We start from the raw sequence: 121,896 nt of genomic DNA on the forward strand, positions 1-121,896 counted from the left end.
GGTTAGACCTGAAGCGTATAGAGCTTTATAGGTAATAACATACACTTTGAACTGGGCCTGGAAACTTGTTGGAAGCCAGTGGAGCTGCTTTAAAAGGGGTGTAGTGTGCCCTGGTAGTGAAGTGCGTTAAAGCACGGAGCTGGAGACCAAAATGTCCCCGGGAGCGGCGTGAGCGGCCGCTGTTAGCACCAGCTCCTGCCAACCTAGCAGTTAGAAAACATGCCAATGTGAGTAGATCAATAGGTACCGCTCCAGCGGGAAGGTAACGGCGCTCCATGCAGTCATGCCGGCCACATGACCTTGGAGGTGTCTATGGACAACGCCGGCTCTTCGGCTTAGAAACGGAGATGAGTACTAACCCCCAGAGTCGGACATGACTGGACTTAACATCAGGGGAAACCTTTACCTTTACCTATGCTCCTTAAAGCTATCCCCTGTTAGTAATCTAGCAGCCAACCTTTGCAGTAATTGCAGCTTCTGAGCCGTCTTCAAAAAAAGCCCCACGTAGAGTGCATTACAGTAGTCCATTCTTGATGTAACTAAGGTGTGGACCATCATAGCCAAGTCAGGCTTCTCGAGGTACAGTCGCAGCTGGCGCATAAGTTTTAACTGTGTGAAGGCCCTCCCTGCCACGGCCGACACCTGAGCTCCAAGCGTCAGTGATGAATCCAGGAGAACCTCCAGATTGCAAACCTGTGTCTTCAAGGAAAGTGTAACCCCATTGAGCACAGATATGCCAGATCAAATGCGTGGGGTCATTCAAGATCAGTGTTCAAGCTCAGATCGATGCTTATGCACTAGATCAATGTGTATAGTTGTAAAGTTGTGTCCATTTTTCTTGGTGGTTGTTTAGTGTTGTCTTTGGCTCCTCACAATGAAGTATTGCAGCTAGTATTGTATCTTACTTTTTATTTTTCAACTGCTTACTCAACGGTAAAAGTTTTCCCCTGACGTTAAGCCCAGTCGTGACCCACTCTGGGGGTTGGTGCTCATCTCCATTTCTAAGCCGAAGAGCCGGTGTTGTCCGTAGACACCTCCAAGGTCATGTGGCCTTTACCTTCCCGCCGGAGCGGTACCTATTGATTTACTCACATTTGCATGTTTTCGAACTGCTAGGTTGGCAGGAGCTGGGGCTAACAGCGGGTGCTCATTCCGCTCCCGGGATTTGAACCTGGGACCTTTCAGTGTGCAAGTTCAGCAGCTCAGCGCTTTAACACACTGCGCCACCACTTCAGCCAAAATTGTCCTTGGAAGTCAAAAGTGCTGACAGCAATCTTCTAGGCTTGTCGGATCTTCAAACTTTAAATATATGCTGTTGTTGCTGATGCACTCTAACCACAGCAAGTTACTTACAGCTTTGAACTGTGATATGGTGAGACACACTGTAGTTGAGCAAGAGTGCTACTGGTGATTCTGCTTTACCCCTAGTGGATAGCCCAAAATGCCATTTTGGTGGCAGGAGGAGTGAGAAATAGTTGTTACCATCACTATTATGTAGCGGGAAGTTTGAGATCATGAGTACTAAGCAGAGGACTCTGCAACAGTTTCTGCTGCTGCCTGCTCCTGTCCATTGCACACAATCAAATGTAAGCACAGCTGCTTTTAGTAGTGGTACACTAAGATTTCTATAAATGATTTTTTTTTCATGTCAGGAGCGACTTGAGAAACCGCAAGTCACTTCTAGTGTGAAAGAATTGGCCGTTTGCAAGGACATTGCCCAGGGGATGTCCAGATGTTTTGATGTTTTACCGTCCTTGTGGGAGGCTTCTGTCATGTCCCTGTGTTGGAGACTAGCCCGGAGGGGAAGTAAAGGAGAGAATTCCAGGACAGCAATAAAACAAGCCTTTTATTATTATCACAGCTGATGATAAGGCAAAACAGCCGTAGGTACCCACTCCAGTGGGTCCGTACTATGCAAATGGCCGTCGCAACATGTGCGTAGCAAACAAAGGATTTTATATCTCAGCTTATCTAAAATTGCCCAATGGCTGAGGGTCTTCCTCACCTTCCACACCCACTTTGGCATACGTGATACCTGTGACCTCACTTGTTGATTTCAAGTTAACTTTTGGTCTTGGAACATTCTAGAGAAAGGCACTAGCTCACAGGAAGTGAGGGGCATATGCACAGGCAAAGCTACATAGGCAATAGTTTACTATTTTCTGTCAAGTGGTCCATACACCTGCACGGGGAGCTAAAGCTGACCAAGGGAGCTCACCCGCTCTCTCCAGATTCAAACCGCTGATCTATCGGTCAGCAGTCCTGCCGGCACAAGGACTTAACCCATTGTGCCACCGGGGGCTCCATTATATGTTACTACCATAAACAGCTATGGTTCTGCCTGGGCCACAAAAAAATAACATTGCACAGTTTCTTTTCAGTTGGGCAAGGAAGAGGCAAAGCAATACAGCACTATTTTACTTTCCTCATCTTTGTTGTACAGGTGACCACAGACTGGAGTCAGGGAGCCACTAACCAAAGTAAGCTTTCTTTTTGTGCTTAACACAAGAATATTTTAGTGAAGTTCCTGGTTGAGGCTGGAGTTTGCTGGGAGGAGAAATTGTTCCCCTATCTTGGGCAAAAGGGACACATGGAAATTTCACAGGCCTCTAATTACAACCACCATGACATTTCATAATGTTGCAGCAATAAAAAGAATCATCAACCTACCTCATCATCATGAAAAAGTAAACAGCCCCTCATTGGATCATCATGTGGAAATACTGGGGTGACTAATAAAGCCCGAAGAGCATAGGGGCATTTGAAGAACATATTTTATATCTCCACTATTTCCTTCTCAACTTTAGAAGCAAATTTTTATTAAGTGCATGCAAGAGGATGATCTTAAACCTCAAGAAGAGAGTGCACAATAATTGTATGTTCCTGTAATACTCTCCAAAGGCCTATTCAGAGTCCATTCTGGAAGACAACAATATATTACAAAGTTCTACAAAGTTCCTCCTAATGAACGCATGCCAATTTGAGAGCAAGAATTTGGCCTCAGAGGACAAAATAACCACTGCTCTTAGTCTCTGGGTACTTTGCTACTTTATTTCAGAGCGATTCAAAATCTAATTAAATTTCCAAACTCTAATGAAATTACAGTAGAAAAATCATTTAGGACTATATTATATACAATTACTCATGACTGAAAATTACTGCTAGCCTCTTTCACTGGAGGAATGTCCCTGGAGAAATCCTTGTTATTCTGACCACAAATAAATCTAGCACTATTCCCCTTAATTTACTGAATGAAGGTAAAACTGGAATTAATTAAAAATATATATCCTGCTGCTGCTCAGTGACTGGGGAGTTGCAGGGCTAGCTTTTGTAGTCACCAGAATGGCCGAGGAGCAGGGTGGCCTCTTAGTTTTCACACAAAGACTAAGAAAGACATAAGATTTTCAGAAATATTTATTTCTGATAAAGGAATGCTATTAATTTTGGGGAAAAATAAAAACCAAATACTGACATCAAGAAGTGGTCTTAGACCAAGCATCTACAAATAATGACTTATCTGTATTCAAATATGGATATTTTCTACTCTCAGAGCGTGTAATGGAAATCTGTAAGTGGGTTTACCTCCTTGAGTCATTTTTTTCTACATCTTGTTTTGTATTTGTGATACAATTATAGGCTGGATTAGGGTAAAATGAAATTGCTGTAATTTGTGTACTCAACACACCCAGCTTTAGATGGATTCAGACTGATTTAAAAAAACCAGAACGTCTCTGATTTTCTTCCTGTTTTTTGCTATTTCGTTTTGGAGATCCACACATATTTTTTTATCTTTGAAATTTTTCCATCAGCTCTCAGCACTGTCAGATACCAGCTCTACTGGTTAGTTTATCTTAATGCACAATATAATAAAAAAGAACAGGAACAAAATCTAGGACTTTTTGATCAGTCTGGGAGTGCCCATTGTTACAATGGGGATATTAAAAATGATTTCAGCTCCACTAAAACTGCAGGTTCAGGTTCCCGGTGTGCCTAGGCTCCAAAGATTGAATGAAACATGGATGGGTTGAAGGCAAAGAGCAGAGGCTTCATCCACTCATCCAAAGAGTATGCCAGAAGAGTACGTTTTCAAATTGGACATGCCCACAATGCAAATATGCAGAAGAATTTATAGGAGTTTGACAACAGTTTAAAACAATGGACTTTTGCCAATGAGTGCTGATTGACTCAGGCTGGGGCCGGGTAATATCCACGTGCTGGTTGACCGAAGTATGCTGGCTATCACTGGCATCGGTTGCTCCCAGGGTCTGGCGGGAATTTTAATAAACTGTCATTGCTCAGTTTAAAGCTTTGTGGCTGTTTCTTGGTCCACCTCTGGGGGGTACATGGGGAAAAGGAATGTGGGTAGAGTCCAGGTTGATGGGTGTTCCTGCCAGCCAGGATGGGACAATAGATCTTCCCATCATGCTTCCTTCATCTCCCCCATATCTCTGTTCCACGTATGACTCCCAGTTCTCTTGCTTCCTTCCAGAGATTGTGATGGCCAACTGGAGAGCCATGCTTCATCATCAGTAAGGCTGGCCAAGCACTGCTGGAAGAGAGAGAGTACCATTACTGCAACCATGGCCAGTGCCACAGATAGCATCCTCCTGTACTCTGCCACAAACACAAGGGAGTTGATGAAGCATTGGAGATGATCCACATCTACAGGAGTTCAGGGAGGAGACGGCATTCAGGGAGAAGGATGCAGAGTTTAGACAGAGTCAGTGATAGCAATAATGTAGCTATCAGGGCCAACTCAATGACAACATCAAGGCAAAGAGAGGGCTGCTAGTCTGACTGGTGGAGCACCTCAAACACATTTTCAGATGTGGTGGGTGGTGCCACTGTCAATGGACATATCCCTGCAAACCGTGCAGTGTCCCAGGATCAGGGGGCAGCCACAAAGACAAGACAGCTAGGAATGCACTCCAATAGCATTCTTCAACCGCTCACCCCCCAGACCCAGGAGGAGGTGTCCAACTCTCCATGCCCACAGTGGAGCTGAATCTCAGATGCTTGGAGAGGCTACCCAAAACCCCCAAGTATCCCAACTCTCACCATGATATAGTATTAGATGAGAGACCCGTGCACACAGCCAGAGTCACACAGCAGCAATGTTTTATGCTTTCCTCTTCTCCAGAGGACCCTTTCTAGTTGGCAATCCATACCTCATCTACCTGCAATGTCCCTTGAAACCTTAATGCCACACTTCCAACTTTTGCTTTATGTCAACAAAGAAACAAACAACATACTTGGATCTTTTGCAAAAAATATTTTATTAAACAACACTTTTACAGTAAATATGTGGAGGATGTTGTTAGGAGAGGTGATATTTACAAGGGAAGGGAATATTTACATATAGGAAAGTGCATGCTGCACCAGAAGCTCCTCTTGCTCTTCCATGGCTCCCGCCTTCTGATCCAGATGACAGACTAGAAGGCAAGAAGCAAAGAGAGGACAATTAGCAGGAGTTAGGACACACAGGATCTATGGTCTCATGCTGCGTACATTGTGCATACAGCAGGGGCCCAGCAAGCCACTTCTACCTGCCTATGAGACGTAACCTCCCATCTCATTCCACTGTAATAGCCATTTCTCCACCAACAGGCCTCGTGATTAACCAGAAGTGCCTGGTTAGTACCAGCACCTTCATCACCTGCACAATAAATAAATTTAAAAGGGGAAGGGGGGGAGAAACATGTTAATGTGGGATTTGTGTATTGGTAGTGTTTAAATGAAATTTGTGTCTGACATGTATTGCATACAGGTTGCATCATCCAGAGTATGCTATAGTCTGTAAAGAGTTAATGACTGAGAAGCTGTGTTGACCTTGATGTGTGGCTGGAACCTGGGGAGTATCCAGACTCAAATGTGTTTGTACATTACTGATTGCGTCAGTTGAGATCTTGCTCTGTTCTGAGTTTGTGTCTGCCTAGAGAGAAAGCAAAGCCTGTGTTCGTCTGCAGGTCTGTTTGTTTTGTATAGTAAAGCTTTGTATATATTTTTAACATCGTTTCTGATGTCTCTTCGTTCTGCGCTCCATTGACAACATACAACTGCTGCTACGCTGTGAATTACTCTGACAAAACATCCAACAAATCTCATCTGTGATGGCAGGGCTACCCAGCACAAGGGAAGGGCACCAACCCTGTAATGAACAGGTCTATTCAAGGGAGAAATATATCCAGGTATAGTTGGTGGCTCTAGAGGTGGCTGGAGGTTCTAGAGCCTCATCCTCTATCAGGTCCACCCTTCTAGGAGCCTAAGGAGGGGGATCCGGCTGCCTCTTCAGCCTTTTGGGCTGATGTCCGAAAGTACCTCTATGTAGTTGTTTTATTGGCACTGAATTTTTGTCAGGTCTGTAAGCCACCTTGAGACCCTTCGGGTGAGAAAGCTGGGCTAGAAATGATGTAAATAAATAAATAATACTACGCATAGGGAAAACAGACACCATGAATGTCATGTGGCATCTGGCAGCATAGGTGAAGTGGTAAAAAAGGGGTGGGGCACCCTATGGGTTGATTGGGCCACCTTCTCAACATTGATCACATAGATGAGAACATTCGGCATGTCCTCTATTCCACTGTCCAACTCACTGTTAAAGATGTTGAATAACACTGGGTCCAGAACAGAAACCTATGGCACTCTGCTAGTTGCATTTCTCCAGGATGAAGAGGAGCCATTGGTAGCACCTTTTGGGTTTGATTGATCAACCAATTATAAAAACACTTAATAGTAGGCATTGTCTAGCCCACATTTTACTACCTTGTCTGCAAGAATATCATGGGGGACCTTGATGAAATCAAGGCATGCCACATCCACAGCATTCTCTTCATCTACCAAGGTTGTATTAATTATCAACAAAGAAGTAACATTAGTCTGAGATTACTTGTTTTTGACTTCTGTTACATTGCAATGAATGTATATACATAAATGAAATAGTTCAGTAATTACCATAGACAAAAATAACTGCAGTGAGTTCCAATCCATCTAACATATTAAAGATAACCTAATAAGTCTATCAGAGCATCTTGAGTATCAGAGATTGGACTGGATGGCCCATATAGTCTCTTCCATCTCTATGATCTCATGAAATTGCTGTAGTGTTATACTGAATGCAACATAGGGGCACCTTCTCTCCTACTTTTGCCCAAAAAAGCATTCCTTTTATTTAAGAAAATATTATTAATTATATTTCATATATAAAAGTGCTTAATAATAAAATGTAGAAAATACTTCTAAATCAAAGGTAAATACATTAATTGTTTATAACAGCAAATTGCTTAACAAACTGGAGAAACTGAAGAGAACCCAGAATTAATCCCTGTAGGAGTTTTATTTATTTGTCTGAATCAGTTTTCTCTGTGATGAATGATGAGATACTGGTAAGCAAATGCTGTGCTAGAGTAGTTTCATGGATTCCCAAGGTGTCTTTTATCCAGTTCAATAATACTACAGATCATTAGCGGCATAGGCTAAATAATATCCTAAGTGAGTAATGCTATGGTAAGTAATTTTGAATGTGTATAGTGGAGAATTAACCATCCTGTAAGGTGTCTGTTAATTGATTTCCTTTCTATAGTTGCATTTTAATTAAGATCTTTGGCTTGGGAGGATGTGGTCAGAATGTAAAGGCATCCATTCAGCAGTACATGCAACTGTTCCATCAACTCCTTTAGAATCACAGTTTGAAGAAAACAAGTCTTTAAATAAATCAAGATTTATATACAAGCAAACAGATGGAAATATTAGATGGAAAATTACTATTCTAGAATAGGAATGGTCCATAACTTCTTGGTCGGCAATTTTTAGAAGCCGTGCTTGACACAGCTTAAAGCTCAAGAATACAAGTAATAGCACTCCACTTTATTCCCACTCCTGTTTCAAAGATTACAACATCATATTAAAAAAAAAATCAAAGAAAGTCAGAAGCAAAATCTCTGATTTAAATATTTATTTAAAGCATTTATATTCCACCCTTCTTGCTCCGGAGGCTACTCGGGGCAGAGCACAACATATATACGGCAAACATTCAATGCCGGAACATAAAATAAACTACAAATATACATAAACACTAAAATAAACTGGACACAGTATATTATTTGAGAACACAGAAATGCTCGACAACTCCAACAACTATTATGTCAGACTACACAGAGAAGCCATTGAAATTCACAAGCATGTGGACAACTTCAATAGAAAGGAGGAAACCATGAAAATGAACAAAATCTGGCTACCAGTATTAAAAAAACTCAAAAATCAGAACAGTAATAAGAAGCAACACTCTGAAAACAGAGGAGTTCCAGACATGGGAACCAGGGGCAGCTAACGATTGTGAACAAAGGATGCCCCCAGACAGGAGATGAAGCTATTCAATGCTAATTAAGGTGATTAACTACAACATTCACACTTGCCTCCAACTGACAAAGAGTTTGTCTCTCACCCTGGACTTTCCACAGATATATATAAACCTTCCTTGCTTAGTTTCTCCATGCCTCACAACCTCCGAGGACGCCTGCCATAGATGTGGGCAAAACGTCAGGAGAGAATACTTCTACAACATGGGCATACAGCCCGAAAAACATACAACAACCCTAAAATAAATTATCTCCACTTTTAAAATCAATTGTTTAAAACCATATCAGGTCAGCCATACTGAATCAGGTCAGCAGGGTAAAGTTCCCAATTGTTGCCTCATTGCACTGCCCCAAAGGCTTGGTCCCACAGCCAAATCTTTACCATCTTTCTGAAGGACAGGAGGGAGGGGGCTGATCTAATTTCGCCAGGGAGGGAGTTTCATAGCTGGGGGGCAATCACTGAGAATCTCGTCCCCGACAATTGTGCTTGTGAAGGTGGTGGGACTGAGAGCAGGGCACCCCTGGAAGATCTTAATCTCTGTAGTGGTTCATAGACGAAGATGCATTCAGACAGGTAGATTGGACCAGGACTGTTTAGGGCTTTATAGGATGAAGCCATCACCCTGGCTTTATAGGTAAAGGTAAAGGTTTTCCCCTGACATTAAGTCTAGTCATGTTCGACTCTAGGGGGTGGTGCTCATCTCTAATTCTAAGCCGAAGAGCCAGCGTTGTCCATAGACACCTCCAAAGTCATGTGGCTGGCATGACTGCATGGAGCGCCGTGATTTAAATAACACGTATAATATCAAAGAAATGAATTTCTGAAACAGAAACAAAATGCCCATATGATAAATCTTTGAAAATATTCACTCAACATTTTATCAGTTAAAGCTTTCTTGGACTGAAGCCAGGGATGATGTTAGGGAGAATGCAAAAAGATACTACCTGCAACCAAAAAGAAAGAGAAGCATCAATGGATGATGGAAGAAACTTCAAGCAATGAAGGTAAAATGGGGGGGATGACCTAACCATCATGCTGAAATGCAACCAAAAGAACATTTCAAAAATAATGTGAAAAATATATTTGCACAATTAACTCTAATTGCCCCAGAGTAAGAACTCTGGACTGAAACTAGGGACATTGCCAGGAAGCAATGTAAAAGACACTATCCGTAGCTTCAATGGATGATAGGAAATTTAAACCAAGATGCTCTACAACAAGCGGGGTGTACATTACATGACCAAGTAGAGATAAAAAGATGATAGAAACAATACATGGAAGAACTATATAAAAGAGATGAAAGGGTGACAGCCTCACTCAGGGAAAAGCATTAACATTGATTCATAGTTGTTCTCTTTGTCCCTCTCCATAAGTTGCTGGACAGTTTCATTCAAGATTCTGACCTTATTTCCGTCACTGTTCTCTAATTTATTTTCTGCACTAGCTTGGGTACCCAGCGGTGCCTGGGTTATTTGAAAAAGGCATTGTTTGTTTTGGGGTGCTAGGTAATATCATTTAGTTAATTAGTAACACTGTTAGAAAAAAGACAGTCTTTGAGTCGTTTTTTATGAATGCTCCCATTACAAAACACATAATGATATGGGTGAACTATAATTCCCAGAATTGTGGGTCAACCCTCCTTAAACCAGCCCTGCATGCACAGCTGGCCATGTTGGGTCTGTGTGCCAAGTTTGGTCTATTGCGGATGGTTCACCAATCCAGCTATTACTAAAAGAAGTGATAAATAAAAAAAAACACTAAGGCTTTACACTTAACAGTCATTTCTGGACAATATTAAACCCAATATTAAGTGTGTGAGTGTGTGCATGCTGTACACCAGGGGTCCTCAAACTTTTAAAGCAGAGGGCCGGTCCACAATCCTTCAGACTGTGGAGGGGCCGAATTATCATTTGGAAAAAAAAAAAAACAGACAAATTCCTATGCATACTGCACATGTCTTATTTGTAGTGAACAACAACAACAATGAAAGTACAATACAGTATTTAAAAATGAAAACAATTGTAACCAACATAAACCTATCAGGATTTCAATGGAAAATGTGGGCCTGCTACTGACCAATGAGAAAGTCAAGTTAATTAGGATTGTTGTTGTTGTTGTGTGCCTTCAAGTCATTTCAGACTTTGGGCGAGCCTAAGTCTAAAATTAATTATTTATTCATTTACTACATTTATTTATTACATTTATATCCCGCTCTTCTCACCCCGAAGGGGACTCAGAGCAACTGTATGTACATACAATATATTATATTATTAGCATAGCACAATATTAGCATTATATAATTCTATATTGAACTATACCACTATACTGTAATATTATATGTAATATATATCATACAATTAATATTATATGGTATTATTAGTATTATATTGTATAACATATTATTATCAATATTATATGTATATACAATATATTATATTATTTAAAATGATTTAAAAATATTATAAAACTGAGGGTGGGGGCCAGGTAAATGACCTTGGAGGGCCGCATCCGGCCCCCGGGCCTTAGTTTGGGGACCCCTGCTGTACACGGTTTTTGACATTGCAAAATGTGGAACTTCACAGGGAGTCTTCTGTTTACCTGCATGATGTAGGATTGAAACCAACGTTCCAAACTTCCTGTTAGAGTAGAGTGGTATCAAATGAGTCATGCTGTCCTTGTGTCATATAAACTACAACAAAAAAAGGGGGGGGGGAAGGGTAAGATATTCAGGTTCCCCCCTATGGGACACTACAACCAACTTTGCTGTATGATCTCAGAAGGCTTTGACCCAGATTGGCAAAAGCACTGTTAAATATAATGTGCAGTTTGACCCTGGTGATTTTCTCCACTGGAATTATTCCAACTGGATTGTGTTCAGCCTCGGGACATCCTGCAAGATATCATGAGTCAGTGTTTTAAGTATGGGTCTAACAGGTTTTCCAGTCTGTCCTAAATTTAATGTTGGGGAAAAAATATGCTTCAGTTTGCTAACAGAGCGGGCCTTCCACATGATGGGAAGCATGTGTTTTTACTGCCCCAAACATTATGATTACCAATCTTTACTTCAATTACTCCTTCTGTAATATTTTCCAACTCTAAGAATTGAGTAGACAACTTCTGTTTAGAAAAGCGATTGCCTTTTAAAAGAAATGGTGGGTGCTAAACAGTTTGCTTTCTGCTTAGTTCCACATGCAGATTATAGTTGTAGCTATTTAACATTTCAACATTAATGTTCTACTTGACTTAAACTTGACTTATTTCCTTTTTGGTTATCCATCATAACATTTATTCATCTGGGAGAAGTTAATTACCATTATTGCAACTAGGAAACTGGAATATGCTACCATGTGCTCTCAAGTTGATTGTCAAGTTATGGTGATCTCTGTGTATTTCATAGTTTTCTTAGGCCAGGAATATTCAGATTTGGTTTGCCTAATTCCTTCTTCTGAAATATAGCCTAGAACTGGACTTTGTAAACTTTTGCTGCTTGCAATTCCTTCCTGCCCATTTGTATAGGTAGACAAAATAGGCATAAAATCAGAATTTGCAAGACTTGCTAAATAGGCTGATTTCCCTTTTTATGGAGTACAGCTAAAGCATTTTCTGCAGATTCCACTGTAAACACAGCATGTTGTTGCTAACAGATTTCTGTAAATGGGTAGCGATGAGAAACCCTTTTTAATGTTGCCAAAAATGGTGTAACATTGATCTCAAACTGAGCTCCTCCAGATGCTTTGGACTTCAGTTCCCACAATTCTAAGAACTGGCAATGCTGGCTGGGGTTTCTGGGAGATGAAGTCCAAAACACCTGGAAGAGCACAGTTTGAAAAACTCTGGCCTAGACATTGTAGCTTCTTAAACTGTGGGTTGCAACCCCATTTGGGGTCCTCTTCCTGAATTTGGGGATCACAGATATGTATGCAACTTGCCACTTAGTGGCTGTTTTAGACACTTACATGAATATGTTAGCAACTACATGCAGCAAATGCTTCAGCTGCCACCTGAGGCTGTTAAACAAGCATGCCAGCATGACATGAAAAATGTTGAAGATACAGTATTCTCTGCCCTGCAGTATCAAATATTCAGAAAAGATTTTATTCTGTGTGTAAAAATAAAGAATCAAGGCACATCCCTTTCGTTAGTACAAAAATGCTTTCATCTATACATATAAAAGTGGAAATATGTATGCATACTTGTACCACAAAACTACTACATGGCTTGATAGATCTGGACCACATTTGGCACACAAATCAAGCCTGCTAGTACATATTTTGGGTTGGATAATGAAGGGTATGTGTAGCAAATTTGGTCCGGATCCATCAAGCCACATAGGAGCCTTTGTGGTACAAACATACAGACATGGTATCACTTCTACATATACAATATAGATTATAAAGGCAGTTCCCAAGTTACGAACAAGATAGGTTCTGTAGGTTTTGTTGTATCCTAGCCTGCACCTGAACTGTCAGGTGAGCCTGAAGTTGGGCCTGTTCAGCCTGTGATTGTACCTGCACCTGACCTGTCTGATGAATCTGGCTTGGGGCCTAGGATTCCCATGCAGCCAGAGTTGGATGAAGCTGTTGTTCCTGGACAGTCAGAGTTTGTTCCTGAGGATTCTGGGAACAAGCATACAATGGTTTCAAGCAGGCAGCTTGAACCACAATCCTTGGGCCAGTCAAAGTCGAACTATCCCTTGGCAGATGGGCATTTCAGTTGTGATAAGATTAACGAGGCTGACAGAAAGAAAGCTATATGCCAACAGAGACAAGAAAGGGAGGTCTTGAGAAGAAGCAGACGATTACTAATGAGAAAAAGTTTTAGGCAAACTTCCAACAGAAAGAGGCCTTGATTTCAGCTTTAAGAGGAACTGCTTCTGAGAGAGATTTTCAGAGATGGTAACTTTGCTCATTGAGTGTGGTTCCAGTTCATGGACACATGTATAATAGAATCCTGTTTCATGTTCCTGTGGATTTTCATGCCAAGTTCATGTAGCCTTGTATCTTGAGTTTTGTTCCAATCCTTGCTCTTGTTCTTGCAGAAGAACAGGCAATGGTTTTAACCTTGATCGCTGCTTTTTGCATCCTATGGGGTTTGATGCAGAACAATAGGAAACCATTAAATAACTGTTTTTAAACTGTTGTTAGTCAGTTGTCAAAGGTTTTCATGGCCGGAATCACTGAGTTGCTATGAGTTTTCTTGGCTGTATGGCCATGTTCGAGAAGCATTCTCTCCTGATGTTTCACCCATGTCTATGGCAGGCATCCCCAGAGGTTGTGAGGTCTGTTGGGAACTAGGCAAGTGGGTTTATATATCTGTGGAATGTCCAGGGTGGGAGAAAGAACTCTTGTCTGTTGGAGGCAAGTGTGAATGTTGCAACTGATCACCTTGATTAGCATTGAATGGTCTTGCAGCTTCAAAGCTTGGCTACTTTCTGACTGTGGAGGATCCTTTGTTTGGAGATGTTAAGCTGGCCCCGATTGTTTCATGTCTGGAAGTCCCCTGTCTTCTGAGGGTTGTTCTTTATTTACTGTCCTGATTTTAGAGTTTTTAAATAGTGGTAGCCAGCTTTTGTTCATTTTCATGGTTTTCTCCTTTCTGTTGAAATTGTCCACATGCTTGTGGATTTAAATGGCTTCTCTCTGTGTCGTCGACATGGTGGTTGTGAGAGTGGTCCAGCATTTATGTGTTCTCAAATAATATGCTAATATGAATAGGTTTTCTGTAAACTGTGTTGTCCAATTGTTGGCTGGGTTTGCAGATGACCAGAACATCTAGAAATGGTAGTTCCCCTTCATTTTCTTTTTCCATTGTGAATTGGATGTTTGTGTGGATGCTGTCGAGGTGGTCCAGGAACTTGTTGAATTCTTCTTCCCCATGGCTCCAAATGGTGAAAGTGTCATCCATATATCTGAACCATATAGTGGGCTTTTTGTTGTTGTTTCTAGAGCTTGTTTTTTTAAAGTGTTTCGTGTAGAAATTTGCTATGGCCCACTAAGAAAATCCAACAAATGCTATGTTCAGCAAAGGACAAGAGGGATCCTCTCTCCTCTGCAGTTGTCTACCGTACACCATGCTGCTGTGGGCAAGTCTGCATAGGTACCACCAAACGGAGCATTGCCCAAACACAAATCAAGAAACATGAAATGCACTGCAGACTAACTCAACCAGAGAAGTCAGTTATAGCAGAGCACTTGATGAACCAGCCTGGACACAGAATATTATTTGAGAACATAGAAATGCTGGACCACTCTCACAACCACCATGTCAGACTACACAGAGAAGCCACTGAAGTCCACAAGCGGTGGATAATTTCAACAGAAAGGAGGAAACAGTCAAAATGAACAAAATCTGGCTACCAGTATTAAAAAAAACAAACTCTAAAATCAAGACAGTAAATAAAGAATAGCACTCAGAAAACAGAGAATTCCAGACAGCCAGCAATCAAGTGCCAGTTAACACCTCTCAAACAAAGGATGCCCCCAGGCTGCAATAGCCAGGCTTTGCAGCTGCAAGGCTTTTCAATGTTTATTTATTTACAGTATTTATATTCCGCCCTTCTCACCCCGAAGGGGACTCAGGGCGGATTACATTGTACACCTATAAGACAAATATTCAATGCCATATAACATAGAACAGAGACAGATGCAGAGGCAATTTAAACCTTCTCCAGCTTCCAGTGGGTATGCTTGATTCCAGCCACAGGGGGAGCAGCTGCTTCATCATCCACTGCAACCGCAACTTCCTCATTCCAATGGATGATTTTTATGGTGTCATAAATTTGCCTCTCCACATATAAGTGGTACCTAAATTTCCTACCTAAATTTCCTACTGTGCCTCTTGTGGCACAGTGTGTTAAAGCTCTGAGCTGCTGAACTTGCGGACCAAAAGGTGCCAGGTTCAAATCCCGGGAGCGGAATGCGCGTCCGCTGTTAGCCCCAGCTCCTGCCAACCTAGCAGTTCGAAAACATGCAAATGTGAGTAGATCAATAGGTACCGCTCCGGCAGGAAGGCAACGGCGCTCCATGCAGTCATGCCGGCCACATGACCTTGGAGGTGTCTATGGACAATGCCGGCTCTTCGGCTTAGAAATGGAGATGAGCACCAACCCCCCAGAGTTGGTCACGACTGGACTTAACGTCAGGGGAAACCTTTACCTTTACCTTTAAATTTCCTACTTGATAGATGCAACTATCTTTCGGGTTGCTTAGGTCAGCAACAAGCAGGGGCTATATTTTATTTTTAATTGTCGGGTGCTCACCCCCACACGGGCTGGCCTCGAACTCATGACCTCTTGGTTAGAGTCATTTATTGCAGCTGGCTGCTAACCACAGCCCGGCCTCAATGTTAATCAAGCTGACTAATTGCAACATGCACACTTGGCTCAAACAGACAAGAATTCTTTCTCCCACCCTGGACTTTCCACAGATATATAAATCCCACTTGCTTAGTTTCCAACAGACCTCACGACCTCTGAGGATGCCTGCCATAGATGTGGGCGAAACGTCAGGAGAGAATGCTTCTGGAACATGGCCATGGTTAGTGTGATTTATTGCAGCTAGCTGCTAACCACAGCCCGGGCCCAATATTAATCAAGCTGACTAATTGCAACATTCACATTTGCCTCAAACAGACAAGAATTCTTTCTCCCACCCTGGACTTTCCACAGATACATAAACCCCACTTGCCTAGTTTCCAACAGACCACACAGCCTCTGCCATAGATGTGGGCGAAACGTCAGGCGAGAATGCTTCTGGAACATGGCCATGCAGCCCGGAAAACTCACAGCAACCCACTGTTGTCAGTCTCCTTTAAGGTAAGAGACTTTGGGCAGAGCAAGGGATCTCTTGGTTTTTGGATACTGCTGTTTCGCCTGATTAAAAACAAAAGCGTAATACTAACCTTGCGATGAATGTGAGATGAATGTACTGCCAGCCGCTAAGTTTCCATGTGGGAGTCTGTTGTGGGAGGCCGAACTCCAAAGGGGCGACACTCTCCCTTAAAGGGACAGCCACCCGTGCTGCTTTCCCCTCTCAATGTGATGAGGTGGATGGAGTTCCTAAGCCCCCGCTCGCCCTTCCCCGCGCTCTTGTTTTTGGGCCGTGGCGCGTGGGCGGCCAGAGGGGGCGTGGCTTCTTTTGGTGTGAGGGAGCTTGCTAGGGAACGCCATTGGGCGCGAGGAGAAGCTTTGCCTCGCCTGCAGGGCCTCTGCCTCTGGGCCCTCTTTTCGTGAAGTAAAACTTTCCGAAGTGTCTTTGTTCGCGGCTCTGAAAGCAAGAGTGGGGCGCGGGCGGAGACCAAACCAGCCACGAAAAGGGACGGGGAGAGAGGAGTGAGTCGGGGGAAGAAGCCGAGAGAGGCGATGCGCCTCCTGGCCCTGGCGGTGCTGCTGGTCCGAGTGCCCGGTAAGGAAGGAAGACGCTCCCGCTTCGGCATCTGCTTCTTCCCTGCGCTTCACTCTTTGCTCTAGGACAGGGGTCCTCAAACTTTTTAAGTGGAGGGCCGATTCATGGTCCCTCAGATTGTTGAGGGGCCGAATTATCATTTGAAAAAAAAAAATGAACAAATTCCTATGATCACTGCACATGTCTTATTTGTAGTGCAAAAAAAACCCCCAGCAACAATTACTTATTTATTTATGTATTACATTTATACCCCACCCTCTCTCACCCCAAAGGGGACTCAGAGCAGCTTACAAATTGTATGTACATACAATATATTATATTATTAGCATAGCACAGTATTAGCATTATAAATTACTATATTGTACTATACCATTATACCGTAATATTATTAGTAATATTACATTTAATATATAATATATAATTAATATTATTCTATTATACAATATTATTATATTGTATTATTATTATTAGCTGCCCTGAGTCCCCTATTGGGTGAGAAGGGCGTGGTAAAAATACTGTAATAAATAAATAAATAAATAAATAAATATTATATTGTATTACATTAAAATATTTATTATCAATTTTATATGTATACACAATATTTTTATTACAATATATTATATTATTACCATATCATTCATTTAGAATATTTCATTTACAGTATTGGTAAATGAAAAAACAATACAATATTTAAAAATAAAAATAATTTTAACCAACATACTGTAAACTTATCAGGATTTCAGTGGGAAGTGTGGGCCTGCTTCTGGCCAATGAGATCATCAAGTGGGATTGTTGTGCCTTCAAGTCATTTCAGACTTTGGGCGAGCCTAAGTCTAAAACTAGGGCGGGGGCCAGGTAAATGGCCTTAGAGGGCCGCATCCGGCCCCCGGGCCTTAGTTTGGGGACCCCTGCTCTAGGACAATGACGGGCAACCTTTTGCGCTTGGTGTGTCAAAATTCACCAAAAAACCTAGCATGACTTGGGTGGTGTGTCACTTTGAGAAAAAAACCATAATTTCACAATATATATAGTTTAAATAACAAAAAATATATACAGTAGAGTCTCACTTATCCAAGACTCGCTTATCCAACATTCTGGATTATCCAACGCGTTTCTTTAGTCAATGTTTTCAATACATTCTGATATTTTGGTGCTAAATTCATAAATACAGTAATTACAACATAACATTACTGCGTATTGAACTACTTTTTCTGTCAAATTTGTTGTAAAACATGATGTTTTGGTGCGGAATTTGTAAAATCATAACCTAATTTGATGTTTAATAGGCTTCTCCTTAGTCTCTCCTTGTTATCCAACATTTTTGCTTATCCGACATTCTGCCAGCCCATTTATGTTGGATAAGTGAGACTCTACTGTAATTGTAATATATAACTGTATTTAATCAAAAACTATTTACTACCATTATTTCCATGTACAACAATCTATGGTACCTCTTGCAATTTCCACGCTGATTTCTCTCTATTGTAGTTTCAATGTAGTCATGAATAATGAATAATATAATAGTAATAATATAATAGTAATAATATAATAATACAGTAGAGTCTCACTTATCCAAGACTCGCTTATCCAAGGTTCTGGATTATCCAACGCATTTTTGTAGTCAATGTTTTCAATATATCATGATATTTTGGTGCTAAATACAGTAAATACAGTAATTACTACATAGCATTAATGTGCAATGAACTACTTTTTCTGTCAAATTTGTTGTATAACACAGTATTCCAGGTGAGGGCTAACCAACACAGAATAGAGGGGCATCACGACTTCCTTCGATCTAGACACTATACTCCTTTTGATGTAGTCCAAAATCCCATTTGCTTTTTTAGCTGCTGCATCAAATTGTTGGCTCATGTTCAACTTGGTGTCCATGAAGACTCCAAAATCTTTCTCACACTGACTTTTTTTCCGTATCAGGAGTGACGGAGAAACTGCAAGTTGCTTCTGCTGTGAGAGAATAGGCCGTCTGCAAGGACGTTGCCCAAGGGATGCCCAAATGTTTGATATTTTACCATCCTGTGGGTGACTTCTCTCACGTCCCCGCATGGGAAGCTAGAGCTGACAGATGGGAGCTCACTCCACTCCCCAGATTCAAACCATGATCTTTCGGTCAGCAGTCCTGCCAGCACAAGGGTTTAACCCATTGCGCCACCGGGAGCTCCTCTCTTATTGACTGTTGTCGAGCCAGGCATCCCCCATTCTGTATCTTTGCATTTCATTTTTTTCTGCTTATGTGTAGCATCCTACATTTCTCCTTGTTGAAATTCATTTTGATAGTTTTGGCCCAACTCTCTTCTGTTGAAGTCAAATTGAATTCTGATCCTGTGAGGGAGAGGTAGGGAGAGCCAGCTCAGCTGGGGACGGCCCCTTGGGATTTAGCAATGTACTCCACACAATGAGTATGTGTTGACTACACAAGCTCAAAGGATTGGATACAGATGTACATTTCTTCATCTGCATAGCAATTATTACATAGACACATTTTTCATCCAAGCTGCATTTAAATATCTCACTTTTGTTTCAGCTTCATTCACTATCATCATATATAACTGTGACTGTAACATCTTACTTGGCCTTATTGCTACACTGTTTACTGATCTTTTGAATTCATTTTCTTTCTTACTAATTTCCTTCACAATCACCTGCATTTGTCCTTATCCCTTTTATTATTGAATGCTATTTTAAAGAAAACTATCATCCTCTCATAACTGCTTTGCTGGCATTCCAAACAGTTCAAACTTCAACCCCTCTGTCAATGTTATCCTCAGATTGTTCTTTTACAGGCAGTCCCCGAGTTATAAACATCCAGCTTACAAATGACTGATAGTTATGAACTGTGGGTAAACTACAACTCCCAAGCTTGTGGGTCAGTCCCCCCGCCCAAACCCTGTTACTGTTGAAAGCTGGCTATTATGAGCATGTATGCCAGGTTTGGTACAGATCCATTGTTAGTGGGGTTCATATTGCTCTTTGATTGTGAGTGAACTGCAATTCCCAAAATTATGTGTCAACCCTCCCCAAACCTGGGCAGTATTCAAAGTTGGTCATGTAGGCAATGTGTGCCAAGTTTGGTCCAGATCCATCATCAATTGGATTCACAATTCTGTGATTGTGGGTGAACTACAATTCCCAAAAATGTGGGTCATTTCCCCTCCCCCTAAACCCCACCAGTATTTTCTGTTGATCATGGTGGGGTCTGTGTGCCAAGTTTGGTCCAGATCTGTCATTGGTAGGACTCAGTTCTCTCTGGAAGTGGGAGCCATCATGTAAAATACATATAAACATACATACATACATACAAAGTTTGACTTATATTAGCACTAGCTGTGCCCGGCCACACGTTGCTGTGGCGAAGTCTGGTGGTATGGGAAATAAAGTATTGAGGAATTGGTGGTAGTTAAGGTCAAGGGTAAAGGTTTTCCCCAGTCATTAAGTCCAGTCGTGTCTGACTCTGGGGGTTGGTGCTCATCTCCATTTCTAAGCTGAAGAGCCGGCGTTGTCCGTAGACTCTTCCAAGGTCATGTGGGATGACTACATGGAGCGGCGTTACCTTCCCGCCGGAGCAGTACCTATTGATGCACTCACATTTGCATGTTTTCGAACTTCTCGGTTGGCAGAAGCTGGGGCTAACAGTGGGGGCTCTCTCCGCTCCCCCAATTCAAACCTGTGACCTTTCGGTCCAGAAGTTCAGCAGCTCAGCGCTTTAACACGCTGCGCCATCAGGGGATATTATTTCCTAAAGGTTGTGAATATACAATATTTCTGATTGGTTTTTTTTGTTTGTTGGAGGCAAGTATGAATGCTGCAATTAGGAAAAATGATTAGGATGTAATGGCCTTGCAGCTTTAAAGCCTGGCTGTTTCCTCCCTGAGTGAATTTTTTGTTGGGAGGTGTTAGCTGGCCCTGATTGTTTCCTGTCTGGAATTCCCTTGTTTTCAGAGTGGTGTTGTTTGCGATATTTTATGTGCTTCTACTGTCTGTGGCCCTGAGAAAACAGGATTTGCCAGACTTTGATGATGGGAATACTTTGTTGGGAGGTGTTAGCTGGCCCCGATTGTTTCCTGTGTGGAATTCCCCTGTTTATTTACTGTCCTGGTTTTAGAGATTATATTGTTCTGCATTATTCTATCCCAGTAATTATTTCATATTAAAGAAGAATCTCACTTATCCAACATTCGCTTATACAATGTTCTGGATTATCCAACGCAGTCTGCCTTTTCATAATCAATGTTTTTGTAGTCAGTGTTTTAAATTCATTGTGATATTTTAGTGGTAAATTTGTAAATACAGTACAGTAGAGTCTCACTTATCCAACATAAACGGGCCGGCAGAACGTTGGATAAGCGAATATGTTGGATAATGAGGAATTAAGAATAACCTTATTAAACATCAAATTAAGTTATGATTTTACAAATTAAGCACCAAAACATCATGTTAGACAACAAATTTGGCAGAAAAAGCAGTACACAGTAATGCTATATAGTAATTACTGTATTTATGAATTTAGCACCAAAATATCACGATATATTGAAAGCATTGACTACAAAAATGCGTTGGATAATCCAGAACGTTGGATAAGCGAGTGTTGGATAAGTGAGACTCTACTGTAAATACTACATAGCATTACTGTGCATGGAACTACTTTTTCTGTCAAATTTGTTGTATAATATGATGCTTTGGTGCTTAATTTGTATAACGATTACCTAATTTGATGTTTAATTGGCTTTTCCTGAATCCCTTCTTATTATCCAACATATTCACTTATCCTGCCGGCCTGTTTACGTTGGATAAGTGAGACTCTACTGTATATTGATAATCTTAAATTATCTGCTTAGAACTGGATTATATGAGGCCCCTTCTTCACAGCTGTATAAAATGCACACTGAAGTGGATTATATGGCAGTGTGGAGTCAAGATAATCCACTGCAAAGCAGATAATATAAGATTCTAAATGGGTTATATAGCTGTGTTGAAGGGCCTTGAGTCTACACTGCCATATAATCCAGTGCAAATTAGATAATCTGTGGAAGAAGTCTAAGTGAGGCCTAAATCTGCCTGTCCCCTAACTGAAACCTGGCTGTCCCTTGGTTGCTAGGCAACCAAGTGGGCAGAGATTAGTCCTCTAAACTGGCAGCAATTGGATAAAAAAAATTATTGCTCTCCCTCTAATTAGGACTTTATTTTTCTTTTCTTTTTGTTGTATCAACCTTGAGGCGTGGATGATGGGTTGTGTTGTCAAATTTTGAGGTTGGGGGGCCTGTACTTTTGTTGTTTTGTGAATTGCCGTGATGCCATCACTCTTTTATATATATAGATAGGTACCCAGCAATGCCCAGGTTAGGTATTTGGAATTTGTAACACTATTAATTTGAATAGTCATTGCTTTTGGATTTTATGAAGGATCCCATGAAGAAAATACATAAGGATGTGGGTGGACTATAACTCACATTATGCCAGATTAATTCCCCTAAAACTCCACCATTTTGGGTATGTATGCCAAGTTTGGTCCAGATCCGTTATTGGTGGGGTTCACAGTGCTCTCTGGATGTAGGGTGAATTACAACTCCCACCATGCCAGGTCAGTCCCCCCAAAACCCCTTCAGTGTGTTCTGTTGGTCATGGAGGTTCTGTGTGCCAAGTTTGGCCCGGATCCGTTGTTGGCAGGAGTTGAACTTACACAAATTGATATTTTAAATGTGTAATTAAGAGTAATCTAACTTTTATTTAATCACAATTTAGGTAACATTATTTGAATGGATGCACATACTTTAGTATTTTGAATCAGTACTCTTCAGACAGCTGTCCATTGGAATTCCACAAGTAGGACATTCTCATCTGTGTTAACCAGGAACTGATATACAGAGGCACGCTATGCTTGGTATTAAAGAATTACAGAAAATGATGTTTTAATCACAACAACAACAACAACTTTATTTGTATTCCACCATATCTTCCCAAGGGCAGATTCCAGCATATACAGAGACACAAGTAAGCAAGGTACAAGGCAAACATTAAATGCCTCCAAACAATGAAACACAGACACACAGAAAAAGGTAAAGGCTTCCCTTTCATCTCCATCTCTGGGGGTGGTGTTCATCTCTGGCTCTGTAGATAGTGTTCATCTTCATTTCTAACCTGAAGACCTGCGTTGTCCATAGACACCTCCTGGTCATGTGGCTGGCATGACTGCATGGAGCACCGCTGATTACCTTCCCGCCGAGGTGGTACCTATTGATCTACTCACATTTGCATGTTTTTGAACTGCTAGGTTGGCAGGAGCTGGGGCTAACAGTGGGAGCTCACCCCGTCCTGCAGATTCGAACTGCCAACCTCCCGATCAGCAAGTTCAGCAGCTCAGTGGTTTAACCCATTGCACCACCATGGCCCCTAATGTTGATTTTATTTTGAATTTATCTGTAAAACATTTTGATTTTATTTGTAAAACATTTTGATTTTATTTGTAAAACATTTGTATCTGTGTGTATGTGTGTGTGACCGGGGGACATAGATAGAACTTCTGTTGTGATGAAGTTTTTCAATTACCATGCCCCCAAAGCCAAACACGATAATAACAACACCAAACAGTTGCAACAAATCAATACAAAAACTCATAATAAATATACAGAACATAATAATTCAATGAGCTTGCTATTCGCCATCTGTCTTAGGATGGGTGCTGGGAAAACAGGGTCTCCTCAGAATCAAAGTAAAATCTTCATGGAAGAGATCTTTCTCCTTTCAATACTGAAAGTCAACTTGAATTTGTTTCTTTTCTCTTTTGCAGAAGTATGCAAAGCTCTGAATGTGACTGTCTCTCCAGGACCCAAACTACTATATATGACGGGAGACAATGCTACACTATTTTGCCATGTTTCTCAAAAAAGACGACTAGAGAATCTGCTAGCTGTCCGGTGGGTCTTTGTCCTTCCGCCTACAAAGGAGTATTTGATACTCAAAATGACTAAGTATGGAGTTGTCCAGTACTATGGAAATTATACACATCACTTCTATAAACAAAGACTTCATCTTTTTGAAGACAAATATAGAACAGTGTACACATTTTTGATACTGAATCTCCAGCAAGCTGACCAAGGGCACTATACATGCAAAGTTCAGGAAATTGGCAAGCATAGAAACAAGTGGATAGTATGGTCTAATGGCAGTGCATCTACAGAAATCCAAGGTGAGAATATATCAGCTTCTGTTGTAATCTGCCCTCTCTATGCAATACCTGCTTGTGTTCCTGTGTTACCATAATCCAGAAAATTAAATCCAAAATAACTATTACTTTTATAAAAAGTCAATAATATATTTTGTGCTGCAAAATACTTCTCAAATATAGTAAATAGAAATTCAGTGATAAAGGCTCTGTAAATTGGAATACAGACAGGCCCCGAGTTACAAGCACCTGAGACAACAGGAAGTGAGAGAAATCTACCTCTTGGAAGGGAAATCCACTTGTGGAAGAGTTATCACGGGGAAGGGTGTCTCTGCTGAAGCTTTATCACCAATCCTTGTTTTAAATTTTTCAAAAATCCAATTATCACAGGGACAGAAAGTGAGGTGAAATCTTCTGAGCAGGGGCACAGACAGCAAAACAAACACCACCAGGGTGTTAACCCTTCCCTGTGCAATCCATATATATATATATATATATATATATATATATATAGAGAGAGAGAGAGAGAGAGAGAGAGAGAGAGAGAGAGAGAGAGAGAGAGAGAGAGAGAGAGAGAGAGAGAGAGAGAGAGAGAGAGAGGGTGGTGGGGAAGGGGTATATTTATATATTTGGCTGGAGCTATACTTAAAAAGTGTACCTGTTCCAACTTACAAACAAATTGGAGCCGCGGTAGCACAGTGGGTTAAACTGCTATCTTCAGGAAATCTGCTGGCCGGAGGGTTGGCAATTTGAAGCCATGAGTCAGGGTGAGCTCCTGCTGTCAGCCCTAGCTTCTGCCAACCTATCAGTTCGAAAGCATGCAATGCGAGTAGATCAATAGGTACCGCCTTGGTGGGAAGGTAAAAGGCCGCCCCATGCAGACATGCCGGCAACCGATCAGAGATGTCTGTGGACAACAGGCTCCTCGGCATGGAAAAATAAAACAAGAGCATCTCCCCACGGCCAGAGTTGAGCATTGCCTCCTGATGCCAGAGATTTAAAAAGATGTCTATCTCCCCCCAACCACCACCAGGTCATCCCCCCAAATTCTCCCTCAAACTCCATCAATTGGTCATGGTGTGCCTGCATTCCAGGTTTAGTACAGATACATCATTGGTGGGGTTCACAGTTCTTTCATGATGTGGGTGTATTGCATCTCCCAACACCCTGGGCCACTCTCCCCCAAGTCCCATCAGTATTTAAAATTGGTCATGATGGGTATGTGTGCCAGATCTATCATTGGTGAAGTTCACAGTGTTCTTTAATTATGGATGAACTACAACACCCAACATAGTTGGTCAGAGGGTTGTTGTGTGTCTTTCGGGCTGTGTGGCCATGTTCCAGAAGCATTCTCTCCTGACGTTTCGCCCACATCTATGGCAGGCATCCTCAGAGGTTGTGAGGTAAGCCTTTGACAACACATAGTTGGTCAGTCTTCCACCCAACTCCCGCACCAGTATGTAAAGTTGGTCATGATAAGCATGTTTGGTTTGGTCCAGATTAATCATAGTTGGGGTTCATGATGTTCTCTTGATGTGGGTGAACTATAGTTCCCATCTTCCTGGGTCCTTTCCTCCGCTGCAACCCCAGCCCCAAGTACTCAAAGTTGGTCATGGTGGGTATGTGTGCAAAGCTTGGTCCAGTTCCATTGTTGGTAGTATTCACCGTACTCTCTAGATGTGGGTAAACTACAATTTCCATCATTCAGGGTCAATCCCTCCTTTCAAACCTTTCCAATATTTCTGTTAGTTATGGTAGATATGTATACCAAGTTTTATCCAGATCTGTCATTGTTGGGAGTCACAGCGCTCGCTGGAAGTGGGAACCATCATGGAAAATACATACAAACATAGCTAGAAAGATAGAAGCATACATTCAAACATATTTTCACATTTATTATATGTATACTAGCTGATGTATACCCCACTCCAACTCTTCCACAATTTTGTAGCACTTTACCAACTATCTCATGTTTACAAAACTTGCTCAGTGCACTTTTGCCCAGTTCGTTTTTATGATTCTACTGTCGTATTTTAATATGCTTTTTTATTAATGTTTTTGCTATCTATGTTAATGTTTATTCTCATCCACACGTGGTTTTTGTTAATTGCTGTATTTTATGTTTTTATTGTATTTGCCTGGGCTGTTGCCCCATGTAAGCCGCCCCGAGTCCCTTTGGGGAGATGGAGGCAGGGTATAAGAATAAAGATTATTATTATTCTTATGTACCCGGCAATGCATGCGTTAGATAATTTGTAACACTATTTATTAGAAAACTTTATTGTTTGTTCTTGGATTTTATGAATAATCCCATTAGAAAATATGTAAGAATGTGGGTAAACTGTGGCCTCTAGATGTAATGGGCTAACTCCTATCAGCCAGGGTCAATCCCCCCTAAAACCCACCGTATGTCAAGTTGTTCATGGTGGGTATCAGTGCTAAATTTGGTTCTGCTCTGCAGGGGTAGATTCCTCAGTGTCAGGCTGCTGCTCTCTGCTTTCCACTGAGTCAGATACTGAGCGAAGCAGCCCTTCTTCTTCATCCCCACCACTAGCCCTGACATATAGAAACTAGACCAGTTGTTCTCAAGCTATGGGTCCCCAGATGTTTTGGCCTTCAACTCCCAGAAATCCCAAGAGCTGGTAAACTGGCTGGGATTTCTGGGCCAAAACACCTGGGGATCCACAGGTTGATAACTAATGAACTAGACCTTCCAGAATTGGAGATTAATCCAGCCATAATACATTATTATAATTTTACCTTTGCATTATATCTTCTCCAGGTTAAGTGCACCAGTTTCCTTTACTTTTCCACATAGGGATGGCTAAAACAGAATACAGTAGTTTAATTATTTTCCTTGATGAAGTCTAGAACTGCATTGGTTTTTTATTTTATTTTAATTCTTTGCTACCATGTCATACTAATAACTCAAGTTAAGCTGGAGTCTTACCTGGATCCCAAGACACTTTTTATATGTACTGCTATCAACTCAAGTGTCACCCACCTTATGTTTGAGCATCTCATTTTCCTGATCAAACTTGCATTATCCTTGTTAATATTTATTTTGTTTTTTCCCCAGTGTTCCAATAAGTTAAAGTTATCTTGCATTCTAAAAAAAAAATAGGAGGCGCGGAATAAAGGGGAAAAAAGAAATCTAGCAGCATGATTAAAACTAACCGTTGTGCCCGTTCCTGAAAATGAGTGAGTACAATGGGGACATATGGCCTGAGAAACAGGTCCTTGCATCCAATAATGGTGCTTTTGCAATATCAGTCCACTTCCTTAGATGCAATAACACAGTGAAGAGAAACAATCTTACTTAATACAGTCCCCAGTGATTCATATCAGAAACACTGAGAACTAAAAAAAAGAAATTTTCTAAACCTATATAACCAAGCATTAAACCAGCCAGAGGAGTCTGACTTTTCACAAGGCCTATTATTTTGTTCCTTCAAACCTATACACATAATACAGTTCTGTGATGATCTGAATATACTGTATACTTTATTTATATTCCACTCTATCGTCCTGAGGGGACTCAGGGTGGATTACGGAAACACATTCGGCAAGCATTCAATGCTATTATACAATTAACAAGGACAGACAATTCACTGACAGAGGTAAAGACATTTCCCATCTTATTTCTGGCATCTTGGAGGCTGTACTTGACTCCGGCTGCCGGGGTATGTGTGTGTGTGTGCTGTCACTCCATTTTCCATGCCGAGGAGCTTTGTCATTCTTAAACGTCTTCCCAATCAAGGGCGCCTTTATTACCTCCCTGCTAAAAGCAGTACCTATTTATCTACTTACATTTCTGCTTTCGATCTGCTAGGTGGGCAGGGAGCTGGGACTAACAGCGAGTGTTCACCCTTACCCAGGCTCAAACTGCCGACCTTTTGATCGGCAAGATTTTTCTGCAGCTATTGGTTTAGCCCATTGTGCTAAGCCCGGCTTTCTTCCACCATCTATAAATTAAGAACATTTCAAGTCAGTACAAGTGCTCACAAGCATCACTTCAGCCTCCACAATATGATAATGGACCTTGGATCAACACACAAGAAACCTTCTCAGCACTATAAAACTAAGGAATCTACATCAACGCCTCTGGAAGTCCAGAACATGAAATTGAATTTCTATATGCTATCCAGTATCAGAAATAACTCTGACATTAGTACAAAACAGGTTGAAAAAGGAGGAGTCATGAACATCATGAACCAATCAGATTGCCCAAAGAAGACCAAGGGACAAGTTCCCATGCCATATTTTTTTACAAAATCCTGTATAAAGATCCCACAGATGGATATATCAGTGTTAAATAAAGTCTAAATTAATATTTAAAGCTATTTACTCTTGCTGTATCATCTTTCTCTCCTCTCAAATACATTAAAAAGGAAATAATCTGCTTGTTGAATTTAATTAAAGTTGCAATCCCTCAGGCTTCTGCTCGAGCCTTTAAACAAATGTATATCAAGATGTATTCAGGAGAAGTCTGATCTTGTCATTGAAGTGGTAGTGTTTCTTCAATCTTCATTAATCTTTATACTAGATTCCTTATGAGAGTTACTTTCCATGGTATCTTTCCAGCATGAGAGTTGGTGCCAAGGTTGTAGTGAGGCAAGGTATAGACCTGTATCCAGTTCTATACCTTTAATGCCCAGACTTTGCCGATTTAATTTTCTAGGATGCAGAGTCCAGTTTTTTGGACTCAGGTGGTTCTTCATCTATCCCTCTTTATCAAAGGGGCTTTTTCTGCTGGTTTGGAAGCTCCAAAACTAATGGTCACTGTTATCTACGTCCCTTTCTTGGTGTGTGAACGAGACAACCATGCCAGTCCAGTGACTGTGAAGTGATCCCACTGATGACTATGAAGGACACATATTTTCCCACTGCTGTACACAGCCAAATTGGAATGGACACACCCCAGGCATCCCTTTTATCTATTACCCAAAATATATATACCAGGCAAGTCAAGAAAGTCTTAACTCTTAGCACCATTATTGATGGGATATCTGGATGCAAGAACCTGTGTCTCAGACCATATGTCACCAATACTGCAAGCTGTGTGAAGAATAAAACAGACCATTTTGAAAGGAGCTACAGTACTTTTTACTTGGCCCTATTGTACTCACCCATAACTACTTCATTGAATTGTTTTCAACAATTGCCATCAAGTAGCCTTGGGAAGTTTAGCCTTGCTAAATTTTAAGAGGTAGAGAGGTGGAACTTCTACAATTGATAAATCTGGTATTAAGAGTCAGCTTGTACTGTACTTTGGGAAGTTTGAAAAGATAGCACATCATGGACAGAATATTAATTTTCGTCACCATAATTCTAGCCAGACATTGCAGTTTTAGTTTTCCCCATCTCTATGGATGATTAGAAGTAAGGACGAGGACTTGCAATTAAATTATTTATTAAGATTGCCTGATGGTATCACATCCTAGTGATTCAAGGTAAATATGAATCAGTAGTGTAACATGGTAGCCAAAAACCCAGTGCAGTACTTACCTACATCATTTCCCGACAGGGGAAACTAAGATGGTGGAATGAGGACAATTTTTTTTCATTGGAAATAAAAAGTTTGATGACCAGCTCTCAGATCTGTGATTCCATGATTGATCTGTATTACTGTCAAACCTAATTTCACCCTTTCTATATATACACATATGATTCTTCCAACCTAAATAGCATACTGTACATATATCCCCCTGCAGTTTCCATTATATGTATGTGGGTTTGTTTGCTTTTTGAAAGGGGGGGATCTTATAAAAGCAGTTTTGTGATGTATTTAAAGGAAATTGCTCTGGAAACTCCAATCCTATTCAGATGAATTTTGGAATGTTTGTTTAATTCTAGTTTTCTAAAGTTCCAGCTAATCTGTCATTTTATTTATTTACGGTATTTATATTGCCCTTCTCACCCTGAAGGAGACTTGGCAGATCACAGAACATACATATTTGGCAAACATTCAATGTCGTTTTTATACACTTGGCAAGAGAGACAATTGTACATAGATAGAAGTATATATGCTTTTTTCATATTTGGCATCTTGGAGGATTTTGCTCGGTTATGGCCACCGGGGGGGAGGGGGTCGCCATCTCCCTGCTGAAGAGTTTTGTTTGTAAACTTCCTCCTGATCAAATCGACAACATTTTTCTGGCTTTTCCTTATGGGTGCTTTAAATACCTCCCCGCTTTTAAAAAGCTGTACCTACTTATCTACTCACATTTTGCTTTTGAACTGCTAGGTAGGCAGAAGCTGAGCCAAAGGCCAGGAGCTCACCCTAACCCGGGCTTCGAACTGTCAACCTTTCGATTGACAAGATTTACTGCAGCTGGTGGTTTAACCTGCTGTGGTAAAGACCGGCCCAATGCATCTTAGAAGTAAGACAGACCCAAAGTTTATTATGTCGTCCATGGAGATGAGCATTTGAACTCAGTACATTTTTTTTCCTTATGGCTTTTACATTTTTTCCATATTTTGATTTGCTCTAAAATACATTTTGTTTGGATTATGCGTTTTCCTGCTGTTTTAAAAATATAATTTTTTAAAAAAATAGTAAATAATTATATTCTCAGTTGATTTAGAAGTAAATATGCCAGTTATTTTCCAAAAAAATCTATATCCATCACCACTAGTTCAGAGGCATGTCTTTCAATGGAATTTCGTCCACTTTTCCTGCACTTGCAGTGTTGCTCTCTGTTTATCTGTAAAGCTTGAAATTAGATTCAAGCACGAGACAAGGAATAATCTGGTGGATGACTTAGTCTGAGAACTTATTTGATGCAGTTTCAGATAAAAAGAAAGTACGGTAACTGAATAATTTTTGCCACTATGTTTGTGTGTCCTTTACAGTGATTTCAACCCACATTTCAGATGAGTCCACTGCTGGGAAAAATCACAAAGCCTGGAAATTTTTTGAAGGTTCAGTATATGCTTTCCCTTTTCTTTTATTTTAGAATTCTTTTTAGAATTTATTAGAAAGTTCTGTTATGCAGGAATGATTTGAAAAGCAGAGAGCTGTGCCAGGAAGGTGTTTCTAATTATTTGTATTTTATGAAGTGTTTATACATTTATTTGTATCAAAAAGGAAACAGTATTTACCGGATATATAATCAGTATATTGTTATGCATTTTGTGGGTTGGAGGGCAGAGGTTCAAGTTTCTTTGCTGCCCATATAGTTTGTTTCCAACTTGTACCCCAAGGTCTTGTGCTTATGTCATGGGACCGTTCGTCTCTTTTTGCACAATTCCATTCCTGTGAGTATTACACTTGTCAGGAAAAACTGTTTTTGTTGTGTACATTGCTTAAGGGGAAAGCTAAGAAGCTAAAAGCCACTTAGTGGTTTACTGCTTTTATTTTCCTCTCACCTGTCCTTATGTGCTGCTCAGTGACAGCAGCTCATGATGTGGAGCCCCCGATGACGTAGTAGGTTAAACCCTTCTGCCAGCAGGGCTGATGACTTGAAAGTTGGATTGCTGACCTGAAGGTTGCCAGTTCAAATCCAACCCAGGGATAGTGTAGATGAGCTCCCTCTATCAGCTCAAGCTCCATGCGGGGATATGAGAGAAGCTTTCCACAAGGATGGTAAAAACATCAAAACATCCAGGTGTCGCCTGGGCGACATCCTTGCAGATGGCCAATTCTCTCACACCAGAAGCGACTTGCAGTTTCTCAAGTTGCTGCTGACACACAAAAAAAGCTCATGATGGGTTGAGGAAGCCCACTAGATGGAGGCAGATGTCATTTCAAAAAGATCAGATTACAACAGCACCAGTTACTCTTATTATCCACATTTTTTTTTGTTTATATGCCACTAAATGCAGGTGGAATTATTTCCAAACAAACATTTTGTCCCTGTTCCCACTGTAAAGGTAGGCATTGAAACTTCAAAGCCAGGTGAGGATGCAGTTTGCAGGTAGATCCTGGATCAGGATCCAGATCTCTACAATTGTGTAGTTTGAATAGCCCTTATCTTTCCCACCCAATCTTTTCAATTTTCTTCCACAATTATCTTGCAGGCCTTACATGTTTTGTTCATTGTAAAAAGTATTACAGTGATACAATTGTTCCTCCCTTCTCACCCATATTCCCTGTTGGTTTCCCGTTTCCTCAAACCCACTCCTTTCTACATAGTTACTCACTTTGGAAATGTCCTAATTGACCACAGGAAAAAAATGAGGCTGCTCTTTTGTACTTTCCCTTCCCCTTCTCCACACGTACACAAATCCCTCAGCTATGTTGTCATTTACCTGCTCTCACTAAACCTGTGCCTCTGTCAGCAGAATGACAAACCAGCTGGCTTATTTTACCTACAGATATTTAAAATATATACTGTCTCTTTATCCCAGAAAAACACCCAACTCAGAATATAATGTCAAAATACTGTACTCATGAATGGATTTAAATGACTGCTGGACAAAACAAGAAAGCAAAGCTATTTCTTGTCCCGCAGCCCAATTCATGTTTTCAGTAAGTCGGTGCAATAATTGCTGAGGAATTTGTAGGTTCATGTCTAAGGGTTTTTCTCACATGAGAAAATTAGGAGAAATCGGGGGGGCCCTGAGCCATTTATTCCTAATACACAAATAACTAATGCCTATCAAATGTCAACAAGGCTCTTTCAGCAATTGACCAATTTGTCCCTGCCCCAGCTCCCTACTCTTGGTTTTGGTCTCTATCCTCCATTGGTGCTCCAATAATGACCAAGGTGAGTTCTGTCCTCACCAGTCAAGAGTCTTACTAACACTTGTTCCATATCAGTGTATGAGGGATCATAACTGACAAGCAAAATCTCTAGTAAATCCCAAATATTTAGGGGCTTAGAGGCAAATGTCCTTTAGCTTAGCCTATTCCATCGATCTCATTCATGTCATGGGTGAATTCCATGACATTTTCTCTAGCTGCAGCCCTTCCCTGCCCTCCAGTAGAGCAGCAAATGGGTTGTTAAAGGACAAATAACACAGCTGGATGGAAGGTAAACAAACACTTCCTCCCCCAGAGGATACCACAGTGTTCCCATGGGAATGCCCACTATCCATGCTTTTGTTGCTGTGCCTGGCCTTGCTCTAGCCCTGGTTTTGATTGGATATGCTCTTTCCCATCAGTGCTGGTCATGCTGTTGCCTGTCAGTACTCATCATGCCAATGCCTATCAGTACAACCAGTTGAACAAGGTAAAAAAATATTCCTGGGTTCAGATCCAGCAGATCTTTGTGGCCACCATCCCAGCGTCCAACTGGTCCAGTAGACATTCTGCGGCGAACCGATTATTTATAATCCATATCCTGATTTGGTTTAGATGGCTGTGCAGAACTGCCCTTAGTCTGGATTCTCAGCAACAGCTTGTCTGAAATAGGAGACTCTATTAACAGCACTGCTACTATCACCATAGTCTCTTGTTTCACAGGAACATACATGTGGAAATGTAGTTGTCACTTCATCAGGATATGTGGATATATGATGGCAAACTAAATTCCATGGGGATTACTCTATGATTTGAAACTAATACAATAAATGTTTAATGAAAATCTAATACTTGTTAGAAATTTCAGCTCAATATCCAAAAAACAAAGCCCTTGAAATCTGTGAAATAACATAGAGCTGGCCCTTGATATCTGTTAGGTTTGGTTTCAGGACCCCCTGTGGATATCAAAATCTGTGGATGCTCAAATCCCATTATATACAAGGTGTTTGAAAAAGAACTCCCTAGTTTAAGTATAAATTAAATGGTGACTAGGGAGTTCTTTTTCAAACACCCTGTACAATGCTGTAGTAAAATGGTTTAAAACAATTAAAACAAGTGCTGGAGAGAGCCTGAGGATCTCTAAAATGGGAGGAAGCTACAGCAATGTGTGCTGACACATCAGCATGGTGCTTGCCATGTAGCAAAATATAGGTTTGCTTCTTGGATATAAAAAAATTATTTTTGATCTGATCCTCCTTCTCCACATTTCTTCCAGATATATATGTGATTGCTGTTTTCGTGTGTTCCATAGGCATCATTAGTCTTCTGCTATTCACTCTTGTAATCTTCTGCCAGACTTTGCTCAACAGGAAACAGTCCCGTGGTAAGTAATGAAGAAATGCTGAGATAGATGGATACTGCTTTTTTAGGACAAAATCCAAGCCACGAGAAAGCATGAATGGTCGCAATGCCAAGCACATATTGTGTCTCTAAAATGTGGGACAGGCTTTTTTAGTTAATGCAGGAATAGCACTTAGGATGAATGCTAGCTGTTTGACCCTGCAACAAGAAGAAACAAGAAGAACAAGAAGAACAAGAAGAAACGAGATTGAGAAGATCCTTTTGGTGTTGTCGTGATGAATGCTTATCTTCTACATACTGAATAGGTTCTGTAAAAATATCCCACCTTTTAGTCTAATGATATTACAATACTCACATAGGGAATTTTGATCAGGGCTGGCCCTTAAGGCAAAGTGAACCAGGTATCTAAGGAAAAAAACACCCAGGAGTAGCAGATTTGCAATTCTGATATGCACACACTCAGATGTCAGGGGAAAAGATAACCATGTTTTTAATCCTATTAGTGAGTGGTGGTAGCAGCTTCTAACTTCTTTCTTTCTCAGACAATCTGTAGTACTGGAAGCCAGGAACAAAGTGGTCAGGGGTATGGGTGAGGTTATGAAGAGTGAAGCGTATCCTCAAACATCCAGCTGCCTCTATAACTGCCTCAGTACAGTGCTGTTAGTGTAATAGATCGAGTTTGGCATTATTTTTTGGATTTCAATCTCCTTCCTTATATACGTAAATAGAACACAATATTCAAGCTTCGAATATATTTGCATGGTGGTGTGCATTGGATCAGGAAAACATGGGATGGATTTAGCATAAATATCCTGGCATCTGTATGTAACCCTAAGTCTGCGGTGTTCTGTTTTTGAGAAAGGTGTTCTATTTAGGGCAGAATCTTGAGGTACAAAAACCTTTGGTGGTACCCTATTTCATTGCATAATAGCCGCCATCGCATAATAGTTGCTTCCCTTATGGAGGTCCTGATTTTGGTATTTTACTATTCCTCGCATAATAGTCGCACCCTCCAGCTCTGCACTTGCTCCTCAGAGCTACAGGGCTTCCCAACTTTGGCTTTTCTAACTTCCTCCCTACACCTGTTTGATATTTGTTTGAATTCCTCTGGTGGTTTCTCCATTTTTCAAATCTATTCAATTTATGTATTTTTGTCAAAAAAAGGACAATCTGAGATTAAGAAGGTTGTGGGGCTCCGTGCATATGGCCTTCAGCTTTTCAAGGATCATGTTGTTTGTAAATAACTAATGATTAAGATTTGTTGCATGTTGTTGCCTTTCCTCTGTCACCTTGTGGACATCTGGATATGCTTGCAAAGGATAGGCTACACAAGGATGGTAAAACATCAAACATCCGGGTGTCCCCTGGGCAACATCCTTGCAGACGGCCACTTCTCTCACACTAGAAGTGACTTGCAGTTTCTCAAGTCGCTCCTGACATGAAAAAAACCCTGTAAAAATCAAACAGTAATTAACTATATTTGGTTACAGGAGCAGGGTATTTGCATGCTCCATTTCTTGATTTCTTCCTGTTTTCTGTTTTTTCTTTCCCCCCTCTTCACTATTTTTCACAGTGAAGCATTACTTGGTGAAGTATTCCCAGAACAGGTAGGAAAAGGAGTTTCACTTATAAAAGATTGTCACTTTTTAATATTGCATTTTACTCTAGATTAATCAAAAAATACTTTAATTTGTTTTCAGCTGAATAAATTTTGGAGAGCTAGTTAATTAGTGACAAAATAATCAAAACTACTCTTCAGTTTAAAAGATCGTCCTGATTGCAGCACCATGGGGAGAAGTTCCTCCAAGGTTTCAGGTCTTTTTTAGACACTAGAGTCCCAGCCTCACCTCCACCCCAAGTGGTGAAATTGATCATATCATATTCTCTGCCATCATTGTGTCTGTACAGAGCCATCTAACAACATTGTCTTTAGTGGCCAAGGTCCTATTACAAAAAGAATGTGTAAACGATTCAAAGGCCTCCTGTCCTAATTCACCTTTTCCTCCTTAGAAAACTTATCCTTCCTTAATCAGTGGAAGGTGGTTGGCAGGCATAAATGATACCCCCAAACCCTTATTCCTCTCCTGATTGTGAGATTAATCCTTATCTTTGAATACAAACTCAAAGCAACTCCTCTAAAGGGTGATCCCCCCCTTTGGTATTGATTAAAGATTCTCAGCCTCAATAGTTGACATTATATTTCATTGTTATTATATAAATTCAACAGGCTGGAGAGTCAGGCTAGATCTAACAAAATGAATTTCATCATGGTAAAAGGCAAGGTATGCAACAGTCTTCTTGTTCCAACAGTCTCACTTGCCTAAGCTGATTTAAGGCCCTTCCACACAGCCATATAACCCAGAATATCAAGGCAGATAATCCACAATATCTGCTTTGAACTGGGTTATCTGAGTCCATACTTCCATATAATGCAGTTCAATGTAGATTTTATAAGCTGTGTGGAAGGGGCCTTAGTTGGTTTCAATAATGGTGTTGAGTCACCTTGGTTTTTTATACATCAAGAAGGACATCGACAGGCTAGAATATGTCCAGAGAAGGGCAGCCAAAATGGTCAAAGGTTTGGAAATGAAACTCTATAACCATGACTTCCCGACCTTAATGGCTGTTCAACAGTGGAACTTTGTTTCGTAGTGTGGTGGAAGCTCCTTCTTTGGAGGTTTTTAAACAGAGGCTGGATGGCCATCTGTCAGAAGTGCTTTGATTGTGCTTTTCTTCATGTTATGGGTTGGACTGAATAGCCCTTGTGGTCTCTTCCAACTTTGTGATTCTATGTTTCTGGCCTCATCCTCAGAGGCATCATATACGCATTCATCTATGACAGCCCACTTAGTTGAGTCCAAGAACCTCTCATCCTGTTGCACTCTAGCACTGAAAACATCTTTTCACCCAGCACCACACCAGAGTCCAATAGTTCTATCTAAAAATGTTTATTGAAGAAAGCAGGTAAAAAGAGGAAAAGGGCATTTCCAAAAGGGATCATCAGAATAGGGAGTAAAAAGTAGCAGTAATCCAAAAATGCCAAAGTACATAAAATCAAGAGAACCAAAATCCACAGCAGTACTTCAACCATAAATCTATAAACCAGAAAGCAAGAACTTTTCCAAGGTAAATCCTTCAAGGAAACAAAGGCATGAACCAGGTAGCTTGAGAATACTTGAATCATGAACTTGAGAGCACAGATAGGAGAGCCATTCCTATGGCAACATTGTATCCTCTGAAAAGCATGAAGCCAGCACTCCTTAATTTAAGCCTGACCAAGCAGCCATGAGATCATGTCGAATGCATCTGGGCTTCAAGGCCTTTCAGAGCATCTAATTAGTCTTTCACTCCCTCCATTCTCAAGCCTAATCTAGCTTCTTGTGAAAACTCCCCATCAGCCAAAGGCCATTTCCTAAGGGACTTGGGACTTTCATTTTCCCCTGTGGAATCCAAAACATCAGCCTCATCTGGCTGCAATTCTCTCCTGACACTGACAGACTTTTCACCTTGAAACCCATCAAATCCCTCGTCATCTGAAATGTCAGAGAAATCAGAAAAATCCTCAGTCGCTTGCTGAGCTACAATACATTCTCCCAAACATGTTCTAGTTCTTCATCATATGTGTCTGGGGAGAGAACTTTAAATCTATTTTGTTACTCCAGATTCATAGAATGATGCATGGTCTTCCTTCTATGTGTCACATTCCTCTAAACATCGATCTCTTCCACATTTGAAGTGACCTCCTCATAGCCACCCCTTTGTGTTCATCTGATGTGCTTTGTGCATCTAAAACAGTCTGCCGGGCTGTGACAAAATACAACCTCAAGTTTCCTAATGTCCTTAAGTGTAGAGATTTGGACCTCCAGTTGCTGGATCTTCTCTTCCAACCAAGTGACCCATTTGCTCTTGTTGCAGATGTAGCTTGCCACATGTTCCCAACAAAAAGACAAACATTCCACAGGTTCTTTAGCTGCTTCTTCACCCTCTGATACTGGCTCCACCCTTAGAAAGGTCAAATGACCTAACCGAGTCAGTTGACCAAGAGTCAAAGCTCTTACCAAGTAGAGCACACCTGCTTCCTCTTCAGACGCTGGATCTCTGACCACAGGCTAGAGCGCATTGAAAGATGATGACACTCCAAGTCTTACCTCTCTTTTTTGTCTAAGTCCAAAGTTCCACCCATTATATTCTTCCAAATAACCTAGTAAAATGTGGGCTAGACCAGGACTTCTTAAACTTTTCCACTTCTGATCCCTTTATTATTTTCTGTGAATAATATGTCATCTGCTTTAAAAATGCTTTTCATTACCTAATTTTTATACTGGTGACAGGACCCATCCCACAGGGTAAGGGATGGGGAAAAGGGAAGAGCACAGTTTGTCAATTCTGACATCTTCCTTCTTGAAGCAATCACTTCACTATGCCTGATGAGACTGGCATCCCTCTTCTTGAACTAAAATCTTCTTTCAAATGCATGAAATGTTGCCTTGATTGACATTTATTACTCATGTTTGAATGGTAAATTCAACTCAGTGGAGTGAGATACCATGATAAACTCCTGTTTATCACAAAAATGAAATTAATAGTCAGTCATCATCATGTATGTTACAATAGCATACACCTGCTTTATACTATTTCCTCTCTATACTCAGATCAGTGTAGCCGTAGTCAATTGGGACTGAGAGAAATCCTATTTCAAGTTACTGGGTGGGGTGGGGGAATTGATCATTTTACTAGTATTATTACTTTTTAAAAGTAAGGTAAGACTGATATTCCTAGTGTAATGTAGTGTAATTTTCCCGATTTTTAAGATATCTAAAACTTGGTGATGTGGTCTGGATATTTGGGACCATTTTTGTTATACTGTGTTTTATTATTTATTTATATTTCTTTACTGTGTTTATATAGTGTTTTTCCCACACCAGGGGGGACTCAAAGCGGTTTACAACATAATAATGGCAAAATTCAATGCCTAACATACATATAAAACCAAATTATAAAATCTAAACAAGAAACATATAACTATACATTAAAATCAGTAAGACCATTAAACATAAGATAGAAACAACATTTAGATATTAAGACATTGAATTAAAAACACTTAATATAAACATGAAAGTTACATGATCCAAAATTGTAGACCAGGGGCATTCCAATAGTCAATTACACATATTCCATACTTATTTCTTGCACTGCATTACTTTACTGGCCAAAAGCTTGGTCCCACAATCATGTCTTTGTTTTTGTTTTTTCTGAAGGCCAAGAGGGAAGGAGCTTTTCTGAAAAGTAATACTATACTAATGAACAGCATGATACGATATTGCATTGTATGTTGGGATTTCTTCCTCTGCTCTCCCTTCATCAAGGTCTTTCTTGCTTTTCAGCTTAGGAGAGACAGTCACTAGTGTGACAAGCTTGTCCACAGCTCAACCTATAAAAATAAAAAGGAAGAAAAAAGTTGAGCGACCTCCTGCTGTTCCAGATAAAGGTATGTGATAATTTATATGTAATAGCCTGTAACGACTTGTCACCCAGAGCAGCTGTGTAATAGTTACAGAGAAGCAACCTCGGAGGGAATATGTAGGCTCAATTTCATTCTTGTTTTAAGGAGTTGCCTATTTCTTATATTTTCCTTTTCCTGTTTTTGTTTGTAGACCTTCTAGCATTTGTTCCAGAATAGTAATTTACGCAACTTGTTTATTTTCGGTTTACATCCCCCCCCTTCATACTCACAGTTTTCTTATGTACACAAATGCATGCACACCTTGAATCTCATTTTGATTTTTTTCTATGATTAAATAATGTATGCATATATATTTTGTACCTCACCAATGTATAGGAAAAAGGATGTAAACCAAAGATGATCAAATGTTTTAAGATTAGGAATAAATGCCATTAATGCAAACAAGTAATTTGACACATAATTTGTAATTCAAAAAGTTACCCATTTGTGGTTATAATTTAAAATTGGAGGAATTTCATAAGCATTTGTATTCAGTTATAATACAGTCATGGACTTTATAGCCAGTCCTTGATAGGTCAGGATAGAATAGAAGATTCAAATTACAACATTACTCTTGAAACCAGAAATGTATTTTTCTAGAATCAGATTCCTCACACAAATTTAAAATTATGATTTGCTGAACAACCAGAGAAATTTTAAAAAAAACCCAGATAGCAAAAGTGGACTAAACTAAGGACAAATGTATTATTTCTTTACTATTTAATTGTTTCTTGTTGGTATGCAAACCAACAGGCAGACATTTTGATGTGGGAGTGGCTGCAGTGGTTGGTTACCTAGAACTCGAGCATTCAACCTTCCTTGAGTGAAATACTTTATTCCCTGAGAGCAATCCGTGGGAATCATAGTTGCTCACATGTCCATCTAATACAATGGAAGGCTAGTCAGGGGGTGTAAGTCTCTTGGTGAAGCCAAAAAAAGTCAAGAGACCAGCCCCAAAGACAAGAGATTCTTCCTAACCCCAATATTATATGATACACAGGTACAATTCTAAATTTCCATCTCACACAAAATGTGCCAGTAGGTGTATCACTGAATTGTGGTTCTCCCCAACACCCGCCACAATAGGAACCAGCATCCGTTGTGTCTTCTATTCTCCACCAGCACCACAAATAATGACTTTTATGCCATGTTACAATTCACCATGAAACAGCTCCATACCTAACTGGAAATGTGGGCACCATCCTGCCTCAACAATTCAGGTCATTGGTAAGTAATTTCAAAGCAGGTGATGTAAAATCCCAACCCATTTCATGAGACACATCTCTTCAGTATTTACTCACTTACAAGCTTTATCTAGATGATGGTCCAGAAGCTTTATCTAATTTTATGGTCCAGAAGGTAGAAGAGGCAACAAGGGGATCAGCAACTCTTGATCTAATCTTAACAAATGTGGAAGACCTGATCAATACAGTTGAAGTGGTTGGATCCTTAGGGGCAAGTGACCATGTGCTCCTGCAGTTTGCAATACAAAGGAATGCTGAAACTAAGACAAGTCAAACACGTATTCTGGACTTTAAGAGAGCTGACTTCCAAAAAATGAAGGAATTACTGAGAGGCATTCCATGGACGCCGATATTAAAAAACAAGGGAGTTAAGGATGGATGGGAGTTTTTCAAAAGTGAAATACTCAAGGCGCAAATGCAAACAGTGCCAACAAAGAAGAAAAATAAGACAAGTGCAAAGAAGCCAGAATGGATGTCCAAAGAACTTCTAACTGAGCTAAAGCTCAAAAGTGACATGCACAAGAAGTGGAAAAGGGGAGAAATCACCAAAGAAGAATTCAAACGTATAGCCAACACTTGTAGGGAAAAGGTTCGCAAGGCTAAAGCGCAAAATGAGCTCAGGCTTGCCAGGGACATAAAAAACAACAAAAAAGGCTTTTTTGCTTACATTGGTAGAAAAAGGAAGAAAAAGGAGGCGATAGGGCCATTGCAAGGAGAAGATGGGGTGATGGCGACAGGGGACAGGGAAAAGGCAGAACTACTTAATGCCTTCTTTGCCTCGGTCTTCTCAGAAAAAGAAAGCCATCTTCAACCTCAGCAACACGGAATGGACGAAGGATTGGGGGAAATCCAACCCCAAATAGGGAAACAAGTTGTCCAGGAACACTTGGCCTCTCTAAACGAATTCAAGTCCCCAGGGCCAGATCAGCTACACCCAAGAGTACTGAAGGAACTAGCGGAAGTTATTTCAGAACCACTGGCAATTATCTTCGAGAGTTCTTGGAGAACGGGAGAAGTCCCAGCAGATTGGAGGAGGGCGAATGTGGTCCCTATCTTCAAGAAGGGAAAAAAGAACGACCCAAACAATTACCGTCCGGTCAGCCTCACATCAATACCAGGCAAAATTCTGGAAAAGATCATTAAGGAAGTGGTCTGCGAACACTTAGAAACAAATGCGGTCATTGCTAATAGTCAACACGGATTTACCAAAAACAAGTCATGCCAGACTAATCTGATCTCTTTTTTCGATAGAGTTACGAGTTGGGTCGATACAGGGAATGCTGTGGATGTAGCGTACCTGGATTTCAGTAAGGCCTTCGACAAAGTCCCCCACGACCTTCTGGCAAACAAACTAGTAAAATGTGGGCTAGACAAAACTACGGTTAGGTGGATCTGTAATTGGCTAAGCGAACGAACCCAAAGGGTGCTCACCAATGCGTCGTCTTCATCATGGAAAGAAGTGACAAGTGGAGTGCCGCAGGGCTCCGTCCTGGGCCCGGTTCTGTTCAACATCTTTATTAACGACTTAGACGAAGGGTTAGAAGGCACGATCATCAAGTTTGCAGACGACACAAAACTGGGAGAGATAGCTAACACTCCAGAAGACAGGAGCAGAATTCAAAACGATCTTGACAGACTAGAGAGATGGGCCAAAACTAACAAAATGAAGTTCAACAGGGACAAATGCAAGATACTTCACTTCGGCAGAAAAAATGGAAATCAAAGATACAGAATGGGGGACGCCTGGCTTGACAGCAGTGTGTGCGAAAAAGACCTTGGAGTCCTCGTGGACAACAAGTTAAACATGAGCCAACAATGTGATGCGGCTGCTAAAAAAGCCAATGGGATTTTGGCCTGCATCAATAGGGGAATAGCGTCTAGATCCAGGGAAGTTATGCTCCCCCTCTATTCTGCCTTGGTCAGACCACACCTGGAATACTGTGTCCAATTTTGGGCACCACAGTTGAAGGGAGATGTTGACAAGCTGGAAAGCGTCCAGAGGAGGGCGACTAAAATGATTAAGGGTCTGGAGAACAAGCCCTATGAGGAGCGGCTTAAAGAGCTGGGCATGTTTAGCCTGCAGAAGAGAAGGCTGAGAGGAGACATGATAGCCATATACAAATACGTGAAGGGAAGTCATAGGGAGGAGGGAGCAAGCTTGTTTTCTGCTGCCCTGCAGACTAGGACACGGAACAATGGCTTCAAACTACAGGAAAGGAGATTCCACCTGAACATCAGGAAGAACTTCCTCACTGTGAGAGCTGTTCGACAGTGGAACTCTCTCCCCGGGGCCGTGGTGGAGGCTCCTTCCTTGGAGGCTTTTAAGCAGAGGCTGGATGGCCATCTGTCGGGGGTGCTTTGAATGCGATTTCCTGCTTCTTAGCAGGGGGTTGGACTAGATGGCCCATGTGGTCTCTTCCAACTCTACTATTCTATGATTCTATGATTCTATGTACATCTACCTCACCCCACCCCCCAGCAGATGCCGCCTTAATATTAGTAGACACTGGTTTGATGTATGGCCAGTTATCCTGAATCCTACCTAGATCTGTTATAGTCTGAATAATAAGAGCTTTACCAGCCAAAAGACACAGGTTGTTGCCCCCTTGATGGATAACCAAAACATGCAGAAATGGTTTACAGTGCTCCTGAAATAACAGGGGCAAAAGGCCATTCCAGCACAAGCCCCTACTCCTGAGCCAATCAACAGCAGACATATCATCCACCCTAAGGTGATTGCAAAAATGACTCCTATGAGCCGGACACTTACCCCGGAAGATGAAACTATGGCTGCAAATCAGGACTCACTGGTATACAGACATGGACAACAACCTGCAAAAGAAAAAAAACATTAACGAAGAGCCAGACAGACTTGCAAAACATCAAGGAATTCCAGCACCCAATCAATTTAATGCCCTGTGGACTGAGACTGATGGCAGCTGTAGTGGAAGCTGTCCCAATACAAAAGGTGCCAAATTTCATCCCCAAATTACAAAGGGCCCTGGATATCTCCAACCAAAACTGGTACTTTCTCAAGGGAGACAGGTAGGCATGACAAAAGAAATGGTCAGAATTCACTCCTCAAAGACATAAAGCATTCAAGAGCATGTGCGGGGCATAAATCAACATACAAACATTGCTTTCATTTCAATATCGAACCCTCACCCTTTTGATCTGTTTTAGATGATCAAATCCTCACTGAAACAGTACTGCATGCTAAGAGGATATTTCCAAATTCCAGTGTTTTGCCTGACCAAACTCCCTTTGACTGTACCTTGCTGGTGTGCAAGGCTGTAAAAAAAAAGCTAACAAGGAAGCAGCATGAAACGCACTAGCTTTATGAAGCAAAGAGCAAAGAGAAAGCCATAAAAGCGGTAGTCCTTTGAGAATACTGGAGGAAATAAATTGATAAGTGTCTGAAAGCTTACCTGTCTCCCTACTGCCTCATCACACTATAGCATGAATCCAGTTTAAATCCGGTTTCTGCCTTCTGCAGAATTCTGGGGTTTGGTGAGGCCCAGGACCTGCCTGGTTGAGCTGTTTAAAGCTCCTTCCGTAAAGTGAATTTAAAGTGGATCCAAGCTCTAGTGTGATGAGGTCCTGGACTACTCAAGTGCCTTCCAAAGGCTGAAGGTATTGGTACAGTCTTGATATTCTGAAGTCTTGAATCAAAAGGCTAAGTCAGAAACATGCACCCAGATGGAATGTCCAGCCAGCCCCTTCTAATGCAAGAAAACACAAAACTCTAAAACATGTTCAATTCTGATAGACCAAATGTCACCTAACTTTTCACTGTGCCCAAAATGATAAATAGCAGATTGTCCATCTGTATTCCTTGTTAGTATTAGGGCCAATAGCTTTTACTATCTGAATGTTCCATGATTCCATAGTTCTGTGGCCATCGGCTCTGGGTTGAAAGTAGTGTTTGGTGCCAGTTGCGTGAAGTGTTGCATCTGAAAGTGGGAATCTGCTATTCTGCTAGTAGTGAAAAATATATTGTAGTGAAAAATATATTGTGATGTAGGCAATATAAGGTAAGCTCTCTGACTAAAATCATACCCTCTGAGAGTGGGATGTTAGAGTGTTAATGATATGCATGCTTGCACCAAAAATGCACAGCAGAGTTGGAAAATTCTGCTGACCACACTTTTAGTGCCACAAAAATCGGAAAAACTCAAAAAATGTGAAGTTGGAAGTGATTCCTAAAGAGAACCACACCTCTAGCCAGTCTTGGCCACACCAGTATCTGTTGAAATAAACAAGAGAACCAGAGACATTGGAAGCAACTTGCTAGGCACTGTGTAATTTGACCTCCCCATTAAAAAAGACCCCATTAAAGTCACGCAGCAATGACTGACAGGTCAAAAGATCTAATTACACTTCCTTTGTAATTTGAATTCAGTGGTGAGGGAATGCACGCCACTGATAGCATCACAAAGGTAGCGGAGAAAAGCCTGGTTTGAAGCAACTACTTGACATGCAAAATTTAAATGCCCAATTAACTCTTAAAATTCCTTATGTGTAGCTTTGTGAAGTGACAATAATTCGTCAACATCACTGAGCATGTCATCAATCTTGTTTAAAGGAAGTCTGGAGAACTGATTAACTCTCAATTTCAATGCCCAAAAATATTAGTTTTCATGTGTCAAAGGCATACTCAATTGGTCTATGAGACCAATAAATTGCAAAAGAAAATATGTACTGTTATATGCTGGCCAGTAGGTAAAAAATCACCGAGGTAATGAACTGTGCCCAGAGCCGGTCCAACAATGAGGCAAATTAAGCGGTCGCTTCAGGCGCAAAACATACGGGGGCGCAGTCGAGACTGCTTTTTCTGTTGATTTGTTGTAAAACATGTTTTGGTGCTTAATTTGTAAAATCTTAATATAATTTGATGTTTAATAGGCTTTTCCTTAATCCCTCCTTATTATCCAACATTTTCGCTTATCCAATGCTTTTATTTTTCAGTGATTGGTTTGGGGGGGGGGGGGGGGCAAAATTCTGTTCGCCTACACTTGAAAAATACCTAGGCCTGCTCTGACTGTGCCCTTGCTTCTGGTCTTGAATTTGATGGCCCATTCAAGGAAAATGTTGGACTTTTTGAATGTTGAACAGGACACAGATCATATGCAGAGCACAATCCACATAGAACATATTATCAAACTCAAACCTGAAAGCTCAAAATCTGATGGATAAACAGGGAGCAAGTGAAAGGCAAATTTGATATCCTATGTCACCAGTTTGTCCCCAGCCCCATCTCTCTGAACCTTTCTCACTGATGCTGAACATTTCAAGTTTTTCTAAGGCCCCTAGGTAGCTGAGTGACACCTGGCAAGCTTTGCTAAATGCGGGTAATGAATCTGGAATCAGGAACCAAGAATATCACCAGATTGAAGGAAAATGACAGAGGCTTTATTCAATTAGCACAAAATAGACACTTGTACAGCACAGATGTTTGAAGGGTACAAGTGTAAAGGCATAACCATAAGCAGATATTTTTATACACATAAGTTTCAACTCACTGACATCATTCTGTTTTGAAAATTCCCTCTCTCTTCTCTGATTGGCTGGTGCTGAGAAGATGGCTGGTTTCTTCCTAGCCTCTGATTGGTCAGGAGGTAGGTCCAAGCTAGTGTTTGCCTGATTGGAGGAGGTGGCAGTGGCATAGCTGGGGATCTCCTCTCAGCTGGGCGGTGATGCCCCAAGAGTTCCAATGGACTGGTGGAGGTGGTCCAAGGGAGGGAGGAGACTCCAGAGGTTGTGCCAACCCCTGTGTGGGTGGTGTCGTAATGTGGAAAACAAAGAGAAGCCCAAAAGTTGATCTAACAGGAATAAGCAGATACCAGACCATGCCTGAGAGCACAATGGGAGTTGTTGTCCCAGACATCTCCCCATGCCAGAAGACCCGCTGAAATCCAGGAGGTCCTTTGTTCCATAGATTATGTCCCATCCCTGTTTTTCGCACAAGGTGTGGAAGGGGCATCTGGAAGTGCTCAAGAGAGGTTACTGGAGTAAATGGGTTCATGTACATTTGCTTTCATTTTATAGAGTTTAATAATGATAACAATGGATAAAAATATAAGAAATAATTCATGTGGTGCTTGGTATTGATTCAGAGAAAGAGAAGGAGAGAGAGAGTGGGGGTCTCGCCATGGCTGAGCCTGAGTGGGGAAAGGTCATTTGCTGTATTTGTACATATTTTATTCTCTCCGCTCATGAGCACATTCGCAGAAGGAAAAAAGAATAAAAAATAGAAGAAATACAAAGAGATACGTAGAGGGATACATAGTAGCAGGGACTTGGGTAATGGAGGTATTTCAGATACATTGTAGCAGTCCAGCTTGCTTCTTGGCTGAGGAGAGAGGTCAGCTGGGTGATCTCCACTGAAGCTGCAGAGATTCACTCAAGCAGACCGACTTGGGTCGAACAGCTGAGCCGGTGTGTGTGTCCTGGGTCTGGAGGCTTGGTGGCTAGGGAATGTGGGCTGCTGCTGGTCCTGGGGAAGCTCAAGGGAAGTTGTGGGGACGGAAGCCGTTTCCACTTCATCTGGTCTTCCATCCTTGGGAAATTACAATTCCCGTGGATCAGACTATGTCTCAGTGTGTTGTTGAAGGCTTTCATGGCCAGGATCACAGGGTTGTTGTATGTTTTCCGGGCTGTATGGCCATGTTCCAGAAGTATTCTCTCCTGACGTTTCGCCCACATCTATGGCAGGCATCCTCAGAGGTTGTAAGGATGCCTGCCATAGATGTGGACAAAATGTCAGGAGAGAATACTCCAGGAACATGGCCATACAGCCCGGAAAACATACAACAACCCAGATTATGTCTCCTTTTTATTAGGAGTAGCTTTGGGGGTCTTCGATAACATCACCGCTGTATCAGTGTATAATGGACTGGGCAAGGTTTTGCAGGGATGGTATTGTTCGCTGACTCATCTCCGTGATAAGACAAATAATGAATAATGTATTCACCAGACTTTTTAAATACAATCCCCATTGGGAACACCCTCAGAATTGTAAATATGGGTTTCAAAAGGATCTATAATCAATCTTCTTCCACCTCTTCATGATTTTTTCTCTCTCTTCACTGTAATCTCATAGCCTATTACCAATTTAAGATTCCTTGCCAAGAAGAGCTTATACTTACCAGTGCAAGAATCCTAAATCTCTCAGAGAATTCTTTCTTTAAATACTTACTATCTCTAACATCTCACCACGTTAAAACAATGGATGTGGCTCTTAATGAGACATGCCACATTATCACAGGATGTCTCTGCCCAACACCACTGGAGAAATTATACTGTTTAGCCAGTATTGTACCACCTAGCATCCATCAGGAAATAGCAGCCAGCAATGAAAGGACCAAGGAATTGACATCTCTGAAGAATTCATCTAACAACTGCTTTTTATCCCAGATGGCATACATTGCTGGTCATTTCTAAACACAAACTGTGCTTGAATTGTAAAGAGCAGTTGCCTTTTTTTTCCATGCCTTTGGTTGCTTTATGATGCGCTAAAGTTAATAAATGTTACCAAATATCCTAGAAGTCATTCACTTTGATTTCTTCTTATTACAGCACCAAGATCCAACACTTTCTCTAACCCTAAGCTGTTGAAACCACAAAGGAAAATCCTTCTGGTGAGTAGAGCCTTTCCTTACTTTATTTCAGTTTCATTGCAGTTTTAGCAATGTTCTATTCACAGGGACTTTTGTGGGTTTTATGCTAGCGCTGCAATGCATTTTTCTTGCTAAATTATATATTGCAGTCTTATCCTGGTAAGAGTACATATTTTTCATACAGGCATGGTCATATCAGACATGTTTTCCCATTGAACATAAATACTGCTGGGGAGTTATGATCTAAAGTTTTACTATCTGAAGGAACTGCTGTACACTCCACCACTGCCATCTTTTATACTCCCTCTTCCTTTTTGTCTTATTTAAAATTAGCTTGGGTACCCGGCATTACCCAGGTTATTTGTACAAAATGCATACGGTTGTGAATTAACCACAACTGACATCATGCCAGGTTAATTCCGAAAAACTTAAAGTTTGTTATGTTGGGTAAGTTTGCTCTAGATGCATCATGAGTGGGGTTCAGTGTGCTCTCTGGCTGTAGGGAAAACTACAACTCCAACTATGGTGAGTCAGTCCCCTCAAACTGCTCCAGTAGGTTGAGTTAGTTTTGGGGGTTCTGTGTGCCAAAATTCTGTGTGCCAAACAGCTGTGGATCAGGGCGGGAGGCAAACTGTGTTGGATAATCCAGAACGTTAGATAAGCGAATGTTGGATAAGTGAGACTCTACTGTATTTGCCTGGTTTTTAAGTTCTATTGTTTGTGCCATGCCATTCTTAGCCACCTTGAGCCCCTATGGGGAGAAAGGAGGGATAAAAGTAAAGTTAATAAATAATAAATCCCCCTTTTAATTCTGCTAGAACAGATAATGAGGGAGCTGATGCAGTTACCTGCAATAGATGTGGAGTGTTTGTGTTCTTGCCTGAAGATGTGAGTAGCTATACTTGCAGCACCTGCAGGTTGGTGACCTTCTTAGAAGAGAATATCTAGCTCCGTGAGGCCAATATATCCACACCCCAACATATTTGGGGGGAAGAGTTTGCCTTTGACCCAAAGAGCAGAGTGTCTGGCAGGAGAATCAGACAGGACATCTCTCTGAATAGGAGATCACTCTCCAAACAAAGGAGGTAGCAGACACTTGGAGAAGAGTTATGCATAAGAATAGAAGGCCCAATAGTCATTTTGTAAGTTTGGAGCTACAGAATCAATTAGAAACTCTCTCTAGCATCAGTGATGATGCAGATCAGCAAGAAATATAATACTACTTGTCTTCAGGAAATGCTTTTACTAAGAGCCTCACAAAATCTAATCTTACTTAGGCGATCCCTCATTGTCCGAGTATGATGACCTTCCAAGTGTAGTGTCCTGGTGGTGAATACGTAGGTAACTGTAGAGCTCGATTCTTGAGGTGCATATTCTTCCACAGTGAGGACATTGGTTTCCAGGTGGAAGGCAATCCCGGTCAGGATTAGCTTGATGCGCTTTTCTCTTGGCACGTTTCTCCCTTTCGCCCTCCATTCATACCTCTTCAAATTCCATAGCACTACTGGTCACAGCTGACCTCCAGCTAGATCGCTTAAGGGACAGGGCTTTCTAGTTCTCGGTGTCTATGCCACCATTTTTAAGGTTAGCTTTAAGCCCATCTTTAAATCTCTTTCCCTGTCCACCAACATTCTGTTTTCTGTTCTTGAGTTGGGAGTATAGTAACTGCTTTCGGCGATGGTGATCAAGCATTTGGACAATGTGGCCAGTCCAGCGAAGTTGATGGCATAGGAGCATTGCTTCAATGCTGGAGGTCTTTGCTTCTTCCAGCACGCTGACATTTGTCTGCCTGTCTTCCGCTTTAAACTGAGTGATCTGGGGAAGGAAGACATCATTTGGGTAGGCACGAGTTTATCAGAAGAGAATATCTCAACTGTCATAGAACTGGGCAAAAAGACAAGAATTCAACAAAGAGAAGAAGAAGGAGTGGGGGGGGGGGTCTTTGATATCTCTGGACTAATGCATAAAGTATGGGAAATAAACATGATGGACTGTTAATACAAAATAAAATACAATATACCGACAGTCCCCAAATTGTGAACAAGATAGTTTGTTCTTAAGTTGAATTTGTATGTAAGTCAGAACAGGTACATTTTTTAAGTCTAACTTCAGCCACACAGGATATTTCTCCCTACATCATACAACATGGGAGAAAAGATGCTGTTTTAAATAAGATATCTTTAAGCTTGAACTATAACGTTGTTTATTAAAATCGGCCATAGTAACATTTGCATTACACACAAAAAATTAAGACAACAAAGAATAATATTACATAAACATAACAACATTAAAGATAATTCTAAATGAGAAGAATGTAACTGGTGTACTGCTATTAATTTATTAATATTCAGATCTATTAAAAAAATTAAATACTTACTTGCAGTAAGGAGGGAAAATAGAAAAAGAAGAAAAATTACAAAAGAATTTATACTCCCCCCCCCAAAAAGGAGAAATACCACAATTATTCAATACATTCTAACTAAAATTAAACAAGTAAAATAAATGTTAAAAACACCTAGTAAAAAAAGAAAAAGCGAGACCAAAAAGATTAATATACAATTTAACAATATGTAATAATGATGAAATAAAAATTCCAAAAGGAAATGAAACAATAACCACTTTTCTACTACCAGATATGTTACTTTGTAATATTATATAATAATCCAAACAAGAGAAATCAAAAAGAATACTATCAAATGATAAATATTTTTGTAAAAAACACACACATTTTAAAAAATGTAATGCAAGTCAAAATAACAATCAAAGTGGCGGGGGGGGGGGGGGCATTAGCCTAAGAATTAATTTGTTCTGACTTCATCCAGCAGATGTCATTGCTTGCCAATATGTTGAGCTAGCTTGCAGACTTCAGTGCTGCTGCTCAGAAAACAAAACATAATATTTTTCTCCGTCTGATAAGCATATAATATTTTCCTTCTCTTTCTTTCAACTCTCAGTATTTTATGTTTTATTCTTGTTTTTCTCCTGTTCCAAATAAAATTTAACAAGTCCTTTTGCCAGAATTAAAAATGAGTGTCTGAAACTAGTACCGTATTAGAATCATTTGGGAGGAAAACTATTTTATGTAAAATATTCATTTTAATTACCAAGATGCTTTTTGTCAGGGGTAAGATTATTTCCCTTTCTCTCTTTCTCTAAATCTTTTTGATATCCTTCTAACACAGTGGTTCTCAACCTGTGGGCCCCCAGATGTTTTACCCTTCAACTCCCAGAAATCCTAACATCTGGTAAACTGGGTTTTCTGGGAGTTGTAGGCCAAAATACCTGAGGACCCACAGGTTGAGAACCACTGTTCTAACCGGTCATATAATTAGGTTTCTGAATTTATTTTCTATTTTGATACTCGTAAATATAAAGTTGCAAACATATATTTAATCTTGCCATTAAAATTGACCAAAAGTAATCCTCATTTAAGAGAGAAATTGGTTTATCATGATTTTTTAAAATCTTGATTTGCTTTTGAAATTGAAAAAATATTGGGTTGTTGTATGTCTTTCGGGCTGTGTGGCCATGTTCCAGAAGCATTCTCTCCTGACGTTTCGCCCACATCTATGGCAGGCATCCTCAGAGGTTGTGAGGTATGGATAAACTAAGTCAGGAAAGGAAAGAATATATATCTGTGTAGAGTCCAAGGTGTGGCAAGAGTTCTTTGTCACTGGGAGCCAGCATTAATGTTTCAGTTGGCTCCCAGTGACAAAGAACTCTTGCCACACCTTGGACTCTACACAGATATATATTCTTTCCTTTCCTGACTTAGTTTATCCATACCTCACAACCTCTGAGGATGCCTGCCATAGATGTGGGCGAAACGTCAGGAGAGAATGCTTCTGGAACATGGCCACACAGCCCGAAAGACATACAACAACCCTGTGATTCTGGCCATGAAAGCCTTCGACAACACATTGAAAAAATATTGTCCAACTTCCAGCTTTCGGGAATTGCCAACCCCAGCGGCTAATTGGTAGTTATACAACTTGGCTTTATGACCTTGGATTGCTTACTGATTCTTTTACTTGGATTTTGTTCTGATTTTTGGCTCTAAACTCTTTGCTGTAGGATAATCTGAGGTTGGATCTACACTACCATATAATCCAGATTATCAAATCAGATCCACATTATCCGCTTTGAACTGGATGTTATGAGTTTATAATGCCATATGGCAGTGTGAATGGGGCCTGAGTGGATTGTTTCTTAAATTCAGTTTTGCTTAGGGTTAAGAGTAGGACAGATTTTTTTCCAGTTTACAACGCCTTTTCATTTATGGAGGATGTGCCGTAACAGAATCAAGCTATGCAATCTCAAATTGTGCAACTCACCTCAGCGGTGGCTGCTTTCCAGAATCAGGTACAACAACTAGGAGCCAAACCATCACTACCTTCAGCTCTACCAAGATGTAAGTTTCCTGTTGCTCCTTTTGAAAACTTTGATAGTGCTCTGGAAAAAAATCCTGCCTTTGCTTCACAATGTGAACTCTACATGCAGCTTTGCCCTGAGGAGTTTCTGACAGACAGACTGAAGGTGTTTTTTTAAATAGTTTGCTTTTTGACTCTCCTGCTAAAAAGACACTCTTGTGCCTTTTGCAGGCCAGGCTGCTTATAGCCAGCTTATGAGGATACAGAAGGCTGTTACTGCTAAGAGTAAGATTCAGCAGCTGCGCCAAGGCAAAGAGACTGTGGCCACCTATGCCAGTTCCTTTTAGATGAGCTCTCCAGGGTGAAGCACCCTGGAATAATTCCTCAGATGCCATGTGAACTACCAACAAAATAACTAGATGGAATTGCTACCCCTAGCTGATTTTGTGTACAGTCTGCAACACTCATTGACTACACAGACTCCATTCTTTGCAAATTATGAGTGCCACCCCAGGCTCTTCCTTTTTGACTATATTTCAGACACTTCCTGCACACTGCAGACTAGTCCTTGCAGGAACTTCAAGCAATGCAGGCCATCCTCTAAGAACAGCTTGACTAAGTCAAAGAGGCCTACAAATGATTTGCTGATGACATGGAGCATCCAGGACTCCCCTGCTTCACATTGGTGACAATACCAGGCTATCCATCAAATATCTTCCATTGTATCATTCCAGAAGCAAACTTGATACAAAGTTCATTTGTCAATTCGCCACTGTGTCTACATCAACCTGGTCACCTTTTGGCTCCAGCTTCCTTTATCCCTGGGCATTCACTTTGTATTTCATCAGTCCCCCTTGTATTTCATCAGTCTCACCAAGATCTTGGCTGCCCACTGTCATTGTGGCACCTGTAGCTCCTTATGGATTGGGATAGATATGGACCTGAGGCACAATTCTAGGAGGAGGACTCTGAAATCCATGCTGCAGACATTGTGTGGCATTTCCATAAATTCTTCAAAGAAACTATGTCCCTTTCACTCAGGGGAGGAGAACCATGGGGAGGAGAGCGATGTCATCACCCCCATATCAAGTTCATCACTCAAGGATGAAGTAGACCCACCTGAACAGATATCTGATAGGCAGCTGAGTTCACGTTGAGATTTTCTCTAGAGCAACAAAATTCTCAGCAGGAAGATCTGGAAGTAAGACTACCAAACCCATGGAGGAAATGAAGACTGAGGTGGCTAGCATAAATATTCCCTTGCAGATGCAGTAAAAGAGCTTTGCACTCACAGCTATGAGACACCATGCTTTAAATACAATTTGGAATGAGGCATTACTTGTTTTCTGCTGCTCCAGAGAACAAGACACAGAGCTACAGATTCAAACTACTGGAAAAGAGTTTCCATCTAAACATCGGGACCAACTTCCTGACTGTAAGAGCTTACCCTTATCCAATTCTACATTTGGGTTGTGGTGAGTTTTCTGGGCTGTATGGCCATGTTCCAGCAGCATTCCCTCCTGACATTTCGTCCACATCTATGGCAGGCGTCCTCAAAGGCTGTGAGTTCTGTTGGAAACTAGTCATGTCAGCTTTATATATCTGTGGAAGGTCCAGGGTGGGAGACAGAATTCTTGTCTGTTGGAGGCAAGTATGAATGCTGCAATTAATCACCTTGATTAGCATTGAAAAGCCTTGCAGCTTCAAAGCCTGGCTGATTCCTGCCTGGAAGAGTCCTTTGTTGGGAGGTGTTAGCTGACCCTGATTATTTCATGTCTGGAATGGTAGCCAGATTTTGTTCATTTTCATTGTTTCCTCTTTTCTGTTGAAATTGTCCACATGCTTGTGGATTTCAGTGGCTTCTCTGTGTACTCCAGTGGTTCTCAACCTGAGATCCCCAGATGTTTTTGGCCTACAATTCCCAGAAATTCCAGCCAGTTTACCAGCTGTTAGGATTTCTGGGAGTTGAAGGCCAAAAGCATCTGCGGATCCCAGGTTGAGAACCACTGTTATACTCTGAGATAGTGGTTGTTAAGAGTGGCCCAGCATTTCTGTCTTCTCAAATAATATTCTGTGTCCAGGTTGGTTCATCAAGTGCTCTGCTCTGGCTGACTTCTCTGGTTGGATTAGTCTGCAGTGCCTTTCGTGTACCTTGATTAGTATTTGAGTATTGCTGCGTTTGGTGGTCCCTGTGTAGACTTGTCCACAGTTACATGGTATACGGGAGACTCCGGCAGAGGTGAGAGGATCCCTCTTGTCCTTTGCCGAGAGTAGCATTTGTTGGATTTTCTTAGTGGATCTGTAGACAGTTTGCAGGTTGTGTTTCTTCATCAGCTTCCCTGTGCAGTCAGTGGTTCCCTTGATGTACGGTAAAAACACTTTTCCTCTGGGTAGATTTTACTTTTGTTTCTGCTCTTTAAGAACTAGATTATTCCACTGTCTTTTTAATTCAATATTGAGAAGAAACTTCTACATTCTTTTTTCAAGATTTTTTTTGTCTTTTTATTGTTTTCCACTTTAGATTTGATTTCCTCAATGGGAACCTTTATATGATTTATTTGAGTTTTTACTGCTTCAAAATTCAATTTAACTGCCAAAATAGACATTCTTACTTACTTCTGTCACACATTTCTTTTGATATTCCTGAGGAGCCTCAACTATTGCATCTCTTTATCTGGTTCTCGGCAACTTTTTACCTTCCTGACTTTATAGTGATCTTATTTCTGGTCTTAAATAGTAAATAGTTTCTGAGTTATCTACTCCTCCATACCACACCCATTAGGGGACTAGTGTTTTCAAGGTCAGGTTTGTATGCTTTAAAATGTATTAAGTGTATTATTCCTTCCTCTTTATTTTTCTTTGTCAATAGGAGTTCTAGCAACAATCTTTAGAGTTACTTAAAAATACTTAATTTACTTGCATTTCAGTTTGACTCCTTTTTTCATCTCACATCCAGAGTAAAATAAATGAATTCCTTTGCTCACTGATTAAGAGCGTCAAAAGTCTCCTGCCATAAATCAAATCATAATCAGATAAGAAACAATTTTTCCAGGGAGATTTCAGAGATCAGTCCATTTACCACTAAGTTATTTACTTTCCCCTGAAATTTAAACAAAATAGCTGTTTGGAGAACATTTTCATTTTTTTCACAAGAGCTTTTAAATTCTGGAGGTCTTTGTCCCAATATTTCTCTTCTCGCCCTTCAGCAGCAGGCATTATTTTCTTTCATTGTTTGTTTCCCTGGAGCCAATCTGCTCATCCAAATGTCTATTTTGCCTGGCAACAACTGCAGCTGTAAGGTCTCTAATTATGTCTCTAGCCAAGGCGCACAGATTAGAAGGTCTGATTTAATTCCAACACCGCAAGAATCACTAAGGGGACTGTCTCCATAAAAGACTGTGTGATCACTTCAAGCTCCAACTAGGAAGTTCAACCCCATCTATTCTTTTCAGAAATGATATATCCCTCAGTTGTTACAACCCAATCAAAGGAGTCATCCCACCAGGTATCTATTATCCATTTAAAATCTTATTTACCTTCCTGCATTAAGGCTTCAAGTTCATCTTGTTTGTTTCCCAAACTCTGTGGATTGGTGTACAGATATCTAAAGGACTGGTTGTTATATTTTATTATACTGTGGATTTTTCTGTGGTTCCCATTTGGATGGGAATACACTTGTGTTTAGAACAGTGCTTCTCAAGCTGTAGGCCCCTGAGTGTTTTGGCCTACAATTCCCAGAAATTTATTAATTAATTATTTGTGGTATTTGTATATCGCCCTTCTCAACCTTGAAGGGGACTCAGGACAGTTCACAGTGTCATGAACAATTAAATACCCTCAATAAAAAACAGCATAAAACACCCCAGCCAGTTTACCAGCTGTTAGGATTTCTGGGAGTTGAAGGCCAAAACATCTGGGGACACACAGATTGAGAACCACTGGTTTAGAGCTTGTTTCTGGACAGATACTTAAGTTATCAACCTCCCAAGGATTTAGTTTAAAGCCCTCTTGATTGGCTTTACCATGCTTTTGCCAGATATTCTTTTCAACCTTCATAAAGTTGAGCTCATCTGTAGCCAATACTTCTTAGTCTAGAAAGTCAAGCTGTTCGTACTCACATCTCACCTAACTCACTTGGTCACCCATTGTTTGTTTCTCCTCACCCCTTGCTTATTTCTTGTGCACTGCCACTCACACTGCTCCCTGCCATCTTTCCTGCTCCCCCCTTGCCTTGTTTTCACTATTGAGGTACTTTTTCCTTGCTTCTTGCACGCTTGCTCCACTGTCTTTTCAACTCCCTCCTTCATCTCATTTTGCACCTTAGCAGTGTATCCCTCTTATGCTTCTTGTACTCCAGTTTTCCTCACTCAGGGCCCTTCCACACAGCCATATAACCCAGAATATCAAGGCAGATAATCCTCAATATCTGCTTTCAACTGGATTATCTGAGTCCACATTGCCATATAATCCAGTTCAATGTGGATTTTATACAGCTGTGTGGAAGGGGCCTCAGCCTCACTTTCATTACATGTGAAATTTCCTGATGGACTTGTTTCTAGCAAAACAATTTAGCAGAAAAATGCTCTACATTATGCCTCATATTTTGGTTTCAGCAAGGATTTTTTAAAAATATAAACGTAGCATCTGGGCTAATATCGGTCCAAACTATCATGCGGTGACATGCTATAATCCAGGTAAAAGCCACTTATTCTGGTAAGTCTGGAAATAGGTCCACCTGGAAAACTGTTGTCAACACTAACTGGAAGCAGGTCTTAAGGAATTCAGGCAAACCTTTTCTATCCCTTATTGGAGAACACCCAGATCTCTCTGTTGAGGCCCTGTCTACACTGCCACATGACCCAGATTATTTATTTATTTATTTATTACATTTATATACTGCCTTTCTCACCCCTGGGGGGACTCGAAGCGGTTTACAACATATTAATGGCAAAACTTCAATGTCAACATATAGTCCAGGGTGTGGCAAGAGTCCTTTGTCGCTGGGAAGCCAGCATTAATGTTTCAGTTAATCACCCTAATTAGCATTGGAAAAGGTTTTGTCTCTTGGCCTGGGGGCATCTTTTGTTCAGTCATTAGCTGTCCTCTGCCCTCAGAGTGTCGGTTCCCATCTACTGTTTTGATATTAGAGTTTTTTAATACTGGTAGCCAGATTTTGTTCATTTTCATGGTTTCTTCCTTTCTGTTGAAGTTGTCCACATGCTTGTGGATTTCAATGGCTTCTCTGTGTAGTCTGACATGATAGTTGTTGGAGTGGTCCAGCATTTCTGTGTTCTCAAATAATATGCTGTGTCCAGGCTGGTTCATCAAGTGCTCTGCTATGTCTGATTTCTCTGGTTGAATTAGTCTGCAGTACCTTTCATGTTCTTTGACTCTTGTTTGGGTGCTGCGTTTGGTGGTCCCTATGTAGACTTGTCCACAGCTGCATGGTATCCTGTAGACTCCTGCAGAGGATCCCTCTTGTCCTTCGCTGACCGTAGCATTTGTTGGATTTTCTTTGTGGGTCTGTAGATAGTTTGTCAACAATCAACAATTGGGCCACACAGTTTACAGAAAACCTACACACACAGATAGATACCTTCATAAAAACTCCAACCATCACCCAAGTCAAAAAAAGGAGCACAATCAAAGCCCTGACAGACCGTGCACAAAGAATCTGCGAACCTCACCTCCTCCAAGGTGAACTAAACCACCTAAACTGGGCTCTACAGGCCAATGGATACTCCACCACAGACATCAGAAGAGCTGCAAGGCCAAGAACAAGCCACGAGAGTCAAGACAAAGATCCACCCAGAGGAAAGGTGTTCTTACCATACATCAAGGGAACCACTGACCGCATAGGCAAACTAATGAAGAAGCACAACTTACAAACTATCTACAGACCCACAAAGAAAATCCAAGAAAATCCAAGAAATGCTATGGTCAGCGAAGGACAAGAGGGATCCTCTCTCCTCTGCAGGAGTCACTGGCTTCCCAGTGACAAAGGACTCTTGCCATATCCTGGACTCTCCACAGATATATATTCTTTCCTTTCCTTACCTAGTTTATCCATACCTCACAACCTCTGAGGATGCCTGCCATAGAAGTGGGCGAAACGTCAGGAGAGAATACTTCTGGAACATGGCCACACAGCCCGAAAGACATACAACAACCAAACTGGCAGCCAGTGGAGCTGACTTCACAGGGGAGTTGTGTGCTCCCTGTATGCCACCCCAGTAAGAAATCTGGCTGCTATTTGAAGCTTCTAGACAGTCTTTTTATGGGTCTACGCTGCCATATAATTAAGTTCAAAACAGATAATCTGTAATTTATAGTAGTGTAGAAGGGGCCTGAGTAATAATTCCTTAAAATGGCATTTTAAAGCTGTTGGGAATTAAAAGCATTTAAGCATTTAAAAACAAAATTGTATAGCCAACACATTCTTCTATTGTTACCCTTTCTGTTCACTAAAAAGTATGTGCTGGATTTCTGTGTAATGCCATCTCATGTTAATGTCAAATCTGACATTCAACATTGCGCAGTCAGTAGTGCCTACTCTTGCTGCTTCATCTTAAATGCCTGAAAGCAATTAGCAGGAGTGAAAAGTGAAGACTGAATGATAGGGTAATCATGCCACAGCATTAGCTACTACAATACCAAGACCCCTCATCTTCCCCTTCACCTTGGTTGCTGTAAATTTTAACTGTCGTACAAGCTTTGAAAGGCAATGTTGAACTATTGTTTCATTAGCTCAATACTAGTTCTAATTCTGCGATTCTTCCTGAATATGCATGAAATACAGGGTAGCTGCAACTTTCTACACCTCTGGCCAGTTTTTTTTTTTTACAAACCTTGATTCTCAAAAATTATTTTTAAAGGCTTCTTATTTATCATAGCAGTACCATAAAATATACAGGCATTTGTTAGGTTGTTGTTTAATTGAAGCCGTTTGATATCTAAATAGAAATTGCATTCTGCAAAGCATACAGATATTTGCTAAGTCTTGTTTGCCTTATTTTTTCAATTGAAACCTATTTTCAATTAATCAAGCTTGCAAAATACAACCCAAGATGCAAAATAGAGCACAGCTCATCCTCTACTTTCTGCCTGAGAAAAGGAGTTGACAAAACTGTATCTTCTATGTTCAGTTATTACACACAGCAAAGAACTGTATGTGCTTACAATTTTGAACCTCCTGTGTGTTTCCTCATATTTTCAATCAAGTTATTACATACTGGAAATATGCATAAGGGAAATTATTCTACACAGTTTATGGTGCACCATTGCTTGTAACAGTAATTGAAGTACCTTTTCCACTTATGAAAGTACTAATGTTATTTGCTTTTATTGCTTTTCTTGATGTGATTATTTATTTAGGGTGTTTTGGCTTCATTAAATTATGTTTACTATAAGAACATCATAAAAATGTATGAAAGCAAAACAGCCAATGCTACCCTGTGACCTTTATTGGAGAAATCAAGTGTTATTTTTCACATCCAAAGTTAATACAATAAAATAGGAATAAAGAGATAATCCACACAATGAAACAATGCAATTTCCAGATAACATAATAATACACCTGGACAATATGATTTCATAAAACTTAGCTCTAAAATTTGCATGAACTGGGTATTATGGAGCATTTTTAGGATTTGCGGTTGTTCCGAATGCAATTGAAATGAAATATCTAACAAAAAGAAGAGAGGGACCCATTGCTGTATTTGGTGAGAGAACAAGATAGCTGCTGAAGTCAACTATAAAGGTAATTGAATCCAGGCTCCCAAACCTTGACTTCTGCAGCCCAGCTAGACAGCAAAAAGGTGTGATTTACATGATTGAATATTATTCCATACAAAGGAAATTCATCATATAGTATGTTAAGCAGAAGGATTCTCACTTAACCTAATTTTTCTCTTGATATTCCATGTTTCCAGGTCATTCATACAATTGAATAGATTCAATTGTATGAATGCCCCCCTCTTGATTTCCCATTTTGAAGTGGAAGATACAGAGTAATAGCTTAACCCCAAGACTCTGGACCAGTGTTTCTCAACCTGTGCATCTCCATGTGTTTTGGCCTACAACTCCCAGAAATCCCAGCCAGTTTACCAGCTGTTAGGATTTCTGGGAGTTGAAGGCCAAAACATCTGGGGACCCACAGGTTGAGAACCACTGCTTTGGACATTGCAGTACAAATTAGACTTCAGGTTGGATGAGGACTTATTTTCTTTTCTGGCAGGGCATTGGAATAGATGGCCTTTTCAGCCCCTTCCAACCCTAAAATTTTATGATCAAGCATCGTCTTAATTCAGTAGAAATTATTTCTGCTGTTTGAATTAATGGATATCACTTGAACAGCTGAAGTAGAATATTTTATTTTTAATTATCAGTGCACACAATCTTGTTTGATTTTATTTGAAAATTATACACATTTGTATTTAACAAAATAATTTTATGCTGATAGATTCTATAATTTTAAAAACTATAGAATGAAGATACAATTTTAATATTGTAAAGTAAAATCAAACCCCACAAGGCTGAAATGTATACTAGAAATATCTGGTGTAAATATTTGGTTCATCTCGGGTGGAATATTTCTGTATTTTATATTCATAAGGAAACTTACTGCAAAACTTTAATTCTTCTAGGTACTCCCATGATTCCATAGCATTTTGCTTTGACAGTTAAATGTGGTGAAACTATTCATTCTACAGCATAGATGCACCTTAGCAACCCTCATCTAAGATGCTTATTTTTCAGTTCTGGGGCTGTTACTAAATGTTGGGGTTTTGATGAGAAACTCAGGTTTGCGATGAGTTCAAACAATAATTGCATTATTTTGGCATACATTTAAAGGTGATTCTAAATTTTACAGCATATATAAAAATCAGGCAATATGGTGTTTTGCTTTTCCCATCATTCCATATTTTTCGAGGACTGCAACAGGAATCAAATGGATTTTCCATGGCATTCCTGGATGGAAATTTGACTATAGCAAAATACTATATTCCGCATCACATATATCAGTTTAACACCTGCTAGACATTTAGTGGTCAGAGGAGGTCTGAGAGCAGCTATGCATTTGTGATTCTGCACCCAGGGGCATATGAAACTTTAAAAACCTGGGATATTGTGTCTTCTTTGATAATATCTTCACCCTTTTCCATCCACTATAAATATGCATGAAGGAAGGATAAACTGAATGCAAAGGGAGAGCAAACTTTACATTGAACAAAGTGAAGTAGTCAAGCCAATAACTGAGGAAAGTTTAGTGTATGTATATGTAACCTCAAGTCACATGTCGATTTATGATGGTCTCATTAATTTCATATGGTTATCTTAGGCAAGGAACATGCAGATGTGGTTTTTCCCAGTTATTTCCTCTGAAATATAGCCTACAGCACTTGGCATTGTTCGTTGGTGGTCTCCCGAGAACAAAACAGATCTGACTGGCTAGCTTTCAAGATCAGCCAGCATTTTTCAATTAAGATTTTAGAAAGAAGTCAATAATTGTTGATTGGCAAACACTCCGTAATAAAAGCATTCAGTGTCTCCAAACTTCAAAATACAGGATGTTGTCATTTCTATTCCTTTCTTAACCCCTTATAAAAATGCATTCAAGGACTATTTTTCATTAATGTAATGATTTCATGTACGTACTTGGAAATATTGCTGTTTTCACATTCTTAGTTTTGTATAGTTAAATATTGTAGAAGCCTGCTTTTTATTTGTGAATAAGATAAATATCTTAGCAAACAGTCCCGTGCACAATTTCTACCAAATCCAATTGAAGCAATGGCATGCAGCGTTCATGCTTCTAACCTTTGTCATAAAAATGGTTCTTTGCCTTTCAAATTGGTCCAATTTTGCAAAGCAACATAAACAAAGGAGGGCGGTGGTGGTATTTCTACAGCAGAAATAGGTACGCCCTTTGAGAAGGATTCAACGTTAGGAAAGGAAACATTTGAGTCCATTGTATATCCCCCTTTTACAGATGGTTTTTCATTTAACCATGCAGAAAAACATCAACAGTTAATTCAAAGCCCATCCTCTGTGTCTGCTTTCTATAAACGTTCCCAAGCGGTTCTGAGAATGTCTCTCTATTTTGAACAATTTATCATGGCAGATAATACTGCTAGAGTGTGTGAAAATGTAATAAACAGGAACCGTAAACAACCTGTTTGCTTTAAACAAGAGATTCAATAAACAGTTGTAAATCAAGAATACTAGGGGTGTGCAAAAATCATTACTCCTCATAAGTCGTATCAAATTCATTAGATTCATGCATATGAATCGATATTAGAAACATGCAGGAAAGGTGGGGGGGAATGTATGAATTTGAAACACCAAACATTTTCGTTAAGATTCTGTAACATTCGGTCAGTTTAATTTTCAATATAAGCATTAAGCAACTTTGGTAAAGCCAAGAGTATATAAAGTGTTTTAAAAACCTTTTTTTTCTTTGTCCCGATCAACATAAGCAAAGCCACTGGGGGCGGGACTAAAGTTAACGGGCGGGAGACTAATAACAGCCATCTTGAATGTAGTTTGAGAAGGTGAGGCCCCCTTGTGGTGGAGAATGCAAAAGATCCTGCCCTAAACTACATTTCTCAGAATGCAATTCTCAATGAAGGACCCAATGAGAAGTCGTTTAGAGTGAGTCTAATAATAATAAATAAAATTATTGAATTTGCAAAGAGGGCTAAAGTAGGTAAGCAGTAGTATAAATCTATGCTAAGTTGAAGTTATGTAGTTGTATAACATAAAGACAGACAGACATTCAAGGGAATTGTTGTCGCATTTTGGGGGGATAAATTGTTTTTGTCTAAACTTTTTAAAATCCTCAAAAATGTGTAGATGTGTTAATCTTTCTGAAACTTCTGGAGATTGATGCCCTCGTTATTTTGTGCATTGTATATAAAATTCGAGTAGATAGCTTGTGTGGTTTATAAAAACTTTGAAAACTTTCCAAAAATCAGTGGATAAATGAAACATTCTGAAATTTGGTGGGCTAACAGTGTTAAATGTGTTCTGCCACCGTAGCAAGTTTCACTTTAATAGCTTTAAAAATGAGGGAGAAAGGAGCTCCCTAATTTTTCTCAATTATAGTAATTATGTGCAATTACTATAACAAAAGTAATGAAATTTTGTTCCTCTCGTTATAGTAACAAATTTTTCACAAACTATACTTTAGAAACACTTTAGAAACGAAGCACCAGCACCCCCTGTTTTGTAATTATTTTTTATCCATTTTAATGGCTCACACATCCCTAAAGCATAGTCCTTTCTCCACCAATGTGTCATCTCACAGGATGGAGTCAGAGATATGGACGAAAGGGGTCTCCTATGGCTACCGTAATTTTCCACTTATAAGTGGTGGGGTTTGGGACATCTGAATTCAGTATAAGAATTTCCAAATTAAAGTGGCAGTTTCTCTAATTTTTATCACACTTTTTCAACCTTTAAATAATTATATTTTAGAATCTGGTTCTCAAATGCTTATGTATAACTAATGAAGTCTTGACTTTAGGTTGCTGTTTTATTATGTTCTTATTTTGTATGTTATTTTCTTTTTGCCTGCTTATTGTTAACTTTTTTGCTAACAGGAACGCTGTCAAATCAATGAATGAATTCAGTGGAACTGATACACTTTTCTAAATGTGTTTTTTAGCCTAAAATTGCTGAAGAAAATTTAACCTATGCAGAACTGGAACTCATCAAACCTCACCAGGAAGCAAAAGACGTTCCTGCGATGACTGTCTATGCTCAGATTCTCTTTGAGGAAAGCAAGATATAAACATATTATTAAAACATGTTTAAGCTTTGTCATGCAGTTTGTATATAAAGTGCCATACAAACGTGCTTTTGAAAACTTCTTGTCCTGTTCAGATTTTATAGATTCCAAATTGCATTTCAAGGGACACATTTGAGACCAAGAAAAAGCATCTCTTTCATTTTGCATCTGACTATATCACTTGCTTTTGTTTTAATGTTAAGTGTAATGTTTATATTGTGTTATTTATGTTTTTGTCATCAGTTACAAGAGGAGTGAAAGCTAAAGAGCTCCCCGTTGTAATCTTAACCAAAGTGCTAAATCAGAAGCACAATGTTGTATTTTCCTTACATATTTTTCCAGTTTTCAGCAGTTCAGCAATCTGTTATCATTTGGGAGCTGTTATCACTGAGTCATGACAATTCCCCCTGTTTTTGAACACTTGAATGCTGGAATATTAAAAGACTAATCCCCTTCTACACTGCCAGATAAGATCCAGATTTTCAGCTTTCAACTGGATTAAATAGCAGTACAGACTAATATAATTAAGTTCAAAGCAGATAATGTGGATTATCTGCTTTGATAATCTGCTGCTGAATACGCATGCCCAATGTGGAATACATACCACGTTAAAACAGTGGACATGGCTCTTAAGGAGACATGCTGCATTATCACAGGATGTCTACCCCCTACACCACTGGAGAAATTATACTGTTTAGCTGGCATTGCACCACTTGACAACATTTGGGAAGTAGAAGACAACAATGAAAGGACCAAGGCATGGACATCTCCAGCTCATCCCCTATTCGGATTTCAGCCAGCATGCCAATCCCCTAAATCAAGAAATAACTTACTAAGATGTACAGAGACACTCACAGGAACACCTCAGCAAGCGAGAATCCAAAAGTGGCAGGTTAAAACCTGGAACCTCAATCCATGGCTGAGATCATGGACAACTTGGAAGGCACTGAACAGACTGCGCTCTGGCTCTACAAGATGCAGATCTAATCTTAAGAAATGGGGCTACAAAGTGGAGTCCACAACATGCGAGTGTGGAGAAGAGAAACCACAGACCACTTACTACAATGCAGCCTGAGCCCTGTCACATGCACAATGGAGGAGCTTCTCACAGCGAAAATAGAGGCACTCCAAGTAGCCAGCTTCTGGTCAAAGAAAATTTGGTATAATGCTAAGTTTTAAACTTCGTGGTTTTTAAAATACATACATTATAACTGTACCCTCAATTTGCTTCTGACACGATAAATAAATAAATCTGGATTTTATGGCAGTGTAGAAGGGGCCTAAAAATGAACTGGGAGAAAATATGGAATATTCCGTCAGTAGTGTTGCATATTGTAAGATTTATTTCTGATCAAGACACCACTTCTAGGTGCCTGAGTCTTGCATTTTAATTTTTATAAGGAAAGGCCATTCTCTCACTAAGTAATTTTATTCTACAAACCGTTCACTCTGAAATTGATGTGAGTTGTGTACTATTCCGTTTGTGGAGGCATCGATCTTAACCCCGTTTGGACTTTAATTTGAAAGGCTTGAACTTTAATTCTAAAGTGGATAGATTAGCGCACAAGCACGTGACCATAATATGTGCTTGATCTTTATATAGTAAAGAACATAAATGCTAATTTTTAATCTCTATGTATCTTTGTTTAAGGTAATAACTATCCCATCTGAACTAAAGAACAGACATGTTCAATGACCATGTTTGTGATTTCTTAGATGCTACAATGCATCCAAAAGGAAGCATTTAAACATTACATTTGATTTCTAAATCTTATTGCACACTTCATATTTTCTTAAGTGTTCCAAAGGAAACATTTAAGCATTACTTACATGGATGGAGCATTACTTAAAAGTGCAGTCCAGCTGCCAAAATAAAATAAAGGACTCAAATGTTTATAAGTTTGGGTAAATATTAATTCAGCAGTGATTTCATTCACCAGCCTCTTGATAACAAAGGGCACATATTTGAAGCCAACTTTTTGGATGGTTGTTGATTTTTAATAAACTTGGTAGGTAAATATCCAGTTGGTCCAGTTTGCAAGTTCCAGTGCTTATCAATGTACTTGACTATAATTGAAAGTTGATACTATCTGAGGCCAGACAATTTTGTGAGTCGATTTCAACCATGACACAGAATCATACTGGTTGACCTTGAGGCTCAGCAATGCCCAGAGCTTCTTCACATCCAGAGAAGAGGACCTTTTTCCATAACAAATCATATCCATTTCCTTCAGTGAATAGCCATTATATGTGGTGGGTCTCCACCATGTTCCCTATGGAGTATAGGACCACCCCCAAGCCAATAAATAAGGAGGGGTTTGCTCCATGGTGTGGCATCAAAATGCTGCTTCATGTGAAATTTTGGCCAATGTGGAAGGACCGATAACCGTGACCGTGAGACAAGATTTGACCCCGAATTTGCCTTAAAACAGCAGCAGCCCAGGGAGAGCCATTGTACCTTTGGCCATAGGGGAAACGAAGGCCTATTGTAAACTTTAAGAAAAGTGATTGACAAAAAAGCAAATAAACATAGTGCAAAACTATGAGAAAACCTAAGAATAAACATATGTAGTAATCATGTTGGCCCTGCAGCAAAATCCTAGAAAATCTTGCTGGACTGTAGCCTATGGCTACAGTAAAGAACTGGAGATACAAGAAAAGATACTAAAAAGAGAAGGAATTGAGTACCATTAGGGTTTTTTTTAAAGGGCAGTTGAGTCTATTTTTCATTAATGTTATACAAACAGTGTAAATATATATATTTACATACAATAGAGTCTCACTCATCCAAGCTAAATGGGCCAGCAGAACCTTGGATAAGCGAATATCTTGGATAATAAGGAGGGATTAAGGAAAAGCCTATTAAACATCAAATTAGGTTATGATTTTACAAATTAAGCACCAAAACATCATATTATACAACAAGTTTGACAGAAAAAAGTAGTTCAATACGCAGTAATGTTATATTGTAATTACTGTATTTATGAATTTAGCACTGAAATATCATGATATATTGAAAACATTGACTACAAAAATGGCTTGGATAATCCAGAACCTTGGATAAGCGAGTCTTGGATAAGTGAGACTCTACTGTATTTAGAAGATTGGTTGGGATGGGAGAGGTGTAATTCTTGAGTACAGGATGTGGACAAGTTCCTGAGGCAAATAAGGAGGGCAGCCTGTTTTCTTGCTCCTTTTGGATGGTCATCCAGAGGAGAGACTTAGTTCGATTTCAAATACATCACATAATAAGTGTATCTCTCAGGAAGAGGAGCTTGCCATCCTGTTTAAAAGAAACAGTAGTTAGACCAATGCTGAAAAAGTTCTCCCTGGATCCCCTGGACTTTGATAACTGCAGACCAGTGTCTAACCTTTCTTTTTTGGGCAAAGTGATTGAGAAGGCAGTTGCCCTCCAACTCCAGCTAGTCTTGGAAGACACTCTTCGCACATTTCAAACCAGTTTCAGAACAGGATACAGAGTCAAGTCTGCTATGGTCGCCTTAGTGGATGATCTATGTTTTAACACTGACAAGGGGTATGTGTCCCCATCGGTGCTTTAGATCTCTCAGTGGCATTTAATAACATCAATCATGGTACGCCTGGGGGGGGGGGGGGGGAGTAGGAATCAGAGGCACCGTGTTGCAGTGATTCTGATTATATTTCTCAGGCGGGTCCAAATGCTGATGCCTGGAGTCAGCAAAAAAAGGAGCTATGTGGCATTCCACAAGGTGCCGTTCTATCCATAATGCTTTTTAACATTTACATGAAACCTGGTTGAGATCATCCAGAGGCATGGGGCAAGGTGCTATCAGTATGCTGATGACACTAAAATATATTTCTTCATGCCTTTAGATAAGGTTAGCATGTCTCTGAATGAATGCCTGGAGGAGGTGATGGGCTGGATGAAGAAAAACAAATTGAAACTGAATCCAGACAAAACAGACATGCTTGTCATCAAGGGTCCTAAAATAGGAATGGATGTGTGTCAATCAGTCCTGGACGGGGTTACACTCCCCCTGAAAGACTGTATCGGCAGTTTGGGAGTGCTCCTGGATCCGTCTCTTCAAATGTCAGTCCAGGTAGATGTGATGGGCAAGAGTGCTTACTACCAGCTTTGGCTGATATGCCAGCTGTGCTCCTTCCTAGAACTAGAGAACCTAAAGATGGTAGTGCTCATGTTGATAACCTCAAAATTGGACTTCTGCAATGTGCTTTACATTGGGCTACCTCTATAGCAAGTTCAGAAACTCTGACAGCTCTGAAGATCTATTTCTTCCATTATGCCTGCCAAGCCAGTTTTAACTATAATTTTTTAAATTGCATAGTTGTATTGTAATACGTTGTATTTTGATATGTGCTTGTTTTAAGATATGCTTTGATGGATGTATTTTAACTATTTCAATACGTTTTTAATGTATGTATTTTATATGTGCCGTAAGGAGAGGTGTAATTAATAAAAAATGTTGATGATGAATTAATCAGCCAAGTGTGTATTATGGACTGGGAATCTTCTGGAAATGGTATCATATGTATTCATTGGGCCCATTGATATCTGGGAGGAGAAAGCGTTGTGTTGTAGGACTGAACAAAATATAACCATTGTTTAATTAACTCCCAGAAATCCAAGCCAGTTTACCAGCTATTAGGATTTCTGGGAGGTGAAGGCCAAAAACATCTGGGGACCCCAGGTTGAGAACCACTGGTCTAGATGCCTGGAATCTGGGCTGTTTTGTCCCAATCTAACGACCACTGTCTGGGGTAGAGGAAATTTAGACATTAAAGACAAATTTTCTTACAGTTGTTCTGAGTGGAATGCATGTGCTTCCTAGAACATGAGTAAGCCTCCCCTGCATCCTACATATTCAGTGCAGTTAATGTAGTGTGTCAATTAGCCTGTGTTCTGTCTTCTGATTGACACTGAGCAGCATGACTGAGCAACACATTAGACAAATACTAGCCCAAATCCCTGACTACAGGAGACTTTTCTTTATCAAATTATGTGCAAAATGTGCTTCTCTTGCTCCTTCAAGAACACAGCCATTCTTACATACATCCTGTCAGGGCTGAAGTGAGATTGCTCTCTTTTCAAAAGAATCAAAGCCCACAGTTTGCCTCTTGAAAACAGATGAGTATTGGTATTATTTATTAGACTTTGGATTTTCATCCCATTGCAAGCAAAGGACGTGGCGCATTTGGAAGCAGACTTCTGCCAGTGAACCCAAGGGAAGCTCATGAACTGCATGCAGAGCAGCTTAGGCTACACATTTAGGATGCTTTTAGAAAGCCAAAGTACTATCAGACATTTTTTTTGGCCTACAAAGTAAAATGAAATGGGAATTCTACCCTTCTCAAACAGCTGGCATTGTTATTGTTGTGATTATGATTTCATTTTCCTCTTTTAAAAGTCTCAAAGCATTCAGAAAGGCCCCATGTACATTTCTCCACATGTGGAGTCAATGTCGTGTTTATGGGACATAAATAGGTGTCTTTCCATCTACTCAGACCTTGTCTTTCCTTTATGGCAATCCTTTAACTACCCTGTTTCCCCTAAAATAAGACATCCCCAGAAAATAAGACCTAGTAGAGGTTTTGCTGAATTGCTAAATATAAGGCCTCCCCCGAAAGTAAGACCTAGCAAGTTTTTGTTTCGAAGCATGCCCAATGAACAGAACACCAGAGCATGCAGGATTGGTAAATGTACCCTACCATAGAGTATTATACATAGAAATATTGGTAGTAACAAGAAATTCTTGATAGGATTCACAGTTTGTCTGGTTATGCTGGTTTGTGATGACAACTACTGTACAGTATATAATAAATGTTCATTTTTTTTGTTCAACAATAAATGTGAATTCTTCTTCATTGAAAAATAAGACATCCCCTGAAAATAAGACCTAGAGCATCTTTGGGAGCAAAGATTAATATAAGACACTGTCTTATTTTCGGGGAAACACGGTATGTGGCATTAAGTAATGGACTGTTTTGGTTATAAAGATTCATGTACAGTAGAGTCTCACTTACCCAACATAAACGGGCCGGCAGAATGTTGGATAAGCGAATATATTGGATAATAAGGAGGCATTAAGGAAAAGCCTATTAAACATCAAATTAGGTTATGATTTTACAAATTAAGCACCAAAACATCATGTTATACAACAAATTTGACAGAAAAAGTAGTTCAATATGCAGTAATGCTATGTAGAGATTACTGTATTTACAAATTTAGCACCGAAATATCATGATGTATTGAAAACATTGACTACAAAAATGCGTTGGATAATCCAGAACGTTGGATAAGCAGGTGTTGGATAAGTGAGACTCTACTGTATTATGAATTATGCTCAGTAAATATGAATCACAAATAGATTTTTATATGTAGGCAGGGAACTGTCTCAGGCAAGTCTACACACATTGTAAGAGGCATTCTGGAAGAATAGAAAGTGAGAGTCTGGATTCCTGTCTCTTTGAGCAGTGAAGCCTCATTTTAAGGTATAAAACAGGGATTTCTCTCCAAATCCAACTCTCTTCCACAGACAGGGAAATGGTCTCGTTCTTGCATTCAGGAAAGTGATCAGTTCTTAATTGCCTTGTATACCTCTACTAAATGGTAAAAAGGTAAAGGTTTCCCCTGACGTTAAGTCCAGTCGTGACCGACCCTGAGGGTTGGTGCTCATCTCCATTTCTAAGCTGAAGAGCCGGCGTTGTCCATAAACACCTCCAAGGTCATGTGGCCGGCATGACTGCATGGAGTGCTGTTACCTTCCCGCCGAAGCAGTACCTATTGATCTACTCACATGTTTTCGAACTGCTAAGTTGGCAGGAGCTGGGGCTAACAGCGGGCGCTCATTCCACTCCCGGGATTTGAACCTGGGACCTTTTGGTCCACAAGTTCAGCAGCTCAGCACTTTAACACACTGTGCCACCAGGGGCCCCTCTACTAAATGGAGACCCTACCAAACTAGTTCAGATTGGTACAGATACACCCCATTGCTGGGCCGGGCTTTAGCACAGCAGATTAACCTCCAGCTGCAATAAATCTTGCCAATCGAAAGGTTGCCAGTTCGAAGCCCAGGTCGGAGGTGAGCACCTGACCTTCAGCCCAGCTCACTGCCCACCTAGCAGATCAAAGATAGCTATGAGTAGATAAATAGGTACTGCTTAAGCAGAGATGTATTTTAGTGGCACCATAAGGAAATACCAGAAGAATGCTGGTGAAGAAGGAAGTCTGTGAACAGGGATCTTGGACATGGAGGCTGGAGTGACAGCATCCCGCCCTCAGTGCCCAGAATCGGGTACAACCTCCAGGACGCCGAAGATGGGAAATGCCTATGTACCCCTATCTGTACTGTTGTCCTGTCTGTGTATGACAGCATTGAATGTTGCCGTATATGTGTTCTGTAATCCGCCCTGAGTCCCCTTCAGGGTGAGAAGGGTGGAATATAAATAAATTGTAAGTTATTGTGAAGTTTCCAGAGATTTCAGGCAATCCTGTCAGAATATGAAAGAGAGCAAATGTCTAAATTTGATAGGCTTTGTCCCATGTGTGTGACTCCATTGTTTTCATCTCCCCAGATCATATATGGGTCATTACCAATGCTCAGAGAGTGATGGGCAGAAGTCACATTTACACCTGCCATTTGCAGCAGTTCAGCCATGGACCCACCCCAGAAGTAGTTCTCCAGGGTGTGATGGGAGCAATTGGGCTCCATGGCTGAACTACTGAGCACTGTTGCCACTGCCAACAAAATAGGCAAGTGTTAAGAGGTCTGTACCTATTTTTCGGCAACAGCAGCAGATTCTCAGTCGTTCAGCCACGGAGCCCGAAGTGTGAAGTGGTCCTTAGGGTGCATCTACATTGTAGAATGAATGGAGTTTGGCACAACTTTAAATGCCATGGCTTTGGAACCCTTGGAATAGTAGTTTGGTGAAGCACCAGCATTGTTTGAAAGAAGGCTAAATGCTTTGTAAAACAACACCTCCCAAGATTTCATAGCATTGCACCATGGCAATTAAAGTAAAGTTAAGAAGTCCCTGGTAGCACAGTGCGTTAAAGCGTTGAGCTGCTGAAGTTGTGGACCGAAAGGTCACAGGTTCGAATCTGGGGAGGAGAGTGAGCACCCACTGCTAGCTCCAGCTTCTGCCAACCTAACAATTTGAAAACATGAAAATGTGAGTAGATCAATAGGTACCAATCCGGCGGGAAGGTAACGGCGCTCCATGCAGTCATGCCAGCCACACAACCATGGAGGTGTCTACGGATAACGCCGGCTCTTCAGCTTAGAAACGGAGATGAGCACCAACCCCCAGAGTCGGACACGTCAGGGGAAACCTTTACCTAAGCTGCATTTATTCTCCACAGTAATGGCATCTTTAATAAATAAATAAATAAATAAATAAATTTTTATTTATACCCCGCCACCATCTCCCAGAGGGACTCAGGGCAGCTTACAAAGCACCCAAAAGGTGCAACATACAAAATACTAAAACTGCAGAAACAATAACATAAAACAATAATAGCCAATATAAATATCTCATGTCGTAAAACCCCTTGGTTAAAATCAATAAAATAAAAATACAAATAAATAAAATAAAATAAAAATAAAAATGATAGCTAAAGCATGTTCTTATTCTAGAAAGGGTTTTAGTTAGTGAAGGAAGTGTGTGTTTCTTTCAGTGGCAGCACTGAAAAGACAGAATTACCTACAAGAAGACAATGTAATCAAATGCCTAATGAGCAGGTAGGGGGCCAAAGGCCATGCTTATGTATCACTACAAAAAATAACATTAATTAGGATGCTCAACCATTTTGCGAACAACTCATAATTAATTAGATAAGAAACTAGCAGTGTCTAAGATATATAAATGTCTAAATTAAGTTACTTTGAATGTTCCCAGTACTTTGACATTTAAGAGTTCACCGTAATTGAGATATCGAGTTAAAATTGCTCCTGTTATTTAAAAGATCATTATCTTTTTCCGTTAGACAGATAGAGACTATTTTCCACTCTAGTGAGCCGTTCTGTTTGGGTCAATTAGCCAGGCTTGAGTAGATTTCCATAGACCTGACTCCCACTTATCACATTTCTGGCCGTGACACTGAAAGGTTTGCGTACACACACATTCAAGCTACTCAATCTGTATTCAGCTCACAATCAGACACCAAAATCCTTCACATGTCAGAAACTCTGAGGCCAGATTTTACACAGTCCTCACATAGCTCTTGAACAACAGATGCCATAATGTAGCCCACTGAAAAGCTGAAACTAAGATGAGGCAAATCAGGATCCTGTTTATCATTCCTTTTCATATGTTGTTTATACATGCATCTATTCGAGGGAGGCACTGATTTACTGGGTTGGCAGTACGGAAAACGGATAAGTCCTAGGTGTTCGAAAGCTGAGATCGTATACTTTCTTTTAAACACTATGTGCATATAAACACATGTGGTGGTCCTGCAAATTTATTTTAAAATTCTGGGAAATAGTTTTTAAAGAAATACTGGCAATAATAAAAATAGAGATTAGAAATGTACCAGAAATAGCATTGTTGTCAATATACAACGAGATGATACTTACACAAGAAGAAAAACAATTGACCTCCAATTTATTAACGGCGGCAAGATTGATAATTGCAAAGAATTGGAAAGATAAAAAGGGAAATTGTTTTAGAAGAATGGTATAGAGAAATTTGGAATATAGCGATCAATGACGAACTGACTTGTGACATTAAAGTAAAAAAGGGTATTTGACATATAATAATAATAATAATAATAATAATAATAATAATAATAATAATAATAATAATAATAATAATTTATTTCTTATATGCTGCCTCCATCTCCCTGAGGGGACTCAGGGCGGCTCACATGGGGACAAAGCCCTAAAAACAACAATTGACATATACATAAAATAGTACAAGTTACAACATTAAGATACATAGCAAAAGCCAAACAATTTTAAAAACTTAAATAACCACATATCAAAGTAGTTAGGCAAGGGAGTGGCGCTGTTTAGGATTACATGGGAGGGGCAGACTTGTGCAACATGAATAGTCGAACCAGAGTGGGGTAATTTATTGAATATAAATTCATTGAAGGAAAGAGGGAACAAACCTGCAACAGAAATAATTAAATTTTGGGAAAACTAAATAAGATGAGTTGGTCCAGGCAAAGGTAGCATGAAAAGAAGGGGGGGTATGAGAATAACAATAAAATAGAATATACATTATTGGATAGAAAATTGTCATAGAACTATAAGCATAATATGTTTAAAGAGGGGGAAAGTGAAAACTAGATGGATAGCAGGTTATTATGTTCATTGTTATTGTAGTTTAGAGTACACAAAATGCTAATATGCTCAATGATGTTTTGTATTAGTTATATTAAGAGGTTAAATATATGTAAATGGTTTTTTTTTCAAAATACCATGTACTTTCCCATCATAGATTCTTTATTATTGCATCTTTGGAAAAATTGTAAATTGTATATTCTGATAATAATAATAATCATCATCATCATCATCATCATCATCAAAGTATGAATTGTCGATGTTGCAATCCCAGTTGACAGCAGGATTGAAGAGAAACAACTGGAAAAGCTGACACGATATGAGGATTTAAAGATCGAATTACAAAGACTCTGGCACAAGCCAGTCAAGGTGGTCCCAGTGGTGATCGGCACACTGGGTGCAGTGCCTATAGACCTTGGCCTGCACTTAAACACAGTCGGCGCTGACAAAAATTACCATCTGCCAGCTGCAGAAGGCCACTTTACTGGGATCAGCACGCATTATTCGCCGATACATCACACAGTCCTAGACACTTGGGAAGTGTCCAGCGTGTGATCCAGTACAACAGCCAGCAGAGTGTCTGCTGTGAACTCATCTTATTGTGTTTCAAATAATGATGATGATGATGATGATGATGAATGTTATGTGCACTCCGGAAGTGAGAATTATCCATTTCTATTGCAGGAGAACCCATTTACCCTTGGGACAAGAATCACCTAGTATTACCTATTGAGCACAAAGTATAGCTTTCTTTGAAAGCTTAAACAATAAATGGTGAAAAGGAACAGACAAGCCAATGTAATGAAGCAGAAGCTCATTTAGTGTACCTGATTGAATGCACTTGGGCTTTTGGTCTTTGTAACTTTGTACACCAAACACAATATCTCCTTTCCATCCCACCTCAGTGAAGGGTGTAGATGCTAAACCAGTGTATTTTGTCAATAATAGACTGGATGAGAGGAAACTGCTTTGGTAATACCTCATCTGGAATACTGTGTACAGTTCTGGGCACCACAACTCCAAAAGGATATGAATGAGCTAGAACATGTCCAGAGAAGGGCAACGAAAATGATCAAAGGTGTCAAAGGCAAGCCCTATGAGGAGCAGCTTAGGGAGATGGATATGATAACCATGTTTAAATATTTGAAAGGATGTCACATTGAGGAGGGAGCAAGCTTGTTTTCTTTAGCAATAGATTCCAATTGCAGGAAAAGCATTACCACCTAAACATTAGGAAGACCTTCCAGATGGTAAGAACTGCTTGGCAGTGGAATATGCTGCCTTAGAGGATGGTAGAGTCTCCTTCTCTGGAGGCTTTTAAGCAAAGACTGAATGGCTATCTATTGGAAGCTTTGTTTGTGTGTTGCTACATGGCAGGGGGTTGGACAGGATGGCCTTGTGCTCTCTTCCAACTCTTATGATTCTATGAAACAAATTGAAGCTGAATCCACACAAGACAGAGGGATCAACTAGATATTATTGCATCATGGTCTAATCGAGTGTTCAGACATTGCAATCCCATTTTTGAGGATAACATGGACATTGCCCTTTTTCTTATTACGCACCCCCCCCCCCCCCAATAGTGAGCTATTCATACAGATTGCATTATCTGCTTACTGCACCATCTCATAAACTATTCCTTTACTTTTCCCTGCCTAATGCACTCCTCTCTCTCTCTTTTTTTTTTTTTAAATTAACTGAAAAAAATTGCTCAATTTTGAGATTTTGTCAGGGTCCTTTGCATGGGACCTCCAATGCTTTAAACCAGGGGTCCCCAAACTTTTTAAGCAGAGGGCCAGTCCACAATCTTTCAGACTGTTGAGGGGCCAAATTATCATTTGAAAAAAATACAAACAAATTCCTATGCATACTGCACATAACAACGAAACAACGAAAGAACAATACAATATTTAAAAATGAAAACAATTTTAACCAACATAAACCTATTAGGATTTCAATGGAAAGTGTGGGCCTGCTACTGGTCAATGAGATAGTCAAGTTAATTAGGATTGTTGTTGTTGTTGTTGTGTGCCTTCAAGTCATGTCAGACTTTGGCCGAGCCTAAGTCTAAAATTAATTATTTATTTACTGCATTTATTTACTACATTTATATCCCACCCTTCTCACCCCGAAGGGGACTCGGAGCAGCTGTATGTACATACACTATATTATATTATTAGCATAACACAATATTAGCATTATATATTACTATATTGAACTATACCACTATACTATTATATAATATGTAATATATAACATATAATTAATATTATTATATGGTATTACTATTAGTATTATATTGTATAACATAAGATTATTATCAATATTATATGTATATACAATATATTATATTATTAAAACTGATATAAAAATATTATATTATAAAACTGAGGGCAGGGGCCAGGTAAATGACCTTGGAGGGCCGCATCCGGAACCCCGGGCCTTAGTTTGGGGACCCCTGCTTTAAACTATGGATCCATCTGGCTATGTAAGAAGTTACTTATTGTAAAGTGTTATGTTATTCATAAGCATGATTAGTATATTAATAGTTGTACTTCTATGATGACAAATGTAGAAGTTGCTAATGGGAATCTGAATGTGTTCTAGATGCTGCTAGTTAGAAGCAAATGGCCCAGCAGAGGCTGATACAGTTTATCTGATTAACTGAGCACAGATAACATGACAGGATGAGTTGTGAACTTGTTTTCAGATTGGCTAACTGCCCAAGGTTTTCCTCATGTGAAAGGTGGGAATGAGACAATATTTAAATATTTAAATTGCTTGACCAATGAAATAAAAGACTGCAAAAAGTATAGCAGGCATGGCCTTTGAACAAATGAGAAAATAGCTCAATTTACTGGCAGTCCCCAATTTATGGACAAGATACGTAGGTTGTGTAGGTTTGCTCTTAAGTTGAATTTGTTTGTAAGTCGGAATGGATACTTTCAAAAGTAAAGCAAAGTGTTAACACCCCTGTGTTGCTTGTTTTACTGTATGTGCCATTGTTTAGAATATTTCATCTCACTTTTGGTCCCTCTGAGAACTGGATTTTGAAAACTTTGGCTTGTTGTTGAAACCAGGATTGGTGAGAAAGCTTCAGTGGAGACCCCTTTTCCCCATGATAACTCTTCCAGGAGTGAAGTTCCCTTCCTAGGGGTAGATTTCTCTTACTTCCTGTTGTCTCACCCCCATTTGCAATTATGTCCCTTCTACACTGTCATATAATCCAGATTATCAAAGCAACATTCCTTATGATGATAGTGGGATTATCTTTGGGAGGAACACTGAGCATAATTAAGTCTTTTAACTCAAAGGATTTCCACATGCTGTTTCATGTTTGATATCTTTTCTGGAACTTGGTTTAGTTAGGAGCTTTGTCCCAAGGCTTTCTGCCTTACTGTACTTTAAACATATTGCAACTTGATGTTTTCCGGTGTCCCCCCTAAAGCCAATTTTTGGGGCTCAGGTTAGTGCTCTATGACTCCCCTATACCTAAGGAAGATTTTCTGCTGTTTAACAGTGATTGTTTTGCAGCAACCAGCGCATTTTGCTTTCCCTTCTCATAGCGCTGTGAGAACAAGACTTCACTCTTTTATAGCCAGATTGGAAGTCCCTGGCTATGACCTTTACATTATTATTATTATTATTATTATTATTATTATTATCTCCATGTCTATCCCACTCTTCTCACCCCATAGGGGACTCAGAGCGGCATACAACATACATTAGGCAAAAATTCAATGCCTCATTATACAAAGCAAATAAAAAACATAAAATAATAGAAATAAACATATAAATACAATTTAAAACCATTAACATATTAAAACATAAAACAGCATTTAAATATACCCTACTAGCCCGCCCCTCCTTCCTTCCTTCCTTCCTTCCTTCCTTCCTTCCTTCCTTCCTTCCTTCCTTCCTTCCTTCCTTCCTTCCTTCCTTCCTCCCTCCCTCCCTCCCTCCCTCCCTCCCTCCCTCCCTCCCATCATGATCTTAAGATCTTAAAACACTGTGTGACTTTGTTGTTGAGCATTGACCCCCTCTCCCCCCCAGTCAAAATAATAAACTATTAAACTCAGTACCGCAGCAAAGGGTTCCGCGGGTGGCAGGAGTCTGCAGTCTTATTGACTGGATATGCTTTGCAGGACTGAAGGAGCCCAGCAGCAGCTACCAGTGCCCGGGATACTTTTTGTGACAGTCTTTTCCCTTTTTATTCGTATACTAGCTTGGGGACCCAGCGGTGCCCAGGTTATTAGAACAGTGATTCTCAACTTGTGGGTCCCCAGGTGTTTTGGCCGATGACTCCCAGACATCCCAGCCAGTTTACCAGCTGTTAGGATTTCTGGGAGTTGAAGGTAAAAACATCAGAGGATGTAAAACCACTGTACTAAAAGAAGACATTGTTTGTTTTGCGATATTAGTTCATATCACTGAAGTTTGGTCCAGATCCGTTATTGGCTAGGTTCCGTGCTGTCTGGATAAGGGTGAACTACAACTCCCAGATCCGAGGGAAATCACCCCCAAACCAGGTGTGTATGCACAGTTGGCCACAGTTGGGTCTGTGTGCTAAGTTTGGTCGAGATCTGACATCAGCTGGGTTCAGTGCTTTCTGGATGCAGGTGAACTATAACTCCCAAAATCAAGATCCATACCCACTACCCCCTCCAGTATGTTCAGTTGGTCATGGGGATTCTCTGTGCCAAGTTTGGTCCCAATCCATTGTCCGTGAGGGTCACAGTACCAGTGAAGGTACTGCATGTCCCATCATCCATGGCAAGTGTGGTCCAGATGCATTGTTGGTTGGGTGAATAATACTCTCTGGATGTAGGTCAAGTACAAGACTTGTAAATCATGGTGTGAATTCTCCCCTACCCTCTTGTCCAGTTGCTGATCAATTCCTCTGTTCACTGTGTGCCAGGAAATGGTATGAAAGGGTTAAGGTAAAGGTGGTGGGCGGGATCATGCAAATGAAGGAACCCTGAGATGTTCATTCTGGAGGAAAAACAGAACATCTAGGATGAAATGGGCCCGCATGAAAGCCTTCACTTGGCTGGGGGGCAGAATGGTGTTTGTAGAGGACACTGGTTTGGGTTGCATGTTCATGGCGCTCACTATAACCTGCAGTGTCCTGGGAGGGAATGACTTGGTGGCTCCACAGCACTGGAAACTATAGCCTGTTTGTGGGGCCAGAGGCTGTGTGTGTGTGTGTGGGGCCAGAGGCTGTGCCACATACACACATACAGATTTTTCACTTTTATTATGGATATAGAATATAATATAGATATAGATATAGATTACATTCTAACCCTAAACATGCACTACGATGCATTATCCTCTATTTATTTATTTACTATATTTATATCCCGCTCTCTCTCACTCCGAAGGGGACTCAGAGCGGCTTACATTTTGGCAAAATTCATGCCGCATATTCAAACAACTATACAATACAAAACATTACAAACAATAAAACAGATAAAATATTTATAATTTTGTATCCCTCTTTGTATCTTCCTTTGACTCTTATGGCTTTTTTTCATCTCTTCCTCTCTGGCAGCTGGCTCTGGTGACCACATGGCCCGCGACCCACAGATTGGGGCTCTTTTTCCTCTCTTCCCCTTTGTAATTCACTGACTTTTTATCCCAAATGGACCCCAAGCCAACTCCCTCCACCGTGGGTGCCCTGGTTCTCTCGGCTGGGAGCCACCACTATCCATAGATCCTATTGTGTACTATATATATAGGTAAAGGTTTTCCCCTGACGTTAAGTCCAATCATGTCTGACTCTGGGGGTTGGTGCTCATCTCCATTTCTAAGCTGAAGAGCCGGCGTTGTCCGTAGACACCTCCAAGGTCATGTGGCCGGCATGACTGCATGGAGCGCTGTTATCTTCCCACCGGAGCGGTACCTATTGATCTACTCACATTGGCATGTTTTTGAACTGCTAGGTTGGCAAGAGCTGGAGCTAACAGCGGCCACTCCTGCCGCTCCCGGGGATTGAACCTGGGACCTTTCGGTCTCCAGCTCAGTGCTTTAATGCACTTCGCCACCGCGGCTCCTAATATATATATATATATATATATATATATATATATATATATATATAGTCTTTATATGTAACACCATTTGGAGAAAGAGTGTCATTGATCACAACTCTGGTGACCTTTTGTCAGCACCTCACAACCCAGGAAATTCCTTCCAGCAATTTTCCCGAGCATCATCAATTATAATGGACTCAAGTACACATCATTTTTGGGGCCAGTCTATTTCTATTGGCCCCATAAACCCAGCTGTGCAGAGGACAACAGGAGCCTGGGTTCAGAACACCATCCTCTGTGGAGCTACAGTGTTCCCTCACTACTTCGCGGTTCACTTTTTGCGGATTCACTGTTTCGCGGTTTTTCAATAACTCTAAAAGACTATTATAAATCATAAAAAATTACAATTTACAGCCTAAGGAAGGGAGGAAGGAGAAGCCAAAGAGAGAGAAAAAGAGTCCAAGCGGCAATGGGAGGAGAAGGAAGCGATTTATCAACACACAATTAGTTGATAAAGACTCAAAATAGTGTATAACTACTTAAATAATGTATAAATATTAAAATAAATATAGTGTCCCTACTTCGCAGATTTTCAATTATTGTGGGTGGTCCTGGAACCTAACCCCAGCAATAAGTGAGGGAACACTGTATCTGCTTATCAGGACTCAGTATCTGTGCTCCAGGTTTTGCTATCCATGTCCCGGATCTCACTATTCATGGTTGCTTTAAATTGCTTGATTTCAACTTGGGTCCTCCCTGTAAGACAGTGTTTCTCAACCTGTGGGCCCCAGTTGTTTTGTTCTATAACTTCCTGAAATACCAGCCAGTTTACCAGACGTTAGGATTTCTGGGAATTGAAGGTCAAAACATCTGGGGACTCACCGGATGAGAACCATTGCTGTAAGAGACAATCCAGGAGAAAGTCTTCTCAGTAGCTGCTCCCGGATTGTGGAATTCCCTCCAGCAAGTTAAGATCTTTTTATTCAAGTAGGCCTTTGAGTGAAAAGCTATATGACAGAAAGGTTTTGGGAGGGTTTGTTGGGATTAGGTATTGTGGGGTTTTTTTTTAAATCATGATCTTTATTTTTATATTTGTTTTCATATTTCATCTTCTTGTTTTTAATTGTACTGCCATTTAATTCATTCCAAAATTATATATAAATAATGTTTTAACTATTTTTTTGTTTTAAAAATCTGCATCAGAACTTATAAATCACACAAACAAAGCAAATAAATAGTGTGACCTCTAGTGGTCAGTGCTGGAAACCACTTTTGACAGTTGGAATTATTTTGCTAGGTATCGATGATGAAATAATGACATTTACTTTTTGATTGAGATTAAATACGCTTTTTTCTTCTTTTTCTGTTCTGTGTATGAAAATTAAAAATATATATTTTTAGGGCTGGGTGGACCTCATATTAGAAAATGGGGAGCAGCAAATATTATTTATAGTCAGCAACTTGTTAACTGAAGAAGAAAAAAACAGACCCTTTTGCCTCTGCCAAAAGGGTCTGTCCCAATTGAATTTGCAGCCTATGATAGTTACATGTGCTGACGTCTGGCTATATCAATTGTAGGCTAAATTGGATTTTTGTATTATTGCTTTTTAAATTGCATGCCTAGTTCAGCAGAATTGTTCATCAGTGCTTACTATCTAGTACTTAATAAGAAGCCCCAGAATACCTTGCTGCTGACATATAATGCAGCCCTTAATTGCCCAGTAAAAACATATTACATGAAGCCCCGATATTATCAACTTATCAAAATCAGTTTATAATACAACCAATAATTAAATGCCAAGAATGTTATATAAAAATGTAACTCAGTCATTGTTACTTCAGTTCTTAAAAAATCCTGTATTGCATTAATATTAATGTTGCAAAGTAGACTGGAGTGTATGAGATCTTGAAAACACATGAAAAGTAATAATTTGAGGAAACACAATGGCTTCTAAAATTATGTCTGATTATTACTGGGATGTGTTGTGCTGTTATATGCGAAAGGTCTGTATAATTATATATGTATAATCTCCCTAAGGGAACCCCGGTGGCGAAGTGTGTTAAAGTGCTGAGCTGCTGAACTTGCGGACCGAAAGGTCCCAGGTTCAAATCCCGGGAGCGGAATGAGCACCCGCTGTTAGCCCCAGCTCCTGATAACCTAGCAGTTCGAAAACATGCCAATGTGAGTAGATCAATAGGTCCGGCGGGAAGGTAACGGCACTCCATGCAGTCATTCCAGCCACATGACCTGTAGATGTCTATGGATAACGCTGGCTCTTCGGCTTAGAAATGGAGATGAGCACCAGCCCCCAGAGTCGGTCATGACTGGACTTAACGTCAGGGGAAACCTTTACCTTTACCTTTAATCTCCCTAAGCTAGTATCAGGATTCATGACACAGCCCTACTCAAGACTTTAAAGCCATTTAAATCAGGCATTTGAATAAATAGCTGTAGGCCAATGTAGATCTGATAGACATTATCTGGAATGCTATTATTGCTTATGATGTCATAAGTTAGAACTGTGTCTACATAGCTTTTTGTTCTTCACATTTACAGTCATGGTACCATTGCCATGATTTCTGAAGCCCACCTCAAAAGTTAAGTTACAGTGAGCATAGAGGTGGAATTTTCTCTCCCCCCCCCCCCCCAAGTCTACAAAACCATGGAGAATGGAAAAGGACAGTAATTGCCATCTCATGTCCTCACAATGCCCAAATCTGGGAAACATGGTATGGCAATGTAAATAGTTGTGGCCAATTCCCTCTCTAAACTGGCCTAATTGTTTACATGGACTCAAAGTTGCAGAATATTTCAAATTCTGGACAAAAATTCAGTGCATCCTGTTCAGGCTGTGATCAGGTGACCTTACTTTGCATTAGCATGGATCAGCTCTGTACAACCTTTGCCTGCCATGGAGCTGATCCAGGCCCTTTTGTGGTCAGCAGTTAGTGTAGATGTGTCCAAAAGCATAGCCAGTCCAAGATCAAGGAAACACTAGCCAGTCATCAAGAGATAATACTTGTAGGCAACAACGATGACAGGGAGGTGCTGAGAGCTGCTTTCTGAGTCAGTGCCTCCTATATAGCAGTGGTTGGGATCTAGGATAGTCTGCCCTTATTTCTTCAATGATCTTCATGAAGCCCCCGGTGGGGTAATGGATTAAACCCTTGTGCCAGCAGGACTGCTGACTTAAAGGTTGGGTTGCTGACCTGAAAGTTGCCGGTTTGAATCCGGGGAGTGTGCGGATGAGCTCCCTATGTCAGCTTCAACTCCCAATGTGGCAACATGAGAAAAGCATCCCATAAGGATAGTAAAAACATCAAATATCCAGGCGCCCTCTGGGCAATGTTCTTGCAGATAGCCAATTCTCTCACACCAGAAGTGACTTGCAGTTTCTCAAGTCACACCTGACACGGAAAAATTCTAGTAAACCATCTGCTACCTCCTGTGGAGAGTAGGCTGTCCTCCTGCCTCAGCCCCAACTCCTCATACTTGGAGTAAAAAAGGTAAAGGTTTCCCCTGACATTAAGTCCAGTCATGTCTGACTCTGGGGGTTGGTGCTCATCTCCATTTCTAAGCCAAAGAGCTGGCGTTGTCCGTAGACACCTCCAAGGTCATGTGGCCGGCATGACTGCATGGAGCGCCTTTGCCTTCCCGCCGGAGCGGTACCTATTGATCTACTCACATTGGCATGTTTTCGAACTGCTAGGTTGGCAGAAGCTCCCAGGATTTGAACCTGGGACCTTTCAGTCTGCAAGTTTAGCAGCTCAGTGCTTTAACACACTTTGCCACCGGGGCGACATTATCTAGAAAAATACATTCTTGGAAATCAGACTCTTTGTGTCTGAATCTTCTAAGTGCAGAGTGTGAGTTATGGCATTTCCTTCTGCCTAGGGCTTTTCTTTTCCCAGATTTGTTGCCTTGCTATTTGCTCCTTCTCTGGCTTCATTGCTATTCCTTTTTTCTTTGTACTTTAGCCCACTGGAAGTTCCATACCGCAACCCAAAATGGATGAATGCAGTTTTTTTAAATCATTTTTGGTATTTTCTGCTACTGTCACCTCTATTGGTCTGCAGTCAGTCGAATTATCATCCTCTCCATTCAGCAGGGCTACTCTGGGCCACCACAGACTCCCCATTTCCAGTTACAAACATACTTAAATCACTTAGTTTTAAGGACCAAAGTTGTGCGCATTTGGCTGTTACCCGGAGACTCAAAGTGGATGGAATGCATTGAGATAGAGTTCTACAAGTGAGGGGCAGGTACAAAGAAAACCTTGTCACATATTGTAGACATCTTAGGCCCCTTCTACACAGGCCTTAAATTCCGGAAGAAAGTAGGATGAAAGGGATAGGGGGATGGCTATATGACGCATACCAAAAATATGCGCTAGATCGCAGGATGGCATGAAAAACATGTGATAAAAAGGTTTGCTTAAAATCCCCAATTGGGTGAAAAATACACTGCTATAGAGCACTGTATATCTATGCACTAAAAAACCCCATGAGAGTTCCTTGCGAAACACTGGTGTAAACTGATTCAGCGCTTATTCTCATTTTATAATCCTGAAATAGCTGATGAGGGATGTAAACAGATGGAGCCAAATGGAAGCATGAGAGGAAAGCAATTCCCATGAGAACTCTCTCCAACCATTCCTTTCTAAAACGAAACAGAGCTTGGATTTACACAGTGGGCAACAGCATGGCAGGCAAGCGACCCCAAAGGAAATGGGACTCAAGAGGGCAAACCTAAAGGCACCAAAAGGGAGAGGAGAGACAATGACAGGAAGTCTGCTTGTGTTCACTTTGTTATATCCACATCGGAGCAAATGGGGTGCAGCTCATCTCGGAGCATCAATAAAAAAAATAAAAATAAAACCTTTGGCAGATGTTCCATACTTTTTGCAGTTTCCTTCAATCTGCATTATCCAAACCTTTTTGGATTCCGTGGGACCTTTTCCCAGGACTAATGGCTCCATGTAAGGACTCTCCTTAACGTACCATGGTTTTTAATCGTATTTTCTTACTCTGAATTAAGCATCTGACTGGAAGGGCCCTTAATCTTTTCAGCTCAGCAAATCATGTATGCTAGAGGATGCATCTGTGATTAGAAATCTTTGAACTTTACTTGCATTGTAAATAAGGACAGAAAGCCATTTGAATAATAATCTGCTTTAAGTGTTAATGCAAGATAATTCACACAAATTGGATGTTGCATAATGGAATAGGAAAAAGTTTTCAGCATGCATAACAACTTTCATTAAAAGCATAATTGCAAAATGACTTGTGTGTATGCAAATGCATAAAGGTAAAGGTTTTTCCCTTTAGTCTAGTCATGTCCAACTCTGGGGGTTGGTGCTCATCTCAATTTCTAAGTCAAAGAGCTGATGTTGTCCGTAGACACCTCCAAGGTCATGTGGCCGGAATAACCGCATGGAATTACTTTCCCACCAGAGTGGTACCTATTGATCTACTACCTATTGATTTGCATGTTTTTTAACTGCTAGGCTGGCAGAAGCTGGGTCTAACATCAGGAGCTCACTCTGTTTCCCAGATTCGAACCGCTGACCTTTCGGTCAGCAAGTTCAACAGCCTAGCGGTTTAACCAGCTGTGCTACTTGGGGCGCTATATGCAAGTGGATATTATGCACACGAATATAAATATCTACAAAAGAAGGCTGTTGGCAGCCGATGGATTTGTTAAATACATTTTTAAATGCTGGATTTTAAAAATATGCTTGCATCGGAATTAATGTTTCCTACTCTGAGCTTAACTGTATGTGTTTTTTAAAGATACTCAACACAGTAAACCGAAAATGAACTGAACTGAATTGAAGAAATCTTTGCACTAGGAGCCACCTGCTGGCTTTATGCTGTTCTGCCATACCTTATGTTTTAGTCCTTTGTATATGTACTGACACAGAGATATATTTCCTTTCCCAGCTGAAATGTGAGCTGTGCTTTTATAAAGACTTTCATGTGTTTTCTTTCTATTTGAAGAAATTTGAATCTTAAATACAGACATTCTGTACTTCCCTATGAATATCAGTTTTGGTAGAGAAAAAGAGGCTGCTTCCCTTCTGCCAAAGAGATCTGGTGCGTCATCAAACTACAACTCCCAGGATTTCATAGTATTGGGCCATGGCAGTTAACATGGTACCAAACTGCATAAATTCTATCATGTAGATGCACCCTAAGATACATACAGATTTTTTTTCATCCTCTGATGTGACTAATAGTCCACATTTTGGCAGAGAAGCCATTTCTGCATAAAGAGAACTGTGTGAAAATCTCTTCTTTGTTTTGCTAGATAATCTTTATAGATTTCTGCTCTTAATTGGGGACTCTTCCCTTTTCTTCTGTTGGTGCCAATTCCCTGCCTTGCCCAGTGGAAATCTATCTTTGCTTCTCTGTGTTGGAGAGTTTGTGGAATCTTCACTTGCTTTGCTCCCCGGGCTATATTTAACATATTCTTAACTTTGTGGAGGTCCCAGGTTCAAATCCCGGGAGCAGAATGAGTGCCCGATGTTAGCCCCAGCTCCTGCCAACCTAGCAGTTCAAAAACATGCAAATGTGAGTAGATCAATAGGTACCGCTCTGGCGGGAAGGTAACGGTGCTCCATGCAGTCATGCCGGCCACATGACCTTGGAGGTGTCTATGGACAACGCCGGCTCTTCGGCTTAGAAATGGAGATGAGCACCAACCCCCAGAGTCAGACATGACTGGACTTAACGTCAGGGGAAACCTTTATGTCATGAGCAGTATGGAAAACCGAATGTTCCAAAGCTTTCCTAGCACAATGCGCATCTACCTTTATCCTATCTCGTGGATTATATAAATTTGTACGGTAAGACAATATTGACAGAGTACAGTGAATATAGAAATAAATAGTAAGAAGAACAAAAAATACGCATATAAATCCCAACAAGACATTGGTCGCCTAGCTTCAATTTGGGAGCCAGCATAACTATAAAAACAAATCAGAGCCATTTCCCTTAACTTCAGACATCAACTTTTTAAACTCATTGATCTCAGATTCATCTAACTTCGAACTGTCAGGCAAATTAAAAGAAAACATTACTTTTAATATCATAAGAACCATGATTATGTCTCAACAAGAGATAGTCTACAGTAGACCTAAAATGATACCTCATGTTTGAGTGACTTCTTGATTCTAGTTCTAGGGCTTGAGAAGTGAAAATCAATCCCTTCATTAGAGTGCAGGTTAATAGTGTTCCATTGTCAACAGCTAAAGCTGAGACTCCTATTAACGAAAAGCCCAGAACAGGATAGATCAAAGGGAACTGGAGAAATGCAATGCCTCCATTGTCAAAATGGGCAAAATACAGGAAATGTATGAAATGACTGTTGATCTCTAATTGATCTGTTCTAGAATAGATCATTAAACTGTCAGTCTGTAAATTTTAGAAAAACATGTTGAAATTACTAAGAGCCAGCATGGGTTTCTCAGAAATAAGTGATATCAAATCTGACTTCTTTTTTTCTTTTTTCTTTGACAGAGCTAAAGAGTTTTTATTGCTGCCCATATTGAAACAGGATTGTTCAGATCTTTAGCTACATCTCATGCTGCCATCTCCTGGTTAGATTCTTTATTGCAATATATTCCAGTTGCTGAAACTGAACTTGTTCTTGTATCCAGAAAAGGGGGAAAAGTCTCTGAAAGTTTAAATATTTTCCCGTTCTTTTTGTTTTGTTTTTTTACTTGCACATTGCCTGGTTTTCATCCATTTTTTTTCTTGAAATACCGCAGGTTTCTCTCACTTACAAGGATCCTCCTCTCTTTCTTACTGATTGTGATACAGTAGAGTCTCACTTATCCAACATAAACGGGCCGGCAGAACTTTGGATAAGTGAATATGTTGGATAATAAGGAGGGATTGAGGAAAAGCCTATTAAACATCAAATTAGTTTATGATTTTACAAATTAAGCACCAAAGCATCATGTTAAACAACACATTTGACAGAAAAAGTAGTTCAATACGCAGTCATGCTATGCAGTAATTACTGTATTTACAAATTTAGCACTAAAATATCATGATGTTTTGAAATCATTGATTACAAAAATGCGTTGGATAATCCAGAATGTTGGATAAGTGCGACTCTACTGTATTTAAATTCAGGCAACATTTCTGAAATTTATTTTTAGCAATATCCACAAATAATCATCATAATCATTGTCATCATAATTATTCAGGAATTCTGACCAAAGTGCTACAATAGTTTAGCGATATTAAACTAGTTAAACATTAGAATCATTTTGTTTCAGTGATCTCTGTTAAATCTGTGACATGGATACAATAGCTTTTTAAAACTGGTAGTGGCAACTTTAGCTGTTTCTAGAATACATAGACCTGTTACATAAGGGATTTGTTTTGGGACCCTTCTTGCAATACCGTTTTTACATAGTATCTGGAGTCTTTTCCTCCCCAACCAGCACGCTTTTGAAAGCTGAAAATGTTGTAGAATACACAGTCAAATTGTTAGGATTTTCTGTGTTGAAACTACCCCAAAACAGCAGAGTATCCAACAAAATGCAAACATTGCAAAATACTTAACATTAAGTATTCAGCTCACAGCAAGCAAAGCATGAAGTGCCATGTGGCTGTAAAGTATTTAGAGTTTAGGAGGCAAACATGCAGAGTTTTGTCTTTAAAATCACAAAAGGCGTATTTATAAATATAATACCTACATTTCTTCATAGTAAAGAACTGGGTTCTAGCTACTCTAAACTCTATCTCTTCTAGGGTTCAAAAGAGTAGATTACAGCCCCCCCCCCCAAAAATCTCCAAGCAATACATCTCTCCTGACATACAAGCAGAGAGAGATCTCAATACACACAGCACACGAAGATGTAAAAGTAGAAAGTCAAAGACAAAAGGTATGCACCTGCAAAGTATGCATTCTACACAACCAATCAGAATGAGAGCAAAAATAGAGAGAAGAAATTAGATCCATTCCAACTGTAGTATACAGACCTACTGTAATACAAATAGACTGCCCAAATGTGATTCATTTCCATTTCGGAAAATACTGAGGTCCCTTCCACACACCTGAATAAAATCCTACATTTTCTGCTTTGAAATGGAGATTTCCATTTTTCAAAACAATTAAATATTAGGAGGAATTTCCTGACTCCAAGACTGGTTAAAAAGTATGATGAACTACACTGGAAGTTGGCTGATATTTCTTTGCTGGAGATATTAAACAAAACTGCCCAACTTTAGGGATGCTTTGGGTATGAATTTCTTACATTGGCTTAGCCTTATGATCCCGTCCCTTCCTCTGTTCTGTGGTTGTAGGATTTTGTAAGATTGTTTCTGTAGTATGAAATGAAACTACAGTCGAGTCTCACTTATCCAACATAAACGGGCTGGCAGAATGTTGGATAAGCGAATATGTTGGATAATAAGGAGGCATTAAGGAAAAGCCTATTAAACATCAAATTAGGTTATGATTTTACAAATGAAGCACCAAAACATCATGTTAGACAACAAATTTGGCAGAAAAAGTAGTTCAATACGCAGTAATGCTATGTAGTAATTACTGTATTTATGAATTTAGCACCAAAATCTCACGATATATTGAACACATTGACTACAAAAATGCGTTGGATAATCCAGAATGTTGGATAAGTGAGTGTTGGATAAGTGAGACTCTACTGTATTTTCATCAAGAGTTTTACCAAATAGCAGATTATTGAAATATTCAGTTTGTGGCAAATTCTGAACAAGGTGGCCAGTGGCTCCAGCTAGCTGAAACTAACCACTGTTCTTACACATGCTTGAGCTTGTAGCAACAATAAGCATGTGCTACTGGCTGGGTGTACAGTGACTGGTACAGTGGTTAATTTAAAAAATAAAAACAATGCTAAATGTACCAATTTTGCCCACTTTTAACAAAATTATTAGTTTTGTAACAGTACCCGCTGTTAGCTCCAGCTTCTGCCAACCTAGCAGTTCGAAAATATGCCAATGTGAGTAGATCAATAGGTACCGCTCCAGCGGGAAGGTAATGGCGCTCCATGCAGTCATACCGGCCACATGACCTTGGAGGTGTCTACGGACAACGCCGGCTCTTTGGCTTAGAAATGGAGATGAGCACCAACCCCCAGAGTCAGACATGACTGGACTTAACGTCAGGGGAAACCTTTACCTTTACCTTAAATGGGGGATGTATATCACAAAATTGGAAAGTGTAGCATGGATACCAATTCAGCAGAAATATATATGTCTTCAAAAGATCCGATTTTTCACACAAAGACATTGACCTACCAATGGCCCTCGGAGTCAAATTTCAATTGAAACTTAAGCATATAGGAAGACAAGCAGACTATACAAGAACTACTGAATAAAAAGTCTATCAATGAAGCCTCTTCAAAGCTGTGTGTATTTCTGTATTCATAGTACATCCTGCTCAGAGTACATGACAGATACTTTTTCTTCTATTCTTATAGCATTTGTGAGAGTTTATAGTAATCTCCAGAGAAATAATGTGATCTGAAATTAAATGTTACCCATATTAAGTAAAATTAATATCCACAAAGAAAATATCATTAGTGCTTCAAATCTGCTTGGAGATATTACCATCCAGAAAAAATGTAATTTTTGTACTTGTCTAATGTGTTTTAGGGGAAGACACATCTTTAAAACACAAGCCTGTATTATTTATAAAATTCCTTATATTAATAAAGGTATTTGCATGCATTTTATAACAATTAGTGATTTTATCGCTCTTCAATATAATAATAATAATAATAATAATAATAATAATAATAATAATAATAATAATAATTTATTCTTGTATCCCGCACCATCTCCCCAAAGGGACTCGGGGCGGCTCACATGGGGTCTTGCCCAACATCACAATATAAAATCAAAACAAAAACACAAATTTACAACAATAAATCAACAAGTGTAACCATTGCACAGAAAAGCAGAAGGAAAACTCAGAACAGCATTATGTTCATGTTTTTAAAAAGTAGAAACAGAGATTATCTACTATCTCTTTTTAGGACCTTATCATAAAGGCCGCCGGAATCACCACGGATCGTGGCGAATCCGACAGTGCCTGTCGGGGGGCACGGTGAACCCGTCGCCCCATGCCCTACATCATCTGTCTTACTGGCATGCCGAATCCACAGGAGAAAATATTGACTACGCAACTTCCCCACATTGCTTTTGGTGCCAAACAGCTCCGCAAACACTCTCCACCCAACCCAGAGCCGTGCAAGCTCGCAGATCTCCCCCCACTCTAGAGAGCAGCAGATGAGAAGGAGGAATGGAGCCCCACGGCACCACTCAACCAGGAGCCATGTGGCTCGAAACAACGTGCAACCCCCGCCCAGACCAGGGCCTGAATGGGGGGGAGGCAGTGGACACCCCATGAGGGGACTCCACGCAGGCTCGTCTCATGGTCCTGGCCACCCCAAGACCAAGAAAAACCTGCCCTGCCTCTGCCGCCCCCAGGGTGATGGTAACAGAGGGGAGAAACGTCCTAAGAGGGAGGGGGTGCAGGCCAGTGACCCTGCTGCCTCCCCCTCACTTACAGAATGGTGATTGACGACCCACACAGGACTAAAATCCACACAGAAGTAGGTTTAAATGTGTTTCCTTTCCTGTCATTTCAATGTCATGCCTCCACTGAGTCCCAGTCTCCAGGGCAGCAGAAAGAAAGCCTGCTCCCTCTTCCTTAAGGCATATCATTTCACATATTTATACATGGCTCTCATGTCTCCTTTTAACCTTCTCTTCTGCAGGTAAACAGACCAAGCTCTTTAAGATGCTCCTCATGGGGATTATTCATCCTTTTAGTTGCCCTCTTCCTCCTGACACCTTCCAGCTCAGAGTCATTATCATTTCCATTATTATTATTATTTTATTGTATGACACAGCAAACAAGATAGACATGCTGGATTTCATATCACAAAACCACAAGTCGAACACTTCCCCAGCGTCTAGGACTGTGTGATGTATTTTCGGATGATGCGCGCAGATCCCAGTAGGGTGGCCTTTTGCAGTTGACAAATCGGAATTTTGTCAATGCCTATTGTTTCCAAATGCCAGCTGAGATCTTTTGGCATGGTACCCAATGTGTCGATCACCACCGGGACCACCTGTACTGGTTTCTGCCAGAGTCTTTGAAGTTCAATCTTGAGGTCCTGATAGCGGCTGAGTTTTTCCTGTTGTTTTCGTCAATGCGACTGTCACCTGGGATGGCAACATCAATGATCCAAACCTTTTTCCTTTCCACAACTGTGATGTCTGGTGTGTTGTGTTCCAGAACTTTGTCAGTCTGGATTCGGAAGTCCCACAGTATCTTTGCGTGCTCATTCTCCAATACTTTTGCAGGTTTGTGATCCCACCAGTTCTTTACTGCTGGGAGGTGGTACATTATTATTATTATTATTATTATTATTATTATTATTATTATTATTATTAGGTTGCTGTGAAGCATGAAAATGAACAAAACCTGGCTCCCAGCATTAAAAAAACTCAAAAATCAGGACAGTAAATAAATAACAACATTCTAAAATCAGGGAAATTTCAAACAGGGAACAACCAGAGCCAGCTAATACCCTCCACAAAGGATTCTCCCAGGGAGGAAGCAGCCAGGCTTTGAAGCTGCAAGGCCATTAAATGCTAATCAAGGTGAAAATTGCAGCATTCATACTTGCCTCCAACAGGCAAGAGTTCTTTCTTCCACCTTGGATATTATTCCACAGATATATAAACCACACCACAGCAATGCGTGGCTGGGCATGGCTAGTGATTTATGTAGTATTTTAATGGTGTATTTTACATCGTATTTTATAATCTGGTTTTTATGTATTTATTTGTCTGTCCTATATGTGAAAGACTCATGGTCTAAGCATTAAATAAACTATCTATCTACCATAAGTGGATTATAGCACTCTTATTGTAGAGTGTTAACAGGTTCATGATCATTTTCTAGTACCGCATTGCAGGGCTGATTATGACCTTAACTATGTATTGCTGGAGTTATTTGTGGCAGCTCTCTCGGCAAGCCCTCTGCTGTGTCATCAAAGTTAAATACAAAATTATGACCTCACAAATGGTTTGAGGTCTCATGCACAGTGAATCCAATCTACCCTCCTTTCAAAATGGTCAGGATATAATATTTTGCCAACAAGGTAACCAGGAAGTGAGCCTGAAAACCGGTTCTTTTTTTTTTTTTTTGTTATCTGAAAGCTGTATCTATTGGCAGGAGCCGCTGGGGGGATGGCCTTCTTTGCTGCCTTTAAACTGTGCATGTTGAAAACCAGGCATATGCTAATGATCTGGAAGGGCTAGGAATTTTTCTGTTGCTTAGAAACAGGAGTCTCACAAACCGCATCACAAGAGCTGACTAGAATATCACAGGAGCAGAGTAAGTCGCCCTCTCCTAAAACAGATCACCCTTACATTAAATTCCAGCTGATATTTTTAGAATGTATGGGTTGTGGCAAGTGCGGGCAGAGGAGGAGTGTCATTGCAATCCACGGTTTTGTTTGCAAATGATTTCTTGCAAAAAGATTACTGGGAAAAGAAGTTTGCTATAGCAGATACAGCATGGGTGCCAGAACGGCCAGGTCCAGCCCAATGGTGGTAAGTGACTTCAGGTTTCTCCCAAGTGCCAGCTACACACATACACTCAGTAAACTAAGCAGTTCAAGAAAGCGCTTTTTTGATCATTTTCTTTGTAAAATATTTTGTGCAGATAGATATTACAAACTCTGTTTTCAAAAGAAATCATGCAAGTGGAAAACTGCTTAAAGATCGATGTAATTTAACACTACTTTTTAGCAGAAACCATAACCATGCAATTAAGCTGTTAGTTTTACTCAGCAGAGACAAGCGGCATAATGATTTCTTTGGATTATGACTCTGGGGACCAGGGTTTGAATCCCATCCGGTTGTGAAAAACCACTGGGTGCCCTTGGGCAATTCACGCTTTCAGCCTCAGAGAAAGGCAATGCCCTCGTCCCGGCAACAAATCTTTCCAAGAAGATCCCATGATATGTTCACCTTTGGGACCCCATAAGTTGAAAATTTGAAGTCACTCAACAGCATTTATCCAGCAATGGAAAAAGGATGACAGGTTGGTTGATGAAGTTAGATCAAATTATATATGTAGATCAGGTTTTTAAAAACATTGTGATGTGTGATACTCTGGTGAAGCTTAGGGATCTCTTCTCGGCATAGTACATCTGTAGCTTCCTTAACAGAGGATGTCCAATAACAATAATTTTGAAGCAGTGATGAACTTAATATTTTAAGATATCAGCAACAATGGTTGTGTGATGTAAAAATATGTGTGATTTCTGATGATGACAAAATTGCAGGTACAGTAGAGTCTCACTTATCCAACATAAACAGGACAGCAGAATGTTGGATAAGTGAAAATGTTGGATAATAAGGAAAAGCCTATTAAACGTCAAATTATGTTATGATTTTGCAAATTAATCACCAAACTATCATGTTTTACAACGTTTGGCTTTCTTAGCATTAAAAAACATTGCCGTGGTTACCTCTTCTAACTCCATGATTCCATGATTCTATGTTTATTTAATAGGAGCCCCGGTGGTGAAGTGTGTTAAAGCACTGAGCTGCTGAACTTGCGGACCGAAAGGTCCCAGGTTCAAGCCCCGGGAGTGGCGTGAGCGGCTGCTGTTAGCTCCAGCTTTTGCCAACCTAGCAGTTCGAAAACATACCAATGTGAGTAGATCAATAGGTACCGCTCCGGCAGGAAGGTAACGGCACTCCATGCAGTCATGCCGGCCACATGACCTTGGAGGTGTCTACGGACAACGCCGGCTCTTCGGCTTAGAAATGGAGATGAGCACCACACCCCAGATTCAGACATGACTGGACTTAACATCAGGGGAAACCTTTACCTTTACCTATGTTTATTTGGAAACAAGCCACAGAACTCAAAGGATCTTATTTACTTGCAAGTATGTTCAGTATAGTAAAATTTAAAAATGCATGCCATGTCACATTTATTAACAACTTTCTTTCAAAACAAAAATGGGCAAAATAGAACAACAGTACTTTGACAATAAAAAATCCTTCATATTGGCTGATTAAATATAATGGTTAAAGGTAAGAACTAAGATTTGTGGGAGCTAGCTCAGAATGTTAGTAGGGATGAAAGTGGGTGAAGAGAGAGCCCCAATACATAAGGAATACACACAAACTTCACTCATTCATGAACAAATGTACACCATTCACTCCAAACACTCTTTAGGCTCAAACAACATGTCTAGATTCTGTTTTAAGCCTGGTTCACAAGGTGATTTGGCCTCTTGCTGCTTTTGGACTTGTAGGTAGTAGGCATGTCCGATCAATGAAAAAAATGTTTCAATTCTCGTTTCTAAAGTAGGGGGCGCTGGTGCTTCGATATAGAAAGTATTTCCAATTTTTTCACCCAAAATTTTCGGATATTTCCGAAGATTCGTAATGATTCTAAATGTTTCTAAAATGGCGGACGCGCATGCGCAATTGCAAAAAAAAAAAAGGAACCTGGGGGGGGGGAATTTTACAGGGCTCTCTTGCCCTAATTTCTTGAGCTATCCTCATCAAATTTGCAATGCCCTTGCAAGTTGTGCAAAGATACTTTGAAAACTAGAAATTCCCTTGCTATATTTGTAAGCAAGAAGGACACTGGAAATCAATGGTGTCTCTGGCTATGTAATCGCACAAGCCTCAACCCAATGCCTTCAATTAGAAATGGACCAGTGACCACCATGCCAAGCAATGCCCTGGCAAGGAGTGCAAAGATACTTTGAAAACTAGAAATTCCCTTGCTAAGAGAAAGAACCAGCAACAAAACCCTAACCCTTTCTCCAAACACCTCTGTGGGAACAGCCAGACTGGGCCCCTTCACCCTCTCTCTCCCTCAAGAGGCTTGCTTGCTCTCCATTTGCAGACCACCACCCTCTCCATTCAAAGCCCAGCCCAGAATGGCTTGCCCAGGCTACACAATGGGCTTTTATGGCAATCTTCCACATGGACGCAGAGGACCCTAGCCCCACCTTTGCGTCCATCATGGAAGCTTCTGATTGGCCGGGGAGCGGCAGCCATGTTAGGCTGCGCTAAGCTCCCATTCAAGGTAGGTTGCAGAAACAAATTTTTTTTACAAAATATTAAAAAATATATATCAAAAAAAATTGGGGGGAAAAATTAACGAAACATTAAGAGACAATTAGAGAATGGGCCAACAATGGTTCGAATTACATTGCTGGTTGCACTGTGAGACAAAGTCTCGGAATGCGTCTCAAAAAACGAGAACAATCCGAAATAAAGCCGATATACGATTCCAAACGATTTTTTGGATATGTCTAGTAGGTAGCTCACTGTTGGTACACTTGTTACCAGGGTGTGTAGAACACAAAGGTTCACAAGCAACACATTCAACGTTGACACACTCCAATTACTCCCTTGCATCAAATGTCCTGATGGGCCTATGCACATGCATCCACTGATCTTCTCACTGGTCCCATCAGTCTGCTTTTGGCTGTCTTAGCATTAAAAAACAACAATGTCTACTTTCACACTGAGCCAAAGCATTGGTGCTAGCTGGAAATGGGTGAGGATGGCTGCACAGACTTTAAAATTATAAAATTTAAAAATCAGAATGCTATGAGTGCCATCTATCAATCTGAGATATGTCTCACCTGCAGAGCGCAGCAGCTACTTGAGACTTCAACCATCACCTTTAGTCTTGGCAGTCCTAAATCTAAGGATGTGTTTAGATTCGCCTTCATCCATTCCTCTCCTTATATTTTGTTCTTTGGAAACTAGGCATTTTGGTGAATGCAGGATACTGTGAATTATTACAAGGCCAGGACAGGCACAGGATTTCAGCATTTCATTTAAATGAGCTGAAATGTACTATCTTCCATCTGATCACCACATCCATGTACTTGCACATGATTAATGAGTAGTCAAAAGGCCTGAAGGGCTGTAATGAAACCTTCCTAATAGAGAAATGCATTGTAGACAAATCTATATCCTTCTTCAAACAACCATTCATCAACACTGTGATTTGATTCTTCACAATTAAATGCTGAAGTTTTGGATCAGTGGAATTCAGCCAACTGGAACTTGTGTAGTTCTTTGTTCTCTGACAGCTGCAGAAAGTACCATAAATGTATTTGCAAAATGTTCCTCACAGCTTGTCTACCTTAAATTATGATTTTTTTTTTCAAAATCAGAGTCCAGCATTCAGCTGTCTGAGTAGGATATAGATATGGGTGCTCTCCCTCATAGGAATTCTCTGCCTAATGAAGTTGCCAAATTTCTAGCATTAGAGTAACTTAAAACTCCAGTTCATTGTCTAGAAATATAGTTTAGGCCAAGAAAAGAGAACAATGTCACTTTTATTGTCATTTACCGTTACAGTATAGTCTCACTTATCCAACATAAACGGGCCAGCAGAACATTGGATAAGCAAATATGTTGGATAATAAGGAGGGATTAAGGAAAAGCCTATTAAACATCAAATTAGGTTATGATTTAACAAATTAAGCACCAAAACATCATGTTATACAACACATTTGACAGAAAAAGTAGTTCAGTACAAAATAATGCTATGTAGTAATTACTGTATTTATGAATTTAGCACCAAAATATCACGATTTATTGAAAACATCAACTACAAAAATGCGTTGGATAAACCAGAACGCTGGATAAGCGAGTGTTGGATAAGTATTACTCTACTGTATTAGTGTCTCGCTCTCTGCAATGCTAGAAATTTGGGGACTAAAAGGGAATCTCATGGAGAGTGGCACAATTCATATTTAGGGCCAATGCTCTCATTTTCTTACCCTAGCTATACATCTGTGTCTGGGTAAAGTGAATCTGTAGGAGAAGGGTGCAGGAATAATGCATAAATAGCCAGAAATCCGTGTTCTTGCTGAAAATAAGCTGTTCATATTTCACAACTGGAATATTTGAATATTTTATCAAAATAGCAGTTTCAAGAGAACTTACAGGGGATCACAGAAAAGGAGATGGTTCTTAAATTACCTCTCCACAGTTGCTGCCACAGGTTATTTATCCGTTCTCATTTCTCTTGCATATTAAGTAAAAAGATACCCTTCCAATTTGGCTCAGAACACTACATGTGAAAAAGGATCTGGGGATTGTCACTGAACATAAGTTGAATATAAGCCAGCAGTGTGATGCTTATGAAAGGAAGTGGATATTATTTTGGGATCATAGTCAAGGAAGGCAATAGTCTCACCATATTCTGAATTGGTCAGAATTTAACTAGAATAAGTTAAATTTGGGCCCCCTGGTGGCACAGTGTGTTAAAGCGCTGAGCTGCTGAACTTGCGGACCAAAAGGTCCCAGGTTCAAATCCCGCGAGCGGAATGAGCATCCGCTGTTAGCCCCATCTCCTGCCAACCTAGCAGTTTGAAAACATGCAAATGTGAGTAGATCAATAGGTACCGCTCCGGCGGGAAGGTAACGGCGCTCCATGCAGTCATGCCAGCCACATGACCTTGGAGGTGTCTATGGACAACGCCGACTCTTCGGCTTAGAAATTGAGATGAGCACCAACCCCCAGAGTCGGTCACGACTGGACTTAACATCAGGGGAAACCTTTACCTTTACCTTAAGATTGTGAATAAGAGCTGTCAATCAGGCTGTTGCTCTCATAGAATATGCTCTGAGCTCAGTGGGTATGATCATGTAACAAGTTCATGACAAAGTTTTATTACTTCCATAACACAGTTTGCCCACATTTCAGGCTGTCATAACAAATCAGTAGCGTTCCTTCATAACGGAGTTGGATCGGATGGCCTTTCTGGTCTCTTAGAATTTTTTTTCTCTTTTCTTCTTGTTAATCCCTTCCTCTGCTTCCCTTGATCCCCCATTTTTTCACTCTTGACTCTTCCCACAGTATTCTCCCTACCCAATTTCCCTTTTTTTCTCTTTTCTTTTCTTTTTCTCTACTATTTATTTTATCAAAAATGTATGGAAAACCTTCAATAAAGATTTATTTTAAAAAAAATAACACAGTTTGCCCACATTTCAGGTTATCATAACAAATCAGTAGTTTTCCTTCATGACGGAGTTGGATCTGATGGCCTTTTCAGTCTCTTACAATTTACAAACACATATAATCATATAATGTGATGACTTTAAGTTGAATAAGTACTCTAAAACATGTCAAAAATAAAGTATGTTTATGTTTCTAGTGGCAATACAGGCTGTGGATAGAAGATAGGTAATACAATATTTTCATTCAGATTTTTTTTTTCGTGTCAGGAGCAACTGGAGTTGCTTCTGGAGTGAGAGGATTGGCCGTCTGCAAGAACGTTGCCCAGGGGACGCCCGGATGTTTTGATGTTTTTACCATCTTTGTGGGAGGCTTCTCTCATGTCCCCGCATGGAGCTAGAGCTGATAGAGGGAGCTCATCCGCGCTCTCCCCGGGTGGGATTCGAACCTGGCAGCCTACAGGTCAGCAACCCAACCTTCAAGTCACAAGGCTTTTATCCCCTAGGCCACCAGAGGCTCCTTTCATTCAGATGCAAATGAGTAAATTACCTTAGGCAGGAAGGAAATGCAGGGTGTAGCGCGACCTCATCACGACAGAAAGGGAGAGTCACATCTCAGACAGCTCACTCAAACGTATCACAGATGTCATAACCACTAGGAAAACCATCATAAGGGTCAGAAGTCTATCATCCATAGTTGCAAGATAATAACTAGGTCTATAACTGCAGCTATCCTGGCTTTCCAGAAGACATCAAAATGGATGTTATTTGTGATGAGGTCAACCAACATGCTATTAACAGATTTCAGAAATATGGGTGGTAAACAGATCCTTCTAACTCAGGACCTCTCCACATGGGGCTAAAATCTTCAGCATGCACCAGTTTAGCCAGGTCACCCATGGAGCCCGCTAGCTCCCATTAGATGACATCGGTGCAGCTCTGTGGGTGAAGTAGGGTAGAGCCAGCACATGCCACCATCAGGGCAACACAGGATGGCTCTCATGTTGCCATTGGAATCCATGGGGGGAAGCCACACATTCTATGCACACTTCACACTTTCCCCATCTGATTGCCCTCAGTTAGAGCTGGGCAAAACGGGGTGTACGGTGCCAGGTTCCCCACGCCCCTAGACAAAGCAGAACACCTCTGGCAGCTGTGTGACAAGGTCAAATGAGAGGAGGTGTGGGCCAAGTCAAAATCATATCTTGCAATTGCTGGTGCAACATGGCAAACCAAGTCTGTTTCAACCACAAAGGCTCGTGCCCCTGTTGATTTTCCCCACTACTTTTGGGAAAAAATGTACCATATATGCTCGAGTATAAGCCGACCCGAATATAAGCAGAGGCACCTAATTTTACCACAAAAAAACTGGGAAAACATTGACTCCAGTGTAAGCCGAGGGTGGTAAATTTCAGAAATAAAAATAGATACCAATAAAATTACATTAATTGAGGCATCAGTAGGTTAAATGGTTTTGAACATTTACATAAAGCTCAAATTTAAGATAAGACTGTCCAACTCTGATCAAAACATTACTCTCATCTTCTTCAATGTAAATGTGCTTATGTATCCTTTTAATAATAATAGACTAAAATAATACATGTAATAATAATAATAATAATAAATACAGAAAAATAATATAAGTAATAATAAATAGAGTAAAATAATAAATGCAATAATAATAATAAGATCAGAGTGAAATAATAAATCTAATAATAATAATACAGTAGAGTCTCACTTATCCAACACTCGCTTATCCAACATTCTGGATTATCCAACGCATTTTTGTAGTCAATGTTTTCAAAACATCGTGATAATTTGGAGCTTAATTCGTAAATACAGTAATTACTACATAGCATTACTACGTATTGAACTATTTTTTTCTGTCAAATGTGTTGTTTAACATGATGTTTTGGTGCTTAATTTGTAAAATCATAACCTAATTTGATGTTTAATAGACTTTTCCTTAATTCCTTCTTATTATCCAACATATTCACTTATCCAACGTTCTGCCGGCCTGTTTATGTTGGATAAGTGAGACTCTACTGTAATAATAATAGAGTAAAATAAATGTAATAGTAGCAACAATAATAGAGAAAAATAATAAATGTAATAATACCAAGAATAATAGAGAAAAATAATAAATGTACCATATATTCTCGAGTATAAGCTGACCCAAATATAAGCCAACCAGGACTCTCACTTGAATATAAGCCGAGGAGGGCTTTTTCAGTCTTAAAAAAAGGCTGAAAAACTAGGCTTGTACTTGAGTATATACAGTATATAATGCAACTCGACTATTTCTGAAGAAATGTATTTCCAAAGGAATCACAGCTTTCCCCTGCTGTGGAACATTAACACATTTTCTGTTTAATAGTACTATAAATAGATCTATCTTGAGGATGACCCCATGTGCCAGAGATTTTGTTTGAAGGCCTTATTTGAAAGACACCATTCAAGCTGAAGATTTTGATTCTGACTCAGAGCATTGTTTATCCCTGCTAGATAAATAACGGTTGAAAAAATCTGTCTCTGGATGCACTGTTCCACAGGGTAATTGGATGGTCCAGAAGAATGGGACAATGTGTGCTTCCTTGACACCGGTGGTATCGTCTATAGCTATCTAGACTTTTTAACCTTCTTGATGATGCTTGAAAGCATACTTGAACACCACTAGGAGTTCTGGGACATTTATATAAAGTTAGATTTCCTTCATTGTCCAATAGCAGTGTACCATGATGCTAGCACAATGTCCATTCCAACCTGTTAGTAACATATCTATGGTGACAAACAGGAGAGTTTTGAAACCTGAAATGACATTCCTGGCAGTAAGGACCTCTTCACACGCACTGCTAGATCATGACAATTCCGGCAGTGCCCGTCCGGGGGCATGGGGAACCTGTCACCCCAGTATAACCTTGGGGCCCTAGATGTTATGAGTCAAGAAATATAGACAGTGGTAATGTCCCTAGCATGAAGAAAAAATAGAGACTTGGATGAGCCTGAAAATTTAGATGAAGCATAGCATAACTGTTGTTTGAATGAACAATGACAACAAAAGGGTTATGGTGTTCTTTATTGTTCTAAAATCATAGTTAGAAGACACCACAAGGCTATCCAGTCCCTACCATGCAGGAACACACAATAAAAGAGCTCCTGACAGATGGCAATCCAGCCTTTGTTTAAAAACCTCAAGAGAAGGGAATTCTATCATACTTCAAGGCAGCATATTCCACTGTTGAACAGCTCTTACCATAAGGAGGAGCCTCCGATGACCTAGGGCAGGGGTCCTCAAACTTTTTAAGTGGAGGGCCGATTCACAGTCCCTCAGACTGTTAGGGGGCCGGACTATGATGAAATAGTCCAAAATTAAGATTATTGTTGTTGTGTGCCTTCAAATCATTTCAGTCTTAGGTCAACCCGAAGTCTAAAGTTTAGGACAGAGGCCAGGTAAATCACCTTGGAAGCCCATGGGCCTTAGTTTGGGGACCCCTGATCTAGATGATCATAAGACCATAGGTAAGAAAAGGGTCCCACAAAGGCCATTTAGATAATCTCATAAAACCATAGGTAAGGAAAAGGACCCTTAAAGGCCATCTAAATGGTCTCATAGGACCATAGATAAAGAAAGTGACTTCTAAAAGCCATCTAGATGGTTTCATAAGGCCATAGGTAAGCAAAAAGACCTCCAAAGATCAGGTAGACTTAGGTCAACCCTAAGTCTAAGGTTTAGGGCAGGGGCCAGGTCAATTGCCTTGGAGGGCCACATCCGGCCCCCGGGTCTTAGTTTGGGGACCCCTGACCTAGGGGATAAAAGCCTCGTGACTTGAAGGTTGGGTTGCTGACCTGAAAGCTGCCAGGTTCGAATCCCACCCGGGGAGAGTGCGGATGAGCTCCGTCTATCAGCTCCAGCCCCATGCGGGGACATGAGAGAAGCCTCCCACAAGGATGGTAAAAACAGCAAAAACATCCGGGCATCCCCTGGGCAACGTCCTTGCAGACGGCCAATTCTCTCACTCCAGAAGCAACTCCAGTTGCTCCTGACACGAAAAAAAAGACCATAAGGAAGCTCTTTCTACAGTTTAAGTGGAATTATTTTCTTGCAATTCAAATGTATTGTGCCATGTCCTAAAGTTAAACTCTAAAGCAGCAGAAAAAATTAGGTGCTTTTTCAGTATAAAATCTTTTCAAATATTTACATGGGGCTATAGCGTCATCTTTTAACTTCCTCTTCTCCAAACTACACATACCCACCTCCTTAAGTCATTCCTCATAGGGCTTGTCTTGTGGTTCTTAGAACTGGACACAGTATTGTAGGGGAGGTCTGACCAAAACAGAAAGGAGTAATACTTTTACTTTCCTCAATATAAACACTATACTCCCCTTGATGCAATCTAGAATTGCACTGGAATTTTTATTTCTGCTGCATCATACTGTTAACTCATGTTTGGCTTGAGGTTTACTTAGGCTGGATTTATCTATGCTGCCATATAATGAGTTTCAGAATGCAGATTAATTGCATTGAACTGGATTATATGAGTCTACACCGTCATATAATCCAATACAACGAATCTGCATTCTGAAACTGTATTATATGACAATGCAGATACAGCCTAAGATTTCTTTCTCGTTTGCCATTTCAAACCAGGTGTCACTCGTCCTATATCTGTGCATTTTATTTTACTGACTACATTTTTGAAATTCATTTTATTATTGTTTGCCCAGCTGTCTAATCTGTTAAAGTCATTTTGGATTCTGATCTTTTCTTCTGGAGTATTAGCCATCCCTCCCAATTTGGTGTCATCTTCAAATTTTATAAATACAGCTGCTGTTCCATTGTCCAAATCAATGATCCAATTTTTGCCAGGATATAATGGCAGACCACATTGTCTCAGCTAGTTAACTACACAGATATCTATACATTTAGTGTAGACACAAGGTTGTCCTGTTACTATAGACTTATTAGTAATACAGGTAAGGTAAAGGTTTCTCCTGACGTTAAGTCCAGTCGTGACCAACTCTGGGGTTGGTGCTCATCTCTATTTCTAAGCCGAAGAGCCGGCATTGTCCATAGACACCTCCAAGGTCATGTGGCCGGCATGACTGCATGGAGCGCCGTTACCTTCCTACCAGAGCGGTACCTATTGATCTACTCACATTGGCATGTTTTCAAACTGCTAGGTTGGCAGGAGCTGGGGCTAACAGCAGGAGCTCATTCTGCTCCTGGGATTTGAACCAGGGACCTTTTGGTCTGCAAGTTCAGCAGCTCAGCGCTTTAACACACTGTGCCACCAGCCCCCCCCCCCCCTCGGGTAATACAGGATAGAATAATAATTACAAACTATTATTTATAATTAAATAACGTGGGAAGTAAACACATTAGGACTGTTTTACAAAGATGTAACAAACATTATGTTCATGTTTGAATGCTTTCCAAAATAAGTAATAGATTCTTCCATAAACTGCGTGGTCAAAACTTTAAATAAATCCAGTATCGTCCCATATAAGTTCAAACTGTGATAAAAAGTCTTAGGAGTACGTGATAGTCAGGAACGTGATCAGGAAAACAACAAGAGTCCTAATGTGTTTGTTTCCCACGTTCTTTAATTATAAATAATAGTCGGTTTGTAATTATTATTATTATACTCACTGTATTACTAGTGAGTCTATAGTAACAGGACAACCTTGTGTTTACACCACATTGTCTCTGCACCCAGCCAACTGGCCTTGATAAACTCCAAATCCTGAATGGCCTGAAGAATCAGAGCCTTGCCCTTTAATAAACCCTGAAATGTATTTCCAATATATTTTGTGGAGGCCCATGGTACTCCTGAAATAGCAATGGCAAAAGTACTTGCCATTGAAGGCTTCTTTTATCCCACCATTTAATTATTGACTAATGACCCCCATCCAGTTTGGAACTAATCGGATCATTCCAAGGCTGGCATGCAGCCTAATGGATATACCGTAACTGTGGCCACAAATCACAACACAGTTCCACACCGGCCTCCACCTTGTATCTGCCAAATAGAAATGCATCAACTTCATTAATAATACAGTGACTGAATGTACCTTTGATATGATGAAGATCCCTTTCTCCTTATCCTTTTGATCGACTGGACAGATTAACCCATGGATGAGGCACCAATTCTAAATGAATGCATTCCAAACGTTGCTTTTGCCATTCCCTTGTGTGTTTAGAATTGAAATTAGTTAGCGGGGAGCAAGAACTGTGACAAAACTAGAAACCCCTGTGATCGCCTTTGACCTTAGCATACATATATTTGCAAGGCACAGACTAGGCAAAGGGCTTTTTCACTTATAGCTAGTAGACAGATAATACTAACCATCCCATTTTAGTCCATCTTACTCATACAAATAATCACAGAGACACATTGGTCCCCAATCACGAAATCTCCCCATTTGAGTGCCCTATCAGACTACATATGCAAAAGGCAACAGAGGGACTACCGTATATACTCGAGTATAAGCCGACTCGAATATAAGCCAAGGCACCTAATTTTACCACAAAAAACTGGGATAACTTATTAACTCGAGGATAAGCCGAGGGTGGGAAATGCAGCAGCTATGGGTAAATTTCAAAATAAAAATAGATACCAATAAAATTTCATTAATCAAGGCATCAGTAGGTTAAATGTTTTTGCATATTTACCGTATTTCAAAGAAAAACAATAAACTAGCTCTGTAAGTGGAAAAGTAGGGGCAACAAAAACAATATGGTATCAACAATAGCAGAACAACAACAACAACAACAACAACAACAAAAAACCTCATTTGGATCCCACCCTATCTCCCCATGGGGACTCAGGCTGGCTTCCAGCATAGTAACAGGCAAACTTTCAATGCTTACATAAACAATGCAGAGCTAGATATAGATCTATAATTATAGATACTAATTTCACATATGCATTTCCTCCTGAAACATTTCCAAATCCCCTCTGTGTGTGTGTGTGTGTGTGTGTGTGTGCGCGCGCGCTTTTCCCTCCTGTAATATAGGTAGGTAAGAATATATTCGTATCTATCCAGACATCTCTCTTTATATAGATATTTGCAGAGACTTGCAAACATAAGAGGGTAAATTCATATATAAAAAATAATGTATATGCATGGCTACAGATACACAGGTACATGGATCTATATGTATGAAGGATTTGCAAAGACCTGCAAACATATGAGGGGAAATTCATATATAAAATTAATGTAGATAGATAGATACACATATAAAAGTACATAGAGATGGCAAAAGCTTGCAAGGGGTTAATGCCTATATATCTGTAGGAGAGTTTAACAATTATTTCAGGGGGAAATGCTTTCATAAGATTAATGAATATATATTTTTCTTCTTCCTGACTTGCAAGAGTGTTTCTCTTTTCAAAACATTCCCTTAATTAAGAGCAGGAGGCTTTGCAAAAGTAACACACTGATAAGGGAGAAGAGAGAAATAGATCACATATTGCAAGCAATAGCCTGCAGGCTCTGTTGCTGGCCTTGACCTTGACCCAATCATAAGCCGAGGGAGGCTTTTTCAGCTCATAAATAAGGGCTGAAAAACTCTTCGAGTATATACGGTAATTCATTTATCCATAATGCAGCACAAAAGGCTGAGCGAGAGGCAGCATGAAAAAGGGTTGCTTCATATTCACATGAGCAAACCTGAGCCAAGTCTCCCTTAATCCTCACATAATACCCAGTGTCAGCTAAACTTTACACCACACTGCTATACCAGATATTCCGGTTCTCATAGTTTTTGGTTTCATGGCTATGGTTTTGAGTGATACACAATACTGCTGGATGTGACCAATTGAAATTGGCCATTGGTTTGACAAGCCCTCAGATTCCCTGACTTGAGAAAATAGTTTTACTGCCCTCAAATATAACTGTCAATTAGAAGGTGCGAGGAACAACTCAATCATCCTATTTCTTCTCAAGGTTCCATATTTCTGATGGTAACAGATCTGGCTTGTCTGTGGCTTCTGGTGTTAGTTGCTTGAGACGCTCTAGAATAGAAGCCCGATTAATTTATAGAGAGTTCTTGCTTATCCACTCCTTTTTTTTTTTTGAATGACATGGAAATGGCAGGAAGGTCTTGGCTTTTTAACAAGTGTTTGTGACTTTCAGAAAGAAAGATTGACCTCCACCTATTTAATTTTGTTCTGTATGTATGTGTGTGTTTTAATTAAGGCTCAACATCAAAGCTGCAGCAGACTTCACAGGAACTCCTTCATCAGCTGTTTTCCACTTATCTCTTCTCAACTACATTACTTTAACTGAGAATGGCTAAGGGAAAAGGAAAAGCCGCCAAAGGGAAAAAGATCACTCTTAAAGTCGCTAAGACTTGTATCAAAGTAACTTTTGATGGGAAGTTTCGCCTTGATCTCAGCAAAATGGGTCTCACAACTTTCCCCAAATGCATCCTTAAACTGAATGATGTGGATGAATTAGACCTCAGCAGAAACATGATCAAGAAAATCCCAGACTCAATTGAAAAATTTGAAAATCTGCGTTGGCTAGATTTGCATAGCAACCAAATTGACAGACTACCAGAAACAATAGGAAATCTACAGAATCTTGTTTTTCTGAACCTCTGCAACAACAAACTCACAGCTCGGAGCTTGCCAGTGGAGCTAAATCAACTCAAGATCCTGCGAAACCTCAATCTTGGCCTAAATCATATTGACAATCTCCCAACCACTCTGGGGGCTTTAAAAGAACTTCAAGAAGTTGGAGTATTTGACAACTTGCTGACTACCATCCCAAATAGTATTGCAAAACTCCCCAAGATCAAGAAGTTGAATGCCAAAAGAAACCCTTTCCCTGGGCCCACAGAAGAAGAACTTTTTATTGACAGCATCAAGCGTCTTGAGACACTTTACTTGGTGGAAGACAAAGACCTTTGTGGACCATGCTTGAGAAAATGTCAGGAGGAGAGAGACAAGTTGAATAAACTGAAGAATACTGTGCCTGCATCTCTTAAAAAGCCAAATTTTTCAAACCTCATGGCACCCAATTCCCTGGCAAAAGAGAATCAACAAGAATGGAGGTCAGCTGGATCATAGCTGTCATCCATAGATGCATGGCTATTCATGAGGTAAGGGCACAGCATGGCAACCTTACATCTAATCTTTGGATTTGCATCTAAGCAATAAAACTGCTCTTGATCACATAGCTGTCTATGTAATCATATTTCAAATCATCAAATATGGCAGCAGATACATTTCCAAATTGTGAACTATGTTCATTTAAAGGAGATAAAAAGAGATTGACCCTTAGTTTTGCAAGCTAGGAGTGGGCAACATTTTGGGACAACACTGGGACAACACTGACATGGAGCTTACAGTGTGTAGATTACCAAACATCTTGTCAGGCTGTAGCTGCAAGCAGGAAGGTATAGTTGACAGTTTGAATTGTGGTGGTATTCCGAGAACCTGCTCTTCCCGTGCTTTCTGGCTCAGAGAGGATTTCTCTGTTTTGTGATTTGGTGGCAGATGTATTCTTGTCCGTTCAGCACCAAAATAAACCAACCTTTTCTTCTATACATACAGAGACTCAGTGGCCAGGCAGTATTGGGTGCTAGAAGTACCTCATCTATCCAGACATTGTACACAAAGTCAGGAACATGACCACCATGTAATCCAAAATTAGGAGTGCCCCAGATTTGATTAGGTAAAAGTGGAAAGAAAATACTTTACCTCACAACTGCCCCAGTCAGAAAAGACTAGATCAATGATGGGCAGCCTTTTGAGCTTGGTGTGTCAAAATTCACCAAAAAACCTAGCATGATTTGGGTGGTGTGTCACTTCGAGAAAAAAACCATAATTTCACAATATATATATAGTTTAAATAACAAAAATATATAATTGTAATATATAACCGTATTTAATAAATCAAAAACTATTTACTACCATTATTTCCATGTACAACAACCTATGGTACCTCTTGCCATTTCCACGCTGATTTCTCTCTATTGTAGTTTCAATGTAGTCATGAATAATGAATAATAATATAATAGTAATAATATGATAATATATTACAATAATAATAGAATGATATAATAATATATATGTGTGTGTGTGTGTGTAATGTGCATAATTCCCATGGAGTAAACAACAAAACCACTGGACCAAATCACACCAAATTTGGGCACAAAAGACATTAGTCATCCAATCAATCTGCATGCGGCAGCGTGTCAGCAAAAATGGCTAGGCGTGTCAGTGCTGACACGCGTGTCATAGGTTGGCCATCACTGGACTAGATGTTTTAAAGGACCATTTCACCTTAAGAAGACTTCTTGCTCCTGGATATCATCATATCTGAAAAATCAAAATTATTTATATGTAACTTTTGATTTGACCACACGCAATTAAATAAACATTTCTACACACTTATGAAACTGCCACCAATGGTGCCTTTCACATGACGCAAGCTTCAAATGTGGAGTAGAGGTATCTTGCAGTTTCTGAAGTGTGGGTTTTCCTGAGTCAACTGCAAGTGATTTATTCCACAATTCCCCATGTAGAGACATGTAAAAATACCTAGTTTGACATGTAATGGGAATTCCCCCTTGCCCGTTTGTAAATAAAACAATGACATCATCGTGGAGCCGAGATGGACAGACTAGATTCCTTTCTGCTGCCATTACCATTTTGGGACTGAGAAGGTATAGCAAACAAGATATTAAAAACATTCAGGAGAAATAGCAAGCATGCAAATCCTGCACTTCTTCTACTGTCTCTGTAACCTTAGCAAGCTTCCTTTTTCAACATTTCTCTCTCTTCCAGTGTCAGTCATAAAAGTCTTTTTGAACTCTTGCCTCTCTGAAACTCCTGCTGTGCTGTCAAGCTTTTGTTTTGCCTATCAAAAGGATATCAGAGAGAGATTTAAGAGAGCTAAAGCTTCATTCCCCCCCCCCTCCTGTAAGAATGTAAAAATAACCCCTCTATATATGTTATTGTGAGTTTTCAGGCTGTAAGTTGAACTCCCAAGATTACAAAGAGAGAAATTTTACAAAAAGAAAACAGGGGAGGGACAGTGGGGGGAACAAATCTTTACCATGTGATGGCAAATCAAATGGACAAATCTTAAAGAAAGCAAAGAGAAAGATTAAGTGTGATGAAGGTAGGAAAATCTTCCATTTAATTTCCAAACAGGGCATGGCAAAGCTTAAGGGAAAACCAAGTCCCTCAAATCCTTGATTTATCCTGTGGGATGAAGTCCATAGAGTTCATGTACACTGAAGGATTAATACCATTTGATCCCACTTTAAATGCCATGGCTTGGTGCTATGGAATCATGGGATTCATAGTTTAGTGAGGCACCAGCAAAGAAGTTTTAAAAAACCTTGCAAATTAAAACTCTCATGATTCAATAGCATTGAGCCATGAAAGTTAAAGTAGGGTCAAGCTTCATTAATTCTACAGTGTATCTGCACTCATAGTAGCACACCAACTTGTAAAGCCCAGTGCATAGCATTGGAAGAGACTGCAAGGGCTGTTAAGTTCACCCCCTGCCACCTGAACCATATAACAATTGGTGAGCACCCGCTATGTTCAGCCCTTCAACCAAATACAAATCCTTAATAATCTTGTAAACTATACTTTAAAAACACTCTATTGTCTTTTGAAAAGTAGAGGGTCACACTATTTAGCTTAGTTTAATGAGAACAACAGAGAATAAGGATTGCTTGGTTCCTAATAAATGTACTATAAATACTCTGCAACAAAATAAATCTGAAAATTAAGCCTGTAAATTTCTGGTTGGAAAGGCCCTGTGCTGTTTTGTTGCTTAGGCTGGATCTATGCTGTCCTATATCCAAGGAACTGATTCCTAGTTGTCCCAGATTATCTGGCAGTGTGGGCCCATCCACACAGTACCTTTATCCCAGGAGCTCCTGCTTCAAAATGGAGGGTGGCCAAATGACATCTCCTGAAAACACAGGAGGAATCGCTACAAAGCACTCAAAACATGAGATTTTCATTTGCAGGAATATCCCATTCTGGTTGGAAAATACGGATATTTGAATCTCTATGTTCCTACACTCGGAAAATACGGGATTTTTTAATGTTGGTTTGTTCCCAGGTTATACATGTCGGTTCCTGATTGGCTGTATCCTAAAAATATGGCAACAGTTGACTAGAGGGCGAAAACTTTATCCTGGCAAAAGAAACTTTGTCTTCAACACATTTTATGAAGTTTGTGATACACAAACAAAGGTTTTACCATGTAATCAACTTTCCCCATGTTTTTATGATAAAAGCAATGAGGAACAGACATGCATAATCCAAGAACATCACTCCAGTACAAATACACCACCAAACATGTCTGGACAGATGGCTATGCATCCTCTCTGAATGATAATAATAATGGCGAAGTTCTGTTCCTGGCTTGAAAGTGTCAGTTCCTGTTTAATAATGTAGTCCTGATTTTGAAAGAAGTGGTCCTACTCCACAATCTTTTATTTGTGTGTCACAAACTTCATTAAATGAACGGAGAATGAAATTTTCCTGAACTTTGAATCCATTACTTTGTGTCCAAGTTTTAGGAGCAGCAGAATACATGCTTGTTCAATATGACAAACTTTCAAATATTTACACTTGGATATCATGTTGCCTCTTAATTTTCCCTTTCCTAGAGTAAATGCACAAAGATCCCTAATCCATTGTTCATGATTTGCAGACCCTTTACCATTTTAGTTGTCCTTCTCTGGACATACTTAATCTGTTCAATATCCTTATGATACCCAGAACTGGAAATAGGTGAGGTCTGAACAAAGTAGAATAAAATGGCATTGAAATTTCCCTCAGTTTAGACACTATACTTCTGTTCATGTAGCCTAAAATCACATTGGCTCTTTAGCCATCATATCACACTGTGACCCATGTTCAGTTTATGGTACAGTGATATGTGTTTAATTCGTTCTGTGACTGAGTTCTTAACTCAAATTGTTCTTATCTCAAAGTGAATTTTCTGATTGAAATGCTGTTAATCCGTTCTGCCCTTCCCTTCATTTTTAACATGTTTTAAATAAGAAAATATACGTTATAAATAACAAATAATGTATAAATGCGCATTCATATGGAACAATAAAAATATCAACTTTAAAATGATAGAAGCACAAAGTTGTGGCACAATGGTAGAAGCTCGAAGTTGTGGCAAGGAAACACAAAGCACAAAATGAAGAGGCAAAAGTATCATTTTCTTCATACGGTACGCATTCCAGCCTCCCTTTCTCTCTTGCTCTCTCTCCCTCTCTCTCCTCATGAAGCCAAACATACCAAGAATAAAAATCACACAAAATCAACTAACTCAAAAGTTCCTCAAAGAAGACAAGAGCAAGGTGCACAGCAGTCTCCCAAAGTGGACAAGAGCATAAGGGATGATGCATAGAGGCTGTTCACTTAAAGCCCCAAAGCCCTGTACTCTGGCGCGGACGCTCCTTCTGGCTTTAGCTCTTAAGTCAAAATGCTTCTTGTATGTCAAAGCAAAACTAGGGCTAAACAATGGCTCTTAACTCAAAACACATTAAAGGTGGAAAGCTCTTAAGTTGAGGTTCTACTGTATAAGACTTATATAAACCTTTCACATGTACTGTTATCAAGCCAGGTGCCATCCACCCTATAGCTATACATTTCATTTTTTCTGACAAAGTGTAGTATCTTAAATTTTCCCTTTTAAATTAATTTGTTAATTTTAGCTCAGTTCTGAATTTTGTTAAGGCTATTTTTTATTCTGATTCTGTCCTCTATTAGCTATCTCTATTTGGTTTCTATACGATTCTACAATTCTGTGGATTTTACCTAAATTCACTCCAAGGGTCCACTTTGATCAATTGTATGGTTTTCTCTATAAGCTAATTTGTCTTTGACATATAATACTACCATTTATTTTTGCCAGATTTGTCTTTTTTTTAATCGATATGGCAAGTGGCCTCAGACCAGTGCAAAACTCTGTGGCACCCAACTGGTTACTTCTCTTCAATATGAAAATTGGGAGGGATAGCTAATTCCCCAGAAGATAGGTTTAGAATCCAAAATTACCATAGCAGATTAGAGAGGTGCACCAAAACCAGAATTCCCACTCAAAGTGAACATACCTGCAATTGTAAACTGTTGGGAATCACCCTGGACTACTCAAGTCTAAATGTAGTCAGATAGATGATAGAGTTAGATTGAGGGAATCCTTTCCCCATTTCCAAAGCATGCCTAGATAGGATTCACCATTGTTTCCTGCTTCCCGTTCTATTTAGGTCAGCCCACCCTTTGATGTTTCTAGAAATGTGATTTCTCCTAGGGCTTTGACGTAACTTCCCCAATTTGGCCTTTGGAATGTTTATGGCCCTAGAGAAGAAGCGACCCATGAGGCTTGGTCGCCATTCCAGCTTCCTGCTTTGTTCCAGAGAGGACGCACCTCTGTCCTCTATTAGTCAAGATGTAGCTATCTATACCTTTGTTATTTTAATCCGTCTATGTGTATTAGAACAGGATAGATTAGATAGTTAGCTCCAAACCTTTTCTATCCATCAATGGATTTCTTTTTACCTCAATAAATGCTTTTAAACTTTAAAGCTAACTTTGCATCCCTTTGCCTTCCTGATGACACAGAGGCCTTCCAAACTCACACCACGTAAGTCTCACCGCTGGTGCAATTTTTACTCTGCTATTTTAATGGGAATTTACCTCATAAAGAGGGTGATTAGAGCTTAACGGCTCGTCCATTCCCAACATAAACAAGCAGGTTTATTTATAGCACTTTGACAGCTATTCAAAACAAAGACATTCTGCTGCACTGGCTTCTGATTGGTCCAAAAATGGTGTTGGATAAGATCTGTTCCCTGATAGGTCCAGGGTTCAACCTGTCATCACCGCTGATTAGCTTTGGTTATGGTGGGAAATTTAATAAACTGTCATTGACATATTTAAAGGATTGTGTCTGTTTATTGGTCCACCTAGAAAAGAGGTGCAAGTGTAAAGGTATGTGATGGAGCAAGAGTTAATGGGTTGAGATTAGGTTTGATATCTCTGAGCTGATCAAAACAGTGGGGGCCAATCAAGTAGACAGGATGTTGGCAAATTCAATGGAGACCCCAGGGAGGAGGTTTGATTCAGCAATGGAGGCAAGGAAACGTCCCCACGGATAAAATCAGATAATATTGGGAAAACCCTGTGGTGTTTCCTAAAACCCATTTTGTGTTTCATATGTCTTCTTAGGGTATTGTGAAGGGACTATACTAACTACTGTGTGGTCATTCCCTGAGGTCTGAGGTGTGTAGTGATTGTACAACATTTAAGATAAGTTCAGCAAGAGAGTTCAATGAAAAGTAACTTGAAACTAAAAAAGATCACTGCAGTCCCACTATTAATCCCTATGGAGCCTCAGACTCTGGAGTTCATCATTTTTGGATCCTGTTTTGATAACAATATTTCCATCATGTCACACAAGTGGCTCTGTGTTGTTCTTCCATCTGAGATGACGTGACTTGCCATTGATTTGCAAGCCTTCCCCAATACAACTTCTTATTTGTCTCCAGAGAATTCCTGGTTTCTCTTTTTTTCCTTCTCCCTGCATATTTGTAATAGGAGAAATTCCAAGAAAGAGATTTGAAAGTGAGTCAGGACAACTTGTAAGGTTCCCTTATGCACCACCTGTGGTACTGCGGAAAAAAGGTTTATTTCAAAGGACCCTCACAGTGAGACATAGAAGCAGTGCTGATACCAAACTATTTTGTCCAGAACAAAGATGGTTCTATGATGTTTTCCATACATATGGCTCATATATTAATTGAGCCTAGAGCAGTGGTTCTCAACTTTCCTAATGCCGTGACCCTTTAACACAGTTGCTCATGTTGTGGTGACCCCCAACCATAAAATAATTTTCCTTGGTACTTCATAAGTGCAATTTTGCTACTGTTATGAATTGTAATGGAAATATCTGATATTTATTTATTTATTTATTTACTTACTTGCAGTATTTATATTCCGTCCTTCTTACCCCGAAGGGAACTCAGGGCAGATCACATTGTACACCTATAAGGCAAACATTCAATGCCATATAATATAGAACAGAGACAGAGACAGACGCAGAGGCAATTTAAACCTTCTCCAGCTTCCAGCTTCCGGAGGGTATACTTGATTCCGGCCACAGGGGGAGCAGCTGCTTCATCATCCACTGCGACGGCACTTCCTCATTCCAATGGCAGCTGGGTGATTTTTATGGTGTCATAAATTAGCCTCCCCACATATAAGTAGTACCTAAATTTCCTATTTGATACCCTGTTTCCCCTAAAATAAGACATCCTCAGAAAATAAGACCTAGTAGAGGTTTTGCTGAATTGCTAAATATAAGGCCTCCCCCGAAAGTAAGACCTAGCAAGTTTTTGGAAGCATGCCCAACAAACAGAACACCAGAGCATGCAGGATCGGTAAATGTACGTACCATAGAGTGTTGTACATGGAAATATTGGTAGTAATAAGAAATTCTTGATAGGATTCACAGTTTGTCTGGTTATGCTGGTTTGTGATGACAACTACTGCACAGTATATAATAAATGTTCATTTTTTTGTTCAACAATAAATGTGAATTTTTCTTTATGGGAAAATAAGACATTCCCTGAAAATAAGACCTAGCACATCTTTGGGAGCAAAAATTAATATAAGACACTGTCCTATTTTCGGGGAAACACAGTAGATGCAACTATCTTTCGGGTTGCTTAGGTCAGCAACAAGCAGGGGCTATATTTTTATTTTGATTGTTGGGTACTCACCCCAACATGGGCTGGCCTCGAACTCATGATCTCTTGGTCAGAGTGATTTATTGCAGCTGGCTGCTAACCAGCCTGCGCCACAGCCCCCCCCCCCCCCGATATGCAGGATGTATTTTCATTGTTACAAATTGAACATAATTAAAGCATAGTGATTAATTAAAAAAAACAATATGTAATTTGTTTGCAAGCATGTGCAAGTGTTCTTTCACAGAAATTATCATCGTAATCCTTTTGTCTGATTCAATGTCATATTCTTCAAAGAAAGCAGATAAGGTAGGTAATAATAATAATAATAATAAAACTTTATTTATATACCGCCCTATCTCCTGGATGGGACTCAGGGCGGTTTACAGTAATAAAAGCAACACAAACATTACATAACAACATAATACACATTATTAAACAAAGTAAAATAATACAATTATAACAATAAATCACACTTACATGACCAGATCAAGGGGATAAAACTGTAATTTAAGATAAGTCTTTCCAACTCTGACTAAATCATTATTCCAACCTTCTTCCAACCAATTCCAACCAATGTGCTTACATATCCTTCCGATAATCACCATAGTTTATTTTAAGTATTAATTAATTAATTAAGTAATTAATTTTGCTGAAATTAATGGTCAACATGTTTTCATTACTGTAGCCTATAAACACTCTCAACTCTTTCAAAATTTGATTTAGGTCAATTTTAGCACACACAAAAAAGACAGCATTGTATGCAAGCAGGAATCAGCTAATATTGGCTGTGTCCAGTTTTTGAGAATATAACTCTGAAAAAAATCATGGACATATCATTAAGGTACAAAATTGCGCATGGCTACCATCCACACAGCATCTCGTGGTATTCTAATAGTGAATTAGAAGCAGAGAAGTTTAGCGCACAGTCTTCTCTGGATATCAAATGAATATGTGATTTCAAATCTATCTTAACATACAAACCACTCCTGAATAACCATAGGCATTTCTCATATTGGTGGCTTAAGACATACCAGATATAAGCCCCCTTCCTTTTTTGTTGTTGTCGTTGTTTGCTGTTTGCTTTTCATCCATTAACACTCACCAAACCTTTTCTTCTTCTTCTTCTTCACATGATATGTTGACAAAGGATAAATGTATTTGCCTAAAAAGCAATCTAATCTATCAAAAGTGGTCTCAGCAGCATCCGAACATAGTTGAGGCATTTCATCAGGTTGAATTGGCATTTCAACCCCAGGAAAATATCTGTTACTATCAACTTGACATTTCCTAAGGCACACTGAAGCAAAACCCTTCTGTCAATGAATACACACGCACACACACACACACACACACACACTATTTACATAATTGTGTGGCTGTGTAAATATTGCCAACCATTAAAGCTCAACCATTTCTCCCAGTTAGTGGTCTTAGCAATATTGAGTCCAACAAGCGTCATAGCCATGAGATAAACGAATTAGCATTGTAAAAGTATCCCCACTGAGAGAATAGTATTGTTACCCAATGAAGCAGTGGAGAAATTGTAATTAACATAGATTAACTAGACTTTCCTTTTTTTAAAAAAAATAGAACAAGTTCATTGTTTGCCAGAATAATTATTTTGTGATGACATGCTGTTATTGCAAAATTACCACCAAACATATTTCTTTGGAAAATGAACATCGAATTGCTTGATTTACTTGTGCATAAAAAGAATTAGAGTGTCATTATGTCATACCAATTTTGTTGGTACAAACTGAATGTGCTGTTTAAATATATGACAGAAATATTTAAGTAAATTTGCAATCCTATGCACTTACTTGGGAATAAATCGAGTGAAGGCAGTGGGACTTGATTCTGTGTAAACATGCATAGTAAAGTGCTATAAGCCACACTCTAATCATATCTTGGGACATGAGAGAAGCCTCCCACAAGGATAATAATAATAATAATAATAATAATAATAATAATAATAATAATAATAATAATAATAATAACTTTATTTTTATACCCCGTCCCATCTCCCCGAAGGGACTCGGGGCGGCTTACATGGGGCCAGGCCCGATAAAACAAACAAAACAGTAACAAAGCAATAAAACAATTATCCCAGTAAAAAACATCAACATCAATAAAAACAATCATTAAAATCAACAAGCAGGATACAGTGTTAAAAACAGGAGACTAATTCGTAGATCCCAGGCGAAATGCAGAGTGATACGAAATGGGAAAAGGAAATTTCACAGTTGGACAATAAAGTGCGGTATAAAATGGCAAGACAACAACAATGGGACTATTATGGAATGGACAGATAGATCAATCCAGCAACAACTGGATTAAATGGTTAAAACATCAAAACATCCGGGCGTCCCCTGGGCAACGTCCTTGCAGATGACTTGCAGTTTCTCAAGTCGCTCCTGACACACACAAAAAAATCATATCCTGTTCCTCAGTTGAAAATAAATAAATAAAATAGGTAGATATGACTTTTTGCCAATGGAATTCAGTAGGAAGGTAAGTAAAAAATCAAATTCCTAATTTAAATAGTGAAGTCTAAATGATGCTAACATTTACCAAATTTCTTCAATTGTAAGACGCCATCAATGGTACGACACAATCTAATTTCAAGACCACCACCATACATCTGTAATTATAAGATACACCCTATTTTTAGAGATGTTTATCTATAAATTAAAGGGTGTCTTCAAATCAAAGAAATGCAGTTTATAATTTCAGGGTTTCTGACCAAGGGTAAGTCTAAAATTATATGCACTCTGGCGGTAGAATTTATTTTAGGATCTCATCACAGACAAAGGGAAGCAGGAGGTAGTGTCTTCTTCCTGTTGCATTTTGTGGCATTTCATCTTGAAAGAAGATGGATAATTTACCCCCATCACAGAGAATGTGCCTCTGCTCATTTCTAGTTATACCATATACTTCATTCCTCTTCACACAGGTAGCTGTCATCTCCTCCCATTTTGTCACCTGCCCATGTCACAGTGAGACGAATGGAGCCGATTCCAGTCCATCTTTCAAATCCTCTCATTTCCATATGCTGCGGAGATTGAATCTCACAACAGGCAACTTGTTGTGCATTGTTTGATGAAACCCATGGGATTCTGCCTTTGAAGCATTTGGTAACAGAAGGCACCTTCTCTGTGTTGAGGTCTTTAAAAAAAGATAAATACATTATTTTCCAACAGAATCTCACTGCTTTTCCACTGTACTTCTGTCAACAAGCTTCCGTATTCCTCTTATTAAAAATGTTTTAGGCTTAGCTGCAAGCCACAAATGCACTGTTGTCTTCATCTCTATTAAACATGAATCTTTGTTCTCGTAGGGCTTCTTTCAGGGGACCATACAGGTGTTAGTGCGATGGGGCAAGATCAGGATACTTTAACACTTTTTTGTATCGTGTTGACAGTGTGGGCAGCTGTGCACACTGTCATGCAACAACACCACATAGCAGTCCTCTGTGTTTTGTTTGAATTTCAGGCTTCAGCTCTTTAGTGAGCATCTTGTTGTTGATTGTATGAAAGCTGACTGGCACAACCTGGGGATCACAACCAGATACAGTGAAGGCATCTGCTCTTGCGCTTTGTAGCCGCCCCGAGTCCCCGTTGGGGAGATGGTGACGGGGTATAAATAAAGTTTTTATTATTATTATTATTATTATTATTATTATTATTATTATTATTATTATTTGTTACTCTGCTGCTAAATACGCATGCCCAGTGTGGAATACATCTCACCACGTTAAAACAGTGGATGTGGCTCTTACTGAGACATGGCACATTATCATAGGCTGTCTATGCCCTGCACTGCTGCAGAAATTATACTGTTTAGCCAGTATTGCACCACCTGACATCCATTGGGAAATTGCAGCCAGTAATGAAAGCACCAAGGCATTGACATCTCCGGCCCATCCTCTGTTCGGATATGAGCCAGCAAGCCAATGCCTTAAATCAAGAAATAGCTTTCTTGTCATGTTTATAATTTGGTGTTAGCCCCTTCCCCACCCTATCCCCAAATCCCCATTTTTTTAATCTTACCATTATGTACATAAAAGATTAAATAAAGATGATTTTTTAAAAAAAGAAATAGCTTTCTAAAATCTACAGGGATACTTGCAGGAACACCTCAGCAAGTGAGAGTCCAAACGTGGCAGGCTAAAACCTGGAATATCATTCAGTGGCTGATACCGGAAGAGAAACTCACACACAAGACTGGGAGACTTGGAAGACACAGAACAGACTGCTCTGGCACCATGAGGTGGAGAGCTAACCTAAAGAAATGGGGCTTCAAAGTGGACTCCATGGCATGCGAGTGTGGAGAAGAGCAAACCACAGATCACCGATTACAATGCAGCTTGAGCCCTGCCACATGGACAATGGAGGATCTTCTTAGAGCCACACCAGAGGCACTCAAAGTGGCCAACTTCTGGTTAAAGGACATTAGTATAATGCCAAGTTTTTAACTTTGTGGGTTTTTATACATTATAACTGTATTCTCAATTTGCTTCTGATACAATAAATAAATATTGTTGATTTAATCTTTTTCACTACATGATGCTCTTCTTTTGTGCAAATCACAAGAGGGTGGACTGCTGTTTTTCCTTTCATCACAGTCACAAATAAACTGACATAACAGACCTAGCAAAGAAAAGAGATTTTGCCCTCGCTTGTGGCCATTGTTTCTGCAGTGGCATGTGGCCAAAAAGTTTTAGTTTCTTACTGACAAATTTCATCACTTGACAAATAAATGACCACAGGGAAATGATGTTTCCTTATAAGAATCTGAGATTTGCCCACAATAATACTCCTGTCACTCATCTTTCACTTCTTCTTGCGTTTACATGGTCTTCCCAGTTAAAAAGTTGACATTTCATTTCCTCAGTTTCCCTCTTTAAAGTTACTAACATCTTAGACCAAATACTTTGTTTTTCACCCATTAATTCTTTCTCTGGGGCCTCTGGTGGCACAGTGCATTAAAGCACTGAGCTGCTGAACTTGCGGACCAAAAGGTTGCAGGTTCAAATCCCGGGAGCGGAATGAGCGCCCGCTGTTAGCCCCAGCTCCTGCCAACCTATCAGTTCAAAAACATGCCAATGTGAGTAGATCAATAGGTACTGCTCTGGCGGGAAGGTAACGGCGCTCCATGCAGTCATGCCGGCCACATGATCTTGGAGGTGTCTAAAGACAACGCCGGCTCTTTGGCTTAGAAATGGAGATGAGCACCAACGCCCAGAGTCGGGCACGACTGGACTTAATGTCAGGGAAAACCTTTACCTTTA

The 121,896-nt window shown here is 40.0% G+C and overlaps 2 protein-coding genes and 1 long non-coding RNA gene across 4 annotated transcripts; 2 read left to right on the forward strand and 1 right to left on the reverse strand.

Annotated features, from left to right (window-relative positions):
• Positions 1-5,257: 5,257 nt before the first annotated feature.
• LOC134297697 (uncharacterized) lies at positions 5,258-16,492 on the reverse strand. Its single transcript, XR_010004540.1, has 2 exons — positions 16,258-16,492; positions 5,258-5,432 (listed from the first exon to the last, which is right to left on the reverse strand). It is a non-coding gene; the product is annotated as an uncharacterized LOC134297697 (long non-coding RNA).
• A 136-nt stretch (positions 16,493-16,628) lies between these two features.
• Positions 16,629-108,195, forward strand: vstm4 (V-set and transmembrane domain containing 4). Of its 2 annotated transcripts, none has more exons than XM_016996241.2 (8): positions 16,629-16,760; positions 23,563-23,961; positions 30,793-30,861; positions 33,900-34,007; positions 35,559-35,592; positions 39,370-39,473; positions 48,311-48,372; positions 108,065-108,195. In XM_016996241.2, exons 1-8 carry the CDS (start codon positions 16,718-16,720, stop codon positions 108,152-108,154), a joined length of 909 nt encoding a protein of 302 aa, XP_016851730.2. In that variant the 5' UTR covers positions 16,629-16,717; the 3' UTR covers positions 108,155-108,195. The 2 variants fall into 2 exon arrangements, with proteins under 2 accessions (XP_016851730.2, XP_003225442.2); XM_003225394.4 differs by lacking the exon at positions 108,065-108,195 and adding an exon at positions 64,390-68,986.
• Positions 108,157-109,046, forward strand: lrrc18 (leucine rich repeat containing 18). The gene has a single exon (XM_003225393.4). It carries the CDS (start codon positions 108,157-108,159, stop codon positions 108,937-108,939), a length of 783 nt encoding a protein of 260 aa, XP_003225441.1. The 3' UTR covers positions 108,940-109,046.
• The last annotated feature ends 12,850 nt before the right edge of the window (positions 109,047-121,896 follow it).

Source organism: Anolis carolinensis, chromosome 3 (genome assembly GCF_035594765.1).
Source record: "Anolis carolinensis isolate JA03-04 chromosome 3, rAnoCar3.1.pri, whole genome shotgun sequence".
Taxonomy (NCBI): Eukaryota; Metazoa; Chordata; class Lepidosauria; order Squamata; family Dactyloidae; genus Anolis; species Anolis carolinensis.

Bases quoted from the DNA above. Each gene is read 5' to 3' on its own strand.
- lrrc18 (XM_003225393.4), top strand. From the start codon at position 108,157: ATGGCTAAGGGAAAAGGAAAAGCCGCCAAAGGGAAAAAGATCACTCTT.
- vstm4 (XM_003225394.4), top strand. From the start codon at position 16,718: ATGCGCCTCCTGGCCCTGGCGGTGCTGCTGGTCCGAGTGCCCG. The intron at 16,761-23,562 runs GTAAGGAAGGAA...TCTCTTTTGCAG, and splicing joins GCTGCTGGTCCGAGTGCCCG to AAGTATGCAAAGCTCTGAAT. The intron at 23,962-30,792 runs GTGAGAATATAT...TGTCCTTTACAG, and splicing joins TGCATCTACAGAAATCCAAG to TGATTTCAACCCACATTTCA.